The sequence below is a fragment of the Tauraco erythrolophus genome, chromosome 2 (genome assembly GCF_009769465.1).
Source record: "Tauraco erythrolophus isolate bTauEry1 chromosome 2, bTauEry1.pri, whole genome shotgun sequence".
Taxonomy (NCBI): Eukaryota; Metazoa; Chordata; class Aves; order Musophagiformes; family Musophagidae; genus Tauraco; species Tauraco erythrolophus.
In genome coordinates, this window is record NC_141466.1 from 110386438 (window position 1) to 110530616 (window position 144179).

Consider the following 144179-nt stretch of genomic DNA (forward strand, 5'->3'; position numbering starts at 1 on the left):
CTGAGCACCTGAGCTTACTGCTCTTTGTAATTGAGACTTTGACAAACCTGCCCCTAACATCCATCCAGTCACCACCTTGCAGTGCTCCTTTAGAGATGAAGGGCGAGCAAAACCGTGCTGTTAGCCTTTCCACCATTGTGTGGGTCTGCTTCCTCATTTATAATCCCAATGAGTTTCAAAACAGTTTAAGGTTCATACATAAAGGATGTCATGAAGGTACATGTAGGTAACTATAGTGTTTTTGTATACTGTTGGTTTTTAGATGAGTAAAATACTTGACTACCTGCTGAAATCTTGTTATGTGCTTATGAAAAATATTTTTTTTAAATTAAGAGAAGACTTCATAAAATTCTCAAGTGGGTGTCACTTCATGATAACAGAAAAAGACTATGAAGATTTTTCAGAATCTTCAGGCAAGATCCTTAACTTAAGGGCTCAGTACTCTGCCAAAACAATGTATTAGACCTAAGTATAAATATACTTCCAGTTAGAACATTGATCAAACAAATCCAGCTTGGAGGGGTGATACAGTGACATTCATTCTTGCAGATTGCCAGTCAGGCCTTGCAAGATGCTGAACACCTTTCTGACGTTGAACAAGTGCAATCAGCAGGTCACATCAGGATTACCAGTGCCACTGCTGTTCTCTCCATCTGCTATGTTAGTTACTTTTATTCTCCTTTTTTTAACTGTTGGAGCATTCTTTTATTTTAAGTTTTGTTGTTGTTGCCTAGAATTAAAGTGGAAGTGAAATATATTTTTTGTGAAGAAGGTAGTTCAAGTAAGAAGGGAAATGAGTTACTTGTGTGTCTTTCTATAATGTCAATGTTATGCTTACCAGAGACAGCCTTTGGTTCTCATTCACTTCAGTTACCATTGAAGCATATTGCTGGACCATCTGCCTTGTGACAAATTAATTTATTTTAATTTTTTGAGAGACTGGAGCGATGGGTCTGTGGACTTAAGTCCTTTATGTGAGATGGTACTGGGTTTGACATCTGCATAATCTGCCAACGTGTAGGCTTTTTTAAGCTCTGACTTACCTCTTAATGAGGTGGATGTTCAAATGACATATTTGTGAGAGCAGGCATTTCAGCTGTCAGTCTGTATCCATGATGGAGAAATTTAGAAGTTAATATCCAAAGTACAGTTTGGGCTTTGATATGTTTAATGAAGGTAGTTCTCCCATTCTTGGTATCTGCTGTTCTTAAGTTTTGTTTACCCAATACCTTCCTCTTTTATTTTTCTAGAAAATGTAGGCCTCTTCAATTTGTGGAAGAACACAGCAATTCTTTTGATCTTCGTTTTGCTTCTAAAGATCTTTGTCCTTAAACCACAGACCCCCTTGGACAATAGAGGAAGCGCCCTCAAGTTCTTCTCTTTCTGCAAAACACTTCGCTGAGCACACTCCCAATGCATACCACCCAACTAGGGGATCACCTGTGCTGTTAGAGACCCCATTTTAAAAAGGGATCTTCCACGAACTCTTCCTCCTGAGGTGTGTGGCCGGATAGGGCACCGCACTCACCACCTGGGCTGGGCTTGGGAGATGAGGTGGTGCTGCTCCTCGGCTTCCCAAGTGCAGTCCAGACCCGAGCCAGCAGCCCGTTCTAGACCCAGCTCTAAAGTAATCTAGATCTGGCTCAAAATTATCACTATCACAAACTCAAAAAGCATTCGATTATGGCTAAGTGTAAAATTTCTCCTTATATTCCCAGTCGTGCGCTGAGCAGTGTTTCGACTCTGCATGGACAAGCTATGGATGCCAGTTCTTCCAGCGTTCAGTACCTTCGTACAGGGCATCCTTCAGGATGATATAAACATGTGGGCTTTACATCGAGTTCTGCCGTAGGGAGACAAATCCCAGCTGAACTGAAGTGGGTCTTTCTGTTCTACTTTCTAGATTGAGTCACCTAGCTCAAACCATCTTGGTGGAAGGGTGTAGTTTGATCAGCCACTCAAGAGTACTGCTTTCATTGATTCAGTAGCCAGGCATAGAAATGTGTAAAGCTGGGGGGAAGAAGGGAGAGTGGCAATACAAAGACCTTCTCTGGAGCTACTTTTGTGAGTGCAGCACAAAACGTTAATTATTGCATGAGTTTGGATTGTTTGTTTTTTTGTGTTTGTTTTTTTTTTTTTTTTTCCTGAGGGAATATAAAACAATGCATTGCTGTCTCTAAACTCACGAGGATCATCTTGAACATGTGTTGCTTAAAAGCCATTAGGAAAAACATTTAGGAAGCTGTATTAGCTTATTAAGGGCTTTTCTTCTGTGCCGACTGTACCAGCAGCTTTTGAAGAAGACAGGACTCCAGACCCAAGGCTGTTTGGTTTTCTGTAGCTGCAGAATATGACTTAAAATATTGCATTACTGGCTGGCCGATTTTTGAAGTTGCTGCCAATTAATCTTGCTCTGGATGTAATCTTAAATCTTCCACTGCAAATTTGGGTGCATATTCTAACTCGAGTTACATAATTTTAATTTGTTGAATGAACTCCTGTAGATGTTCTATTAGGAATACAGTATTTATAAGTATCGTTTGTGTGTTACTTAACGAGGTGTAACCCAAATCATCACTGAGCAGTTCAGAAATAGAAGGCAACAGCTGTAATACTGAGAAAGAGATGCAGGTCAGGAGTTCAAACATTGAGATTAAAAGGATGACTTTTCCTCTACTGTCTTTACTTTGTCATGCTCACTATAAGTAGATGTCAAGACTCTGGTATATAAACCACTGCACTTATATTTCTTCCTCCTCTTTTTTTTTTTTTCCTTATTTTTATTTTTAGTGAATCTGATCATTTTCCTCTGCTGATATTTAAGTCTTTCTGACTTTAGTGGAAACAGGATTTCCTGTGGTGATTAAAACCACAGCTGCTGGGATTAAGGAAGCCCTTATTTTGGTGGTACATAGACTAAAACTGGAATGATACAGGGAAGATTACTGTGGCATCCTGAGGGCTGACAGGCAAGATATGGAAGAGCACGTGAGGGGATCAAACTCCACGAGGTGTAACCATGGGGGAGCATTCACAAAATTTTTATCAAGACTTCAGTCTTAACTGATTTAAAGATGGGAATTGGCTGTTGGAAGCAGAAACCTCTTTGGATGCAGCACGGATGTGCGCAGCCTTTATAGAAAATGTGTATTTTTAGGACAGGCGGTTTAGACCATTGATCGTTACATTCCTTCCCTAAACCCCCTGATGTCCAGCTGTGCTTTTTGGAGAGAGAGGGCAACTTTGCTACAGGGAAGCTATTTTCTGGGTTGTCAAATCCAAGCCGCCTAAGATGTGGATAATAACCCTAGCGCTGAAATACAGACTGATGGTCATGTTTCTTTCTGTTCCCTTTTTCCTTTTATCCATAAGACCTTTTTTGGGGGGAGGGGAAGTTATTCTAAGAGACAGCTGTAATATCTCAGCACCTCTTGAACATTCCCCTTTCCTTCAAATTTTAGTCATTCTGGCTTGAGGTGTCTTGAGATCAGCATCCTTTCTAAAGTTCCTTTTTTTCTTTTTTCTTTTTTTTTTTCTTTTTTGCAATTGTGTTCTAGATGTCTTAATAATTAAGGTACAGTTTTAAACACACAGACTATACACTGCTGCGTGGACACTACAGCTTGCTGTAGTACTTTTTCTCACTCAATGGTGGAGGTGGTGCCATTCTTTAAGATCACAGAGGTGACACATGAATGGCTTTTTGGACCAGGTCCCGTTGACTACTCTCTTGTCATTGAGTATTGAATGACATATTGAATCTATTTGTATGAATGATAACTTTTATTTTTATATATTTATATATAAAATATATATATACATATTTTTATCTATTTTGTAAATATATTTTTATACACACACACATACATATATATAAAAAAAAAGTTCTCATTCCTACTATATGTAATATATATTCGTTGTTATATATATAAAATGTTTAGAAAAAATTTCTCATTCCTACAAATAGGTTCTCTCTAGCTGTATATATCAGAAACATACCTTTGATTTGCAAGTTGACAAGTAGTTACATATGTATATGTATATATGGATAGCAGTCTTGCGTGTCAAACAGCATGTTCCATAAAGTAGCCTTTATCTTGTGGAACATGAGCGTTGCAGGAGTGGGCTGTGGTGGTGTGAAATGCAATACTAGAGGCAGCGGGGCTGCTTGTATTAGTAAGGTCAGCAGGATTTGCTCTCAAATTCATCCAGGCATTACTGCGCACACTAATGAAACGTGCAGCGCAGAAGTATGGACTTCTACTTCCCTAAGGATAATAAACAGTAAAATCTAAGGTTTTATTATAGTATATATTACAATTTTCCATTATTTGTCATCTCCTCTTTGCCTCGCCTTTATTAGGTGCCACCTCAGCTCTACGAGTTGAACCTTCGTACATGTATTTTCATAAAAAGGAGAATTCAAAAGTTTTTTTTTTCCCTAGCACCCTGCATCAGAATAACTGAGATTCTACACGACCACAGTTATGGCTGCAGATTTCTGTGCGTGCCACAAAGAATTAATTGTGCAATCATCCTGCACTCGTCATCAGCGTGAGAGTTTACAAAAGTCACCTCTTAACTTTTAAAAGTTATTCCTCTTCCAACAATGTTCTTTAGTTTATGAAATGTGGCCAGCCACCTTACTTAATGACCTGGTCGTCAGCAGTTTTAGAAAGATTATTGCCTTTGTATTTCGCACACCACATTTGCGTATAACCAAAACAATCTAAAAAGAAACCACAAATTGTAAAATCCTGACCACATAATTTTTAAGTTAATAGGAAACATGAAACCTTTGCGTTTAGTGAAGTAACTTTCCAGGTGTCCCTGTTTTTCTAATAAACAGTTACTGTTTATTAAAAAAAAAATCAATATATAAAAAGACAGTATTGTATTGAATTAAAAGCTCCAAAACAGGTAAGTTCTGTTCTTTCCCTGCGCGCACGCTAAGGGCCCGTTGCTGCTTTTTGACTTACAAAGCTTCTACTGACGGCAGCCCCACAGGATAGGTCCATTTCGTAAAGGCACAGGGAACAGATAAGCATAAGTCGAGTAAAACTTTAGTGCCTGATAATCCCAGCAGCTTTTGAAACTAACGGGTAATTGTTAAATACAAACTATTTTGGAATGAATAAAAATAAACAGCTTTTCAGGCTAAAATACAGAACCGTAATTGGGATGATTTTGAGAGATACATCAGTCCTGAAAATTAAAGGTAGAATGTGGGGAGCTGGATTACCTGTGCAGAAGGGCATGTGATGTTATTGAATTCTGATGCTACTGCTCTTCCTCCAGCTTTGTAGAGTGCACACGGTTTGGCTCTGTCATTTCTGATCACCTCTTCTCTGCATTGCTCACTTGAGCAAGGTAGAAACGGCACCTGTTCAGCTTGCAGGTCTTTTATGGCAAAAAGAAAAAAATGTAAACGTGCAGGGGAGAGATTTTAGAAATAAGATCAGGTGTATCATGATGAAGCTGTTACAGGTCTTTTCTATTTACAAAATGGAAAGTCAGTATGAATGTCAAGATATAGAGATATATATATAGATTTTTTTTTTTTAATGATTTGGCTCACAGGTAGGTGTCCCTTCCTGGGGTGAACCGGAGCATCTCAGGCATGTGTGATGGGCCTTCTGCAGCTGCTGGGGATTTAGCTCAAGTGGCCGGCACTTTTGGAATAGAGAAGCTGAAGCCTGTCTCTGCTGCCGCCCCCGGGAAGTTCTGCTTGGCAAAAAACATCACCATGGTGATACCAGAAAGTTTTAGGGAATTAAGCTTTGTTGCAGCGATGAGGAGAAACGGGGACCTGCACCCAGGCAGGGCTGACACCCTGTGTCACACTAAAAGGGTCAGAAAAGAAGCAAATGGGGTGTCTTGAATGAGAACGAACCCAAGATTTTTACTTTTTTATCTTTTTTTCCTAGCCTGTCTGAAAGATGCAAAGAAAACATTGCCAAATCAGAAGGAATCTCGGCAACTTTCAAAATCTAGTCGGACTGGTTTGCTGTCAGCCTGGCTGGATCTCTGGCGGCTTACATGGAGGGCTCCTCTGGAGCTTGGACCTCCAGCACCTGTGGTTAAGTGGGCAGCCTGGCCGGCTGGGCACCAGCCACCCAGGGGTTTGATAGCCTCCAGTAGGGCATCTCCAAGGCTCCAGGATTTGTGAAAGACACTGAAAAGTTAGGTATGGTTTTGTTTGTTTGTTTTTCCTTCAAATTGGAATAAAAATAAACTTTCAAGAATCAAAACACTTTTTGATCTGGCAGGGCTGTATCTGCAGAGGTCTCCTGAGAAATGGTGGGAAGTTTCCTACGGAAGGATGGTGCAGAGCACTGTCCCTGTGGTTGCTCTGATGCCCCTGAGGCGAGAGTGATGGTCAGTGGATTTACAGCAGCTGAGTGGTACAGGGCCATAGATGCCATGCACGAAATTTCTCCGTGGTTTAGCTGTAGCTTTTGGAGGAAATAATTTAATAACCCTTTTCTTTAGAAGTATTTGCGGTTGAGGTACCCCGTGTAACAGAGCTGGTTCCTCAGCTGGTTAGCAGCGGAGCTGTGAGATGTAACAGCTTGAGGAACTGTCCCTTCGGTTTTGTACAGGTGTGTTGCAGAAGTGAAACCAGCTGAGTCTACATGTTGAGCTTGCTTGTTTATTTGAGTAATCTTGGAAATGTTGCCGTTCCTGACACTGCAGCTGTGTTTTTGAGGTCAGCAGGAGCAGGACATTGACACGTACGGCAGTAAAAGCGTGATGTTGTGGCAGAGACGTTTAATCTGGCTTTGCAGGAATTCATAGATTTAAGTGGAAAGCACCATGAACTCTGGCATAAGGAGGATGCAGCGTCGGCTGTGTCTGCAGTGCTGTACATACCCACATGCTTTTAAAGAATGAAGAGTAAGTTTACTTTCAGAGTCTGTGTGTGTCCACATACCTGCAAATAATATATTTTCTTACCTCCTTCATCTCTCAGAGAATCTCATCTTTGCACACAGCAGCACTAGGTTGGCTGGCCGCGCTGGCACGAGGTTCCCCTATAGCAGAGCCCTGCCAACGCAACCAGTGTGCAGCAGCTCTGTGCTGCTGGGCACCTCCGTCACCCCCCGCACACAGCCACAGCTCCTCAGAGGAAGCACTCTTCCTCGCGGACAGCGCCGGGAAGGAAAAACTCACTTTTAATTTTGAGACTGCCATTCTCGAGCTTCAGAACACATTCGAACAGGAAGACTCACACAGATGGTTCTTGAGATGTGGTCAGCTGGACAAAGTCTTTGGTTATGTCTCATGTGAATCTCACTGTGCTTTGAGATAGATGGCAGCTGTCCTATCTCACTTCTGTCATGTGTGTTTCCCTGTAATACTGTGGGCACCGGCCCAGCTGTGCTTCCGAATGCCTCGAGTACCTCTTCTATGTGTTTCTTCACCTCTGGAAACAAAAGCAGTTGTTCTTCAGGAACAGTCTTGTCCCACCTAGGAGGGTGGGATTGGAAACTCCTGACAAGTAAAACCTGTGACCACTTAATTCAGAAGGGAATATGGGGCAAAATGGGTGAGGGTAAAGGAAAAGGCTACTCCATCACTTTATAATGTTGATGTACAGGGGTGATAAACTGGACTGTGAAAGAAAAGCTTTATGGCATGAAGTTGAGGTTTGCCTAGTTAGATGGTAAATTCTCGAGGGCAGAGGAGGGCAGCTGTCCTCCCGAGGTCAAAGCACGAGGCATTCCCCACATGCATGCGCTGGAGCAGGCACGGATGGAGCCTGTGATGTTTGTTGTGGCCAAGAGAGGCAGCAGAAAAATTGCATTACAGGCACAGCCTAAGCATTTGGGGCTTGAGAGATTCTGTCAAGTGCAGACGAGGATGTATTTGCACACTTCCGACAGGAGAGGAGACCTCAGAGAAGGAGCAAATCCTCCTCATCTCTCACCCCCTCCCTGCTCACCGATGACCAAGCGGCCTGTCAGGGAGGAGTGACGAGAATTGCCCAAAACACACTTGGAAACAAAAACGAAGAGCAAGACGAGGGGAACCCCTCCTGCGGGCAGGTCCCTGCCCTCTGCCCCTGCCAACTTTTAACAGAAACGCATCCAAGAGGCGTGTAATTCTTCCTCTATAGCAGAGTTGTATTTGGCCCAATTACTTAAAGAATAGGTGCAAGAAAGGTTAAAGCCTTCATTTTAACAATACTAATAATAAGCCTAGCAGGAGTTACTTTTTCTTCTCGGTTAAGAGCTGCCTCCCCTCTCCCCCCCCGCCCCCGGGGGTGAGGCACCGCGGCGGGGCCGGCGGCCAGCACTGCGGCGAGTCCCTCGCCGGTTGCGCGGCGGGGAATAAATAGCCGGGCGGCGGCGGGGCCGGCGGAGCCCTCCGCTCCCCGCAGCCCCTCCACGTCACTTCGCGGCGAGGCGAGCACGTGGGGCGGGGAGACCTTATAAATCTCCCTCTCCCTGCGCGGCCGTGATGTTATCTGCTGGCACCCGTCCCCTCCTCGCAGGGAGAGCCGCGGGGCCGGGGGAGGCGGGCGGGGGGCGCCGGGCGGAGCGCTAGATCCGCCGGGAGCTGCGCGCCGCGCCGCCGGGGCCGGGGCCAGCCCCAGCCCCGCGGGGGAGGCCGGGGGAGAGCGGCGCTGCGCCGCGGCCAGCCCCGGGCGGCCGCTCCGCGCCTGGCGATCCGCGGGAGGCTGTCGGGGCGGCGGCGCTGCCTCGCCGACTGCGGCGTGGGGTTGGCGTTTCGGAAGGAGGAGGAAGAGGAGGGAGCTGGAAAAAGCTCTGCGGCGCGCAGCGGCCCGGGCGGGGGTGGGTCGGTGCATGCAGCGCGGGGCGCACGCAGCAGCCTGCGGGACGCGGCCGGACGGAGGATCATCGCCGCCGCCGCCGCTCGCTGCCGCCGCCGCCGCCGCTGGGGCAAAGCGCCGCTGCTGCTGCCGCCGCCGCCGCCGCCTCCTGCCGCTCCGCCCGGCCGCGGGGGCCGGGGCTCGGCGCAGCCGGGCGCACACGTGCGCGCCTCTGCCGGCGCCGCCGCGGGGGCTGAGCGCCGCCGGGCGCGGGGCGGTGCCGCTGCCGCTGCCCGCCGGGAGCCGCCGGGCGCCGCGGGCGCACGGCGGGGCTCAGCGCCGCGCCGGCACCCTCTCCCCCGCCGGCTGCGGCAGCGCCCTTTAATACCCATCACGGCTTTTTCTCCCCCCTCCTTTTTTTTTTTTTTTTCCCCTTCAATTTTTTTTTTTTTTTTCTGTTTTCCAGCCTGCTCCGCCAGCGCGCTGAGAACAGTCTCTCTCCCATTTACTTGATTCGCAGGTTTGTTTATCTGTTTGGGGTTTTTTTTCCCCCAACCCCCTTTTTTTTTTTCCTGTCCCACTCACTTCTCTCCCGAATTTTATCTAGTTGTAGCAACTTGCTGCTTTTTTTATGATTTTTTTTAAATTAGTATTTTTTTCACCGACACCTTCCGTGCGTTTTTCGATTGCAAGTCGTCCTTGCAGTCCGTTTTTTTAACTGCATTTTGTCTGCAGATCTTCCCTTTGTTTGCACACATCCCCCTTTTTCTTTTTAATTTTTTTTCCCCCTTGTTGTTGTTCGTTGTTAAAGTCACTCTTTTTTTGGGGGGCGCTGTATTTAAACGCTTAAAATGCACTGCTATCTCCTGAGCGTGTTTCTCACCGTGGATCTGGCCACCGTGGCTTTCAGCCTGTCTACCTGCAGCACCCTCGACATGGATCAGTTTATGCGCAAGAGGATCGAGGCGATCCGGGGGCAGATCTTGAGCAAACTGAAGCTCACCAGCCCCCCGGACGAGTACCCCGAGCCCGAGGAGGTGCCCCCGGAGGTCATCTCCATCTACAACAGCACCAGGGACCTGCTGCAAGAGAAAGCCAACCACAGAGCCGCCACTTGCGAAAAGGAGAGGAGCGATGAGGAGTATTACGCCAAAGAAGTTTACAAAATAGACATGCAGCCTTTTTACCCCGAAAGTAAGTCCTCTTGTGTTTGTGCGTGTGCGTGTGATTTCGCCCCCGAGGCTTGGCAGTGCCCAGCACCTTCGAATACCAGCCCCCTGCATTGTAATCTGCCGCCTTTGCTCGTTTTCCTCTTATCCTCAGCATCTCTTATACGTGGTGGCTTCTAGGGTTTCGTTTTAAGTGGCAGGGTATACATATGCCTGGGCGGGTGGGTTGGGGGGCTCAGCTGTGCCCCCAGACTCGTGAGGTTTCAAATCCCCTTTGAAGTCACCCAGGAGTCCCTAAAGGTGCCTCTACTTTCCCCCACTGTGTACCTGGGCAAAGCTCCCCCCACCCAGGATCACACTCCCTCCCCAGTACTGGGCTTAGCTGCCCTGCAGCCCCGTGGGCAGCCTCCAAAAAGAGCCAATATCTTTCCACTGCCGTTGTTTCCCTTGGAGTGTCTGGATTGGGCAGATTTCCATCTCTCCATAACTGAAAAGAAAAGGAGGTCTTTAAAAAAAAAAAAAAAATAGTCACCGGCTGCTCTTCTGTCTGCGCCCCTCCAGAACATCGTTGCGCAGACCGCTGTTCAGATTGGTGCTCGGAGAGTACAGAGGCAGAGACATCCTCTCTCCTCTTCCTGCTTTGACTAAGCTCCCTTTGCAGTTCATGGGCACTTTCATTTCAGGTACAGAAAAAGTTTTCTCTTCTGGGTAGCCTCGGTTCTTGGAACCTGCCTCAGCCCGTCTGCCTTTTGCTGTTTTTAACGACCTTCTGGTGATCCATGCCACGTTTTACACACGCACACACACAAAAAAAAAAAAAGTACAAATGCTCTGTGCTGACTGAATCCACTTAGAATGATTAATAATCATAACGACGTGGCTTTTTGTTTTGGTAGTGAAGTTTAAGTGTATAGAAAAAAAAAAGAAAGGAAAAGCACCACACTCCCTTAAAAGAATCTAGATCATCATCATACCGAGGAAACTGAAATACCAGAAGCAGAAAATAACTTCACCGTTCGCGTATCCAAAACCTAGTCCCTACTCTTTTCATGTTGCTTGCGTTTCTCTGTCTTCCCTCCCCTGCCACTTGATGCCCTATATACTTGCTGTCTGCACATACCTCTTGCTTAAATAGATAATGCAGCCATCTTAGTAACTTTATCCTAGAGTTTCTAATTGCATTTTCCTCTTATTTATTTTTGGTTTAGCAAGTTGTAGCTTTGGGGCTTGCTCCGTCTTGCATGTGATAGTCCTAGGATGCCAGCCAAGGTATCTGAACCCCACGCTCGGTGCAGCTGCCTCCCTCTCTTCCTTTATTCTGAAATGACAGCATCAGGTACAGGCCATCCTGGCACTCAGAGCCATTTTATTATTGTAATTATGGCACCATTCATAACAGCCATGATAAATACACTCCACCCTTGTTACCCTCAGGGAAGAAATAATTTTTTTTTAAAAAAAATAATGTATCTTTGGAGCCAAGTGGATACGAGCAAAGAGGTTCAGTGTAATTCATAGCAGTAGTGAGAACACAGAAATCCTGCTGTAGTATTTTGCTGATGTTTTTGATGGAAGTCAGCACCAGAGCCATCAGGTCATGCCCTGAGCAGAGGATTGAGGACCTATGGGGAAAGGTTAGGAAGACCCATAGCACTGCCTTGGCTTGGGGAGTTACAACAGAGAGTCTGAGAATTGTAAAATGCGTCTGTCCCGAGCACGTCTGTCTTTTTTCCTCTCGTGAGCAAACTACAAAGAACCGATAGTCCAAAATGCAGCCGCGTACTTTGCAGAAAATTAAAATATCTGTGTTGTGTGACTTGGATGGTGTTGACAAAAGAGGATCTATTTTTAAAGTGTTGTCAGAGGCCAGATTCGTACTGAAGTATCGATAGAGGTTTTGGAAGAGCAAAGGAGATTGCAGGTATCTACCAACAGAGTGCATCAGACGTTTGGGATCGGAGGGCGGGTGAGCAGCAGATCCAGTACTACTGTGCGAGAGCTGTCGCTAACATCAGAGTAAGTAGGTTAACTGTTTTTCCACTGCTCTCTAGTTATGCTGGATGGAGCGAACCTTTCCAAAAACGACAGAAAGGAAGAAATCGCTCCACCATATTTTAAAGGAAGAAATTGAAAGTGCAGCTCTGGCAGCCGCTGCGGCCGGCCGCTCTCTCCCAGACGTCTCGGAGTGAATTTTTTTAACTCTAGAGTTTCTGCTGCGTCGGAGGGAGGCAGGAGAGAGAAGGGGATCGGCGTGAACGTGCTGGAGGTCAAAAGCTGCTGGGAGGAAGGCATGGGAAAGATCGGTGGTTCAGTTTTTACCACGAGCTGCTAGCATTCAGTAACTGACTACAACCCAAGTATTACAAATATGCTCTAATTATACTCGTAGTCAGCAATATATCACTACAGATCGCTGATAGGTCTTTGTGGGGCATTTTGTAAAGTTCAGACTAAATATTTTTAGCAATGAGGAGATTTAAAAGGAAAACTATAAGAGATATTGTATATACCCTGAGGCATATTTCGTCTTAAATATTATCCTTGGCCAACTGTACTGTATAAATACAGTAAATATGAATAGAACTGGCAAGATGCCAATCTCCTGGGATGAATTTTAGTCAAGAAGGTATTTATGGGATATAAATAATACTGTGTCAACATTTAAAGAAGGGATCTGATTAGTTTTGAATTTATTCATATTAATCTTTTCACATGCTGTTAGTTTAAGGCTCAAAGTAAAGTTATGCTAAGGTTTACTGATAGTTTGCGCTGAGGAAGTAAGGGGGCATCTGGCATCTGGCTTGACAGTCCACTTGAGGTTAAAGACGCGTCAGGTCAGAATATATGTGGAAATTCAGCGAGTTGAGGACTGCTGGACCCAAAACCAACAGAAGTGAAAAGTAGTGATGGAAAAAAAATACTACAAAGAGGTTCGGAAAAACCAAAAACCTTTTGTCTGTCAAACGTGCCTGCCTGCGTTGTGCTCGTGACAGCGTGGATTAGATACTGGAAGTTTGAATCTCTCCTAAGTCCACTTGGCAGTCAGAAATCGAGTTGTTTTACGAAGCGGTTTAAGGAGGGAGGTGGGATATGGAAGCTGAGTGCAACATCAGAGGGAGTTCTTGCGCGTTCTGCGCCTAGGTGAAGTTACCTGAGTAGGTGCTTAATGCTGATTTCTGTGAAAGCTGGAACACATTAGAAATTTATTACTTACCAGTTTTTCATTGATTATCTAGGGCCTGATACTTAAGTCGGTTATTTATTTGAGGCTGGGTGATAATCACCTTTGCTCTGATAATAGCAGAAATTTAGTGGCAGCACAGTTAAGCAGTGTGAATTGTAATGCTAAGGCGTAACTTGGGTACTCGAGAAAAACAGGCAGCACGTGTCTGCGGCGGCTGGGGCCCGATTCTGTCATCTTCATTCATGGCAATTTGGATCACAGTCAGTGAGCTGGTCAGTACTGGTGGCTTAAGGCTAACGTGGGTTAGTTTTTTAAGCTTTTTGCATTCTTGGAGATAGGTCTGTAAGTACTCAGTAGCCTAAGAAATCACATTTTTTCTGGGTTTTGGCCTGGTTTTACATTAATTTTAGACTAGTTTAATATGAAGGAGCCTGCGCTGGGTGGTAGGATTAGTCTTCTCAGGAGCTCCGTACCATGAATATTGCTTTACATAGACCGTCGTTCTGCTGAATATTCGCCTCATGAAAGACAACATTATAAACTGGCTGGGCACAATGACATGATTTTACTTTATCAACAAGGACTCGATTTACCAGCAATTATACGTATGTGGGCTCCTTGTCTTCAGAGTCCCAGAATCGCTCGAGCAGGAGCGGCCGTGCTCCGTGTCTGCCGGCACTGACTGCATCATTACCACGATGTTAACAACTACGGCGGCACGGCTCGCGTGTGTTTGCATTTAGCAGAACACAGAACTTAATCTTTCAGGATTTCCTATGTTGTTAATGATACAGTTAATGGAAACAGTCTTCAGAAGGAATACCTTATTTTAAAACCTTCTAGCTGTGCTGGCCCTATGGTCGTGCTCTGGAGCACCTCTTGTAGGAGGTGTTTGCCAGGCTTTCTCTCCAGTTGGAGGAGGGGACCTGAAGCAATGCGAAGGCTTCCCCAAGGAGTGACAGGGAAGCAACAGTGCCTTGCTCCTTGTTCATGAATGTCACTTACTGCATCTTCCTAGGTGGTGATGAAGAAAGTCAGGAAATTGCAAATGGCTTTAAAAAGGGGCAGGGTAATTTTCTGGACGGTAGTCCTCTACATGTTGAGAGGGATAATAAAAAAAGTGCTCTGGTGCACTAACCAAAGGCAGGTGATATCAAAGAGAGCTCTCCTCTTCCACTCCCACTGCTGTGGAGCAGGTGCTGGGGTGCACCATGTGCATCTCCTGCCTGCCTTCTGAATCACCAATGACTTGTTTTAAGCGAGGTGCTAAGCTGGGAGATGAGGAGGTCCACAAGCCAGTCTGGCAAGGTATGTGGTCTTTATGTTTTTTTTCAGAAGATGAAGCCTACAGAAAAGCAAAACGCCCATGACCCCCCTTTTAACACTGCAAGGTCAGAAGACCTGCAAGACAGAAATGTAGGGCTGTATTCCCAAGTCCTGTCTGTAACCCACCTTGAGTTTATCTCTGGTTGTCTGTTTTAAAGAGCCACTTTCACTCTGATTTGGTGTGTGTAAAGGTTGGATGTGCATCCCTGCCCCTGCCACTCCCCACCCCCCAGCCCATTGGCAGTGTGAATGTTTTACAGTCCCAGAGACCTATCTGGAAATTTGTCCTTGTCTTCTGCTTGTGACTGAAGGTGTGCAGGGATTGCCCAGAGCTCATGCCGCTCTTGCTGGCTCTGCTTCGTTGCAGGGCTGGGTGTGGGTAGGTGATGGTGCAAAGAAAACAGAGTGTCATCTTCACTAGTTGCTGGTTTTAGCTTTGCTCATCCTTGGTGCACTGCGTGAGAACAGTAGTGGTCATTGGGATGGCTGTGTTACTTGGAAGTTACTACTTCCAGCGTTTTGCTGTCAGCTTGAGATTCCTGCCCGCACCAAACCTGAGCAAAAAGAGGAATGAGAATTCCTGTCTGTCAGAGCTTCTTCAGCACGGTTCCAAAACATGCGTGGAGCTTCACACACGTGAATGGACTAATTAACATTAAGGCTCTGTGTATGGCTAATTAGCTTCCTGAATTGGGGCCCTGTTTATGGTGCATTTGCAGAGATGAACAAAGCCAGACAGTTCAAATCCCTCTCACTGCGCTGAAATCTGTCATTTGGGCATCAGAGCCCAGTGAGAAGGAAATGCTTTACAGGAATTTTTAGAGAGGAAAAAAGAGACTCTTCAGTAGTCCTGTGATCCTGAAGAAGGCTGACACTGTTGGGCAGCTGCTTTCATCTGCCTTTGCATTGTCTGTGCCAGACTGCTCCTGTATTACAGATAAAGAGAGGAACCCCAGGGTACAGTGACAAAACGAGTCATGAGTGAAGACACACAAATGTTTCCGTTCCTGTTGTGAAACCACATGCTGCACGTTTTCAAGCAGGCAGCTTTTAGCTTGAGGATGATAACGCTCCCCAGGTATTATTTAATGTAATACTGTGTTACGGATGTTTCTGCTGATTTGTTTAGACTGAAAAGTTTGTTTTAGTCCGTTGTTTAGGGAAAGTTTGTGTCTTGCCTTCAACTACAGGCTGTTGCTTGTTTCCCTTTCAATCTGTCATGTGGTGCCTAGCTCCAGCATCTAGTAGTCTATCTGAAGCAGCTATGTTTCTTCTTAAAACAACTCCTCCACGCTTGTCCTCACTGTCCTTGCTGCTGTTAAGTGATTGCAGCAGGTCACCCAACTGTACAGGACATACAGCTGCAAGGTGTAGAGGAGAAACTCTGTCTGTGACAAGAGAATGAAGAGTTGAAAAAAAACTTGGTGTGAAGGGTTGCCGTTTTATCTCCTTCCAGTGTGACCAGTTGTTTTTGAATTTATGAATGACTCATGAGCCTGTTTAGTGCTGTGGCTCTCTTAGCTCGAATGGCACAGGATCAGCCCTGGAGAAATGAAGTGCTAGACCTGGCTTCGTTAGACTTGTCTGGTGAGTAGGCTTTTACATGTTTTTGGTGCTCTGCAGGTTGGTCCAGAGTAGAGAAGTTGCCTCGTTGGTTAGCATAGTGTTCTCTAAACCAGCCGGGCTTTGCAAAGGGAACCGCATGGCAGTTCATGCTTGCTGCTTGGAAAGGTCCGGGCTCCTTGAGGAGGTCAGGTGGGATGAGTTTAGGCAGCAGTGCTGAGAAAGCAGCTGCTGGTTCACTGTGGAAAGACAGGCTCCACTGAAATACATCTTGTGTTGCTGTTTGGGTTCTCTGGCATCCACGTTTGGTTTCCAGGAGATGCTAGACCTCGCAGGTGTCCGTGCAGCAGATTTATGGCTGAGAGTGTGGAGAGGATCTTTAGAACATCTATCCCTCTTTCAGATTTTAATTTGGACAATGAGAGAGAGTTCCTTTTAATTTCATATGTGATGCTCTTTGACATATTCGGGTTCTTCACTGTAGAGCTGAGATTTTTCCCACTGAAACCCACTAAGGGCAGGAGCCTCTTTTTGTTGTTACGTAAGACCTAGCAAAGTGTGATGCCGACTTCAGGTTATTATAAATAAATGTGTAAAGTATAAATTATAAGTTCACCTCATAGCTAATAGTGCTTTGAGCTGGAGGTTGGACTAAGTGTCTCTTCCACCATGAATTAACCAGTGATCCTTGTAATACTACATTTTAATACAAGAAAAACAATGCATTGTGTTTCAACTTCCGTAGGGTGATCTTGATTCAGGTGTCACCACGTTTCTAAAGATGTGTTGTTTTCTGTCAATCTTGGATTTGTCCCTGTGTTGTAGCTTTCTTGCACCAAAATGTTAACTGTTCCTCTCTCCCTCTGCACTCATTTTTCTTTTACTTTTCTTATGTGAATATTGCTTTTCAAATAAGCATCATAGGTAGCATGAAAATAGACCGCTGTATTACACTTCAACAAAAGCTGTGGCATTGTTTTACGCGAACTGAGGCGGTGGGGGGAAGGGAAATGTTGTGATACTGACCTTTCACTTTGCTTGTTTGGCTCCTTCCCACCATATCTAACCCACACTGCGCTGACAAATACCGCATCTGTCTTGACAGGCGAGTTCACAAATAGCCATTCATTCATAACTTGGAGCTGCTGTAAGACTCCTTATGGGTTGCTTAGCCTGACGGTTGTGCATTTGAGCAGACACTTTGAAGAAAAGACTTTGCAGAATGACTGTAAGTTCAGTCTGACTTTGTGAAAACTAAGAGGGAGGTCTTGCGTGAAAGAGGATACTGTACTTAAGTATATGTGTGCGTGTGTGCATGCGTGCACTCACGCGCGTGCATATATTTAAGAGCATTAAAACATCTGTTGTTGCCAGAGCCCAAGTTGGAATGTTCTGGGAAGGATAATTTAATTTTTAGGTTCTGGATTCATTTCAGTGATGGTAATTTCAACACTTCCTGGGGAGAGTCTATCAGTGGTTATGTGCATCAAATGCAGCAGTAAATCTATCATTCTTTCCATTTTAGTTTTTCAGGCTTACAACTTCGTTATTTTTCCCTGTTTGGCTGGTGTTAGTATCCAATGTTTTCCCTGGCTTCATCTCTTTTAAACCCCTGCCTTGAATTTTAAAAGGTGAGCTAAGCCTGTTGAAGTTCCTTCTCTTACTTGTTTTTGTTTACATATAGCATTTGCAATTCAGCAGCTAGCTCAGCTGAAATAGTGATGGTAACATATCTTTACCATAGTGATGATTGAAAGATAGGAATCAGAACATGTTAGTTTTCATTCCTTGGGGTGGAAAAAAAATCCACCCACAAAAAACCCCAGCCCTGTGGGTGGACTTTGTACTGAGGAGGCTCAAAAACTAGTAGATCTTAGCAGCACTGACTCTTTTGAAGTGGTTAGAGTACCTAGCAATCCCATACTTGATGAAGGCTTCTGCACAATAGTACTTACTAATCCTGAGTCCACAGTTGTGTTTACAGATGATCTCCAATACCCCAAATTGAACAGAGAGTAGCCCTTGCTTATTTGAGTAGGCATGGTCCAATATGTATAAAATGACTTTTTTTTGACTTTGGGCGAACAGTCATAAAGATCTTCTCTAGGACTGACAAGATGTACACTAGGAAGACCACCTGCAGAACCTTCCATCTTCCAAGTGATATGTGAAAACGCTGCAGCAAATTTGCTCTCTTCAGATGCAGCAGTGGGTTGAAATAATGGAAGAAGTGGCTGGCAGGCACAGCATGGTCAGGGTCTGGCATTTACCGGAGCCTGTGGCAGGTTGTTGCCTCCTTGTCTCACCTCTGCTTGGTCCCAGGAGTGGCCCAGGTTAGCAAAGCTGAGAGACGTCGCTGCTTCTCCATGAACGTGACGATGCAGAGGCAGCTCTGCCCTTTGCATCGCAGTTCCTGGCCTTCATGCTTCGAGGGTTTGACACAGGAATCGATCCAGTTGACTGGATAATACCAAAACAGAGCACTTAATGAATACCTAGTAAGCAAAAAATTTATGGATACCAGGAGTCAGGTCCAGTGACACATGCAGTAGTGGCAGTTCATTTCTTCATCCAGATGCCTACAGGGTGTATAGGGGATGTTTGCCCTCGGGGAAGGATAAGTGATATACTGTGTTCTCCAACGCGACAGGATGTTTTAAACTGCCTGGAGATGTTTTGGATCCATGCAGATCCTTGGTGTTCTCATTCTCGCCCCATCTCTGAGAGGTCCAGCCCAGTTTTCTTGGCTGTTGTAGTTGGCTCTGGGCCTTCCTGGCAGAGCAAGGGCTGTATATGTCTTGTGCCAATCACTGCTCTATACTCACGTTTTTCCTGATGCACACTTTGGAAGTGGAGTAGCCACATTTCAACATAGAGGTACGCTGAAAGATGTCTGTACGTTTCATTTGTTGTGCTTGTTGCGTGTTTACCTAGTGTATAATGGCAGGCTATGGCAGCAGACATACATGCATCTTTAGGTTTGTGAGTGAGGAACAAATTCCAGCTTTCTTGAAAATAAATCTGCTGTTCTGATCTGGTGATTTGATAGGAACTGAGAGGCTCCCTGCCAGGATATATGGTTTGGAAAGCAAGGGAGCTAAGCAAGTAGCTTCGTTCCCATTAGGATGGACTTGAACAAATTGTTGGGGGTCTGAGCTTTCTCTCTCTTTGAATCTGGATTCCTCCATCTCTGCTTGCATTTCTTCCCGTGTATTTCTCTCTGTGTATTTGGAAATTTCACATTCCCCTTGCTAATCAGGGTAGAAGAGAGCCCCAAAAGTATCTAGAAAAAGAGATCTTTATAAAGGTGGCCAGAGACTGAGTTACAACAATATCATGTGTCTGAAGGAACTTACCTCCTTCCAAGTTGGAGTCCTATTATTTACCCACTTTATTGGGAGACTTAATTTTCTCTGGCTGGAAGTGTATTTGTTGAGGTAGAGTCTGGAAAGGAATCTGCCTCATGCACACTTGCCACAAGGCCAGCTATACATGTGATACAGTCAGACCTTTCCATTTTTCTGCCTTTTGAGAGTACGTTCCCCAGACTAAGGGCCCTTGTCCAAAGCCTGCTGAAAACACTGGAAGTCTTTCCATTGACTGCAAAAGTCTTTGGATCAGGTATTAAGTGCCACTCCTTTGTTTCAGGGAATGTCCGCATCTTCAAGATATATTAGGACGTGTTACTGTAATGTAGTGCTTTCCCTTTTATTGAGTTGCCACTGGAGATGTTCTTCAGCATAAGGCTTTGCAAAAAAAAAGAGTCACCTTTAAAAATAAACACCTTAGTAGCTTATTGATAGAGGTGTTTGATGGCAGATGTCATCTGGGAACAGCATATGGCAGCAATATGGCAAGAATTGCAGAATGCAGAGAAAGAAGCATGAGTTCATGTCCTGTACTTCTTAGGTATTCCACACTTGCCCATGTCTAAAATAAATGACCATCTGACTGCAAAGGTCTTGGCAAATAAACATGCCATAATATATCTCCATCATCCTCCCTACAGCAAGTTTTTGTCTAGAAGCTCATTGCTCCACATCCAGGGGCTTCTTATAAACACCTGCAAAATCAGACCTCAGTGCCCAGAGCAGGGAAGAATCCAAAGGCTGTGAATAAGAACGTGGCAAATCCCTGTGCAGTGGACTGTAAAGAAAGGTCAGGGCTAAGCTAACAAGGTGTTTTTACGTTATCAATAAAATCTTAAAAGTCAGTTCTGAATAGAGCTGGAGCCAGGAGAACAACTTCTGAAAGTCAATTTGCTGCATGATATATGCTGAGTTTACAAGCTGGAAAGCCAAGTAGTTTGGGAACAGGATCTGTGCTTACAGCATGAAGGTGCATGTGATTTTACATAAAGCCTCTCTGACTTGATATGTCTCAAAGTGGCTCTCGAAATAATGAGTGAACTTTTGAGGTACATTTTTTGCATGGATGAAAAGTTGGAGCAATTTAATTTGAGTCAGTAAAGCCACTCCAGATTTTTCCTTGTGGTGTTGAAACGGGTCTCTGGGCAGTGATTGTTTAGGCAAGCAGAACAGTCATTGTGGCCGGGGTTTTAAGCAGCACCTAAAGGAGTGATTCCTTTGTGGCCTTTGAGAATCCCAGCCTTTTATTCAGATGATGCCTGAGTCAGGTAAATCTGCTTTGCTGATTAGAAATGTCCTGAATGCTGTTTTGTATCGTGTTTGTACTCCTACTATTTACCTTTCAAAGCTCGGGAGGACTCAACATTTACCATAGGTTGTTGGAGTTCTGTTTGTTTGTGTTTTAAAAAAGAAAAGAAAAAAGCTTTGCTTATATGTTATCTGTCTGGTACTTCCTATGTCTTGTTGGGACGAGATTTGATCCCAAGCTGTTTGATGCAGGATATGAAAGCAAAGGACTCAGTTCTTGTTTAATCTAAGGCAGTATTACAATGTCACAAGAGTACAGAGTGCCTTAATGTAATGACAGCCAGACCTGCAGGCAGGTTTCCGATTGAATATAAATGTTGCCTTAACAGCTGAAGGAGATGCTACTCATCGCAGCAGGGATGAGACGTTCTTCTCAGGGTATAACGTTCCAGGTCTGTTCACACTCGTAGCTAATGACTAGTCAATACCATACTGTATTTTAGAAAGACCGAGACTGACATTGCTCTAGGAGACTTTGAGTTTTGGTAGAACAGACACCTACAGATGAAAAAAAGCTGGAAGCCATCATGACGGTCTTCTGGTCTCCCTGCGTGCCTGTTCCACGCTATGAAGTTTTGCTGAATTAATTCCTTTTTGAAAGAGAGTTTACACCACCCTTGGTAAATTATTCCAGTGATTAATTACATGCACTAGAAACAAGCGTATCTGTGTTTTGGGTTGTTCAGCTTCAAACTCTAGCATTTGGATCTGGTTTAAACCTTCACTTGCTATTTTGAACACCGGTTATCAAATTTGTGGGTGTTGTGTAGACACCTGCAGGAGAAGGAGGTTTTGCAGACAGGAACTGATCTGGCTGAGGGCAAGCTGGCGTGGCTGCTGGAAGACCCTGCAGTGATGCAGCCAGGAGCTCAGCATGGGCTGCTTTACCCGACTTTGAGCGTGTTTCGGATCCATAGATTGTGATCAAGCCACAGCTCTTTCAAGTTTAATATACTGTTCTCATTGAGATACTTACTAGCCTTGTCAGTTACTGTCACAGTTTCCCTCTGAAACTCCTCTACTTTATTTATATACTGCTCAGATTGTGGACAACAGTATTGGACATAGTATTTCAACAGTGCCTGTGCCTTTATCATGTACCTGCCTTTTGCAGACTCTGCTATAATTCAGTATTACACAGTTTATGCAGCTAATTTCAGCAATAACTTTGCCAGGAGCTCTGCAAGGAGAAGTGAAAATTCACACTTGGGTAATTATCCACCAGGGTGTCCCCTCCCTCCCCAAGTCCTTTCCAGAGGTGATGATTCTCAGGATGGAGTCCCCTACTCTGTAAGTATGGTCTAGATTCTCTGTCCTAGAGTTGCATTTCCATGTTGATTCTACTGACATTTACATCTTGATAATTCAAGATTCAAGTCACTGTATTCGTGAATGCGTCTTCTTAATTATTTGTCACATCCGTATCGTTATTTCATCTGCAGTTGGTTAATAAGGGTTTAGTTTCCTTCTAGGTGATGGATAAAAATATCAGATAGTAGAGTGCAATAGAATGAGCCTTATGGGACCTTTCTAGAAGCTTGTCTCTCAATAACGTTTTCCTGCCTACCATTGTATTTTGAGTCTCATAAAAACGCAAACCTTTGATTCATTTACTGCCTGGCCATGTTGGTGTCCTGTTGTTCCTGTTTCCTAATGAAATCATTATGTAGCACCAGCTTAAATGTCTTGCAGCTACTCAAGTACATTATATTAAAACAGTTGTCTTACTAACAGGACTACCAGTCTCACTAAGATCCTGGACCAGTGGGATCTGTTTTTCTTGAGCTGATGTTGATTATACTCCCTTAGTTCCTCTGAGCTCATTCTCGTTCCTGCACTTTGCATATTTTTTCTGGGATCAGTACAAGGCTGACTGTTTATGTGAGGTAGTGTGGGTTGCCCTGTTCAGGCATTGCATATTGCAAATATGTTCTGCCTCAAAATCCTTAAGATGTTTTCCAGTGTTTGGGATTTATTGAAAGACAGTTTTATTAATTTAGATAGTTCCTTGGGCAGCTCTTTAAAAAGTCTTGATACAAGTTATCTGGTCATCCTTGGTTTACAACGTCGGATTGTAGTAACTATTGTTTTAAGACCTTCTGTGTTGCTGCTGGAATTAGAAAAAAAAAAGTCATGTTTTCATCTCATGATTGCCTGGCTTTCTTATCTACAGAAGTATATTCCATATATCTGTATTATTATTTCAACAGTTTTTATCTTGTAATGGATGAACATCACTGTTAAGCTTCCTTAGTACTTAAGTAAATCTCATCTTTTAAGTTTCTTGGCCATGAAGCTGGTACGCCTGTTTGATTTTTCTTATCTGTTATCTGCAGTTCTTATTTTCTGATGTATAGTACTTCTTAGCAGCTATTACTTTTACTTTTAGTTGTAATATGTAGTTGCATTTTTAAATTTTGTCTTTATCTTCTTATAGTTGCATTTGGTTTCTGTTACAGACAGTTTTCTGACCTGAGTGGTCTTATTCGTTGATTGTGGAACTGTGTCGTTTCCAGCAAACTAAGTATATGTCTGTTATCCTTTCCGGTTTTCTCTGTAAACACTTCTGTCCAATTAATTCAGTCCATCATTGTATTCATCTTTGTGTGGCTGTCTCCTTCATGACACTAAACCTGAATGTGTGCGGTTCTTTGGGACTTTTTTGATTTTGTGCAGAACGTGAGATGATCACTTCTACCTAAGCTATGAATCCTTCCATCGCATCCGGATAACCAAACAAAGCACCTCAGTTCCATCTTCAAAGTAAACCAGTACCTACATCTGGCTCCTTAAAGGTGCTTAATTGTTGACGTGCCAGGGGCGTAAAATAAGGGGTCTCTAAAAACCAGCTGATCACAGAGTCGTATCTCAGCAGGAACCAGATACAAAGGGGTGGCTCGATGGAGTTGATTGCCCTTGTGCTGATGGGAGCACTGCCACCCACAGCTCCTAACTACAGAGGAGGAAGTAGGTGGTGATGGGTTATCTAGTGCTCGTACAGTTGGCAACTGTTCCCTCAGAGAAGCAAGGGGCCAGACACTCCAGCTGTGAGGTTAGTTCTGTTGCCAGCAACCATAATTTTGGAAGGCAAATAATGTTTTTGGGTTTCTTTTCCACATTCAATAGCACAAGGCATGGGAGACGTCCAGGTCAATGCCTTGGTGACTCCATGTTGCACAGTAGTTAGCGGAGGTGTTCTTCCTGCTCCATGCAGACGTCTGACCCCTTAACTTATAAAGAAATTTCCCTCGTGTTAAAAATAGTGTAGAGGGCACGATAGACCACAACTCATTCTAGTAATTAGGACCTAGTAAAAGGACCTCGGAATTAGGAGTATCTGTGCTTAAATAATAAGAGTCGACACTTGCATTGAGTCCACCCTCTTTACACTTCACTGGAGCTAATTCCAGGAAGTATCTTCTGGGAACAATCTGGTTTTGACAAGTTACTGTATAAAAGAGAATGACCAGATAGTCAACATTAATCTTCTCTCTGATTTGATAGCATGATTTGGGGATAGTTGTACGTGAAGCTCAGCAGATGAGGTCCTCTAAGCTTTGTTATACTGTACTGTTTGTTCCGCAACTCCTAATCCTACCATGACCATCTCCATAGTAGTCTCTGGGCTCATTGAGCAGCCACGTTTCCCGTGCAATCCATGAAGTGTTTTAGGGATCTTCAGAAGCGAGCTACCTGGGAGCTTCCTAGGCTAGTTGGGTTGAAAAGTAGAGAAAGGAGTTGAAAGCTGAGCAGCTCCATGTGAGCAGGCAGGTATGTGTTTCCTGCATGCAGGCAGCTAGTGGCACTAACTTCTGCTGGCTGGAGGGTTTTCCCTAAGACAGGTTTATAGTCTCTACTTTTCTGTTGCTGATTTACACTGGACCAGGGTGTAAATCATTTTAATTGTAATTACTGTTTTGAAGCAGGAAAGATTGCACAAATCTAATATGGTTAAAAACTTTCACTTCCCTCTGGCTCTAACATTCATCTATTACCCACTGTCTTTATCTTAATCATTTAAAGATGTCTTGCCTGTTCTTTGAGTGTGTGAATCTTGAATTCTCTGCAACACTAAAAAAATGTATAGTTTTCTTTTGCCTTTCCTTATCCGTTACACTTTTACTTCTTGTGTAATTCCTTTTTCTTCTTTTCTTTTCTCCCCAGAGTGAAAGGGTTGGACAATCCGACCTGCTTTTCTTGAAAATGACTTGCTTTCATTTCCTCCTCCAGCCAGGGAATAGTTTGGAAAGACTGTTCTCTGGACCCTTGGCCGAGCAGGAGCAGGCAGCCAGCTGCGCCGCTTGCCAGGGGAACAGGAGCGCTTCCTGGCAGAGGTGGGGCGAGAGGAACAGAGCCTGTGCCGTGGGACTCGCTTTCATCTCCTCCACTCTCTGCAAGGCAGTCCTGAAATTTCCTGACCGCTTTTAAATCTTCCAGTTAGAATAGCTGAGCAGTGAGGCCCACTCATTTCTTACAAAAAAAAAAAAAGAAAAAAAAAGAGAGAGAGAGAGCAACTTGCCTTTATAAAACTTGCCTTTATAAATAGCAATAGATTAAAAATACTAATCTGTGCTGAGCAATCCACTGTGTGTGATTTTGAATACCCAGTAAGGGAAGCTGGGTGCTCCCATGTGCCTGGCCACTGTCACTATCACCTCGTATGAATCCCCTTATGAATCCCCTTTTTATATAATCGTCCACACATGATTATTCTGTTGAGAGTAGGATCTAGGTGTATGGTTTATCCTGTTCTGTTATATTTAGCATATTTAGGGTTGGATTCATGCTGTAATGTTCCGATTCCAGTATCCTGTTTATTTTTTTTCTCTATTTCAAAGTTGTGAGTATGTTTGGGTTTGTGGGTTTGGTTTTGGAGCCCTGAGTGTTGCAGAGTACCTGAGCCCCGTTGCTGAGTTGAAGTGTTGCGCACGAGGAGTGCTTCAGCATTGCATTCTGGCTTTGGGGAGCTGCAGATAAGTTGCTGTCAGCAACACTGGAAATGCTTTACTTCGTGGATTATTCTTTGAAATGAGATTTTGCAGGCTTCCTGGTAAAACCTAACTAAACTTAATTCCTTGGTCTCCATTGTTTGGGCCTTTATCAGAAAGTCACGAGTCAGAACGCTTCTTTTTTAAGCCTCTGAGAAGAAGTTTGGAAGCATCTGTCCTCTTTCATGGTTTCATCACAGACACGTTTCAGAAGAGGTCCCTGTGTGAAAATGACTCCCGTGGAGAAGGCTTTCTGTTATTTGCCTCCAAGTCTGACACGCCTAAATCTGTCACTGTTCTCTTACGTTCTTCCTAAGGCATTTCAGAGATATCTGGAGATGCCATGGATTATCATGCCACCTTCGCAAATGATACATTTATCTCTATCTGTACTGGTTCAGCTTTTACCATGAACCTTCAGTGAAGTCAGCAAATGATGAGGGGTTCCTGGCTTGACCTGAAGTCACAACTGACAGAACCACTGGTGACAAAAGGTAACTCATCTGAGGAGCTTATTGCTACACTTGCATCAACGGTGATGGGAAACTTTAAAGCAATATCAAGCCTCAGTGCCACAATGAAACTTCTCTCATCTTCCCGTGCAGTTTTCCAAAATGGACGAAACAATTTGTTTGACATATGGAAGAGACTTTGTTTTATCTGCTTTTGTGAAAGTCTGGGTATGGCGAGATGAGCTTTATAAACTTCTGGTTTGAATTGTTCCAATCCATGCTCCTCAGGTTGGACTCAAAAATTGCCGGTGGCTGACTTGACTAAAAGCGGCCAATACCCCAAGAGCAAATACATCGCGTGTGCTGCGCAAATGGCATTTGCTCCGTCAGACTCTTTCTGGATAGAATTCATGTTTCTGACTGGAAGTTGGAAAGCCTGTGGGAGCCTGCGATCCTTCTGCCTTAGAGACTTTGCTAACCTCAAGTAAATACCAAAATACCCATCTTACTTTTAGCGTTACGAAGCAGTGGTGCCGTTTTTTGGGTACTGACAGCTAAACAGGTAGGCATGAGCACTCTTGGTTCAAGGCCATTGGCAGCTATTCTGTGTTGTTTATAATTTTTTCATTACTTTTGACAAGGAACTTTAAACTTCTATTGATGTCACCAAAAAAATCTACATGAAAGCAGTCTTGTCCTTCTATGCTGGAAAAATTGAAAAAAGAGAAGGAAGTTCACTCTGGATATTCCTTAATTTTTTTTTCTTCCCCCCTCATCTTATTGAGAGGTGCTAAGTAAAACATCCATGGGTAGGAACAGTCCAGCTGGGGAGGCTGTAACTGCCCACGTTTAGTGAGTCAGGGCTCTCCACAGCTCCTGTAACAGAGATCCTTTTCTTTGCTCCCATTCTGGTCCTGCTAGTGCATCAGCCAACTTTCACCCCATATTGCAGCTGCTGACAGAGAGGTTTTCTGCTGTGTGGAGCCAAGGTCCAACCACAATTTGTCCATGTATTTACAGGGATCGTTTCACTCCAGTAGAAGCGCAGCCAAATATTTCTTGATAGAAACATGCTGCATCCATCTAACAACACTATCCAATAGAGGCAAAGTGAAGAATGCCGTAATATTCATATTACAGTAGTTACTCAAGCCCCAGTGAGAGATCAGGACCCTGTTGCGTGAGGCGCTGTTGATCTCACAGTACTTTTCCCAACCCTACAGACCTTCTGATCTAAACTGACAAGTCAGATAATGATGCTCCGTGGTATAATCAGTTACGCTGCAAAAGGCATGTGTGCTTGAAACCAGAGACTTCCGTGTGTTCTTAAATATTTCTTCATGGGATAGTGTTCATCATCTCGCAGCTGCGCTAGCCCAGCATGCTGATCTAGGAAGTGATCGTACATGAGAAATGGAGAAACTTCATGTGTCATTCAGTGCTACTGGTGGGTTTTTTTGGTTTGGTTTGGTTTTTTTTTTTTTTTTTTTTTTTGTTTTGTTTTAGTGTTTTTTTTTTTCCCCGCAGGGCCAGACATTAATCTTGGCCTTATAGCCCCAATAACTATTATTTCTCCTCAGCAGCATGGTGAGTCTAAAAAGAGAAATTAGAGTCAAGAGGATATTTTCCCAGAAGATTACAACGGTCTTAATGGAGGTCAAACATTTGGCTTCAGCTACTGGACTGTTTCACTTTAAACTTGAAATGCACATCAGTGAAAGCAGCAAGTTCACAGTTTAGCATGAAATAATGCCAAAGACTAAGGGAAAAAAATGCATATCGTAGTAATTTTACTAAAACTTCGCCATCACTCTTCACACTGAATATAACTTCTCAAAAAATATAACAAGCAATCACAAGATAATGATTCACCAGTGGGGGAAACCACTGTACAATATAGCATCCTACTTTCGGGAATTCAAGACCAGGGATGAAGTATCAGTTATAATTATTTACTGTGTTGTTTTAAGCATGAACTTGATAGTAATACCATGTACTCATTATACCTGCGTCGTTATACATTTCAAATATCCTAGTATAAATTCCTTTGACACAAGGCTTATCTCTTTAACTTAAGGAGCTTTTATGGTTTACTAGCTAGTTGCAGGATAGTTGCAGCAGACTTCTAAGTGTATTACCAGGAAACAGAAGGCTTTGAAGAATCATTGTTAATTTTTTAAGTTAATCTGTATGTCTGTAATTAATAGCATATAGAAGTTATTCGCACAGGAAGGGTTTTAGAAGCCTGTCGCTTACTCTGGCTGCAGTGGGAGCCTTCTGTGATGGCAGCTTCAGCTCCATGCTCCCAGCAGTTACTACCTCACTGTGTACTGGACAGGGCTCTGGCTGACTGGAGGGCAGGTCTGTTGATGCTAAGTAGTGTTCATGTATTGATCTGCACCCTCTGGGACCTGACCTAATGACATACGTTCCAGAATTACTTTGTAAAAATATCTCTGATGCATGTAGGTATCAGTAGATGTATTCATAAAGCTTGTTCAGGAATGCGAGCTGTTTGCCAGGAGCCAGTTATCACAGATGAAACACGGAGCTTGAGGGACTTCAAGAGGCTGCTCCAGTGGTTCTGCATTAGAAGAGGGTGTAGACTGTATCCATGATATTCCAGATAGGTATTTGTGTAACCTTTTCTTAAAGATTTCCAGTCATCACCATAGCCCCCCTATGCAACCTGTTCTAGTGCATTATCATTATCCTTAATGTCTGAAGGTTTTTGTGATATCTAGCACAAACCTTCCTTGCAGCAGCTCAGAACTAAACATGATTTATCCATCATGGACATGAAAAATGGATTGCTCCCCTGCTTTTTGTGGCAGCTGTTTGCATACCTGAAGACTGTTTTCATATAACACTTTCAGTATTCTCTTTTGGCTAAACAACCCAAATTTGCTCATTAGTCTGTCTTTTATAGCTCTGTAGTAATCTCATTCCCCTGTAGCACCTAGTTGGGTAGATGCATCTATTTTAACTAGGAACCACTGATAACTGCTTTCTCAGGGCAGTTTTCCAGTCTTGCAGCCTACCTACTGTATTTTTTTGTCTAGACCATGTCTCCCTCATTTGCTAATGGGCATGTCAGTGTCCAAACTTACTGAAGTCAAGATAAATGTCATCTGTGGTTTCTCGTCTATTTGGAAAGCTTGTTTTCCAGTCCTGAAGGCACTTCAGGTTATTTGAACGCTAATTGCTTCTGACAAGTCCATGTGAGCTGTTACTCAACTCCTTATTTTCTTCCAGGTGCTAACAAATAGTGTTTGAATATTTTTCCACTCTTGTTCTATCTTTAATTCCTCACTACTTATTCCGCTCATGCCCCCTTTCTTTTTTTTTCTTTTTTTTATTTCTTTTTTTTAAACAGGTAGCATAGGTTGCTCTGTTCCAGCCTTCTGGTACTATGTACTTGACGCTATATTTAAAACTACTTTTTCTTATATGTGTCATTTCTACTAGAAGAAATAAGAACAGTAAAGTAGATAAGGAGTAATGTATTAATTTGTGTCAGATCTTTTGAAAAGTTTAGGTAAGTGTAGAAAAACGTGCAGGTGTCCACAGTCCTTTGCATCCAAGGCTGTGCATTAGACCTGCATTGCTTGCATATGAAAAGTAGAACGGAGAGAGGGACTGAATGCATCTGTGCCTGGATCTCTGCCTCTAATCATGGTCTGTGTCTGGGGTTTTTTACATTGTGCTGTGGCCTTTTTTCACCAACTGGTCAATTAATTGGTTTGTAGCTTGTTAGATACATGGAGAAGTGAGACAGATCTTGAGAATCCCTTCGGTCGAAATATATTGCAAACAGTGAACTTGAGTAGCTGGCTGTGTGTGAAAGTCACTTGTCAAATTTGAAGTGTCACAATCATACCTTTTTTTTTAAAAAAAAATCAATCCAAGGGTTGATTCCAATTCTGTGGTACTTTCTACTCAAGGATCTCCGCAGATGCCTACAGGAGGCTATCAAATGAGAAGAACAAAGCTCAGCTCTGACTCTGCCCATCTTGCATTATTATTGTTGTTACTTTTTTCAGATGGGATTTAGGATTTGAGGCCCTTTCAAAAAATGGAAGCTCTGAAAAGAATGGAGAAATAACTTCTAATAATTTTCTCTCAGGCTTCTATTTTGAAATAACCAAATGAATTAAGAAGTAACTTTTTCATACTCTTTTCAAGAAATCAAAACAAAGCCATATCATCTTTCTGAGTGTACAATATTGGCTAGGTTTGCTATTTCAGAGCATACTATTGATATTTATGAGAAACATAATATTCTGGGTTCTTTGGGCTTTATTTCTTTGGATAGGGACTACTCGAGTTTCATGCCAGCACGGTACCTGGCCCAGGTCTCTAGGACAGGGGTGCTTCGTCTACTCTGATTATTAGTGATTTCCAAGCATATTTTTTTTCCAGTGGCCTGCATTTGATCCCATGGATTATTTTACTTTGCACATGAGCTCATCTTTTTTACCTTTCCTCTCTCTTCCCTTTTGCTTCGAGTCTCAGTGGCTCTCCTTCTGTATCTAGGTGTCCTTCCCTCCACCCTTAGGGTAGCTGGCAAGGGAGAAGGGGGCATTATGTGTTTACAGTGCTTTAGGCAAGCCATGCCATAGTTTAACCAAAGATGTGGTTTATCGTAAGTAGGTGCTGTTCACCTAATTATTAGATTAGCACTTTGGTAACTTATTTTCCACATGAACTATATGTTCATAAACTGGACCCTTAGCTGCAAAAACTTCAAGGAGTTGTGCCCACTGCAAGGTGAAGTGCCCTGATTTATTCCAAATGAGCTGAGAGCAGAGTCTGATTCTGATGTGAATTGTGTTTCTTTTAATTCCTTTTTGAAGTCAACTGCAAAGTTTTGATTTTTATAAGTGACAAATCTGGAGGGTAGGTGTGCTATATTTAATCTCCCCAAAACTTGTTGGTGTTTCTGTGTGAGAAGTCACTGATTATTCCTTCTTTGTAGACAGTATAGTTAAAAGCTCTGCTATAGACGTGATGGGGGTAGAAGATGAGGTTGCAAAGGATCTGCCTGGCAAATGGTCTGTTTCCCCACTGCTGTTGGCATGTTCTTTTTCATTTAGTCTAGTTTTAAAGGCCAAGTAAAAAAGTTTTGGAAGTTGCCATTTGCACTACTTTTAGAGGCCATCTGCGTTATTGGTTTAAAACAGACACTTAACTGCCAGCTACAGTTGGATGAAATACGGAACCATGTCAAAACAAATCAAAAACTACACTGACTATCGCAATCTAAAAAGACGCTAATTTTTTTTTTTTTGAAGGGGCTGTTTTTTTCAATTCTTTACTTTACTCTTTCTAGTTCACTCAATTATCTTCTCAATTTTTATCATCCTGAGGCCAGGAGTGCCTAAAAAGTAATGCAGCAGTTCCATAACTTTTCTTAGTAAGCAAAGTAGACTCCAAGGTAATGATATAATTGCTCTAAAAATTGCTGTCACTTCTTGATGATTACATGTTTTGAATGTCTCTGCATGGTTGAGTTTTGACCCATTTCATTAATTTTCATATAGGTATTCAGTCTTTGTTGTCTTTCATCAGACTCTGGAGCCGCTAGATCCCCTTGCTGAGCTCTGATTGTCTCCATTTTGGCACTATCCTAATGAGAAGAGAGATGTCCAGCACTGAAAGGAAGATTATTTTTTTGTGTGACCTCAGTTAATTTCTGTAGTAAAAGACTTATTTTCACTTCCTTACAGTCTGAGAACACATAATTTTTTTTGCAGTGAGAACTATTTATCTGCCATACACTATCAACCCTTGTTGTCTTGCCATGTCCTTGCAGTTGAACCATTTTTTTTGATTATTGTCTCAGTCATTTTAATATTCGCAATTACTTCTTATTATGGTTTTCTGCCTTCTAGGTTCCAGTAATGTTTTTGTGTATGTAAAATAACCTACGGTTGTGTAAATGTGAAAATGGCAAATGTTTGTTCTTTGTTACTTGGCATGACTATAAGGGTGGTTAGCTGGTGTCCCATACTTCTCATTTGAATGTGTGATCTTGTAGTGTTATAGTGTCTGCCTATCAAATATACAAAGCCAGGAAAAAGGCATCACCTCCTCATTATAGACGTAACTCACGTGTGCAATTTGAAGACACCTTCATTGCCATTTCTGAAGTTCTATCTCTGAAATGTGGAGCTTTTCCTTTTGATAGTAGGTCAGCCTTGGGTTGGGTAGAGCTAGAATAGTCCTGAAGCATACTGTGTTTTCTGTAAATTTGTACAATATTTCACTGTCACATGTTCTTTTGTATCAGTGTTTAGGACTCTTCCTCCAGGGTATGCAACCAGTAGTTCAAACACCTAACTCAACAGCAGACTCTCTGGACAGTTCCCTCTTTCACAGCCTACTTTGCAGTGTAATGTTCCCTCTGAATGTGGTTCTTAAGAAGCTTTAAGTATCCTGTACCAGTGTCATATGACTAAAGCGGTAAAGGCTATTTCTGGAGCCCTACTCCTGTAGGCACAGGTCAGCTGAATACCTGCAAAGCCCCATCAATAGGAAGTATGACTAATAATGTATTTAGAGCAGAAAATTTAAAACTTGCTGTGAGGAGCCACCTTAGTTTTCTTGCTCCTTTGAACTAGTGTGTTTTCAAATCATTCTTTAGGTTATTTTGAGAAGCCACTGAGGAATTCCTAGTCTGTTTTGATGTTTAAGAAATGCAGACGTTGACTCTGTAATTGCTATCCATATTCATTATCACAGTCATGGTGTTGTATGATGCAATTTGTGGAGCTCTTTCACTGAATGTGATCTCTGTCTGGAGTCTGCGTTAGTTTTGGATCTTTCTGAATCATAAATGGTCAGAACATCTTTTTCTAATATTTAGTTGGATATCATCTTGTTAGTCTGAAATATATATTCTTTTGTATTTTTGGTTTCTTCGTGTGCATATATGTGTGTGTGTTTGTATGTTGCCTCTTTCTCTCGCAAATTTTGTCTCAAACGTTTCTGCATGCCCAAAAAAGCAGAAAGTAAGTTGCTTGCAAATATGAAGCCAATTTTCTTTGCAATTATTGCAAAAAATGTAAGACGAAATAGGTAAAACTTCAGGTGGAGGTAGTTGAAATTAACTGAGCAAAACCCACCATTAAAAATAGCAGGCAGAAAGTCATTGATTGTTAAGCTTGGATGTAGTTCCATTGTCTTGGCAATACTGAGGGCCCACTTATGGCGTGTGCACGTAGCCCTGTCAGGTACCTCTGCTGCAGAGCTGTCCTGCACCACCGTTTTATTATCAACACATCTCCTTCGGTGTGTGATGAAACTCCCTGATAAAACAGAATCAGAAACTCAGTATTGGTGATGTATATCTAAAAGCCAGTCCTCTGCAGATGACTCCGAAGCAGGTGGCCTCCCTCAGAGTGACTGATAATCGTAGCGTCTTGGGGAAAGATGTTTATCTTGTGCTTTGGAAATTCCAGCTGGATCCATCTAGCTGTTTTATTTGGACACAGGAAAACTAGTCTAGCCCTGTAAACCTGAACACTCAGCTATGAATAGCACAGACAAGAACCGAGTGCCCGCTATGGTATGGACTTGTGCCATTTCCTCATGTGTTAACCTGTCAAGAGGAGGTGCTGCACTATAAAATAGCAGTCATAGAATCATAGAATGGTTAGGGTTGGAAGGGACCTCAAACATCATCTAGTTCCAACCCCCCTGCCATGGGCAGGGAAACCCTCCACTACACCAGGTTGCCCAAAGCCTCATCCAACCTGTCCTTGAACACCTCCAGGGATGGAGCATCCACAGCTTCTCTGGGCAACCTGTTCCAGTTCCTCACCACCCTCAATGTAAAGAATTTCTTTCTTATATCTAACCTAAATCTGCCCTCTTTCAGTTTAAAGCCATTGCCCCTTGTCCTATAACGACACACCCTTGTAAAAAGTCCCTCTCCAGCTTTCCTGTAGGCCCCCTTTAGGTACTGGAAAGCTGCTATAAGATCAGCCCGGAGCCTTCTCTTCTCCAGGCTGAACAGCCCCAACTCTCTCAGCCTGTCTTCATAGCAGAGGTGCTCCAGTCCTTGGATCATCTTCGTGGCCCTCCTCTGGACTCGTTCCAGTAGCTCCATGTCCTTCTTGTGTTGGGGACTCCAGAGCTGAATGCAGTATTCCAGGTGGGGTCTCATGAGAGCAGAGTAGAGGGGCAGAATCACCTCCCTCGACCTGCTGGCCATGCTCCTTTTGATACAGCCCAGGATACAGTTGGCTTTCTGGGCTGCCAGTGCACATTGCCGGCTCATGTTGAGCTTCTCATCCACCAGCACTCCCAAGTCCTTTTCCTCAGGGCTGCTCCCAATCTATTCTCTGCCCAGCCTGTACTTGTGCTTGGGATTGCCCCAACCCACGTGTAGGACCTTGCTCTTGGCCTTCATGAGGTTCTCACAGGCCCATCTCTCCAGCCTGTCAAGGTCCCTCTGGATGGCATCCCTTCCCTCCAGCGTGTCCACAACACCACACAACTTGGTGTCATCTGCAAACTTGCTGAGGGTGCACTCGATCCCACTGTCCATGTATCCAACAAAGATGTTAAAGTCGAGTGTCTGTAATGTCCTGTGTTACCTTGTGTGTTGCGAAAAGAGAGTGCATACCTGCGGCGGCAGCCGTCACGGTGAACTGTACCGGTCTCTGTTTGTTCTCTTTATTTTCCAACTCTCCTCTTCCGTTCCAGACACTGGAAGGTTAAAATATTAAAAGTGCATATATTGTAACAAAAAACTTAATCCTTTTTCAATCTGTAGATGATTTTACTCCAGACAAGGCAACTTTCCAGATTTACATTAACCAATATTTGAAATGGGATGGTTTTAAAACTCGGAAAGCTGTCTAGGACATCTTACTATGTTAGCCTGAAATGTTTCAGAAAAACGATAATCTTTTTCTTCTTTCTTTACTTTTTCTTTTCTTCTTTTTTTTTTTTTTTTAAGAATATGGGAGATAGCAAAGTTTCGTAGTACTAATAAAAAGTATTAGAACTTGAAAAGCTCAGACTTCACTATTGGTTTTTGGAAACACTTTTTTTTTTTTTTTTTTTTTTTAAATCGTATCACCATTCTGGAGTGAGCTGGGGAGGCTCTCACTTGCTCACAATGACATTATTTACTCACTCTTAATGTACTTGAACCAGTGAGGGTTGGAGACCACAATTTAGATCAGACCAGAAAAGGGTTGTTTTGAATAAAAAGTAGACTGTTGTAATAAATCACTTCTAGTCATCAGTATCTAGAACATTTCTAGCATTGGGTTAAAAAAAATGTTAATATGGAATAACAGGATCTGAGAAGCAATGGTCTTCCCGCATCTTGCTACAAGTCAGAGGTTCTTACATAAGCATCTGTGCTGAGTATTAGTGTTTTTTCAGATTCAAAGGGATTTTGCTTGTTCCTACCTTATTTTGAGAGGTAAAACCCACATGTTGGTCCAGGGCAACACAGTTCCAGATCTGGTATCAACAAGGAGAAACTGAAGTGGAGCCATTAGTTGACAGTATTCTATGTTTCTCTCATGTCTAGTATTGAGCTGAGATCTATGTATTGCCTTGGCCATCTCTCCTTCACAATAGAAGATTACATTTTGCCCTTTGCTGCCTGTGGCTATGGTAGACCATGGCAGGATACTGTCCTCTGCACACATGGCAATCTCTCTTTACAGGCCAGGTGAGCAGTTTAGGTGGCCAGGCTTAATGGTAAAAGGTTTCTTCAGCTGGTGGTTTAATGTGTGGGTTTTTTTAATATTCTGTTTAGCCTTACTGCAACTGTCCTAAAGGCATGTCATTACAGAGTAGTTCCTTTTCTTAAGCTTCAGTAGAGAAATGCGCTCCTCATGTTTGAGGAGGAGAGTGAACTTTCATGCTTCTGTGGATTAAGTTAGTGAGACGTAATTTTCTGCTTTGAGGTATGTGAGCACTGTGTAGTTTGAATGTAGATTAGTAAAGTTATAGTTGAGGTAAACATTCTGTGACTGAGTAAGATGACTTTTGTTATTAACATCACCTCTCAGAGGAAATACCGGACACCTCTACTTTCTGTGTATTGTGTGGATGTCATAGTTGGGTCTTCGCTCCTTTCAAAGGCACTAGTAGTAGTAATTCAAGAGTGTTACAGCTTCAGCTAGATAAACTATTTAGGTGGACAGTTCTGTAATTTCCAATAAGAAGAAAATCCATTTACATTTAATTATAGTGCCACTGAGAAAGTTCTGAGACCACTGACTGCTCTGGAAGGAGGAGAAAAACAGATTTCTTTCTTACCTGCATTTTGAATTCTACACACTATTTTATCATTTTTCCACATCCTGACCTATAAATGTTTCTTAAACAAACCAGTGCATCTCACTTAAAGGCTTTACAGTGTAGCCAGCTACACTGTTTAGTGCTAAATAGGTATTAGTATGTAGACATGGCCAGCCATTGCATTCACGTGGGAGAGTTTTTAAGCTGAGAATCTTGGCTCTTCCTAACTCTTTGTGCTGGACATGAAACATCTAATCCATGCAGTTAAGTTAGTAGCAGCAAACATTAAATTCAGAAGAGCTCTTCCAGCCTTAGGGGGTCTTAACAAGTTCTGAACAGGGCACTTGGAAGTTAGCGTTTGTCAAGACTGAGCCTATATGGACACAGCCCTACGTTAGATGAGAAATGCTTGGAGTTTTCCTTCCCAAGTCATGCTCTGTGGTGCCACTCAATAATGCCTGATTATAAAGAGAATTTTAACTTACTTGTTGCCTTATAACTCGGTTCTTAGTCTTCAATATCAGCAATATCTTTTGTGTGTAAGGAAAAGGCCAGGTAAATGCATCCTCTTCTGCTCATAGCTGTGGAAGATAGCTTTGATCAGCTGCCTTCAATCTGGCTTCCCTAATTCATTCAATTGCAGGGCTAATTACATGTAAGGAGGGCAGTGGTCAAACATGTGCCAGACCCTGCACCTGGAAAAGGTCTTCAGCTGGCTCTCAGTGCTGTTCTGAAAACCTCAGTATAAAATGTCAGAGGTTTGCATGGCTTGGTTCTTGCTGTTGTGCAGATGATAATGTCACAGGGAAGGCTTCTGTAGGAGGACAAAACATGACAAACCAGCCTTTATCTTCTTTCTCTTGTCTTTCGTTTATGAAGGATGACAGAAAAAGTATAAATGTATATTCCAGATTGAAAGGTTTATTTGAGACACTGTGCTTTTCAGGGACTCTAAAAAGGCAAGTAGCACTTGTGTCTTCCCTTCGGAAGGCATTTCTCTTAATTATAGTTTTGATTGGTAAATGATGCTTATACAGTCCTGGGATTTAGTATCTTCATTTGAATTGAATAGAGCCAGTCAAATACTGTTTGGCACTAGGCAACAAAGTACATAACATTGAGATGCCAAGAAGAGACTCTGCTGAGCTCTAGATGCTTCACATTCCAGACCTGTTACCTTGTAAGTGTAATATTTACTGGGTTTCAGTCCAGCTGAAGATGAAGAGCAGGCCTGCGAAGGAGAGGGGAGTTAGGGAGATTTTAAGCTTGAATGAGCTGGTACAGCGTGCTAAATTCTTCTTGGATAATCGACTTACATGAAGACATATAAAGAACAGTCACTCATGGGCAGTTTATTCAGGCTAAAATCAACATGCATGGCAGTAAAAGACAAAAGGAAAAAGGAAACGGGGGGAAAAAAATGAAAGGTTTACTCTAGCTGTTGATGAAAATCCCAAAGCTTTTGTGTTTGCAAACATGAATGGATTCTTACAAGGGCACTAGAGTAGTTTTAACACTTTTGCTCCTGTGCATGCTTTGCTTTTGTACTTGTCTACTCAGAGGACTTCACCTTTAGAGGAGATTGTGGTCCATGATGGTTTCAGTCGGTGCTTGAAATCTTGTTTACAGACAGAGCTGGTAAATAAGCAAAGCTGAATGACTAGAACTCATAAACATTTTTAATCTGTGCAAATCATAAAATCCAAAGCCTGAGAATAAGGAAGATTTGCAAAATCACCTTAATATTGCATGTTTCAGTCCCATGTGAGTGCTGCTGGAGAATGATTTTAGATTCTTGTCTCCCAAATCGAAATATCAGGGAGAAGCTGGATCCAGTTCAGTTGGACTTTATTGGATTATGCCTTCATGCTATTGTAGCTGAAAAAAAATGCTATGATTCCAAATATGATGTGTAGCAATTGTGCAAATTCCTTAATCCTGTTTTCCATTCATTTATGTAGTAATTAAAACCATAGACCTGGAAACTATTTTCACAGGCAACTTTCATTTGCAGAGGCCTATTTAATTTCATGTATTTTATGACTGTGTATTTAATTTACTCTCTCACCCTTCCAGAAGAGAATGAAACTTGACGATGTTACCTTCATTATCAATCTGTTCATTGGCTTGGTTTCTTACAAGTTGTACATTACTCCACTGTACAGAACATGACAGTATAATTGTGGGGGAGAGGGGTGTGGGGAGTGTTGGTTTGTTGTGTTGTTTTTTTTTTCATTTTGTTCTCCTTAGAGGGCACCACAAAATGCTCTAATGAAAGAATAATCATAAGCTTAAAGAGGAAGGAAAGTTTTAAGGGACTAATTGAAGAGGGGAAATGGCTCAGTGGTTTAAAGGAATGAAATGATGGGAGAGCTCCAGCTAAGATGAGGCAGCAAAAGTAAAAGCTATGGCCAACTGTGATGAATGATAGACATGCACTTAAAAAGTGTGTTCATGGGGCTGTGTAAGTATACAGATAGAGGGAGGAAAAGGATTATTTATGGTTTGTTCAGGAGACAGCAGTTCAGAGGTGCATTGCCTTATGTGGTAGCCTGCAGCCATAGGTACCAGGCAGTACTTCGTGCTCCAGACCTATGGCAGTAGGACACTCCCTTTTCTAGGTCCATCTTAACAGGAGGAGCAACTTAGGACATGGTTTATGGTATACTCTTACTCAGTACAATCATCCGTGATGGAGCAAAGACAGCTACCCTGCTGGGTTCTGTGGGATGTGCTATTTAATTTGATCTCTGCGCAAGGGATCTACATTAACCAACTTCTGTCAGTTAAAGCTGTCTCTTCCTATTTTAAAAAGAAAATTTTTGGGGGAGACTGGATGGATCTATCTAGACTGGAACTTAATCCAGGCTGGGGAGGCCTGGAAATTGTTAGTAGCAGGTGGCATGTCCTTTGGCCAGCTTGAGATGAATGGCTTGAGCTCCACCTAGCAGGTAAATCTCTGCATGCTTGTGGAAAGTTGACTCTCGTTTTCATCTCTCTCACCAGGAGTTTGAACTGGAAGGTCACTCACAGCATAGTCATGAAAGCTATCACCCACTATGGCTCCTGCACAGAGGAGCTCTCTCCAAAACACAGAGGTTGGGAAAGCAGTAACAAAAGTCACATTGCAAGCATGAGGTGCATGAAGGATTTGGTCCTGTGAGCTCTCCTCAGCCTGAGGAGCTTCATGAGGACTGGATTCACCTCGTTGTCCCTCGCTGCTAGGGGCTTTGAGGCAGGAAAGCTTATAAGCACGTGGCTGCAGAGGAAAGCTCATAGGATGACTTGAGCAGGACTGTGTTTAAAGTGAAGCCAATGGCTATGCTTTTGCTCTGAAGCAGAGTGGTAGGCTTCTTGCCCTGTTACTCTACTAAATATTCAGACTGGTTTTACCACTTATCTCGCATGCATTTGCTTCCCGTTGGTTGAACCACCCTGCAGATGAACAGAGGGGAAATAAAACGTTTGACTTGAAAACAATAGAAATTACATTTGGATTATTCTGTGCTAAGGTAGACACACACATAAACACAGCAGTATGAATAGCTTAAACTGAATTGTGAAATAGCCTGAGAATGTCTTTTCACTGCCATTTCCTTGATTTCAACACCACCGAGTTTGTCATGTATGACGGCTTTGTGGTTGTTGTGACACTGTTGGAGAAAATTGGATTTGGGGAAAGTTTTCTTAGTAGTTCTTTGAATAATTCAAAATGTTTTCCAGTTGTGTTTGGTTTTTTTTTTTTCTCTCCAGCGCAGCTTTGTTCTGCAGTGGTGTGTTTTTTGAAAAGTAGATTTTCGTATAGTGTTGTGTCGCTGTGGCAGTGTATAATCCTCAGGATATATCCAAGGGATTTCCAGACATCCTCTTGGATTTCGTAACAATACTTGCAATTAAAAGCCCTTCTACATAGAAAATTAAAATGCGGATGCGTTTTCACAGGCTTAAAACACAGCTCAAGTCATCCAGCACTAAAAGGCGCAAGTCAGAGCCTGTGATGAGCGTGTTTGCTGTCAGAGTGCAATCGTACCGAACCGGCGTCTAGTGAGTGGCCTAATTTTACAGACGTAGACATACGATGGATAACTACAGCTTACCTTAAAAGAAGTGTTAACTCCATTTCCTTGGAGAGATTAGCCTTAAAAATGTACTAGCCTGATTTCTAGCATTGAAAGTGCATGCCTGTGCTTCTGTCCAAGGATCAGCCTTAATCACAGTCCTCCTCACCAGAGCTGCCTTCTGTTCTCCCCAGGTCTGGAGGCACCTGACCCAAGTTGTCCCTGTGCGACCACTGTCCTGTGGCTCTTGCGAGTGGCCTGACCCTGTGGGCTGGCTGCATGCTCTGCCTTTGGCATTGCTGGAGGAGCGCTGCTTTCTTTGCCCAACTTGTGCAGTACCCGTAGGCGCAGGGACATCCTGCCTATGGGCAGCAGGTCCTGCCAGGGCTGCAGGAGGTCTATGTCCCACCTGTCATCTTGGCTTCGATGCCTTTGGAACCCTGGAGCTGGGAGGAGGGAGACACGTGGAGTGTGCGCAGCTGCTTGCAGGCGTGCCAAGCTCCCCTTGTATGCTGACAGGGAGAATAGATTTATAACACAAGTAATTTTTTTTGTTGAGTCTGATGGATACAATAAAAGTATGTCTGCACAATATATATTTTTTTAAATATAGCTCATTAGTAAATTGGCACTGAGATAACACCATGAAGCCAGTTTTAATCCTGCTGGCTGAGCTGTCAGTGCAAGTGAAATTAATGAGAAAGGTGCCAGGAAGAGGAAGGATTTTAAAATGATAATAAACCTACATAGACTTTCTCAAACACACGCGCATACGTCAACCTTACACCTATCCGCTGTTGAGAAGAGAAGGTAAAATGTTTTCTTAGATAAAAATTATTCAAAGGTACTTGTGTTTTGGGGGTATGATGACTGCTTAAGGGTTTTTAGGCACTGTAGTCAGCATCCCAATGTTTCGTGTAAAGCAATACGATATACAAGTAGTGCAGCTGGCCTTGTGATGACGATGTCTGCCTCTTCAGCCAGCTGGTGGAGAAGTCTCGTGTTACAGATTGCTTCTGAAGATAGTGTGACAGTAGCGTGCAAGCAGAAGAAGGCTGGGAAATGAAAGAGAAAAAAGGTCTTTGTTATGAGGAAAACTATTGGTCAGTCTTGTGAACGGCGGAAGGTTAATCTGATCTAAGTCACTGAGGTCGTTGCAGCCATAAAAACTCAGCTGAACAGTGCCAGTAAGTCAGGTCTTACTTTGCCATTGAGAAAGGTTGGCTTGTGTGTTTTTTCTTTTCCTGGTGAGTTTTTTCTTTTCGCCTCCCTTTTTCTCTCTCTTTTTTTTTTTTTTTTTTTTTTAAGAGGAGATAGACGATTGTACTTGCAGTTCTTGCTTATGATTCCTAGCTGAAAGAGGAGCAGCCCTACATGGAGAGAGATGAAAGACACTAGGAGTATTTTTCTTACATTCCAGTGTAAGCAGAATAGCAAAGTACATACCTGAGAAGTTTCCAAACACAACATACATCTATTTACATATTTGATTTCAGTGGTGATACATGATAACCTGGGATTTCATTCAAACGATCCTGATGGGGATTTGAAAGGAGCTCTTCTTCCCTGAATGTTCACAAAATAACTGCTGAAAGCTGAAGGACCTTTTGTTGGCAAACAAAATTCATGGAGAACAGGAGGCAGAGAGGCTGAAGACAGTTTTCTCGTGCTGAAAATCTTCTCTGTGCTTGCAAGTGTGGGGATAAATTTCTGGTCCTTTTTAAAGCAATAGGAATGTTTTGCCAGTGACTTCAATGGGACCGAAACTTCACTCAGGTTTCAGAGAGGCTTCAGTAACTCTAATACTTGTTCTAACGCCTGTTGACAGACACAGCAGCTTTCCTGTTAGCTTGTCACGCATCTTCCCAGCAGAAAAGGATCTATTGGCTGTCATTGGGAATGCATGGTTGTGGGCTTGCTGCACTGGCATCCAACATGCGAGTGAGGGACACATTTGAAGATCTGTTTTTCTCCTTTACTATTAAAAGCGTAGCGTTGCGTAAGCAGCAGTGAGATTACAGGGGGAGTTTGAGAGAGCAAGCTGTTGTGCTGTTTTGTTTCTCTGTATATTTTAACCTGCCACAAGATTAAGATTCCTTTGTTGAAAAACAAAGATAGCAGTATGGTTCGTGTTTGCATTCCCTCTTGGCTCCACTGCATGACAGGAGATGTGTAAATAGGACTTTGAGAAGAGGAGAATTGAGGTCAAACTTTTCAGACTTTCTAAAACATGTGGAGATTTGTATAAGCTAAAGATGGAGTGGAATGGAAAAATCAGCATTTGCTGTTCTCCAGAATACTCCCGAGTAATTAGGTTACCCCAATTAAGCATTGCTCAACAGCTCAAAATTTAGATCTGAAAATAGCTCTCCTGTGATACATCAGAGTTGTTTGCATTACCCACCCTCTGCATTTCAGCATGGACGAGGGAAAACAAGCCAACAGCCTGGAAAGCTTTAAAGGCAAGCAGAGAGGAGGGTCTGGTGAGTTCATGTGAGGCAATTTTTCTTCAGGAGATTAATTTTCCAGCAGTTATAAAGGCAGGGACAAAAAATGTCCACTGAGCACCATGTGCCTGAGGGGGACTCAGGTGTTGCCATGCGAGGTGCTAGTTTATCCCCGTTTCCAGCTACTCCAGCTTTTGCAAATAGGCTAATAGCCTTTCTTGCTGGGAGAAAGTTCAGGCATGGGGCTGTGCTACGCGTGCTGCTTTGTCCCAAGAGGGGCCATCCTCTGGGAGAACTCCATGCTGCTTTTTAAGAAATAGGAGTATTTGGCAGTGGTCACACCAAGTCTACCTGGGTAGGGGTTTTGTTTTTGCTTTTCTAAAAGGAAGCGGACAGTTTCCCCTTTCATTTTAGCAAGAGGCTTCAGCGATTTGAACTGGCTTTTGACCCTCTTCCAGCTTCAGAGGTTTGGATCCAGGCAGTTGATTCGAGGCTCAGTGCTCTGACTCTTCTATAAGTTAATATTCAGAGTTTTATTTTATAGCAGAAGCAGTCTTCTGGGCAGTCCTTGCTTTCTTCAGAGTTGCAGATGAAAAGTGTGCTTTCTTAGAGGCATTCAGTCTTATTCAACAGAATGCGCTCGAGAGGGAGTTTGTAAAGGACCGGGATTGTGGCCTGTGATTGCCTTGTGACTGCCCTGTGGCTGTAAAGTAGTAATAACACGAGTTTTTGCAATCTCTGTGCTGATTTACCTTAGTGTACGTTTGAAGATGCAAACTCATCTGTGCAGTCTGTAGTCCTTACTTTCAGGTCTCTTCCCATGCGTTCCACAAGTGTTTCCTTTTTGTTCAGGACAGCCTGCACAGGCAACTGATTTCCTCCAAAATAAATTGTGTAGCTTGTCTGGAGGGACTATGCGTGGAAGATGGGTGTTCTTAAGTATTTTTCTCCCAATCCCGAAACTCATTCAAATTTTCTAATTTTCTTTGCAAACTAGCAGCGGTGGAGGACAGGGGAGGCACAGGGAAAGGACTAGACTAGGATCTCTCAGGAGATACACTGCAATGCTTGCAGCTGTGTCCCTGAAAAGGGTTATTCTATGAGCATCGTTTTATGAGTGCACACAGCGTCTCTTTCTATAAACTGGTTAGTTCTTTCTGCTCTGACAGCACGTTGCTCTGGTGGGGTATTTGTTCTTTAAAGGGCCAGTTGAGGAAACTCGAGGAGCTATCACACTGACACCGAGCATGGACCAGTGGACCAATATTGCATGGACCACTTAGATGAAGGCTGGAGATGACACATGGTATCAAAAGAAAGGGAAGGACAGGAAAGGTGCACAGGGGATTTTTCTGACTTTTCTGCTTTTTTCTTAGGTTTGGTTTGTTTTTTTTTTGGAGTAGCCCAGTGGCCTGGTGTCTAATCCTGCAGATATGTTTCTGGATTTGGATCATTATTATTTTCTATATATATGGTTATACTCCAGCTCACAGAGGCTGGCAGAGAATTTTTGCTTTAGGTTTTTGGGCAAAGTGAGCAAAGGAGGAGGTGAGATTTAAGGTCGTGTCTCAGCACCCAACGCTGGGGCTAGCTGGCAAAGAGAGATACAGCTCCATCTCAGTGCCAAAACCCAAAACTGATTTTAAAAAGAGAGAAAGCCCAATGGAAATAAATATTTACATGAGGGCTTTCTGGCTGATAAGATTTGCTTAAATCAGACAGTTCAGTGATACAGGAAAATTACAGCCCTACTTACAATGGTCTCCAGACCAAATTAAGGAACATCCAAAGTCGGTTTCAGCTGCAGCATGTAAATACAGTTGAGCTTGAACTTGCAATGTGATTTGATCCAGCCCAGGGAGATCAATTCCCAAAAAAAAAAAAAAAAAAAAAAAAAAAAAAAAAAAAAAAAAAAAAAAAAAGGATAGTATCGTTACAGCCTTAAAACAGCAATGGTAGGTTTTCTTGGCAGGGTTTGATGCCCAATGTAGGACTCCTGTCCAGCTCCAATGTGCTAGTAGAGATGAAGGAGTATGTAATAAGGTGCCCTTCTCTTTGCGTCTTTAAAATGACCAACAAAGGCAGGACTTAACTGATTTTGTACCAAGAATTCCATGCCTCAGCTTTGCTATGAAAACACTAACCATCCTGATATCTGTTGGAAGGACAACACAGCAAGGCATAGACAATCCAGGAGGTTCCTGGAATGCATGGATGATAACTTCCTTCTCCAAGTGGTAGAGGAACCAATGAGGAGAGGTGCTTTGCTGCACCTTGTTCTCACCAACAAAGAAGGGCTGGTGGAGAACGTGACGCTCAAGGAGAGCTTTGGCTGCAGTGATCATGAAATGGTGGAATTCAAGATTCTTAGGGAAGCAAGGAGGGTGCACAGCAAGCTCACTACCTTGGATTTCAGGAGAGCAGACTTTGGCCTCTTCAGGGATCTCCTCGGTAGAGTACAATGGGATGAAGCCCTGGAGGGAAGAGGGGCCCAAGAAAACTGGTTAATATTCAAGGATCACCTCCTCCAAGCTCAGGAGCAGTGCATCCCAACAAAGAGAAAGTCAGGTAGGAACACCAAGAGGCCTGCATGGATGAACAAGGAGCTCCTGGACCAACTTGGGCACAAAAAAAAGGCCTACAGAGGGTGGAAACAAGGACATGTAGCCTGGGAAGAATACAGAGCAATTGTCCGAGCAACCAGAGATCAAGTTAGGAAAGCTAAAGCCCTAATAGAGTTAAATCTGGACGGGGACATCAAGGGCAACAAGAAAAACTTCTATAGATATGTCAGTGATAAAAAGAGATCTAGGGAAAATGTAGGCCCTCTCTGGAAGGAAACGGGGGACCTGGCTACCCAGGATATGGAGAAGGCTGAGGTTCTCAATGACTTCTTTGCCTCAGTCTTCACTGGCAAGAGCTCCTGCTGCACAGCCCAAGTCACAGAAGGCAAAGGCAGGGAATGGGAGAATGAAGAGCCGCCCACTGTAGGAGAAGATCAGGTTTGAGACCATCTAAAGAACCTGAAGGTGGACAAGTCCATGGGACCTGATGAGGTGCATCCGCAGGTCCTGAGGGAACTGGCAGATGAAGTTGCTAAGCCACTATCCATCATATTTCAGAAGTCGTGGCAATCTGGTGAAGTTCCACTGACTGGAAAAGGGGAACCATGTCCCCCATCTTTAAAAAGGGGAAAAAAGAAGACCCAGGGAACTACAGGCCAGTCAGTCTGACCTCTGTGCCTGGCAAGATCATGGAGCAGATCCTCCTGGCGACTATGCTAAGGCACATGGAAAATAAGGAGGTGATTGGTGACAGCCAACATGGCTTCACTAAGGGCAAATCCTGCCTGACTAATTTGGTGTCCTTCTATGATGAGGTTACAGCATGGATGGATAAGGGAAGAGCAACTGACATTGTCTACCTGGACAGGTAGCATTTGATACTGTCCCACACGACATCCTTGTCTCTAAACTGGAAAGACATGGTTTTGATGGATGGACCACTCAGTGGGTAAGGAACTGGCTGCATGGTCGCACTCAAAGAGTTGTGGTCAATGGTTCAATGTCCAAGTGGAGGCCAATGATGAGTGGTGTTCCTCAGGGGTTAGTACTGGGGCCAGTGCTATTTAACATCTTTGCTGGAGACATGGACAGTGGGATCGAGTGCACCCTCAGCAAGTCTGCAGATGACACCAAGTTGTGTGGTGTTGTGGACACGCTGGAGGGAAGGGATGCCATCCAGAGGGATCTTGACAGGCTGGAGAGGTGGGCCTGTGTGAACCTCATGAAATTCAACAAGGCCAGGTGCAAGGTCCTGCACGTGGGTCGGGGCAATCCCAAACACAAGTACAGGCTGGGCAGAGAATGGATTGGGAGCAGCCCTGAGGCAAAGGACTTGGGAGTGCTGGTGGATGAGAAGCTCAACATGAGCCTGCAATGTGCACTGGCAGCCCAGAAAGCCAACCGAATTCTGGGCTGCATCAAAAGCAGCTTGGCCAGCAGGTCAAGGGAGGTGATTCTGCCCCTCTACTCTGCTCTCGTGAGACCCCACCTGGAATACTGCATTCAGCTCTGGAGTCCCCAACACAAGAAGGACATGGAGCTGCTGGAGTTGGTCCAGAAGATGATCCGAGGGCTGGAGCACCTCTGCTATGAAGACAGGCAGAGATAGTGGGGGCTGTTCAGCCTGGAGAAGAGAAGGCTCCGGGCTGATCTTATAGCAGCTTTCCAGTACCTAAAGGGGGCCTACAGGAAAGCTGGAGAGGGACTTTTTACAAGGGTGTGTCGTTATAGGACAAGGGGCAATGGCTTTAAACTGCAAGAGGGCAGATTTAGATTAGATGTAAGCAAGAAACTTTTCACTCAGAGGGTGGTGAGGCACTGGAACAGGTTGCCCAGAGAAACTGTAGATGCCCCATCCCTGGAAGTGTTCAAGGCCAGGTTGGATGAGGCTTTGGGCAACGTGGTGTAGTGGAGGGTTTCCCTGCCCATGGCAGGGGGGTTGGAACTAGATGATCTTTAAGGTCCCTTCCAACCCTAAACATTCTATGATTTGAGTTATTTATATTTTACTACTTGTCCTTGTCAGAACTTAACATAAGCCTTAACTCTGTGATCCTCCAGTGGCTAGTTACACTGTCTCAGTGTCCTTATTATGCCAGATACATTTTGGTGCAAGTATGACTGCAGGATGTTTTTCACCATTACAGAAATCAAGAGTACAAAAGACAGTTACATAAGTGTGTCAAAGTCCACCAAACTCCAGAACAATAGGAGTACCTTGAAGGAATTAATTATTTGGGTAACTGGAAATCAGACCTACCAGATCACTGTGCTATTGAGGTTATAGCTTTGGCTTCAGGCTTGGTGGAGCAGTGAGAAAGCAGCAGCAGAACCAGAAGGCCCTTGTCAGATATAAATAAGGAACATATAATCTCATAAGTAAATCTTCAGAAGATTTCATCTTTGCCTCATTGTACCTAACTCTTCAATCTGGAGAATCTCCTGGGGTTGTAGATCTTAGTGTATTTATCCTGGTCACAGATCTTAGTGTATTTTAAAAAAGGAATCAGAAGCAGTTCAACAGTGGGAAATATGTCCTGAAATCTGGTAGTCTATTCTAAATCCATGGCCACCTAGATCTTTACTGGTGTATATTTTGTGGATATGTGGAGCTTGACAGAGACAGTGTAGGCAGAAAAAATAAACCGTGTATTTCTGCTATGTGAGAACTACCAAGTGTCTTTGCTCTGAGCACTCTAGAATCTGCTAGTGACATTTATGAGTCTTTGTAGCCAGTTTATGGCACAATAATTACATGTACGGATTTCCTGCTGCGTATCAGGACCTCAGTGGGTCTCCATTACAAAGAACTTAGTTAATATAGGAAAAAGTTCCTGAAGAAAATCATCTTCAGGACTGACTTCTCTTAGCGTAACTGGTGAAAGAAAGTTTTACCAGTTACCAAAGCTCTGTTTGAAGAGCTCCAGCAGGAGTCCCTGTAGGGGTGAGGTTTTGTTTCTTTGATTTTCCTCCAAGGAGAATCACCTCAGGACTCTAAAATTCCTTGTCTTAGTGAAGCTGTGTTGAGACTTCCCTGTGTGACCACAGGGACAATCCAGGGGTTCGTATTGGTGGTAAAAGAGGAAAGTGGTTTCAGTCTTCAATTGTTCTGATGTTCAGAAGGGTCATCCAGCAATTGGATCCTCAACCTGTTCTTTTTCTGTCTGTCTTTCTGATGAATCATAGAATGACTTGGGTTGGAAGGGATCTTAAAGATCATCTAATTCCAACCTTCCTGCCGTGGGCAGGCACACCTTCCACTACATCAGGTTTCTCAAAGCCTCATCCAGCCTGGCCTTGAACACTTCCAGCGCATCCACAACTTCTCTGTGCAACCTGTTCCAGTGCCTCACCACCCTCATTGTCTGTCTTTATGTATGTCTCTCTGTCTCTCTTGCTAAGTGTCAGCGTATCCATGTGCAACCAAGACTGAAAGTATAAGGGAAGGTGGAATCATGAACCATCTGCTCCCAATTGACATGGATAAATTATATATTCAGTGGAAGGTGCCTAGTTGCCAGTTTCTGGAATGGGTTTTTCACCAAAAACAGGTGCAATAACAGTACATGTACATTATGTCTCACATTGCGCTGCAGTACCCTGTTCTGCAAGAAGAGCCGCTCCAGAGCCATTGGGCATCAGCTGAAAGCCTTACCCACTGTGTTCCCAGCAGTTTCATTCTGACTTTCAGTGCATTGTCCCTCCTGAAAACAAATGGATGAGGACAGATAAAGGTAATAGCTCATTGGCAGCTGTATAGGTAAAAACTGGAATATCAAAGTAGGTTTCTTACACTGCTTTTGTGCTGTTTGACTTTGAAACCTTGCTGCAAGAGGCTGGGAACGATGTCTGAGTGGAGAGCAGTGCAAGCGTTTCTGTCCAAGAGCACTGATTAGCTAATGGATATGCTCATAACATAATGCCACAGCAGGATAGAGTTTCAGAGCTAATGGAAAGCTGATGTACAACTGATTTACCTCTGAGGGCCAATCCCAGTTCCCAAATATAACCTGTAGGCCTCTGTATTTTGGTTCACTGTATTTATATATCCCCTTTCATTGCAAAGAGGTGGTTTCCAGCAGGATTCTGCAGTCACGTCAGGGTCAGGAGGGGTGAGCAGAGTAATTATCCATGGGCTTTGGGAGCCCAGATGCATTAAACAAGTTTCTAATTTCTTGGAGAGACTTTCCCTGGAAAAAAAGGAGAGGATTTGTGACCGGAGCATGCCTGATAGGAGGGACGGGATCCTGCTGTAAAGATGTACTGTTACAGCTGATGGACTGCCCGTCCTTCCAGTGATCTGGATGTCCTTAAAGGCAGCCTGGCTCAGCTCGTGGCAGTGTGTTGAGCAGAGAGTAAAATTCACACAGAGGGAGAAACAATGTCACATTAGGCAGAGTGGCTGCTGCTTGTTACAAAAAAAAAAAAAAAAAAGTAGGATTTGCTATCAGTGAGCTGAAATCTAAACAGCCTAAATGGTCCTAATAGTTAAAGAGGTTAGGGAAGCTTGCCAGAGCGTGAAAAGCATAACAACTGTATTTAATAACAATCAAGCTACTCTTATAAATATTTGCATATGCTGCTTCAAAGCCTACTACATGGTCATTCATGTACTGCAGTTAGAAAGACGAGAGGGGAGGGGGTGGAAAGGGCGAGAAGAAAAGGGCACTCCGTGTTTTGTAGCTGCCGTAATAAAGAATGGGCAAAGCACCAGAAAGAAAAGAAAAAGGAAAAGAAACCCTCCAAAGTTTAATAAACACAAAAGGGAATAAAAATAAATCTTTGGAGCATTCATTACAAGCCCTTGATGGAAGGATTAGATTGAAGCTCTCAGCCTTTCCAGTGTGGGTGTATGTGTGAAGTCGGCCTGTCTGGCCTCTTCCAACAAGAGAAGAAAAGTTGTTTACATTTCCTAACTTGGGCTGTGCATATAATTGATTTTTATTTTTTGTTTCAATAGAAGAAATGAAAATTCAGAGGGGAAAAAAAAAGCCTCATTTGGATACAATTGAATTTAGGTCTTTTTCCTTCCCAGAACAAAAGCCCAACTCTCAGAAGAGCTGTGTCAAACAGAGTGTTTGTTTCTCCTGAAATGTCAGTACACACAGTACTCGTGAGCAAAGCTGTGGAGATGCAGGGCATAGTTCATAAAACACAACTGCGGAAGGCATAAGTGTCTTCCTTTTATGCAGGAGATTCCTGACTTGGGGAGTTTCTCCAGCATGAAACAAACTCCTTCCATTCCCGCTTTCGGTTTAAAGAAGGTTGACTCCATCTTGCTGTCCTCCCAGGAGCTATGGCTGGGAGTCTACGTGCCGTTTTGGACAGTCAGTCAGAGGATGTGTTCAGTCTGTCCTGTTGACGGTGCTCCAACCTGGAGCAATATTGCAGACTTGAATATTTTTGGATAGGTCTCCTGCACCCCTCCCGTCAGTGCTCTTCTGCTCTGTCAGAGCAGGGCTGCTTTCTGTCCTAGTTGCCTGCACAGGAGCTTAGAGGATGCTGGACGTTGAACAAAGTCAGCAAGATGCACAGAAACCACAGTGTTCTTATGCACAATCACATACCAGAATACGTTTTAACCTGGAATTTTCGACTGTCCTGAGTAAAGCAGCTCATGAAGCTTCATCTAGTTCAAGGAAAAAAAAAAACAACGCAAACCAACAAAAAGAAAAAAAAAGCTAAACTCATGATGCTCAGTGTTCACCAGGCTAAAGGGAGGAGGAGGAGGAGGAGGGATGTTGCCTTCATCTTCTCCAACTGTGTTGTATAACTCTTGTCTCAACTGTACTGTGCTGATTGTGATTATGATTATTACAGCTGGAAGTCTTCAGTTTTTTGAGAGTTGAATTAATGAGTAGTTTAAAGATGATAAAAATGAAATCTTTCCTTGCATTTACTATTCCCTCTCTCCAAAACAAAAGAAATCTGTGTTTTCCTAGCTACAGGAAACATATTGATTTAATTCCACTCATTAATGATAATGGTTCAAAGAATACTTAAGGAGTCTAGTCTACAGCAGGGTCGCTGTGTTTGCAGACTAACTTGGTCAGAGTCATCCTGGCGTCTACTGGAGTCATTGGGCCAAAACCAGAGGGGAGTCCAGAAGTATCCAACTGAGACTGAATTGATACAACTGTCAGGTTAAGGTGGAGTCACAAAGAGAGATAAATTGCGGCATCTGAGATCATTTAAAGGCTAATCCAAAAGCTTGTAGGCTCCATAGGGTTCTTTCCATTCCCTTAAAGAGAGTTGCAAGTCTCAATTCTTGGTCTTAGTGTTGATTAATTTGCACGTAAAACCTGAGTTCTGCAGTCAGCCACTTTTTCACATGAAGAATTAAAAAAAAGTGTGTTTTTTCTGCTGTCCATGCATAAGGCCTTTTCTTGGACTGACTTCCTGTGGATACTATCATGAATGGCAGAATAAAGAAAGGAAATTTCTTATGTGGGTTTTTGCAAGATAGAAAACTATCTTGTAAGAGAGATGAAAATTCTCTAAGACAAGAATTTGTTCTTACTCATTTGTTATGGATAGAACGTAAATATCATTTGCTGTTTATACAAATGCACGTATGCAAACATGAAAACATGTACACTGAAAGACTATTCCTTCTCTATCTATTTTCTTTATATATGAAAGAGAGAAAAAATCTAAGTGTGGAGATGTTTTAGGAAAATCTGTTTAGATACATGTTTACAGCTTTTTAATATATAGTATCTAAAACACAAAAACTGAAAAGAAAGACTACAAATATAGCGCAAGAAAGTTCTAGAAATAAGTTAGAAGCTAAATATAAATCAAACAGACAGTCAAATAGGACTTTTCAATCTGAAATAAAGCCAAGGTGGACAGGGTTTGTCTGTGCCAGGGCAAATGGCTGGCTGCTGGTTTGGTTTGTCCACAGGGAATGAAATAGTAGGTTGATGCCTCAAATAAATGACAGGGAAGGGCAACTTACAACTCATCCTAGAAGCATCGATCTTATATATACATATTATTATACCAAATCGTATTCCTAGTAGGATTAGGTTTGGTTGAAGAGCAAGTAGTAGTCTTGGCATTTTCTATAGCAAAAAAGGAAGTTGAGATTATTTCTCTGTTAAATCAGGACATAATCTGTGAACAGCATAGCTTTTATAAGAATTCGCAAAATGTATCAAAATTAAGATCATCATTGCATGAAGTTAAGCTTTTCTCGGAAGACTTCCATCTGGTATTTTGGGAGAGACCAGTACTAATGTGTAGCTCATGGGAGAGAGGAGCAGTTTTGGTGTGGTGATAATTTGCATCCCTTTTTCTTTGAGTTCTCACTACAAGATTGTAGCAGGTTTTTTTTGTCAATAAGCTTGGTAGGCAAGACTACTGATCATGATGCATGGGGATTTATTTTAGAGCACTGCAGCTGTGAAAATTTGAAAACCTTTTTTTGTTGTTTCTTTAATTAAATGGGATCAAAAGGAAGCCTGGGGCTTCCTGTTTGTATTTATACATATTGACCATACTGAGGGTCCCCTTTAGGAAGTATTCTTTCAGAGGATTTCTTTAAGCATTTTGAGAACTTGTCATCTCTCATTTACAGTGTGTCTGCAGTTGAGGCCGAGGGTCTTCCTTTATCATCAAAGATTTTCCCATAGCTAGGATTATTTTTAGGAGTTTTCACCTCGGATTTTGATTTTGGCTCAAATATGTAGAGGAAGTGTCTTTGTGAATATTGTGAAGACAGAATAAATTTGCTTTATTCCTCTTGTGAGTGACTTGTACTTGGTATTTAATCTGTAGTCAGTTTGAATTTAGAATTATTCGAAGAGCTACAGCAAATGGGTTATTAAATGTGTGACTGCAAGTGGTGTTGCCTTGTGTAGGCGGGAGCTGCTGCGTTGCTCAGGAGTTCTGGTAATAGCAGCCAGTCTAGAAACACTAAAATATTTGGAAGAAGATCTTTAAGTTATTGGTATGTCTTACTTATATGAATAAGTATTATTAAGGATTTATTCCAACTTCCTTTACTCATTCATAGTTGGAAGTAAAAGGTAAATGTACTGCACTTGGCTTCTCTCATCGTCTTATCATAGAAGTGATAACTCATGTATATTATTTCTGTTAAAAATGAGGTATCTTCCAGAAGAAGGTACTTTATTCCATCGTTAGATGCCTGGATTAATGGCCTGGATAGCCAAGGGAAGCAGCGGAGCAGGAGGCCTCTCTAGGATTTTGGACAAAGCCTGGCTCTTTCATGGGAGCTGAACTGCTCACCTCCCTGACATCGAGGCTGTCATCTCCTACCACTGCTTGGCTGATTCCGAGCTACGTGACTAGTGGGAAAGCTTCGTGGTTTATAATTATTATCTGAAGTCTTCCTGCTGGCATGGCCCCGGGAAGGCCTGTGAGGTTTGCTTCCTCCACTGAAAATCCTTCCTCCCCTGGCCCCCCAATACAATTATCCTCTTTCTTCTTCATACACTCCAGTTTTCACACTGTAAGGGAAAATGGAGCCCTGGAAGGGCCTCGGGTGACGCCTGAGCCCTTCAGGGTAACCCGGGTTGCGCAGAAGTACTTTGCTGCTTTAGCCTCAGTCAGGGTTTAACAGCTGGGAAGGAGGAAAAGGTTGTTTCCAGACCTAAACTGGTATTTTTAACACTGTTACTGAAGATTTGAGTCTGTTTTTCTAGCTGTTTTTTCTGCTTTCTCCCCAATATATAGTGAGAAGTGGTTATGTTTATGGCTTTTTTCTAAGTGATCAAAATGCATATAGTTCTGTTCGTAATGTCTATCTGCTTGCCTTTTCCCTCCCTCCCTTCTTTGTCTTCTCTTCCTGCCCTTGTTACTATAATCAGAATGGATATTTGATTCCAATAAAATCCTTTAATGACTAAACAGAAAACAAAATCTGAAGCTGGCTACTTTATAATCCCATGTTCTAGGGGTAAAAGAGCTTGAGAGAACATAGAGATCACGAGTTGTTGTTGCTTGTCTGAAGGCGTTTGCGAGATACCAACTGCTATGATTTTTTCCCAATTTATAAGCATGCAGGATTTTCCATCAATATGTTGAAAGTGAGGAGTTTAAATGAATGACCTGAAATAGAATTGGAAATGGTTGTTAATCTCTATTAATATGGTATTCTTGTAATCAAATACATGTGGGGTTGGTTTCTGTTTTTTTTATTAAATTGTTAGTAATATTAAATTGGCCATTGGAAACTGAATCATGCTACAGATATTTCCTTTACGGAGGCTGTCTTGTATTACACTGTTTGAAGGAACAATGTATTTTGTCATTAAAAAAAATTAATGAAATCACACTGCCTTCTTGCAGATGCCATCCCACCGAGCTATTACAGCCTTTACTTCCGAATCGTCAGATTTGATGTCTCGGCGATGGAGAAGAATGCCTCCAACTTGGTGAAGGCTGAGTTCAGGGTCTTCCGGCTGCAGAACTCGAAGGCGCGGGTCTCGGAGCAGCGGATTGAGCTGTACCAGGTACGGTGGCACCTCGCACGTGTCAGCTCCCTGTCTTTCTGCAACAAACTTGCCTTGGATCTGTCTAGCAGGTGGAACAAACCACGGGGAGAAGCGGCTGAGTCCCATCTTTCCAAAGTAGCGTCTTACTACCTGTGCCCCTCCTAGAAGGGACTCAAACGTTCCAACTTTTTCTAGAAATTGTGTCTCAGGACTCCAGAGTTTCAGCATATAATGTAAGTGACAGAACAAGACATCAAACAAATCATCCCCAGGAGCTCTGTCTCCAAACACCTGGCCTGTATTGTAGTTTACACAGAAGAAATCAAATTCCTCTCTGGTCTGTATTCAGGAGAAGCCTGTGAACTGTTCCTTGCAGAAATGGCATTGTTAATAATTGAGTTTCAAAGCTTAGCCGTTTCAGCCCTGGCTTCTGTAGAGTAGCCCAGGGACTGGGGCAAGGGAGTGGACAATTCAGGGATTGAGGAATGAGGAAGAAAATGACTCTCTCACTTCTCTGTTGATAAGATTGATGTCATTTAAAGACTTTAAAGCCATTAAAGTCACTGACATAGAGTCTGTGTGTTTGTGCAAATATTGTGTAGAGCATATTTCATCCAAGGCGTAGTTCACTTTGCTGAGAAACGCAGCAGCAAAAAGGGGCTCGACTCCCAGAAGTCTGATACTGAGTAAAACTCACGGTTGTTCCAGCAACCCAGGACTTGTTCTGCTGAAAACCCTGTCAGATAGGATATCACCTTGTAAAACAAAGTGTATTGAGCCCCTCTTCGGCTCTGCTCTTGCTGCCCTCATTAGCTGTGCCTGAGCACTGCCGTGGGTTTGCAGCACGGTGAAGTCTGGTTCAGATTCAGTGGGTGCAAATTTGAGTTACTCTTCTCCCTCACTTTCAATGTTCACGTTTTCCTGCCCGGTCTGGTCAAGTGCAAGCCAGACTTGCAGCAGAGAGGGGAGAATTTAGGTTCACGTGCTTGCTGAAGTGATAGTATAAGCCAACCTTAGAGGCTAGCAGTAGGAAAAGGCGCGCTGGACTGTTTAGACATTGTTTAAACATAGGAGAAGTGTGATTCCCAGTTGAAGGCGGTTCAGGTCCACAGGTGATCACGTACTTGGCTCCACAACTGCGTCCTGTCTGCCTTTCTTCCCAAGGACAGGCTGGCAGAAAAATTGAGTAAATAACGTGTCATTTGTTAAAAGAGAAAGCTAGCAGGAATCTTTAATGAGAGTCACTGGTGTCGCCTATATATAACAGCTGTCACAGAGAGTTATACTATGAGTCCCTGTGACGCTGCCACACCAGCCTGTTGAAACGATTGTACATTCTGGCTTGACCTCACTGTTCAGACATCCTAAAAGGAGTTGATGGCATCTCTGGGCTTTCTGTTGTTCTACTTTTGAGAGCTGTTAGTGAGCCACCTGAAAGGCGTATGGCTACAGTTGCCTGTGCTCAGCTCGTTGCCTTTTCATGTATGAGGAACGTGGGACACAAAAGGTTCAGCGGAGGTGGGGAAGAAAGGGGCTTTGCCTGGCTGGGAATTTGCCTTGTGATGAGAAACAGCTGGAGCTTATTTGAGAGAGCCTGACTCCAGCAGGCCCGTGCCCATGGAAATGACTGACACCTGCATCCAGGCCAGGTACTTGAATCCTTTAGATAAATATATAGCTGGTAAGTCAATTTCATTTTTAGGCTGGATGGGGCATACTGAGTGCAGTGTTAGATAAGTAATGAGTGTAGGTTATTGTAGGATTAGGTCTTTTCTCCACCAAGTAACAGGCAAGACGAAGGCTCGCAGCTCTGAGTGTGTGTTTGTGCCAGGCACGTTTTAGGCATGTTACTTTGCTCCTTTTCCTATAGGGGGGCAAGCTGTCTCTGGAGCATTTCCCTTTCAGAGCACCTATTAAAATGATAAAAGCTGTCTTTTAGCTCCTCTCTCTGCATTACTTCTTACAAGCTCCTGTAGCTGCCTTCTGCTGATTGTTTCCCTCATACCTCCTTTGGTCATATTTACTTGTTGCAGTCTTGTATGCAGCTCTCCCCAAAACCTTGTATGCAGGTGTTATCTTAGCTCTGTGATGGTCAGTCTGAACTGCATGTGTTCGTTACCAGCAGCTCTACTGCAGGAACGTCAGAGTCCCTAAATATTGCTGCTCTAATCTCCATCACAGTGCATGAGGTTAGCATGCAGTGTTTAACAGGAGAAACAAAAGCAGGGAGAAGTTGAAGAGGAGGAGGTATTGTAGGACAATGCTATAGAAAACATCCTAAAATTTAGAACGTGAATTTTAAAGAGTAGGAAGAGGAAAATATAAGGAGCTGAAGGTGGGGAAGCATGGGCGGGAGGCTTTGGTGCCAGGGAGATGCTAGAGAGAAGCTTCAGAGCTGCATGATGATGAACTGGTAGGGGTGTCTAGCAGTGGAGGAAGGAACAAACGTGGGAGGTAAAAGAGGAGGATGAGGAAGATGCTCATTTCAGTGGAAGTGGGAGAGGCAAATGCATTCTGTAAGGGCTGAAGACTTTCTCAGCTATGTGGTTCTGGCATGCAAAGCCGTGCATGGAGAGAGCCTCACAGAGGAGATTGCTGGTAGGTAGAGTTGGCACATGCAGCTGCCACTCCTCCTCCGTGCATAAGCACTGCTTCCTGTCTTGTGAGATACGTGCTGGGCTTGCCAGGGCTGTTGTGCCCAGAAGGAACAATGTGGTTTTTCATCTTGCATAAGTAACATTTAATTATTAGGGTGTTGGGTTCTTTTTCCTCCCATCAAGTTTCGGGTTGCCTCGTGTTTTGCTTTGTTGAGGCCTTCTTCTTTATGAGGGTTTTTGAAATTCCTCTCATACCTGTAGTTTTAGGGAATGGTTGTTGGTGTGTCCCCTCGTCTTTCTCAGTCAAGCGGGAAGAAAGGGGCAGACCTCTTCTGGAGAGAGTCGGAGATCTCCTGTTGTGGTTCACTAGGAAAGTGGCTGCCCCTGGAGACGTGCAAGTCTCCTAACTGCTCTTTTAGAGCTCTCTGATTTAGTCCAGTGGCAGTTCAGTAGTAGTAGTAGATATACTACTGGTGCAGAAGGGACAATATTAGTCCGAAGGGCTATTTTAGGAACAGCTAGAGACAGATGTGCAGGGTAAATGGAAAAAACAAGCAAGCAAAATATAAATATTTTGTTTTTCCTCCTGATTCTTTCTTTGTGTGGTCCCCTGACCTTCCAGATCTACCCCTTGAAATGAAAAAAGAAATGCAAGACTGCACCTTTTCAGCTAAGCTTTCCTCAGGCTATACTTGGCTCCCTTTTCCAAACCACATCAGAAAAGGACTTCGTGTTTTCCTGTAGCCCTTGTTTGCACTGACTCCAGGGAGGCTGCCTGGGGCTGCTCGGCATGGCAAACCGGTGCCGCGGCCCCTCATTCCTGGCCCCTGGTTCAGCAGCAGCAGGAGGACCCTGTTCCCACCTCAGAGGCAAGGTCGGAGCAGAGAGCACCCTGTCGTATTTAGGCTGCAAGTGAGTGGTTGTGGATCTGTTTGCCAGGTCTGCTGCCGCCCAGGTTTCCTGGAGATTAATTCTTGTGGAGGTGCCCTCGATGCATCCGTGAAACCAGTGGGCGAGTGGTAATCCATGAGAGCAGAAACAGTTTCTTTAATGTCTGTTTTCACCCAGAATACTTTTCTTGGTATTTAAGGATTAGTCAGCCACATCTGTGTGTTCCTGCACAGATGGAAAGCGCAGTTCACATATTAAGTAGTCTTAGGATGGAAAATAATAAAACCCCTAGAAGTAGGAATTAAGTTTCTTTTGTAAGGCTGGTATAAAAGCTTCTGTCTCTTCTTGGCTCTGGTTAAGTAAAGCCACAGAGAATTAAATTCTTTAAAGGCACTATCTTTTCCGTTATTTCTTCTTCCCTAAAGGGAGGGTTAATCTGCTGGTGGTGCTGCTGATCATCAGCACATTGGAGAGTGGGAAGCCAGAGGGAAGGAAGGAAGTGACACGACCTCAGATGCAGCGAGCACTGTCCTGCGCTTCTTCTCCCCTCCTTCCACTGCGCCACATTCGCTCAATGCGCTTCTCAATGTGCACCGAGACTTCAGAAAATATTAAGAGGATAAAGTACTTTTGGGGGAAGGAGGAAGAATAATATTACATAAACAAGTTTTAGCATCCTCCAGTGGCCCTTGCTATGTTTTTAAAGATTTATGCCAAATGCAGGCTTTATTGGAATTTGATCAGATAAAGCTCAGTTGTTATGGGAATGTCTTTGTTCATCAGTTTTCTTGCCTGCTTTGAAGACTTCATCACATCTTTCTTTTATTAAGGTGCTTCTGTATTTATGAATAAAGTCCCTGCACCCTGCAAAAAAAAAGCTTGTCTTTTATGAATAAGCATTCCAAGAAATAAATAGGCACCACCGCTAAGCTGGACGAGTGGAAATCCTCGCAGGGCAAAAAGCCGTCGTTCAGAGAGCATTGTGGTATTGTTTTTAAGGTGTTTTCATTATGTATAGACGGTCAAACAATAACAAGTAATAATTACTTCCTATGGAAGCGGTGCCATGTTTTGTTAACACATCATAAAGCGTCACGAAAAATGCAGCCGAAGCGCTGGTTTTTATTGTCGTCATTATCTGAGGCTATGGTGAGTGTGGGTACCTGAGAGGCTGCAAACTGGGGAGACGTACCGTGGGATGTATCAGAGCGCAGGGTTGGAGCACATGAATGGCGCCAGGTTAAAGCCCAGGGGGGACATCAGATTGCAATGAAGAATTTGAAGCAAGCAGGAGCAGACCTTGGGTCTTTCCATGTTGGGGAGGGCCCGGTCCAGGCCAAAGGCTCCTGTGGAGCTTGCTCAGGGTTTAGGAAGAACTGTTTGCCCTCCAGACAGTGGTAACCCCCGTTTCTTCAAGGGCCTCTCTTCTTGCTTGGAGGTATGAGGAGGAGGATGCTGTGGAACCTATTACCCCATTATGAGTCAGATTTAAATTTAAACCACAGTCAGTTGTTCAAATACTTTCAATTCAGACAGTGTTTTGTCTTGTTTTTCAGTTAGGGAATACGTTTAGAGCGAGCTACTACAGATTTGGGCCAAATCTCCACGGTGCAAATCTGAGGCAATTTACACTGACTGCAGCAGAGCTACTCCAGACTGATCTCCGTATAATCAGGAGCAGAGGGGCCTTGCTCTCTTGGCTTGCCAAAAAGTGCCGTCTCTAATGCCACGGAAGAAAATACCAGGAAGCAGGATTTGTGGCTGTGAGCTGGCGCAGGATGTCTGTATTACAGATATCACCTGGGGCATTTGATTTTAATTGACTGCCGCTGCTGTGACCCACATCTAAAGCAGTGTATTTGGATTTCACAATTTATATATTGCTGTCCTGAAACCAGACTCTTGCGATCTGAAAGGTTACAAGGTTATATTAAATGGCAAACGTACAGTGCTCTTTGAAGTGCCAAACTCAGTATCAAGTGTAGACCTCATAGCTTTCTACTCTGTCAACCTCCTCCTCCTTCCCCGGCCCCCTCAGCAACAGCTCTGGACCAGAGGAAGTTAATTTGCAGTATATTTCGGTCGAATTGCTGCTTTCTCCTTGTTCCAAAATCCTTTTTTTTTTTTTTTTTTGTTCCAAATGCTGTATCCCCTACAAAAAAAAGTCAGTACACTGGAGACCATGTATAGAGTACCTTTGGCAAATAATCTGTGAGCGTGGGTGAAGGGAAGCATTTATCACTGCGTCATAGTCACTGCGATTTGAGGGCTTATCTCAGATGCAACCACTTCTTGCCAGGAACAGAGCAGTTATTGAAGACAACTTAAAGAACTATATAATATCACCATTAGCTACTGGCACAAGCCATCATATGCTCCAAGCTCGACACTACCATGCATAGAAACACGGGGCTCTGAGCTGATAGAAAGATTTATTGCCATTTGCAATGCATGTACATTATGGGGAGCATAGGAATGCAGGACATGAGTCAGAAACCAGCTACTGGTTTGGTGTTCCTGCTCTTTGGGCTGCAGTCTGGTGAGTTAGCCAGGCCCACTTTATGATGAAACACGAACAATTTTTAACCAAAGCGTCATAATTACTGGACTGAGGAAATTCAGATTGGCTTGCTGACCTATGCTACGGAGCCTGTTGGAAAGGTGAAGACAATATTGCTGTGTTGGGGAGGTGTAGGAAACAAAGTGAAGCTTTGTTGGAGAGAAGCCTATGTGAAGAAGAATAGATGATGGAAGAAAATGGAGGAGGACAGGAGTGGTTTGGGTGGAAGCCTGTAGGTGGTGGGAAGAGAAAACCACAAGAAGAATCACGACTTACGGAAAACAATGCAGGCAAGAGGAAAGGAAGAAAGAGAAATTATTTGCGAAAGAAGACAGCATCTTAAAGAAGCAGTAAGTCCAAATGCTCAGATAGCAAAGGAAGTCACATGCCAAAACGTTGCAATAAAATGCATGGGAACATGAAAATATGGCTTTCGGGGACAGAACTGAGGAAGAGGAAGGGCTTGGGAGACCTGTACATAAAGGGGAGATGAACACAGGAGTACCCTGCAGGATCTAGGGTATTTGGCTAGAAGACAAGAGAACCCACTCTATTTTTGTTGACTTTGGCTCCTCTTTGTTGATATTTTAATAAAACATAATGTGCCTCTGGCAAGTTAAAGCTAAATGCTAGATAAGTTTACAGGATTTTTTTTTGTTTTGTTTTGCTTCATTTTATATAAAATCTTGCTTTGGAGCTATCTTAAAATCTCCTGAATGGCAGGAAATTGCACTCAATATTTCAGAATCTTCCAGGAGAAGGACCCCAGACCCTTCATTCTTGTTTATTGCTTCTACATTGCAGAGTCTTCCTTCCTTCCTTCCTTAAGCATAAATCAGACTGAACAGCCTCAGGGCTGTATCCCCAACTTAACACTGCACATGTATCTTCAGTGGCAAGAGGAAGGTCCTGCTTGGGGAACAAATGGAGAGGAAATCCCTTTTCAGGATCCATTCTCTTCCCGGAGCTCATCCCATCACCACAGGGCGATACAATGAGTCTGTCACAGTGATTCCATGACACACTGGACTTTGCCTTCCTTTTTGACCTGCTTTAGCCACTCATCTCTCTACCCTCTTCGCACTTCACCTTCTTTTACCTTTAAGTGAGTAGCAGCCAGCACTGTAAGAGAATTCTACTGCAGCTGTAGCCCATCCAGATATAAAAGAGGTTGGGTTATGTGTGCAATATGTTCTTTTTATTTGCAAGTTTGCATGAAGAACGTGTCTGGCAAGTTCTGAGCAGATGGATCAGAGAGCTACGGGGTTTTTTTAAAACTTTGGCAAGTACTCCATACCTTTGTATTTTGGCAGGAACTCTGCATCTCATATACTCTGCATCTCATAACTCTGCATCTCATCTCTAAAGATTCTGCCCTTGGTTTGAGCCTGATTCGGAGACCTTTGCAAATAATGCAAGGTCTTTGGTTGATAAGCAGGGGGGCTTGTAAAGCCCTTCTAACTCTATAGACTGAAGGCAGAGCCTGAATTACACTTTTGCAGAAGTGATTACAAGAAGAGCTTGAAAATTCGCACTGAGAATTTTTGAAAAAATGCTCAGTCAGTCTTTTGCCCTAGTGGTGATAAGAAGAAGCTACGATTTTGATAGCCAGTAGATTTCCGATTATCTGGCAAAAGGTGCTATCTGGAGGCTTTGCACTTTACGACATATGTTTCCACATATAATGAGTAAGAAACTGGAGAAGTTTGCAGTAGAATTAAGGGTTTGCTTATTCTTGTGTCCAAGACAGGATCAAAGACCTTGAACTCAACCAGGGAGTGCGAAAGGATTGAGAATTAGCATGGTCATTTTTTAACTTTAAGCTTCTGGAGGGGCTGGATGAAGTCCTTGAGAGCTGTCTGAGGAGACCTTTGAAATCTGGAAGCAGGCAGCGAGTCTTTCAGTAGAGTGAATAGTACGTAAGAGTTTGGAAACCACAAGCAGCTGCATATGCAGACCTTGGGAATCTGGTTGTTCCATTGCCGAGGGTTAGGCTGGAGTCCTCTGCAGGTTTCTTCTCGTTCAGAAGAGGTTATCCTAACGAGCAGTTTTCAGGCATGATGTTGTGCATAGCTGAACTTATCTCTGCTCTGATGTGAACCAGCATTAGCACATCATTTACCACTGGATCTCATTGTTTGGGCTTATTTACTTTGAGCTTACAACTACATGTCAGGTTATTTCCATTATTTTAAAAGGTCCTTGAAGTTCCAATGGAAACCATGGATAATGACTGATAAGTAAGAGAAAGATCAGTAAGCCTGCCAAGATGATGTAATACACAAGAACATCGCAGGAGTCTGAAATGACAGAGAAGAGAAGGAAAGGAAGGAAGTTATCAGGGAGCCAACAGCATCTGGAGGGAGGAGATCAGACAGTCCAGAATGAATGGAGAGGAAAAACAGATTAATAGCAGGTTTTTACAAGATAATGCCATATTTACTGCTTTTCAGTGATTGCAGAACCCATGCTGGATGACAGCAGTGGCCATCTCAAGTTCCAGGGCAATGCAGCAGACATATTTTTGAGTGCCCATATGACCTTATTATTATGTTTTGAAAGTTCATCAACTTGTTTTGAGAACTGTAAGTTGCCAGAAATATTTCCTAACAGTTGGTGACCATAATTCTCAAACCCAGATATAAAATGCCCTTGTTGTTGCTAAAGCTTGGCCTTTGATGTGTGCCTAGGGTTTTCTTGGCTGCGGCAGATGTATGTCATTGATGTCATCAGCTTGTGTGCCATCACTGCTGAGCCACATTCAGTTTTTTGTTTGTTTGTTTGCTTGCTTGCTTGCTGGGGAGGTGATGAATTTATTAGCCAAAACTATTCCACTGTAAATTATACTTAATGGTAATTTTCCTATTCTTCTGCATCTGATTGTGGTAACTATAGAAGACTAGAAGTAATTATTGGCCAGACCATCAGATATGAAATAAGCTAAGCAAGTTGCTGTTGTGGAGCTCTAGTTATTTGAAAGAAGCAGTGTGTCTTTCTGTCAGTTTTTTCCTTTTATGCGTGTAATGAGTCATGAAGACAGGCTGTTCTGGCGTCTGCTCTCAGTGGTTATTGTCTAGAACACATACACTAAGTGTTCATTCAGTTATCCCCTGCTTTAGCTGCCTATATATATGAGAAGGGGAGTAGGCAAAGGAAAATTTGAGCAAAATAATTATGTTTCTATTAACAGAGTCTTGGGTTTTGTAGGTTTTTTTGATTTATTTTTGAACCAATATAGTTACACTGATGCCAAGTGCTGCTGCTCTGCTTGTATCAGCCTCTGATATGCCTCATTTTTTAAAGAAGCTGTGTTTCTGCTAATGTTGCAAACATTCTGCTTTGTTTGTTATTATGAATTATATAGTGTTCTCAGTGTACTTTACAGTTTATAAAATATAGACTAAGACAGTCCTTGTCCTTATTTTTATACTAAGAACTGTGTGATAGTTACTTGAGAGTATAAACATGTGTGCATACAAATAAACAGTTTAATCCTCCAGTATTTTAATGAAGATTTCGGCTACTTGATACTCAAATTTAAAAAAAAATGTATCAGTTAATGCTCTCCAGTTGATCTGAAAAATAAGCACATCAGGTGACAGAGTAATTCAGAGATCAGTATTTTCAGGAAACTCACTTGTCATTCTTCTGAAACAAGTTTGTAACAAAATTAAACCTTTTCACTGCTGAGTGCCCTGGTCATGGTGATTTGGGATACGCTTCCAAGATAGCATCGTGGTCCAGCCTCCTCTAACGGATGAGGAGGAGCACAGACAAATCCCTGCCAGCAGAGCACAAGGTCTCCCCTGAAGACTGAGCAGAATGCTTCTGCAGAACAAATGAAGGGCAGATTTCAACTGGATTTATAAAATAGCAGAAGTCTGGCAGGCCTGATGAGGGTGGCATGTGAGTGCTGTCATCACCAAGATCCCCGACTGGGCTTCCTAAACATGTGTAGCTGTACAAGCAAGAGCAGTGCTTTGTTTGCATCTGGCTGCTTCTTGAGCCCTTTCCTGCAATTAACTGCATTATTCTTATATTCATATGTTTGTTTGGCCTTGATCTGCTGGCAGTAGCTGCATGTATGTGGTATCTAGAGATCCTTCATGGGTATTTAGAAAGTAATTTTTTCCCCAGGCGTTTTTCAGAAGGGTCAGAATAGAAAAAAACAAAAATGATGAGGGAAAGATTAGCAGTGCCCTGGAAGGCAGGGCATAAGTGTACAAGATAATTTGTCAAGAAGAGATTAACGAGTGTTTTGGCTATTTGATTTCTTGTGAAAGAAGGAATCCCGTACAAAAAGAGGGTAGAGAAAAACAAGTTGTTCTTAGAATTTAGAATATTGCTACTGAATGAAAATTACTCTGCATGCTGGGCTAGAAGTCTGCTGGATAACCTTTTGGTAACACTTCTACCGCTTCAGCTCTTCCCCGCGTAGTGTGATCATAAGCATAATCCTTTATTAGAAAAGGCAGCATTGCATTATCACTCTCCTGAAAACGAGACCAAATAAACAGATACACCTGGAAGAGCGTCCATGTATTCAGAAGGTGTAGAGATGTTGCACAACCTGACTTTTGAGTTTGTTGATTTTGAGCTCTCACTCACACGTGCGTGTGAAGGTGCACATGCGCACACCCGGACCCGTGCAGTTGTTTTGCATCGAAAGCTACTTGTGCGTGCAGATGTTTGAATGTGTCGCTTGTAAGTGAGGGAGGTGAGGTTGTGTGTGTGGAAACACTGTCTCCTACTCATGCAAGTGAGTGAATCTGTCATCTCTACCTGCAGGTGGGTGATGCACAGTACTCCACCCCACCCCAAAAGCCCTATCCATCCACGTCATGACCTGTAGACATACCAAGCTCCTTCGGCCTCTTTAAAAGGGAGTGTTTGGACAACGTGCCAGAAGGAAATGAGAAAGGTTTAAAGGAGAAGTTTAACTCAGTCTCCCTTCTCTCCTGTGGGTGGTTTTTTTTTCCCCCTTGTCTTCTGTTAATATTTTTAGTGCACTGCAGACTCTTTTGCACAAAGGCAAAGTTGTGCAAAACAGATACAAGTTGTGCAGCAACATTTCTGATGACAGTGTTTGGTGTGGTTGCAATGGGCTAAGCTTAAAGGTAAGGCAGTGCTTATAGGCAAGGCAAGGCAATGTTTACAGGTAAAGGTAATATACCAATCAGTGTAGCTGGAAGAAGTAGGCAGGCTTTCAAGCACAAAAGCTGCAAGGCGCAGAAAAGACTTTTCTTCTTTTTTTTGCAACTGAACTAGTTGATCTAGTAGGAAGAAAGTATTGGAAATACTGAAAGAGAAGTTTTTCATGGGAATATAGGCTTGAGCGTGTATTGGAAGAAAAAGGTGTGTTGCTGATGGGGAATGCAAGACCAGAAATGTAGTGCAAAGAACAAAGGGGCAAAGTGGCAGAGTCAACCTAAAATGCTTATCTCATGTAATAATTTCTGGAAGACTCATTTGAAGAACATACTGTATTTGTAACAATTTCTGATAGGTTCCTATAAAGAGGCTGCTTTTTTTACCACTGTGTGGAGTGCAATTGCTTCAGTGTGAATGGAAACATAGAATGCACTGCAGGAAAAGAAGTGAAGAGCCCTTTGTCAGGTTATTTTGTGGGAGAAAATAGACTCTCAGGATCCAGCCTAAGATTTTATCATCCATTAGCTTTCCATGCTTGCAATACTGTAACAGAAAAAGAAGGAAAAATTAAACTGGTGAGGCTAGATCATTCTTGCTTACAAACAAACAGGTTGTTGAGATCATACATCACCCTAACACTGTAAAGATACTTAGTCAGCCCAGAAGAAGGAGATGGAAGCTAGTTGTTGTGCTAGTTTCAGTAAGTATGGCGCTCATCACATTTAACAGCCTTTTGCTTAAAAACCGCCAGTGCCTGTTTAACCCATGATGTCAGTTGTGGAAATGATGCCATTCTTAGTTTGTGACTTTTTAACTCATTCTTCATAATATTCTTCCTGAACATGCAGCATAAACAACATGGAGAGAAGCCTTACTTTCAAACATCATGGATAACTATAGTATCTGTAATATCTAGCTCTTTTAATCCACAGTGTCCATGTTGTCCCACAGTGTCCTATGGGTTTGAAATGTGCAAAAACTTTTCTTGTCATTCAGTTCATTGGTGAGGATGGGTGTTCTTTGTACCATTGGGTCTGTGCAGTGATGATATCTTGTACTTTTACAAATACCTTTTGTGCCAAGTATGCACTGCCAGCCCTTGACTTTGTCTTTTGGTAGCAATGAGATTAGGATAAAGATGTTTTATTTTGGATAGCAAGGCACAGCTGAGCCTTCAGAACATATCTAGGACCAATTATAGTTAACATCAGGAGATTGCTTTTGGCGCGTTACTTACTTTTAGATCCTTACATCACTGCCAAGACTGAGGTATGCAGTTACTGGAGTCTTTGGAAAGATATGACTGTGCAGAAAGGAAGAGAAATGAGCCAAGTTCTTATGTCCCATTTGCCTCACGCCCCCCCCCCCCCCCCCATCTTTGCAGAATGACAGCTGCATTGCATCCTCAGAAACACTTGAGTTGCCCTGATAAAGACCAAAGGGAAGGCAAAGTTATATTTGTACTTCTCTGGGACTTTCCCAGCATTGATTACTGATTCTCTCATCCCTCTGGCACTTCTGAGCAATGGTAGTCCCCTTGCTGCTGCCAGACTCTCTGTAAACAGTTGTTCAAACACTTTGTTTGAAGGTTGTCTCATAAAAAGCAGTCACAATGTTCAATGTTTGAGTGCCCTCAGTTTCAGCTGGAGAACTCAGCATCGCCTGCTAGGGGCACTTAGTCATTTTCTGGACTTGGACCAACATCTTCTCATGTCTTTTTGCTAAATGTGTTGATCAGAAAGAAGGCAAAGAGCTTGTCATGCTGCTGAGCTTCTCATAAGACGAATGTTATTGTGGGAGGTGCACTGTTGGCCTGTGAGAGGTCCAGCACTCCCTTGAAATAAATAGGGAGACTACATGTTGAACAGAATCTGGCCTTTTCAAGCTTGCTTTTCTATTTAATTATGAAAAGCCTAATTTTATCATGATGACATAATTTCACACCTCTTTTGAAATATTTTTCTTTACATGTATTATGCAGTTTCACCATTGTTTTATTCCAGCAGCGTTTGCTAGATGTCAGGTTGGCCTGGGCTGAGAAAACAGGAGGAAACAATGAGACATTGTCAGTTATTCATTTGGAGATGGACTTGGATGGTTAAAGAGAGGAAGAACCCAAAACAATATACGAAGTCACACAGCTGGCATGCCAAAAGTTACAAAGTGATGTTATCGTGTGGTTTCTTGATTGGAGTTGACTTAATGTTGCATGGCATTCCAGCTTCTTGCATCGCAAAACTATCAACATAGTAATAACCGGGAAACCAGAAACCTGTTAGCGGCCAAAAGTCCGGTTGTTTCTGTCCTGGAGTTAGGGTAAATAATAGCAGGCTGTGCTTGTATGTGGGAAAGCACTCACTCAATTGTTTGGATAGGAGGAAAACCGTCTTTGAAATTCTAGGCATGCAGTGCTGTGTTTTGAAAGGGTGGGGCAGGGGTTTTCTTTCTACAGGTATTTTTTTGTTGCATGCTTAGTGGCAAGCTTTGCTGTAAGTTTTGACACAAATACAAATATAAATGGCATCAAAGTTTGGATGGAAGCTGCATCGCCTGTTGCACGCATCCATATGTGACCGCAATTCACACTGAGCTGTCTCTGCATGCCGCCAGGTTACCTGTATGGATGATAACTTTTCTCTGTTTCATGTATGGCCACTACCTGAAGTCAGAGGGAAGGCTGGGAGCATTAATAAGGCAATACCATACAGATTAGTTATGGGCGAGCTATATAGTATCTTCAGCGTACAGACTCCATCATACTGGCTTTACTTTAGCATCTGATGTTATGCTCTAACCCGTGTATTACTGAAGAAGGTAAAATAGCCTTTTCTGATGTTCCATTTACTGTGATTTCTTGACCCCTTGTGTTGCAGGACAAGTTTTCAGAGCAGTCTTTCTGTGTGATTTCTCTTAGGAGGGAATATGTGATGGCATGTTTTGCTTGGGAGCATAAGCTGATTTCATTAGGGTGTTTTTATATCACTTTCCTCTCCCCACACACCCTAAGAGAATTCTTTCTGAAAACATGCCTGAAGGTACATCTGCTGCATAGAGGTTTGAGCTGTTACAGTTTCATCTGCTGTTTTATAATGTTGGTGGTCCATTTTAATAAGAAACGGATAGATTTTAACCTGTAGGCAGTCATATTTGTTGTTTCTTACAGGTTCTAAAATCTAAAGAATTATCATCACCAGGACAGCGCTACATCGACAGCAAAGTAGTGAAAACAAGAGCTGAAGGAGAATGGTTGTCTTTTGATGTCACTGAGGCTGTACATGAGTGGCTCCATCACAGAGGTGACAACAAGCATTCTTTACCTTCACTTCTGCCCCAACTGCTCCTCCATTAACTCAGCAGTATTTCAGGGTCATTCCATGTATAAAAACCAACTCCACTTACTTTTATGTTTTGCAGACAGGAACCTTGGATTTAAGATAAGCTTACATTGTCCGTGCTGCACCTTCGTGCCTTCCAATAATTATATCATCCCCAATAAAAGTGAGGAGCTTGAAGCAAGATTTGCAGGTAATGAAAGAAAAAAAACTTATTAAAATGTTGTGGTACTTACGAATTAAGGAGGGAAACAAAGAGCCATTACCACCTCTCTAAATGGCGTTCAGCTGATTGAAAACTTGCTCATTTGAGAATCTTGATTCTCAGCTTGTAGGAAATGGTATTGAAGGCACAAGGGTAAAACTGTATCAGCTGCTGAACTATTCTAAAACCAGATGGCATGAATAAGCCATCTCATTCCACGCATGCAGCTTCAATGTCCTTAAGTGTCTGTGTTACAGTTTGCAGCATGCACACTGGATATACATACAATTTTGGATCTAGGGAAGACTGTTGCACAGTAGACCATCCACTGTTGGATAGTCATGAGAAAACTTGCTGAATATTTTCAAAATAAACCCTTTGGCTGCTGTCCATCCTAGCGCTGTAATGATTCAGGCTTAGTAGAGAAGGCTACCACTGAAAAGTAGAATAGGATGGTGTTTGGCAGACGTATAAGCTGCTTGCAGTAGATATGTATGTGATTGTGGTGTATTTTATGAGTGTTAAACAATACTTGTTGTGGCAAATTTCCAAAGTATAGGTAAGGCAACAGTTGGCTGCTTTGCTTACAGAAGCACCTTACTTTGTCCTCACAGCGTATAGAGGGTCCCAGTCTTTGTAAGCACCTGCACATGCACTTCCAGCTCTTCAGGCACACTAAATATCTCCAGCTACTCTTTTATTTTCTGGGTTTTTTTTAATTTTTTTCTGATCATATCAGTAATGTTTTAAATTACTCTGAGCAATGACATCAGTCGCTTTGGGAAGAGCTGAGCAATGGGTGCCAGACTTGGATAAATGTCCTACAGTGTTTTACTGCCAGTGTGTTGTGGGTTGAAGAAATGGCAATGATGTGCCTGTCTGTGGTCCTACTTCCAGCAGTGGAAGTCTGATTCTCAGGTGAAGTCAACAGAACTACGTTAGTTAACATGAACTATCTATATATATCTACACTGTCATGTAGAATTTATTGTAACATATTTGTATATTAGTTACACAAAGTATTTTTTTATGCTGACAGCTTGGTGAAAACCTAAAAGATTTAATGGATTGGACATTAAAAAATAAACAACAGTGTTTAGTTAGGTTTATAGATATATGTGCTTCTTATGGACAGCAGACAAGGTGATACAGAGTAAATATATCAAGGTCACTTAAGCGCCCTTGTGTTTTTAAGCCATTAAAGTTTCAGTTTCAAAAAGGGAAATGTTGTTTAATTGACTGTGCTATGGTTATCATCCACCAGTACATATAAAACTCTCGCTATATTAGAACCAACCCAAGTTCTGTTTATACAGTTCTCATTTATTAAAGTATATCGTGATTTGGTTCATTTGTTTTCCAAGGATTTGGCTGTATTCCTTGTCAAGTATTAAGTTTTTCTAACCATTGTTTCACTGCATTGGAATTTTTTCTCTAAGTAAATAAATGTACTGTACGTATGATTAAAGCCATTGTGTGTGTTTAAAAAATTGTTGGTGTGATACTTGGTCGCTGTAATTGCAAATGTTACAAAAAGAAAAGTGTATCTTTTTCTCTTTAGATAGTATTATCTGGTTCAGCAGGTTAATTTTCAAAAGGGTCTTAGCAACAGGCATAACATGAACTGTTTGGACTCCTACGAAAGGCTAATACCTTGAGTCTTTTGCCTGTGCTGTTGCCATGATAAGAAGCTAGTAGTTAGTGTTTCAAGAGAAAGTACAGAATGTGAGGTCATTGATTGCCAGTTTAAGAAGAGCTATTCTGATCAATGCCCTTGCCATGCCCGTACAAAAGAAGAGACTAGAATAACTGACTTTCTGGGAAAAAATAGCAGAATTAAATAAACTGGCAATGGCAGACAGAGAATTTACAAGCATTAGAAAGAGGTAAATGTGGCAGAGAAAAATAATGGCATGGAAGTAAGACATGGGAAATGCAGGTGAACTATCCAGAGCATCTGTAGTGGTGTTACAAGGTACATACCTGTTAAAAGATGGGAATACAGCCCTAGGGGAAGTGAGAAAAGCATCACTGCTTGGGGCATTTGAAACTAAGCAATGCAGATGCAGTGACTCACGTACTATCTTTTCTGTTAACTCATTTCAACAGTTCTGGTAGATGCAATGAAATGCCATTAAATGGCTGTGAATGTGGGAGGGCTGATACTATAGATAACATGAGAACTGTGAATATCTTAGGGATCTTGGGTTGAAATTTACCCCCACTTTCCCAGTAAACATGCTCAGCTGACACCATCGTTGCCCAGTTTCTGAGATAATTTTTTTTAAAGAGATGGTTTATTTAATTTGTGAAGAAAAAGCAACACAATGTTTATCACCAAAATGTATTTTTTGAAGGTATTGATGACTACACATATTCCAGTGGTGATGTGAAAGCTTTAAAGTCCAATAGGAAAAAATACAGTGGGAAGACCCCACATCTTCTGCTAATGTTATTACCCTCCTACAGACTTGAGTCGCAACAGCCCAGTCGGCGGAAGAAGCGTGCTCTAGATGCTGCCTATTGTTTTAGGTAACTATGCATCCATATTCAGTACACTTACATAGTAGTACCAGCCTCTGATGTGCAATGCAGTTGTTTGTCATGTTTCTTTATGGTTGGCATTTATACAGAGCACAGACCTGCATTCGCAGACCCACAAGGTCTGTGCCCAATGGTCTCCAATACCACAGAGACAGTCGCAGAGGAAGGTTGTGGCCTTAGAAAGCAGAAGCTGAGTTCCATCTAGGATGATCCCCAGACCCATCAGCCCCATCATTACAGCCAAATTGTCACCTCCACTGTGCTCACCTACTCAGAGAGGACCTGGAGAAAATTACTTACTAGTCCAGGGAAACCATTAGCTTTGTTTGTATAAGGAAGTCTTGCCATGTCTAAGCACCTGATTTCATTTACAAGTTACTATTGATGTGATTTAGATGTGAATTTTTGGGACTCGGACTTGCCTCCCTGTAAAGCATCATTTGGGGAGCAAGCAACTGGATTATTGTCATTCCCTGTGTTCTTCGTTATGACCTATGTATTCGTCTGTATTTTGTTTCCCAGGAATGTGCAGGATAATTGCTGTCTGCGTCCACTTTATATTGACTTCAAGAGGGATCTTGGCTGGAAATGGATTCATGAACCTAAAGGATATCATGCTAATTTCTGTGCAGGAGCCTGCCCGTATTTATGGAGCTCAGATACTCAGCACAGCAGAGTAAGTAATGATGTTGCTAATTTTCAGCTTCTATTTTATATCTGCAGAGTGAAATATGTTTCCAGGACTGACAGCAGCACCAATGCCCAAAGCTTGTATTTATTATCTCAATGACTAAGGAGGATGAAGTGTGGCCCTGTAGAGGCACTCACACATGGCCTCAAGCTAGTGTTGAAGCAGTAAGAACGTGTTGGCTCAGAGATTTTTTTTTTAATGTGTTCATCGATATAATATATGGATGGATTGAATGCTCTCTGTGAGTATGAACTTGGTGCAGCTTTGGGAGGCTGCCTGGGAAGGGACATTTCATTATAGAGCATGAGTGGAAGATGACACAATAAGTTCAATCAGCAAAGGCACTGAGGGGAGACACTATGAGGGTAATAAAAGGACTGAGTTGTACAACCTGATTATCACCTACTTTTGTGACCTGCCATTTTTCATTTTTCATTGTTTCTGCTATGCTGAATTTCATGAAAACATACTGATAGATGTGCTTCTTTTACTTCAAAAGATGTATTCATTCTTTGAAAATATTTGACTTTGAAAATATTGAAAATTCATTCTTTGAAAATTTATATGCGAAGGAGGAACCTTATGTCTGGGATGCCGAAGAACCGATAGTCATCTGAGATAGTTTTTATTTTAGGGATTAGATGTGGTGTTTTAGCCAACTGCCTTAGGATGAGTAGTATTCTGCTGTGAAGTGCTTGTTTCTCGCAGCTGTCAGTAAGAGTGTCCAGACAGTAAATGCAAGAGGCAGACATTTTCATCGCAGTTGTCATAAAGTAAGAATTTCTCCCTCAGGTCCATACTAAGGCCGATGTCTCCCCTTTTTCAAGCCTCCCTTAAAATACCAGATCAATGTCAGTCAGTGGGGAGAAATCTTCGTGTCCAAGGGGCAATTTGCTTTCCCTTTGGTCTGTAAAGCCATGATAGCGTGTTCTTCCTGAACTTACAGACCCAGGTATAGATATCCTTTGTAGCTGTCACTGGCTGTGGCATTGTACTATTAGCAATGTCAGCTGGCAGAGGTATAAATAAGGTAAGTATGTTTCCGTGCTGGTGTGGAGTAGAAGCGTACAGAGTTTGGAGCAGCACTTGTTTTTAAAGGAAAGAGGAAGAATAACTGTCATGGTCACAAATACGTGGTTTGGATAGTTGCCCAAGGAGTCAGAAGTTGCTTAATAAAGTAGTTAGTGTTGCTGTCCTGAACAGATCTTCTGTCTCTCTAAGCTGCAAATGTTGTGTTGAAGTTCTAGGAAAAGGTCACTTGGTGTTTGGCTAACACATCACTGGCATCCTCAGAAATACCTGTGCATCATCAGTGGGTAACCCTACATACTTCCCCTGCAGAGAACCACGCATGTGAATCCAATGTGACATAAAGCAGCAGCACTGCTAACTTCACCGCAGCTGATTCTCAACAGGGGTAACTGCAGCTTGAGTCCTGGTGCTTGCAGGGTGGCATTGATGGATTTAGTAAAATGTAGCCAGAGAGAAACAGCAGAGGAGTGCTTGTGCTCTGAAGGGCTCTCTTCTCCCTTCAGTGCACTTGTAAAGCCAAAATCCTATAAACAGCAAGTGACAATCTGAAGACACAGATGAAAACCTTTCAGTTTCTTCTTTCCATATCAATGCAGTGTGTGTGTGGATTCAAAGGGCTACACTTTCAAGGCAGGCTCCAGGCATGTATCTGTTTTGAGGTTTAAGGCTCAGGTTTTGGAAACTCAGGCAGATTGTGACACCAGATTGAACTGGAGAAGCATAAATAATATTAAAATCCAGGAATCTTCGTACTGCTTTCGTTGGGCTTTCTCTCAGGCTCTGTGGGAGGAAGCGATGCAGAAAGGAATTTGCTCTGCAGTGGCAGGAAGGCAGAGGTAGCTGACTTAATCTGTCTTTTTTTCCTTTCTCCTTCTAGGTACTCAGCTTGTATAACACCATAAATCCAGAAGCTTCTGCCTCTCCGTGCTGCGTGTCCCAGGATTTGGAACCCCTCACCATCCTCTACTACATTGGCAAAACACCCAAAATTGAACAGCTGTCCAACATGATTGTAAAGTCTTGCAAGTGCAGCTAAAGGATACCCCTGAAACAGCATGACGTGTGTGTATTAAAAAAAAATAACCAAGGAAAAAAAGAAGGAGCGAGAAGGAGAGAAAGAAAAATGAAAACCCAGGTTCATCAGTGTTAAAAAAAAAAAAAAGAAGAAAAAAAAAGCGGTACTAGTCTGAACTGTTTGGAAGTTTGTTTTGTTTTTTTTTTAAAACTGGCATCTGAAGCAAAACATTGAAGGCCTTTATCCTACATTTCACCTACACATAGTGTGAGATAGACAAGAAGCAAAGTTAAAGAAAAAAAAACCTTTTAAAAAATAAACACTGGAAGAAATTTGTTAGTGTTACTATGTGAAAGGAAAAAAACAGGAAAATCCCATGAAGTGGAGTTGCTGTATCTGTCCCGTGCCTTACTTGATCTCTCTGTATTGTTACGTAATAGGCATCCTACCCATTCCTCTTAGTTGTAGAGTTAAGAGTGCATTATTTATTTGTGTGTAAAAACTATCAAATGAACATTTCCGTATCGCCATTGGAAAAATGAAAACCAGCCAATGTGGACAAAGCAGAGACCAAATAAGCTGCCAGAAATGCATATAAAGCCTAAAGGAACACAAGCTCAAAAGAATCAGAAAAGTAATGGTTAGTTTAGTTCGATTAAAATAGAAATCAGTTATTACATTATTGAGAAACTCTGCCTTTAAAATACCTAATTTTTCATGCCAGCTGCCTAGAGAGGCTTCTTGTAAGGTCTCAAACCCTTGTTTTAAATACTGAATAATTTACTAATAAAGGACACTCTGTTTCAGTCTCAAAGACAAGTCTATAAGATTTTTTTTTACTGTAAATGATTTAAAATGTCAGTTTAGTAAACCAGTGAAATATTTAACATGTACTGGTCTAATCTTCAGACCTTAATATGTTGCTGTATAGCTATGCTATGGGATTTTTTTGTTCTTTTGGTATATGTAACCATACCTAGAGTATTACAATAGGTGGGTAGTAAAAGCCAGCTTAATTGGAAACATATCTGTAGATCTCTATTTGTAAACTATTAAAAAATTAAGTACTTTATGTGTAATGTGTAAATTTTCACCATATTTTTGTACTCTGTAATACTGTCAGCTCTCATGAGTTTTAATTTGAATTCGGGGCTCTTTTTGATCACTCAGAATCATGTGTTTCCCTCTTAGCTGGCCAGTATGAGTAGAGTCCCTATATTTTGACTTGCACTACAAATACATGTTTTATAATAATTGCTATACATGTGCTTTGTATATTGTTCATCATTATGACATAAGCTACCTGACTCCATTTGTTTCTCTGTTTTATAAAAAGGATGGATTAAAGCAATTTTTCCCCCCTGCCCTCCCCTCCCTCCTCGCTGGTCCCCGTTTGTAACGCTTGAATCGCGATGCGGTTCGGCCCCAGACCTTTTGATTTCCTTTCGGCTATAGACATTCAAACAGACGGGCAGGGAGCGAGATGTTTCAAGAAGAGATGTCCCAGCCTGGCTGAGGGGAGGCAAACCCTTGCAGAGAATGACATTCACCACTGTGCAGAAGGCTGGTAGGAAGCATCTGCCGCAGCGATGTCCCGAGTGAGGCTTGACCAGGATCGGTTTGTGGTCAGAGGCCGTGCGTTGGGGACTTGCCCCCCCAGTTAGTCCGTGGGACTGATCCTGCTCCTGCTGCAGGTAGCAGAGGTTTGCCTTTAACTTCTGCAGTGGCACGGCAGGCCCCTTCAGGCTATTGATGTGTGCGTATGGATTTGCAGGATCAGACCCTTGATTTTTTTTTTTGTGTTTGCCAAGTTTTTTTTCAATGGAGTTCACGTTAAAGCTTCTTTTAAAAAAACTACAAAGGAAAAAGACACATGGGGTTCAGAGGGTTTTGTTGTTGTTACACGTTAAAATATTGTAGAGGGAGTAAAAAAAAAAAATAGTTCTGCATCACATACTTCATTTTTAAAAAGCCCCAACCTAAATTAGCAAAAATATCATGAAGAAGGCGCTTTCAGTTCATTTCACGTGATGAATGGGTTTGCACGGCAAAGCTGGAAAACTGCATTAGAAACATGCTGCTTGGATGAGAAGGACATTTTCTGTCGTGGACCCGAGCGATGTCAGGAGGACGCTCCTGAGCTTGATGTTGTCAGCTCCAGTTTTAAGAAGTGCAATTTCTTTGGCTTCAGCAGAACACTGATGCGAAAGCGAAGTACCGCAGCAGCTGGCACACGCAGCTCCTCGGCACTTCAGTAAAGCCTGTGCTTATTGCCTAGATGGAAAAGTAGCCCCGCAGATGATCTAATCCCACCTGTCGACTCAGCGCAGAGGAGGAGGTATGTTAGACTTCTGATTTATTTAGTGAGTTGAGACGAACAAGTGAAAAATCTGTCCTGCTAAACACTTGCTTGAGCCAGACTTACTCCAGTGAGAAGACGCACTGAACTCAGTGAAACTCCTCAGGGTAGTAAATACTCTGGATTTTGTTGTATACGGCAGCAAAATTAGTTTTATCAGGTTCAGTATGAGAACTGTATTTTTGTTGGACAGGAAAGGAGACAAGGATGAACACATTTTAAAAAGTTAAAACATTTTCGCAATTCTCTGCTATGGGAATGCAGCTAAAAACTGTTTTTGAAGCTTTGAAAAAGTAGAATAGGAGATGGCATAGTTGTCCAACTATACTCACTATGCGCTGGACGCAGCTGAAAATTTCAGTTCGGGTTTGGAGATTTTCTCTAAATTTAAGTATAAAAACTTATTTCTGTAAGTCATTACCCCAAGATGGAATACTTTTTTTTTTTACTTATTTTTTTCCTTAAAATGCACTGATAGTATTTGAAATGCTCTATTATAAAGCTCCTACTTTTTTTGTTTATTAGGCATGTATTTCCCTTTAATTACCAAGGATGTTAGGCCTGGTCCTACAATGTGTAGAACTCATGGGTGAAATTCCCCTCTATAGAGTGGGGCAATGTCCTAAGGACCGCTCAGGTCTGATGTAAATCCCCCCCGAATGATGTTTAGCTGGGTCTGCAACAGCTCAAGGACTTTGTGCCAGAGGCTTTATCACGATGAGGTAATTGCCACTGTCTGAGCAAAGTCCTTGAGAACTGGTGGTAAATGTCCAGCACCTTGAAAGATCAGACCCAAGAGGTTGACTGGGGCTGAGGGGGAATCTTAGCACTTAGCTGGGTGGGGTAGATCAGCATTTTTTATGTGTTTAGCATCAATACAATTGTATGGTTGGCATGGTTTAAAGGAAGAAAAAAAAAGGAACTTAAAGGACAGCTGTGTTGTACTTTGGTGATCGATTACTCTGTATTTTAACACATTGTATGTCTGTTTTTGTGGTGCTCTAGTGGTAAATAAATTATTTCAATTATATGCTGGTGTTGCTTTCGTATGGCAGCGTTCTCCTGGTGTAGGTGATTCCTCAGCTCTGGCTCAGCTTCAGCCCTGCAAAGCCTGATTAGGTGTGGGATTTTAACATGTGTGACCTTGACGTGATCCGGCACAGGCTGAGGTGAAGAGCAACCATCCAGGGTGAGCATGGGTCATGTCTGCTCTGAGAATAGTTCTCCCCTCAGCCACTGCACTATATGTCTTGGTCTGTAGACAAGAAGTGGGTTCTGGTTGACCGATCTGAGCAGCAGCACTGTCCCATGTGTGCCCAGGACAGGCTCTGCCCTGGGCAGGAGCGGTATTACCCTATACCCCACTGTGGCTGATCCCTCACCACAACCATGCCCTGGCAGTCCTGTTAACTGCAGGCACCAGTTTTGGTGGCTTTCCTCTGGTAGACAATCTCAAAGTAGTTTCTTCATTGTTTATGTAGTGCTCTGGGAGGTGAGAAGGTGATTTGTTTCATGATGCCCATACAGTAAATGGTCCCATACCATTGCATCCTTCAGTAGAGCTCAGTGAAACTGTTGGTTTCGTATGTCCTACAAAATAGTCTGCAACAGGATGAGGTGGGATACTGGAGGAAAGGCAACAGACACAAGTTGGAACATGGCAAGTTCTGGCTTTGTACAAGGAAAATATTTTTATAGTGGAGTTGGTCAAGCCCTGGAACAGGTTGCCTGGAGAGGTTGTGACATCTCCATCCTTGGAGATGCTCAAAACCGCCTGGGTTGAGGCTCTGGGCAGCCTGCTCCCACTGCACCTGCTCTGAGCAGGAAGTTGGGCTGGAGAACCCTGCCCAGCCCCATGAATCTGTGAACAATTGTGGTCCAACCCAACCACTATTTCTGTCACTGGCTAAAAGAGCACAAGAAACTCTGGTGCTCAACTGCCTCAGCTATTTCAGTTTGTCAGTGGCAGCCACATAGCCATGTGGAAGTGGAGCTTTTTTACAGAAAATAGGATTCCCTAGTTTATTGTAAGTCTCTCTCCATGCACTCTGCATTATGCAATTACATTATCTAAGCAAAGAAGAATTAAGGAGCCTGGTACTGCAGCTTGTCTTTATCAGACCTTCTGCAGCTCTAGTCACTTAAATAAATAAAACTGATGGGATAAAAAGTAAAAAAAAAAAAAAAGAAAAAAAAAGTAAAAAAAACTTTTTACCAATAAAAAGCTGGTGAAATCATATATGAAAATGCTTCCAGATCAGGGACAGATGACAAGAAGGGGAGAACATCTCCTCTTACCGGTGCCTTCTGTGAGATATAAGGGGTGCATAGCATTTCTTGGCATGAATGAAAGAATATATTTATGCCAGATTGTTTAGTGTTGTTGTGACAAAGTAGAACAAATGGACCCTGTGATCTGTGAATATGTGTTTAAGAATGCAACTTGGGATGAGCGTTAAAAACAGTCTTAGTGACTATTTCACCACAATTACACTCCAGCCTTACAGTGATCTGCTTTCATTGATTTCAGTGAGTTTATACTAGCATAAAACTATGGTCCTGCAAAAATTTCTAGATACTAATTTGCGTTATAGCTATTTTTAGTTACCCAGCTATGTAATCTGGCAGCCTCATTCTTATCCAAGATAGTCCTCGTGCAGTGAGGTAAGAATACTTTGCAGCTCTGTCTGCTATATTGCTGAAATCAGTGAAGAACAGGAGGGTTTGAGGAGGAATGTTGCTTAGAAATTTTAGATGGGAAAGTGGTTGTAGTGCCTATAACTAAAGAGGAACAAAGTGGAGGGAACACAGTGTGCTAAGAGAGATTTTATAGCGTGGGGCTGAAATGATGGAAGCTCTCCCACGGTAATGAGATTTATGCAGAATATTTTGATGCTGGGCTTGTCTTTTCCTTTCGCTAACACAGCCTCTCCAAACTGTATCAGTGAAGCCCTTGCTGCTCTGCTTGAATCAAATTGTGGTTAATAAATGTGGAATATTCAATATAGGAAAAAACCCAAACCATGTAAATGTCTTGAAAACCGTTTTTTTAGGCCAAAATCTGCCTGTTAGATCAGACAGAACAGATTCTATGAGGAGCCATGAGTCCTGGAAGAAAATAAACCAAGAGGTTATGTAATTATATGTGGTTATAAAGTAGATGTGAAGTAATGTAGTTGGCTTGTCAGTGGGTATGGGTGTAACAGTAATTTCTTCATCTGTATAAAAATAAAATTAAATGGAACAGAAAGCTGATGAGAATTTCCAATCAAATTTGATATGCTCATTTAATGAAGTAACCTGCTGGAATCTAGTGCAGAACCCCTGGGGTATAAACTTTTCTTAAAACATATGGTGGTCCAAGAAACAAATATTTCCTTTGAATGGGATGGTTTAGTGCCAAACCAAGATGATGGCAGGAATGGAGGAAGGGTCAGTGGTCACTGATCTCTGGGTCTCGGCACTGTTTACACATACTGTAGGCAGATCCCAATTAAAAGATCCACGCAACTCATACGAAAAACATTTGCCACAAGAAAGGGAACGAGGAAGATACAAATGGCAAATGGGACCCGAGTCTCTTTTTGTTCAGTGAAGTACACCATGAGCCTCAGAAAGGAGTTCTTACATACTATTTCATCCAGCTAATTAGAGATGGATCAAACCAAAGTGTTAACATGTAAGTCCACATTTTACCAAAGTCAAAAATCAAGTATTTGGGACTGTGATATAGTGTTCAAACCTGAACCACTTTTGCAAAATTCAGTTAGATCCAATCCCTGAAACTGGTTTGTAACCAAACTTTAATCACCAAATTCACTGATGGGGTTTGTGATGCTTTTAGCTTAACATGCCCAAAGTTCCTGCACTTGAATAGCTCAGAGCATGCCAGATGCAAGTCTCACAGAATAGTCTTATATTTTTTTTCTCAAGCACAAAGATATATAAATATAATTTCTATTCATAGTAATGGCAATCAGAGACAGTCAAAGTGTCCCTACGGATCGAGGTGGTTTCCAGGGAACACCACACCTTAGGTCACCTCATTCTTCAGTGATTAAAAGACTAGTATTATGGGACTATATGATGGGATTTTTGCCATCTCATGGAACTCATGTGAAACGAATCGATGGCTTCATTCCAGTTCCTAGTGTAAACTTGTTGGCAGTCTCCAAGGATATACAGACTAATTTCATCCATCAAAAGCACAAAATGTCTTTATCTGGAAAAACCTGCTTTTTTTTTTCCTTCGGAAAAATGTAAATACAAAGGACAAAATATGCAGCAGTTCATGGGCGAGTTATGCATTCCTCTGCAGTGTGTAACCTGTTCTCAAAGAGGTGGTCTGGATCAATTTGTGGACATTTGGGAGGGAAAGCTGGATTTGAAGACACTCTGAAATATATTGTTTCCTCTACTTCTTCTATGAAACACTCAATTACAAAAAAAGCCAAAAGACTGTAAATAAGAATATGAACTGACTTTATTTTTTTCACATTTATATCTAGCTATGATGGATAATACAGGAGGTGAATCACTGCAGATCTTGAGTGTCAAATACAGCTAATTGATGTACACAAAGTTAGGTCACAGAAAGCAAAGCAGGAAAGATGAACACAACAGAAGGTTTATGTCAGCAAAAAGTATAGGCCCTACATAAAACCACAGGAAAACTGGACTGGTTTTTGTTGTACTATTTTGCTTTGGACTTGGCTGTGCTTCCATAGCATGGAGGGCAGTTCCCATTTCTCATCCTTTGTCTTGGAACAGGAGCATCTTTAGGGAGGTAGGAATTGACCTAGGAATAACTGAAAGTCACTGATACATTTTGAGATCATTCTCAGTTAGGAGACATAATTTAAATGAGCTATTAAGGAGACCTTGATTAGCTTTTCCTCTAGCTAAGCACCTCTAACTGCTCTCTTAGCCTGTATCTCTTATTTTAGTATTAAAATTTCCTCCACTGCTTTGTGGTAACAGATGATGACTATCAAGTAGTTGAAATCTCAGGAAGTATCCCAAGGACAGAGGAAGAGATCTCAAGCATTAAACCCCTGGGTTTCTCTAGTGCCAGGTCCCTTAAAGCAGAGCTGTAACACGCCAGGTGCTTTGCAGGCTGGACACAAATCAGGACCTCAAACACACGATCTCAACAGTGGGCTACCCATGTAAATAATGCAAAAATATTGTGTCTTTGTCACCGTGAGGCCCTCATGGACTCATTCAAACAACTATCTCACGGATCGGACCTCCTTCCCCTTTCTAAGCAGTGTAGGAGGGATCGGTGACTCTCACACAGGGGGAAATCTATCCTCAGAAGCTGACGAAAATGTATATGCAAAAATATATGTCACAGATGGCAGATATGAAAACCCCATCTACACACCTGCAAGCAAGATGCACATAGCAAGAAAGGAAAGAATCAGTTCATGCTTGATCCATTTCTGTGGATGCATAGATTAAAGTGGTGCATATAAATCTGAAGACTTCTTTAAAATTTGCATTGGACTGCAATGTTTATATAGTTTTTTTTTCTGTATTCATAAGACTCTCCCTCTATTTGCTAAGTATCTTTGCACTTTCTGCACAGCTTCACTAGTTATATTCTTAGCAGTCTTACTGTATGACCCCTGGGAATCAAAAAGGAAATTTCAGAGACTGTTTCACTTCCAGGTTACTCCAGCCATAGCAGGTCGTTTTTGTAACTTGTGTTGCTGGATGCAGGAAATGACTTCTGGAGGCAACTGAATTGAACTGACTGGTCTTATTCCCCAGGACACTCTCTCACTTTAGCTTTACTCCAAGACAACTATTTTAACCGGGGACAGGTTTTAAAGTCATTTGGCTAAGAACAATGTGGCTCAGTTTGCCATTTACTGGTGGCTTCACACAAAGCATGTGTGTTTCAACGTTGATTGCCACAGTAGCCTACATGCAAGCATCGATATTACATGTTTGAGTTTATATTTGAAAACTAGAAAAATGAAGAATATGAGCATTTTCTGAAGAAGGAAATTGATTTTAATATCACTTAAATTGGTATATTTTACAAGGTGTTGCTGTCATTTTTATCTCATCCAGCAGTATTGACAATAACATTCTTTAACACTGGATTCAATTCTTGTGCTGTATTTATTGCATGGCTATATTATATGGCTATAACTAGGGGAAACTGTCCTTTTCAGTTGCTTATAGCTTTCTCAAATCATTTTCAGGCTGAACTTTTGATATTGGAATTCAGCCCAGAGATAAATTTATCTGAAACGTTTTATCAGACTTTGTTGAGATAACTTTGACTTCTGAGAGAACAGGTAAATATATTTGCCTTATACTCTCCAAACAGAAATGCTATGCACTCATAGTTCAGCTTGAGAGCACAATTCAGTCATTCCTACTCTAGGTTGTTGGGGTCATATAGTCAGATTAGCATGTCTGTTTTCATTTCAGACATGAAAGAAACTTTCCAGTATTCCTGACTGTAAAGAAATGCTTGAAACCATGAGCTGTGTTGAATTAACACGGTGACATCTACTTGAGTCTGCAGAATAACTGCAACAGAGCACTGAATGAAGTTGTGCTCTTTGCAGCTTTTCAATGGAAAATATACTCTCTTCAGAGGAATGACCTCTCCTCCATGCCTCTAGCATACAGCAAAAAAAGTCTCTCAAGGGAAACAATCATTTTCTTCTTTCTTCGGTACTTAAGAAACAAGAATCAAAATATCAGGTTTTCAGGTTCTTGTTGAGGAAAAAAAATATCTGAGGAAAAAGAAATAGCTAATCATCTGAACTGCTTTCAGCCTTGACAATATTCTCTCTAGAAATAAATATCTACATATACATATATGTGAAGCATGAACTGCTCCACCTGTGCAAGTCTGCTAATGAGAACCCTCTCCAGAAACAGCCCAGCCCCCTCCCCTCTGTGATAAGAGGGTGAAGCACCTCAGTACCAATACTCTCCATCAGCTAATGGGAAGGGAAGGCAGACACCTCTTAAAGGAGTTTTTAGCTGTACTTCTTGCTTCTAGTTGAGCTTTTATTCACTGCGGAGTAGTGGCAACCTGACAAGACAATATGGCTATGATGGCCCTTTGAGATAAGTTAAGAAGACTGTGTTCAGACACATCTTGATGTTCAACCACCACCTGACCTAAGAGAAAATCTAAGCGTGAAGGAATGTCATTCTGCAAAAAATGACCACAAAGAACAAGAACTGTAAACTGCATCTCCAGAGGCGAACAGGCAGAATGAGAAGATTTTATACCAAACAAAGACCTGCTTAGGAAAGTGCAAGAGCAGTGACTATCTCTGTCAAGGCGTTAAAAAAATGATGACGCATCCCTAGGCTGGCCAGGCACTGTGTGGGAGTAGCTTCATCACAGTCTAGTTTCAGCTTCATCATGAACTTGGGTTACTTCTGGTATGCGTCTGTCTCTGAATCTTGATCTATTCCTTTGAAATTTTTTCAAGGATAATCTGCCACAGAATGTGTTTGTATAAAGGGATGAAAAGTAGCAACCGTCCAGATGAAAAATAAAGGTCAATCAGACTCCTTCTGTGTGAATCATCATTGCACCCATATTTACTGCTGGAATAATTACAGGATTTGTTTAGAAGATTGTGATTCTTCTGCTTCGTTCCAAATCTGTTGTAAATTACTTACTAGGAATTGCATACTCATCATCTTCGTACTAAAATAATTCCGAATCCATACCAAAAATTTTTGATTTGCTTTAAGGGAACTGCTTCCAGAGGCTAAAGGACAAATCTTATTCTTGTATCTCTTCCTTCTGCAGCTTGTCTTCTGAGATTTGGCTGTATCAATGCTACGACTGCCTGGTGTTGATTTTCTTGTATCTCTTGAGAAAGAGTACGACGTTGAACTGTGTCCGTCAATTTGCCATATAGATCATCAATAGCTAGGAGACATGCATATGACTTTGAATAAAGTGAGTTGACTTGAGTTTGGGTTCCTCGAAGTCAAAGAAGCTTCCCAATTTCCTAAGCTTGGAGCCCTATTCTCGAAAGTATTTCTTGGATTCTCAGTCACAGTCACTCCTCCACAAGACTACCTACCAGAAACCAAACAGACTACTGAAGGCACCTTTCATGATGGAAACAGAGTAGGAAGGCCAGAAAGCTGTTAGATCTTTTTATAGACTTGGCAGCCTATGTATATTCACAGCTAAAGAATACTTATATGAATACAAGTAACCACATGCAGTGATCAAGTAGGGCAAAACAATTTTTGTCTCAAAAAAGCAAAGAAGACGTCTCTGCAGAAACCATATGAAACAGGCTTGTTAAGAGGAGGACAAAAACGTTACTTCCAAGTAAAGCATAAAATTGACACTGCTGAAAAACCGTTGAATTTCCACCATTCAATTAGCATTTTATTTGTTTGATTATTGTATTTCTGGTTTTTTTTAAGATAAAATTTGGTGCATTCACTCAGCCTTCAAATCCAGCACTGGTACCCTGCTTAAATGAGAAATACTGTGTTTTTATGTTACCAGTTTAATGCAGCAAGGAAACAGAGATCAAAGTATCCTGAGAACTACTTTTAATTATAATCGCCGCCACAAATGCCAGAGCAAGATGTGGCTCTTTCATAAAAGAAAACATAGTAAAACAATATTATGCAGTTTACAAATTCCATCAAACCACTGTACAAATAAACAATGCTACCGAATCACACAACAAATCATCTTACAATTAGGCCACACAAGACCATCTGGTTTACAAACCAGCCTATGAGCCAAAGAGGAAAACTTTGAAGATAAATATTGCCATATGTGGAAGCCCAGGAAAAAATATTACTTACTAGCACGGAGCATCATTTTGAAATGTAATTCTCCGTGGGAATTGAAGATTTCTTACTGAGGCTAATATGTTTTGCAAGAAACCTCACAAAGTGAAAGCATAAGGTATCACAGATAGGCCCAGAGACTGGAAAGGAATGAAAGCACTTTTAAAGCAGCTGGATTGAGCCTGTCTGCTGGTTGAGTACCTAAGCTAATTCGGAAGTTTTAACATTTTCTCTGTCCAGGACATTTGTCTAGTTGCATGAGGGAAACATCCTGTTGTTTCTCAGTCAAAGTGTACTGATAATGGTAGAAGGTAGAATTTGGTCTACATGAGCTTTGAATTGCTGAAGTAGAGTTATTTTATCACTCTTTATTATACGACCGACAGAGGTTCTCAGCATGCTGATGGACAGCTTTGCAAAACTCTAGGACTAAAGAGGAAGATTTAGCAAAGCAAACAGATATTCGGAAGACACATAATGGTTGTGCAGTTCAGGAGACTGGCATTCAGCATTTTCTAAAAACCAAAGCACTGCAAGACATTTAAAAATAAACACCAATAATCAAGATGTCTAAAATCATCTTTCAAAGATGTTGACCAATGAACATGTTTTTTCCAAAGTCAGTGGTATATTCGTCCTTAATATCAGTGATGCAGGATCAGGTTCTGAAGCACAATGGTCAAAGAAGCAGAATATAAAAAAGCAGCAAATCATAAAAAGCACAAACTCAACATCAGTTGCTTATCCATTTGAACAAATTTTGATTGAAATATAAAGTACAGAAGTGTTTCGTTTGTTTGAAATTTACAATCTCTGTGCAGTTCTGCTGGTTTGTTCCAAATTTGTTTTGCCTTATGCTTTGAGAGTTCATGGACATGTGATGAGGGTTTATCTTTTGTGCTTTGAAAAAAATGAATGAAAAAGAGTTGAAATATTAAAAAGGATCGTTTGGGACATTTATAGAATGATAAAATGCCCTTTAAACGGTATTGGTTTATATGTATTGTGTAGAGTATAAAATTGCTTGAAAGCCCGTAATTGACATCTCTGGCTCATTAGATGTTTTCCTTCTGTCACAGGTATTTCTCATAAAGTTGATCAAATGTTTGGATTCTCCAGAAAATGGCTCGTATGTTAAGAATAACTCAGAAGTGCTGAAGTCACAGTTTTACTCTTGTAGGTTTGCTAAGGAAATCTGTACTCTTGGTACTGAGGTTTCAGAGATGGGTTTAGGCAATGTTTTTACAAACTAAGAAAATACCATTAAAAATGCAACCACCACCACCCACCCCCCTCCCCCCCCAATTTTGAGCCTCAAGGCAAGAGTAATTCATAGAATCATAGAATCATAGAACGGTTAGGGCTGGAAGGGACCTTCAAAGGTCATCTAGTCCAACCCCTCTGCAAGGAACAGGGATATCTCCAACTAGATCAGGTTGCTCAGGGCCTCGTCCAACCTGGCCTTGAACGTCTATCCCTAACGTAATATCCCTACAGTTGCAGTGCTTTGAAATTTTTCCCGTCTGTTGCGTCCAGTGCATCATACTTTAAAGAAATTATATAAAACTAATTGGGGATTTGGGAGCTTTTGCTTTAGTTCACTAAGATGTGAAGTTACACATGACTGTATGACATCTCAAATGGTCTTGATGCACGCTGAGCCTTCACACAGAGTCTTCATTTGTTGCATTAGTTCCGTCCAGTGGTTTCAAGGGAGATCTGATTTACATCAGTGCAAGTCTGAGCCAGGCCTTGGTAAACCAGAATGAGAAACAAAAGTGTCGTTCCAGCCTTAGGTGGTACTATATATTGTGCTGGTTTTGGCTGGGATGGCGTTAATTTTCTTCATAGTACGTAGTATAGGGCTATTTTTCAGATTTGTGCTGAAAACAGTGTTGATAATGCAGAGAAGTTTTCATTACTGCAGAACAGTACCGCTTACCCAGATCAAGGCCTTTTCTGCTTCTTACCCCACCCCACTAGCAAGCAGGCTGGGGGTGCACAAGAAGTTTGGAGGAGATACAGCTGGGAAAGCTGACCACAACTGACCAAAGGGATATTCCACACCGTATGACATCGTGCTCAGCATATAGAGCTGGGGGAAGAAGAAAGAAGGGGGAATATGTGGTGTGATGACGTTTGTCTTCCCAAGTAAACGTTATGCGTGATGGAGCCCTGCTTTTCTAGAGGTGGTCGAACGCCTGCCTGCCAAAAGGAAGTGGTGAATTAATTAATTATTTTTGCTTGCATGCAGAGCTTTTGCTTTACCTACTAAACTGTTTTTATCTCAACACATGAGTTTTCTCACTTTTACCCTTCCAGATCTCTCCCCCATCCCACCAGGGGCAATTGAGCAACTGGCTGGGTGGGGCTTAGTTGCCAGCTGGGATTAAACCACAACATATATTCAATAGGTGTTGCATGACACAGGCAACACTGCTGTGTTTTGTGTAGATTACTGGCTCATGTGAATACACGTTCTTGCATTTCATTCTTTGAAGTTGCTCTAAAGGTTCCTTAGATCACAGGGTGGAAAAATAGGGCCATCTCTAATCCAATGTGCAACAATTGAGTCTTTTATCATGTTTGCTGGCTAATTTCTTACTTTGAGCTGCAGCCCCTGCATTTGCAGACTATTCGGACTGGATGGCGAGTGTAGAATGGGAGATCTCTGCTTTCAGCACCACTGGGCAGCAGTTTTCACAGAGCTTCAGAAGTTAATATACAAAGGTCTGCCAGCTTACATGATACATAGATCCCAGTTTTGTTAGAGTTACGTTGATGCCATGGATTAAAATGGTGAGCAAGCAGGCTGTGCAGACTTTCAACTCATGATCTTTGCATTTCTTACTGCTTTTTTAACTCAGAAAGCAGCAGTTACTTTGCAGGCATTGACAGTAGTCCTAGACCTATGCAGAGCATAGAGGAAGACCTGATCTTTGCCCTTCGCAGTAAAAACTGTGGAGAAAACTGAGTCAAAGTTTCTCACTTAAGAGTTTTCTCCCCATATGACATTGATCTTAGGCTGCTTTGACAGAGCTACACCAGTTTATCCTGGCTGAAGATCTGGGCATCAGCACTGACACTGAAATGGCTTAAAACACGTGTGAGTCATGGAAAAAAGAGTTTTGGATGGAAAATTCAGAAGAGATGTGCTGGGGTAGGGCAGGGCAGGGCAAGGCATGGCAGGGCAGGGCAGAGCAGGCAGGAAGGGTGCCCATGGCTGGGAAAGAAGGATGCTTATGGTTCTGCATTTTATTTCTGTGTTTCTTGTCCTGCTGTCTCCCTGTCTCCCGGTATTTCCACCACAGCACAGGCTGCAGCCCTTTGCACGCAAACAAATGAATAGAAAGAAAGAAGCCTTCTCCCGAGTGCTAGATTTGGGTTTAAATGTGAGCAAGAGATGAAATCTCTCTCCTCCTTGCAGAGGCCTGTCTCTCTGCAGCTGATGTTGAGCGGCACTGAGTCATGGTGAAAGGCATCATTAGCTCCCTGAGGCCAAAGGAACGCTTGCCAGCATCCCAAAGGGGATTCCCAGCCACCTCACTCCTGCTCAGCGCCTCTGGCACCCGGTGGCTTGCCCAGATTTTTTTTATTTATTTGTTTCATTCACCTCTGTTTTGTCTGGAAAAGTCTTATCTCTGTCTCCTTCCGGGGCTCAGGTCTTTCTTTCAGCTCCTGCCAAATCCCAGAGCCACGTGTTTCGGGAGCCTCTTTGGAGGAGGAGCCGGCCCACGTCCCTTGGCCGGCTGGCCAGCAGCCGGCTCCTGGGAGGTGACTGGGACCTGTGAGGAGAGGGATGTGGTGCCGTGGCTGGAGGGCAAGATGGAAGGTTGGAGCCGTGGTGTTTGGCAACCTGCAAAGGCTGCGGGGTTGGAGCTTCCCCCTGGGAGGTGGCATCAGCCCCAGGCTGGGCTTCCAGCAGGGACATGGCCTTCTCATGCATGAGCGTGATGGGAAGGGCAGATAGAATGGAGGGAACAGAAATGCAAGGCTCAGTGGCACTGGGAAACCTTGCCAGGGAATACATCTCACCCCCAGCACCTTACATGAGTGAGCTAAGCACTGCCACAGAAATCCTCTTTCCCTCTTGCTCGCTTGGGAGGACGCAGTGCTAGCTGTTGGGACGAAACCTTCAGCTGCTGCCACAGCCAGGCCACTGGCATCCGTGGAAATACGCCGGTTTGCTCCATCTCTTTGCCTTGCTCAGAAAGTTGCCCATCCAGGGCCGCCGGCATCCAATGCCCTTCGCAGCGGCAGCACGCGCGGCTCTGTCCTGAGAGATTATATATATTATATATTATAATAATAATAAAAAGGAAAAGAGACAGCAAGAGGGAGCGAGTGAAACGTACACCCTCCATTTCGCACAGAAAGCCTGGCTGTCAGCATCCCGCTGGACTTCCTCCAGGCAGGTATTCATTACATAGATTTGACTTTTTAAATACGATAGAAATGAGAACCGCAAACTTAATGTGTTTTTCTTCTTGGGAGATGAGGGGGCAGGAGGGAGGGGAATAGCATTTACCTCATAATTTCCCTTTCTCTTCCCCCCTCTGTGTAAGCCACATTATTCTTTCTGCAAAGGTACTTGGGGAAACTTGCTAAAATTTTCCCTCATGCTTGAAATTTACTTACCCTGGGTAACAGGAAATGTGGAGTCTTGTGATGTAGATTGTTATACCAGATGGTAATCTTAGCACATGCTATTTGTGTAGATCTGCGGTGCAAGTGAGTCATCATTTGTAGCTGACCTTCACTGCTGTGAAAATACTTCTTTCAATAATAACAATAACAATAACAATAACAAACAACATTTCTGCAGGGCTCGGCTCTGCCTGGCGTGAAGACAAGGGCATGCTGCGCAGCTGGTGAAGGTGAGTTCTGGGCTCCTCACAGAGCACGGTTACAATCCCTCTGGAGCGGGGTCCAAGGCACATTATGAGTCTTTCCATCGGCTCCGCTGAGCTCTGGATCAGGCCCAGGTCCTGTTGCATCACATTTCTTTACAGCTTCCTTACCTTCTCCTCTCTGCTCTCCTCCATTGGCAGAAGGCACTTGGCCATTTTCTGCCATGTGGGAAGAGGTGCAGACACGCGATCGGACGCAAATAATGGGACCACTTTGTTGCTTCTTCCAAAGTCTCTGCATCATTCTGATTTTAGGAGAAATAGAAGACTGTGAGATGCATTATCCCTGAATTGCAATTATGCTTGTAATTTCAACACCTGAAAAAGGAGAGCTTTTACCTGAGCCAGGTAGCAAAAACCCTTGATCTTTTGATGAGGGGCATCAACATTTGCTGGAGCCTTCCACAACACTTGTGCAAGCTCAGTCTTCCTGATCCCTTTCTGTTGTCTGCACGGATAATTCTGAACACAGATTCCTGCCTCGGTGAATCTGCAGCTCTAAGCCCAGACCCTGCAAGGACTCTATTTGTGCAGGATTGAGCCCATAAATTAAAATTACAGTTGTTATTAGGAGTGCCACTGCAATCCTGTAGAAATCCAGACACAGCATTTGACTCCAGTGTTTCCTGCAGCAATGAATTCCACTCTGGGAAGAAGCATTTCCTTTCATTTTCCTGAAGTTTTCCTTGTACTGTGGGATTTCAGTCAAAGATTCATTTTTCTTTCCATTAAAATTAAAATACTGGATACTAGCAGAAAGTGATTTCGGTTCCTTTGTAACTATTAAAGCCTCAGCCCTTACTAGTTGTGATACCTTTCCAGAGCCATTCTTCTGGTCATTTCAGCACCTTCTTCGCTGTGTCCTAGGAAAAAGGGTGCGAGTTTCAGATCAGGCTACCTATTGTGCTTAGAAAGTTCTCTGATAAAATAAATAAAGCGTTTAAGTAAGGAGAACCCAGAAGCCTATCATATGTCAAACTTTTCAAAACCGATTACAACTCACATCTGATAGAGTGAAAATCACACTGGCAATTAGATCAAGAATGGCTGATTAAATTCCTCAGGCTTCCCAAATCACAACACTAGTATTTGTTTCAAAGACCTTATAATTACTGTATTTAAAAGGCTGTTATTCAATATTCTCCTCTAACTCTAAATCGCTCCTAATGTCAACTCGAGGTACTGTCTATGGCATATGTTGTAGCTGATCAGTGAATATGACCTTCATGGCAGCGTGTACCTCTTTTACTTTGTGCTAATCTTCTCTTTGAAAGAATGGATACTGTAGAAGAGGCAGTAGATCTGATTAAAAGCCTATTAAATCAGTGGAAAAACTTCCATCTTCTGTGGATGTTAATGGACTTCTGATCCAGTCCCTTGTGACCGATTTTGCTGGATCACTGTCGCAATAAAAATGCCTATTTTCTAATCCTGAACTGTACTTACCTCCCAACCAGGAGAGCACAAGTGACACATACATTCATCTTAAGCTAGTCTACATTTTTCAGCTGCTTTGATGTCTTTAGATGAGAGGATCTGAAAGAGCAGGAACCAGTTGCAAAGCAAAAAAAAAAAGAGTGCTCTGAAATTATATATTTCTTCAGCAGCCTGTCTTGTTCAAGAGAATGTCGCATTTGTTACACTGTGCTGCTGGTAGCAGTGATAAAGTGTTTTAAAACTGAAGTCCATTTTCTTGCTCTCACATCCAATATATGCAGTCCTTGTAAAAGGCAGAAAAATTCCTGATGTTTGAAAAAGTTGCTTTTGGTGCCAAAGCAGACAGAAAACGTCTATGCTCCTGTAGAAATGCAAGGGGAATAAAGCTGTTTCTAAGGGGATAAATGTCTCTCCTATTTCCTATTCCCTGTTACTTTGGTTACTGTTACTTTTAAACATTCCTAGCATTTTGCACGTAATAAAAAAAATGGCAAAATCCCTGTTCATTTCTAGACACTATTTTCAAACCAAAGCTGCTTGTGTCGAAGAAAGGTGTAAACACTGAAGTCCATCCCACTCCAGTAAAGCAACCCGTCCTAGGTGGAGCTCTTGCCACTCTGCTTGCCAAAGGAGGGAGATACAGGAAAAAAAAAAAAAAAAGATAATGAAAATTAAACAAACATGAGGACTTGAAAAACAGAATCATAAGACCCAGAGATCTGCCCATTGTCTTGGGGCTTATGATCATCATTGACTACATTTCTTCCTTCTGTGGTTCACTCCATGATGCAGGTCCTACATGTGGTCATGCTATGGCATTACATATAGTCCTCAGCTGTGGGCAGTGCATAAATGTGACTGTCACAGGAGTTATTTTTGCAAAGTACTGTACTAAGGAGTTTGGTCCTGTAGTAGGTAAAAATAACTTATTTAGCCTTTCCTTGCATCCAGCTACCATCATCTATTACCCTCTACTGTCACCTTTCCTCCAAAACTGTTCTTCAGAGGAAGCGTACAGCAGGCAGCCCCACTCCCCATCCCCTTATCAGAGCCACAAACCACTGCGTCCACATCAGGACAAAGGGCTTACCAGTAGGAACACTTCCTTCTGACAGCCTTGGTTGCTCTCCTGTAGGTTGTGTTTCTTTCATTTATGTAGGAATCTATTTCAGCTTGGTACTTAATTGTGCTGATAAGGAGAGCAGGGCAGCCACTTTGCCCACAATCTGGGTTTGGTTCCACTCAGCAGGTTACAGATAATGAAGGAAAACAAAGCTCCAGTTTCCCACTTGCTTGAAACCTTCTTTGTTTTTCCCTGCAGGACTAGACAAAAGATAGAATCATAGAATCATAGAACGGTTTGGGTTGAAAGGGACCTCAAAGATAATCTAGTTCCAACGCCCCTGCCATGGGCAGAGAAATCCTCCACTACACCAGGTTGCCCAAAGCCTCATCCAACCTGGCCTTGAACACTTCCAGGGATGGGGCATTCACAACTTCCCTGGGCAACCTGTTCCAGTGCCTCACCATTCTCAATGTAAAAAATGTCTTCCTTATATCAAATTGAAATCTCCCCTCTTTCAGTTTGAATCCATTGCCCCTTGTCCTATCATTACACACCCTTGTAAAAAGTCCCTCTCCAGCTTTCCTGTAGATCCCCTTTAGGTACTGGAAAGCTGCTATAAGATCAGCCCGGAGCCTTCTCTTCTCCAGGCTGAACAGCCCCAACTCTCTCAGCCTGTCTTCATAGCAGAGGTGCTCCAGCCCTCGGATCATCTTCTGGACCAACTCCAGCAGCTCCATGTCCTTCTTGTGCTGGGGACTCCAGAGCTGAATGCAGTATTCCAGGTGGGGTCTCATGAGAGCAGAGTAGAGGGGCAGAATCACCTCCCTCGACCTGCTGGCCAAGCTGCTTTTGATGCAGCCCAGAATTCAGTTGGCTTTCTGGGCTGCCAGTGCACATTGCCGGCTCATGTTGAGCTTCTCATCCACCAGCACTCCCAAGTCCTTTGCCTCAGGGCTGCTCCCAATCCATTCTCCGCCCAGCCTGTACTTGTGCTTGGGATTGCCCCGACCCACGTGCAGGACCTTGCACTTGGCCTTGTTGAATATCATGAGGTTCTCACAGGCCCACCTCTCCAGCCTGTCAAGGTCTGTCTGGATGGCATCCCTTCCCTCCAGCGTGTCCACAATGCCACACAACTTGGTGTCATCTGCAAACTTGCTGAGGGTGCACTCAATCCCACTGTCCATGTCTGAATACCATTTTTCAGATAGCTGCTGAATACCATTTTTCAGATAGCTGTTGCCATTCCATAATTCCTAGACTGAAATGTTAGGTGGACTATGAAATGCTAAACTGGGTGGGGTTATCTGAACACAACCTGACCTGCCTGTTAGAGGGCTTCACATACACCCTCCCAGCATGAAGCTGGGCTGGCATCAGGGACTTGGGACAGTCACTATCGTTTCCCGTCTGGCTTTTCATGAGCTCTTTCCACCGATTTCTTTTCTCTGTCTGTGTGAGCACAGGCTGGCATCTGCCTCTTTACAAGTAATGCAGAACAAGAGTTTGTTGGGCTTCTGAAATATTTTCTTTCCATAAGCATCGCCCGTGAGTGGCCCTTGTTTTGTGTCTTGCAAGACAGACTATGTGTGATTTCATTTTCACTTTTATAGCCTATTAAAATGACTGAGACTTACCACTATAGGTTTGCTGTTTCTGAAAGTATTTTAACTTTCATTTAACAGTACCATCTGTCTTGCACTGAAGCTTTTTTTTCTTTTTCTTAAAAGTATAATGAAACTCATTATTTATTTTCCTCCAAGCATTACATAAAGTAGCATCCCTGGCTCAAGTATCTACAAATATGGCAGTCTGATGTTCCTCATTTGTCTGTCATTAGTAATATCCTTTAGTAACCTCTGGCTAAGGCATTTTTCAGATATGCAGTTCTTCTGGTAACTTATTTACTCAGGACAGTTTAATTCAGAGGCAACATCTGGATTTCCATGGAAGCCAGTCTTACAGCTTAGCTGACTGAGGTACCACAGAGGTCAAGTGAAGTGCCTGTGGTGATACTTTAGCTTCCATTGAACTTAGGACCTTCCTGCCTGCAAAACACTGTGTTGTAACTGTTAGACTCTCCTGTCTCCTCAAAAATCGTATTCCCGGGGATGATCTTCTTTCCTCAGGCCCTGATTATATCCTTCCTTTTTCATGTTCATTTTTAGGCAAATTTTATCTGTTCACTGTATCAGCCCTGTAGGACTGTCTTAAGAAAACACTGCTTGACCTTCCAGCTTTGGCTTTGCATTTGCTTCCAAATCACACTTCAGCACAAAATTTTTATCGTTTTGTTCAGACCACAGACAAGGCTTGACAGTGTCTTGAAGCCCATGAAAAATAATTTTCTGTTTCTTATGAATTTCTGAGATGCACAGATATTTCATCATCTGTGACTGTCTTGTGAAATCACGTTTTGTTAACAGGCTTTTTGAAGCCATAAAAATCCATACAAAATAAAACTGAATTGTCTTCAGCTATTGTTTCCGTGCTAATTAAACATCTCTCTGAACAAACAGATTGAGGATTGTGTAGACTCTCTAATAAACTTGTAATGAAAGAAATATTCAAAGCCTCAGTGATTAATGAGCAGATGTTAACAGGCAGTGCAAACTTATGGGAAACCATTTCTAATAGTGATGTCAACAGAGAACAATTCACAGACATAATTACTAAAAAATTATCAGAGACTTCCTTGTCAAGTATTTTGTATGTTTATAAAGCTGTTGGTGACTCATTTTAAGCAGTCTGGGAGACTTATTTGATTTGGAATAGGGGTTTTATTATAGCTTAGCTGTTATGTAATAGTTTAGTCAGAAAAAATGGTCAGATATTGTTCCATCTCAGCATCGTCCTTATGTGTGCACTGAGGTTCCTTGTAATTCTCTCAACAAATCGTGTCTAAATACTTTTCCATACTTTCAACCTTTGGACTACAGTCCTCGTTAAAGCTAAGTAGTAGAGCAGCCCTTTGCTTAATTACCCGTTAGGTAGTCTGCCATCCACTACAAAGTTCAAATGCTGTAGCACCAGCCACCTTGCGCCGTTCAGTTCCCTCAGCTGTGTGGAGCAGATCTCTCTGACATATGAGCAGCCTCAGTAAATTTTGCCTATGTTTGTTTTAGAGGTAATTTCCTCGCAGGCAGAGCACTATTTATGCCAGGCAGGTGCATCCACTAACTTCTCAGGTTACAGCACAAACTGCAATTAATGTTGCCTGTCTCTCCAATGTCATTACTGTTCAAGCAAAGTAATCTGGATGTAATTTTCACACTGGCACTAAAATGACATTTCAGTGATTCCACGAGTTTCTTTTTCCAAGACATTCCAATACAATCAGCTATAGAATTACCCATCTTTTTCTTCGAATGCTTACCATCGTTCCTTCAGATGAACTGCAAAATCCGAACTTTAAAAAAGACAAACACAGCTGTCCTCCACTCTGGCTCTTCTCTAGGAGGCTTTGAGCATTTTATGTAGCTGAGACGTAGCTGGTACTTGTAGAAAGTACTGAGATTTTTGGATGTCAGTACAAAGTTGTTATTTTGATTTCTGTGTCATATATCATGGTAGTGACAAGCTGTGGCAGATGAATAATGCCCACCAATGCTCACCAATATTATATTGAGACTTGCACTACTAAAGCATGCATGGCATTACCAGCAAACCACAATAATTTTGGGCTGCTGCTCTGAGAACTCTCTGTAGCGGACTGTTGGTACTCCTTTGCATACTTTCATGTTTTCTCATCTGCAAATATTATTTAGATTACGTTTAAATTATCAACTGCAGTCAAACCTCAACACAATTTCCTGGAGAATTATCTTGCTGCACAAACATGAAAGCTTATCAGTACAAATAGGTTTTGCAAAGTTCCTCTCACTCAGACTGTAGTAATTTTCAGGCAGAAATAGCCTATATTTTTTATATGCATAGCCAACATCTTGTACACCAGCAAACTGCTTCTAGTGCAGATGAGGCCCTAGAGGACACACATTCTAAGCCTACAAGGAATTTCAGAGAGAGTTGTTGGAAAAGACATCTTCCTAGTGATGGCACTAGTAGTCATCTAGTACTCTAAATGTCAGAGTACTCAACAATGCACAGGAAGGGACTATTGCAATTCAGAGCAGAGACATCAGAGTTTGTTCTACTTGGTATATACAGCCTGCTGAATTATCCCATGGTGTCTTGGAGAAGAAATGCCTCAAGGAGTTTGGCTTCCAAGAGTCCCTAGAAGCCAGAAGGAGCTGAGTGCCTAAAACCTGTTTGCAAACTCTAGCCCTGCTCTGGCAGCAGGAACTAGCAAAAGATTTCTGTGTCTGGAGCTTGTAAAGGAACTCCATCTTTCCAGAAAGTGACTGAAGCATTTTTAATCAAGAAGTCAGTGGGTGAAATGCTGTTCTCAGTGCTTGAGTAGATCTGAAATGACTCTTCGGGTATCAGGACACCTAATCTTGTACTTTTCTCTTGCCTTTTCTTACCTCCACCACTATGTGGCTCTGGTCTTGGGAAGGTCTCTTCTGCTGGAGCAATTTTCGGAAAGCAGATGCAAAAATAGAGGGTTTCTTATCACCTAGGTGACCTTCTACTGCTTCAGCACTCATCCAGATCAAGGCTTATGCGGGCTGTTTGAAAACTGAGGTCTAGAAAAAGCCGTTTACCTCCCTCTCTGCTGAGCTCTGGCAAGTGCTTCTTTGATCACAGCTGACGAAGTGCCCATGTGTAGCTACTCTGAGTCCACCACAGTCATGTCAGCATCTGTAAAAGACTTCTTGCCACAGTACAGAGAAAGGTCACTCTTCCCTGCTAGGAAGCATTTGGTACTTGATATGAACTCTCACACCAGCAATGCAGCCACAAAGTAAAGGTCCTGTGTGAAAATGCCCTTCCCTAAGAGTCCAGTGAGACTCAAACACACCTAGCTACACAGATGATCTAAAAGTGAGGGGAAACAGTATTGATTTGCCTCTAGTGTAACCTCTTTATATTTTTCTTATTGCATTTCAAACAAAATCACAGCCTCTGTAGAATTTGTGGATTACATAATAGTAATGAACAGATTTTCCTCATCACTGCATCTCTGTGCACAGAGCTTGTCACACTGTGAAAAACAGGAGAGGCACATGAGGAACAGACCCTGGACACTTTTGGCCCCACCTTGTCCCTGGCTCTGGATTTCAGCCAACTCCCACATGCCAAGGAGATGGTTTCTGCTGAAACTATGCCATGCGAGGCAGTTGCTGGCTCTTTTTTGTCTGCAGATAGCTTACTACAGCCTGGCAGCACTTTGGGCTTGTGTGGACGTTTAGCACCATACTTTTGTAAATACCTCCGCATCGTAATGTGATAGAACAGCAGAGCCGTACTACAGCTTTCTCTCTTTGCAACTGCTGTTGTAGCTTTACTGGGAAGCTCTTCATCTGAAGAACACCTACCCTGGAAAACAGGACAGTGTCAGTGTTGGCCGTCAACCTGGTAAAACTAGCGTAGTGCAGAGAAAGCGTGACTCCTTTTTCAGTTCCCATCAGTGTGGGAGACTTGTGAGGACTTATGAGGGCATCCAGAAGTGTTCCTGCTCCCTAAAGGAGTGCCTCCAAAATTTGAATAAATGACTGCAAATGAAAAGACTTACAAGACTGAGAGACCTTCTGCCTTTGCTGTTGTGTTCAGCTGAGGAGCTCCCTTTGCTGGGCTGCAGACCATCTGTGGCGGCAAGATGGGCTTTGCAACAGCAGGGGCAAAACAGAAGCCCTTACTGGGCAAAACTCATCCTTTGCAAAGGTCTCTGCTTCACCCCCTCTTTAAATCTCCCAAAGCAGAGTTGACCAGAAATTCAGCAGTGCCTAGAGTGTGTGGGAATTTTGCTTATTAAGAGCAAATCCAGGCCATGCACCATGGTGGGAAGGGACACATTGAGCAGCTTGAAGTGGGCCACTGCCCCAGGGGCTTAGCATACTCAGCTCCGTGTCCTTCAATGGCAATAGCACCTAAGAGATGGAAAACTTTAACTGGACAAGAGCTTTTAAAGGATAAAAAGTTATTTTAAGTACACAGTGTTTTCTAAACTATTTACGTATCTAAGCTATACTTATTTATGGCATGACCAAGCAAGGTATTAAAGCCTGTATTTAAGCACACAAGCACTCTAATCAAATTCTTATTACATGCTTAGAATTGAGTCTCATCATGAAATGTTTTCCTCAATTCATGCTTTTAACCGGCTTTGAAAGCCCATCTCTACACCGCTAAATCGCATGTGAGTCATTTAATTCAGTCTGAGCCTCAAGTCTGAAAGCTGAAGTCTGTAATATTCATTTGGATAGTAATTATCGTCTTCAATAGATCTTTCAATTACCAAAGTGTTCTGCTTTTTTATGGATAAGGCGTAAACAGCATGCTATTTGGTAAATGGTAATGGCAGAAATATTTAGGGGTATAAAAAAGGTGGAGAGAATGACTCATGTATGTATAGTTCTGAACACTGCACTTTTTGAAGTGACTTCTGGACAAGAAAGTTAAAATTGTTACCCGAACAATAAACTTTGAGGCTGTTTTTATTTTGCAAAGCCTTGATGTACCTCCCTTTTATAGGGAGGTAATATATTTAAATATACTAAATTTTAATATTTAGCAATTTTTTTGTAAAGTTATCATCTGCATTTTTCAAAGTTATTTTCAATTATTACTTATCAGAGAAACTTTGGAGAGCTATAAGCATGTATGTGTAAAACAACATTGTAAAATACAAAAAAACCTGAACAGCAGGTACTTTGCAGAGGTGTTTTTGTTACTTTTTATAAGATATACTTGGAGGAGAAATGAATGATGCAGTGACTAAATGGTTAAAAAAGCAGATCCAGTAAATAAACCCTGTTTTGGACGGTTTGTGTCTAGCTGGAGACCAGAGAGCAGAGAAGGGAGGTGCTCTGCACAGGGGCTGCTTGAACTTTATAAAAGAGGAAAGAAGCTTTGGGGGTATCCTGTGCCATAGAAAGAAGCGTGTGTCAGAGCTGTATGTGTCTGTGTATTTATGTGGTGTGTGTGGGTGAGAGAGAGGGTCCTGGAAGCAGAGACTAAAAGAGGGATGTGGTCCTGGAAAGAGAAAACTAGAGAAAGGCCAAAGAGCATTGCTGAGCTGGATCCAGCCCTGGGACATCACTCCAGCCAAGGAAGCTGTGAGTGAGATTTTTATTTTTTTTTTACATGTACATTTTTATTGCATTCTGAGTAATTTCCCACAACATTCCACATTTTTAAAGCCTTTTCAGAAGGGGAAAGGGAGGGAGGCTTGAGAAACATCAGAACTTTCTTTTTTTTTTTTGAGAAATTCCAGATCTCTTGAGAGTATAAAGCATTTTCAAGGTTCCTTACCCGTATTTAAAAAGCTAATGATGACATAACCAAATAGACTATAAAGGAGCAACAGCTGCTTAGTGAGAAGAAAGCCATAGGGGGCAGATCCTCAGTTGGCAGTCCCTGGCGAAATCAGAGGCAGCCTGAGAGACGTCAGTGGCCGATCGTTCACAGCGATCAATATAGGCTACGGATACTGGTTTTTCTGCCGGGTGTTTCGTACACACCGCTGTCAATGGAGCCGAGCGCGGGTACGGAGAGCGTGCCTCGCTGTACGCAGCAAGGAACCTGGGGCCAACTGAGTCACTAAGATCTCACAGTGAGCACGGGGCAGAGGCAGGGATAAGACATATCCTCCTGCTAAAAGCATCACTGCTGCCACTTTAGTCCTGCAGCACACGGACTTGGGCGAGTCCTTGCAAACTGCTCTCCGTGGCTTCACTGTGCCCAAGTGGGTGAGGTCAAGTTGTTCACAAAGCACACAGAAGCAGTGGCCGTTTCCATCTTCAGTTTGGGTCATTTTCGCTGCCTGTGATAATTGTTGCTAATATTTGTCATTGTTACGGTCTGTTTTTAAGTTTATTCTTACTGGTTTCACTTCTCAGAAGAGCTGGGAAATGGTTACGGCCTGGGGATGATGATGGTAAAACTCACTAAATAATTTCTGAGTACTGTGGGAGATACATCCTCCCATCATAACATTTTTATGGCAAGTTTAATGTTCGGCTCATCTGGAATAAGCTGTGAGAGCCACACTACAGGAAGCTGTCAGGGTTACTGACGATTTTTTATTCTCTTCAGAGAAGAAGAAAACACAGGCTTCTGTCCTCAGTGGATTCTGTGATTTGTGAAGCACTGAAAGAGATCAGATTTCTGCAGAAAAGGAATATCCAATGGGTAACTATTTGTGCCAATTCCAGTTCAAACATAAGCCTTTCTTATACAAATAGTTCATGGCAGAGCAAGAGGTATTAAGAGGGATGTGAGCTGTAACCAGAGTGGAGGGAATGCTAATATTTCGTCCGGACTGGGGTTTGGGAGGTGGGTTTATTACTGTTTAGAATAAGAATCGAGAAATTCTGGAACAGCACTGTGCTTTATTTTTGTTCTGTTGTGAAATTCCATCCTTACAGCACAGCTCTGTCTTTCTGGCCATGCAGGAAAACCATTTTCTTTTCCAAATGGGCTAGACTCTGCGTTTTATACGCTACCCCACATTGTGGGCACTGCAAAAACGTACCAGTCCGGGAAGCGGCAGCACAAAATTACACCGCCCCACCCTTCGGAAGCAAACTGTTGATGGGGGTAAAAGGTGAAGAGGAATTTACTACTTCTTTTTAAGTGGTGCAGCCACTCTTTTCTGCCACATGGAGCACAGGAGGGGGTAGAGACATACTTCTACCCCCCACACCTCTCCTCCCCCGCCTCCTCTCTGAAGAGTTGCTCCTGTGTTCCCTTGAGCAAAGAGGCTGTGATTCTTGGCAGACTTCATGTCAGCTACACAGGTCAGAGGGAAGTCATTACTTCCTCCTCCCACACTGCTCAGTCATGTTAGGTTAAGACAAGACTTTGCAAGACATTGCCCAATATTTGCAATATGTCTTTCCCATAAAGTAAAGGAAGAAACTGAAATGGGCCATAAACCTTAAAATTCCGGAAAATGAGGCTGCTTGGTTGATAAGTGAAAATGCACCAAAATATATTAAATTGGGAAATTGAACATAGTTGTGGTTATGACTTTGATCTAAGGATGGGGGGAACTTGGATTCCGTTCTTGACCATGCCCCAAACTTCTTTTGACTTTTGATTAGTCTACTGAGATGCTGTCTGTCTTTGTTGTTGTTATCGCCCTTATATTTCAGTAACTTTCTGGCGGTCAGCTCCCTTTGCTGGTAGATTTGACAAAAGAAGGGCCTTTATTTCCCCAGGTGAAAAGACATTATCCACCTGGAAAGGAGGAGTTGGAGGAGGCTTTCCTGCAGTAGGGAAATATTGTGTGCCTTTGTTGTAAAGCAATCTGAGACAGTGAATAAAAGGGAAGCTAGAACATTGCATAAACCCTCACTATTGTTGTAAGGCTTTATTTATCAAATACAGTTAACAGTAAGACTACAAGGACAGCAATAAGACTGCAATGAGGATCTTTTGTCACATGGATAACATTGAGATTTAGACTACCATATTTAAAGAAAAAAAGCAGACAGGCTAGTAGAAACATCACCAAGCTTTTTATCCCGAACCTATTTCTCTTAGATAATTATATTCCCCATTATTATGGTAGGATTCAGTAGTGCAACAGTCTTGCATTTCATACCACTATTAAATGCAATGCCATCCCTATAAGGATGGACAACCACAAGAAGAGCACACAGCACTCAGCTAGGAAAACACAAACGGCCTGCTGTGGAAAGGGAATGCTGCATTGGCATCATGATTACTGGTGAGGCTTTCCTCTTAAAAAGACAGCTTCCATCTTATCTGTCAATAAAACTTCATAAACTTATGGATTTCATCACTTACCTGCTCAATCCTTAGAAAGTACTGAAAGCCAAACAGGCTTCACTTTATGGTGGCCTAAATTCCCTCTCCCTGAAATTCCCCCCACTATCTTACAGGAAAATTCTGGGTCCTGATTACAGTAGCAGACAGCTAAGCAACCACCTACTTGCAGAGCATCAGTAATGGCAAAGCCTGCTCTGAAGGAGTTAACATCGAAATCTTGCTCTCTCATTTTTTCCATGAGTGAGACACTCCAAAGCCAACTTATGCCTAGAGTTCATTCCTGTTGATTATACTGCTGTACCTTTTCAAAGCTTTCCAATTAGAAGCAACTGTATGGGGACATTTCTACATGTCACTCACACCTTTCCATTTGGGATACTCTGTCTTTCCCAGGTTATGAAGATCATGCGTGTTGATGATGTTCTTAAATGTCTGGAGGAGCTGGATGCCCTATCTGATGGTATGTTCTTGCAATGGCTCTGCAGCAGACTGAACTAAGCTTCCAATAATAAGCACTGACACTAACATAAATATTTGTGGTTATGCTTTCCATTTTTTCCTTATAGGAAACAAGTTAAAATTTTTAAATACTTCAGTGATGTGATCAGTGGACAGTAGTGGGAAAGAATTTCTCCAAAACTTGAATTGCGATCAAAATAAGGAAGGAAGATCTGAAAGACCAGAAAATATTTTTGTTAATCAGGATATGGCACTTTCCAACATCTGGATGTCAAAACAAGTGTTTTGAATTCAACACTATTAACATGTGTCACTTACATGAATTTTTTCCTTCAGATACGATTGGGTGGTTACAATTTTTGGCAACGGTCTTGCAGTCTGTTGCTTACATTACCTGACCCATGGTCTGTTTGTCTTACGATGTCTGTGGGAAAACAAAACAAAACAAAACAAAAAACCAGTCCCCTTCCCACCCCCCACTGCCCCCCCAAGCCCTGAAAATAGCTCAGGATCCAGAAAAAAGCTCTAGGACTGAGTCTCATCCTCTCAGTGAACCGTTTTGACCGGAGGGTAACCTCATGGGATTTATGCTGCTTTTGCCTATGACATCATGTAACACCAAACGAAAAAGTATCTGATCCTTCTGAATATCAAAGAGACATGATTAAACAAAATATAACAGCCTGGGAATGTAGAAAAAAAGTTTGAATAAAAGGTCAGAGAAAGATCAAGCATCAGCTCGCGCTCTCTGCAAAATGATAAAACTAACAGGGAGTAGTGACTCAGCTTCCCCTGATCAAAAAGCTCCTTTCTTTGCAGTGTAAACAACTGCAGTCAGTGTTCTTGAAATCCCAGACTGAAACATCAACCAGCACTGGAAAATAAGATACCCTCGAATGCCTTCCGTATCCTAGGCATAGCCTGTCTCTGATATTTCATTGGATTTTATTCCCTGTGACTGGATTTCACCGTCCAAAAGAGGCAGTCGCATGAGTAAAAGGGAAAAAAGTTTTGCGTGTGGACTGTGACCTCAAGAGTGTGAAACAAATATTTTGTTTCGAATCATCTCTCAACCCATTTCAGCAGCAAATTGAGTGACCAATGTTATAAACCAGGAAAAAATTAGGGAAGTGTGGCTTTGGAGGAATGAATAAAAAATGAACCTAACAAAGAATAACTCTTCCAAGCTAAAGCTTGGTGTCTAATTTTTTGCTGAATAACTTGTTTTGAAGAATAAGAGACTCTTGCTCTTGCCAGGTCCCTGCAGCTAGATTTTATAGCTACAATGAACAAGTATGCATCTGTGTAAATGCTCTCTAATTTTCTTTTTACATCATATTTACACTGCTCAGACAGTAAAACTGCTGAATGTTTTAATTAGCACTCCCATGGCTATGAAATCGTTTGAAATTTTCGGGCGATGTGAAAAGGCTGGCACGCAAATAAAGGCTGTAGTCGCTAGATGCTCACAAAGGGGGCGAGATGTTTAAAGTGCACCAATTGTATTTGCTTTGGGCTTGGGACCGATCGTTCCGCGGATCGCATGTGCTGGGTGCCAGATTCCTCAGCCCTTACACACGGCGCACGCGGGCCTGACCCACAGCGTGGGCAGTGTACTTTGGACTGGCGCTGGCTTCGACGGAACGACTCTAAGGAGCAAGCACTGCTCAGCATGAGCTCAGGGTTGCAAAGTCAGGCATGGTGAGAGTTGCAGCCAGTCCCTGCTTGAGGTTTTTTTCGCCAGCATTTGTCACCTGCAGAGGTGGGGAAAATGTCTTTCTCAACATTTTCAGAAATTCCCCGGTGAGGCTATTAAGAAGAAATCAAAGTCATTTGAATGAAATGAAAGCTTTCTATGGAATCCTTGGGTTTTTAAATGTAATTTTAATGTCATTTTCATAGACTCATAGAATAAATGAGGCTGGAAAACACCTCAGGAGTTCATATAGTCCGGCCTCATTAGGAACAGTATTTTGCATGCAAATGTGGAGCTGGTGAAACCTGCCAGCTGCAGAGTATCTCTTGTCTTTGTTTATTCATAGAACACACGCAACTGTGCAAACTCTCTGACAATGACCTGTCAATTTGTTTCAGCCACAATCCAACCCTTTGGGAGGAGAGCAGCTCCTCTGTGGTGTTTGGTCTCTGCTTTGACTCTATCAACACAGTGGCTAATTATCATTAGAGAACCATACCACTGGAAGAAGACTGCAAGAGACGATCTAATTCCACCGCTGCATTGAGACAGGACCAAGAATCTTAATGCTGTGTGGGCTTGCTATGTTTGCGATGTAGACGTTTGTCCCCAAAGACCTAAACTGAAACCATGGATGGAGCTGTAGCTTTTTATAATGGTCCTGGAAGTTTCATAGTTTAGATTCTAATCTGACAATGAGTGATTGCCCTTATCTTGGACTCAGCATCCTCTAAAGACCAAAGGAGCGGTCTTTGACTTCGTGTTGGAGAGAAAAAGGAAAATGTTTGGACACAGCAAGTAAATATGCCCAGGAACTCGAGCAGGCTGTTAAAAACAATGAGAATGCATTAAATTTAAAGTTCAGGAGAGAGCTAGAAAAAGTATGGCATAAAACAACAAAAAAAAGATGAAAAGTAGAGGTGAAAGAAACTAAGACAAGCTGTGACAAACAAAACAAGATTTTTGCCATGTTTCTTCAAACAACAAAGCAGGTGATTAGGAGGACACAGAGGAGTTTGTGCTGCAGAGGATATTCATCACTTCCGTGTGTGATATGTTGTAAAGATGAGATTTTGTCTGAAGAATCACAGGCCAAAGAGCAAAGAGAAAAACATAAATCTTCTGAAACAAACTCCAGTTTTATTAATGTTATATTTTAGGTGGTTTAGATCTTCAAATTTTAATGTAATTGCATCGTTCTAGCCGAGTTCTGGTTTGAGGTCAGCTTCTGGTTCTTGCCATCTTGTGGCGTGGTGCTGCACTGCGACCGTCCCTCAGCTCCTGTACAGACACAGCAGCTGTAAAACAATGTGCTTTTTCACATAAGTCTCACAAAAAAAACCCAAACAACCAAACCAACAACCAGTTTCTTTGGCCATTCCTTTCTATAATTTGCATTTGTCTCGGGTTTAGGGCTTCATTTAAATTCTGTTTCTGTTTTTGTTTCCCCAGTTCTTAGAAGGAGTCCATGCCATTCCTGGTCTGGACCCTGAGCCTGACAGACAGGACGTCTCTCCAAGCTTCTTTCTAGCCTGATCCGTTGGGCCATTTCCTACTTGCACAGGAAATGTCTACACTCGTCTTCTTGAAGCTGTACTTGGAGTTGAAAAAAAGTCCAGTTCATCACTCTTAGCTCAGACACTCCTTCAACAATGCTAAGACCATTTTTTTTAACAGTCCTTTGTAGGTAGACGTATAGCTCAAGTTGCTCTCCTCCTCCCTCCTCTCCTTTATCTTCTCCCTCCTATCCTTCCCACGACTCTGAGACAGAGATAGCAGACCTCCAGATCCAGACTTTAAAGGGAACTGCCATGCTATTGCAATGCTTTTTATTGCAACAGTCCACATACAGAAGCCAAGTCCCATGGAGTTACCACAGGTGTTTCCTATTTTTTCTGTTCTAAACATTGGGCATGCCTGCTGCTAGTGACATGCTATTGTGCTTCAAGGTGCTGGAAAATGATTAATGTGTTAAGGGTGTCTACTGCCAGCTTCTGATCCACGTTTACTGGCTTTCAGTAAACGGGTTAGGAGAACTCATGTCTCTTGCAGTAGTTCTGTCTCACCAATCTTCCTTACTGAAATGTCTCCATGGAAGACATCTGAGGCTTTGCTAACTTCTAGTTCATCTCGGACTTTTCCAATCATAGTAAAAGCTGAGCTTTGTTGACACTACGGTCCTCTCTCTCTCTCCCTGTTTGCCAGAATGATGACTTCATCCTGAGCTTGAAGAACTTGGAGGTCAGTCAAAAAGATGTCTTGCTAACTGGTTTACCTAAGGCTGGCAAGCTGTGGCTGTCTTCTCTAACTGATAAGCCTGTGATCTAGTGAGGAAGAATCTGAGTGCAATAAGTTTGCAGAGGCGCAGTAGACCTGTTTCATAGGATTGCAATAATGAGTTTAGACTTTCTTCTCCCAGTTGTATTGTGAGAAAAAAAAATATCCTTGGATGTCTTAGTTTGTAAACTTGGTTGGAAAATGGTGCAACAGAGGAAAAAATGAAATAGATGAGTTAAACTAAAAAAAAATTTATATACTTTCCAACTCAAAGTTCATGTCAAGGTTTTGTTTGTTTGCTTTCCATAAACTATGTCTGAATACCTGAATTTCGTCCACCTGTGTGTCTCCTTAGGGTGATTTAAGAAAGCTTGTGTTGTTTGTAGTTGGAGATGGAATATATTGCACTTTGCACTGTCTGATATGTGAAAAAAAACTTGAGTGGATTATCTGAGAAGAATTTAACCAGGTTTCATCAAAATTCTTATGTTCATGAAACATTTCTTTTATTTTCTTACTCTTTTTTTTTCATCTGTTATGAGTTTTAGCTTTGATGAGTTTGTTGTTCTTTTCAGGAAAATGTTTGGTGGGGAATAACAATAGCACGTCTAAGTCAAAACACGCAGTGCAAAAGTGAAGCACTGAAATAGCAGCTCTCTCCTGCCAGTGGCTGGCACACCCCAAGCTCTGCTCTAACTGATTGGAGCCCCAAGGAGACCAGGAGGTGCACAGACTACAAGTGTAATGAAGAGCTGAGGCTTTGCGCCTGCCAAAGGGAAAGCCTGGTTCCAGAAGGACCGTGGGTTGTCTTCCCATCACGTTGAGAGCTGCACACAGCCTGCCTACGTACACATATAGGGTGTTCAGTACTGCCCATCCCCTTCCCACTTCCATCTAGAAGTGCAAATGTCTAACATAGAGCATTATATAAACTGATTGCATAGATTGGTTGGTGCAACAAACTGCAGCAATGCAGGGAGTAGTTGCTCTCTGTATAGGAACGGGAAGGAACTCCTGCTGTCTTATGCTTTCCCATATTTGTTGGTTTTTGTTTGTTTGTTTGTTTGTTTTTCACAGTATCTGTAAATGTTTGCTCCTAGACAAGACTACTCGAGCTAGGGAAAGGCAAGTGCAGGGTATGGGAAATGGTGAAATAAAATCCCTCCTCGCTCAGGTTTACCACAGTCTCCCTATAAGACACAGCTGCTTGATAATACATACTAGAGGTCTGAATCATAGCACACACACCAAAAAAGAGAAAGAAAAGAGTGGCTACATACCAAAGTGTGAAAGAGTCAGAGATGGAAAAAAGACTAACAAAAAGGAAAATAGACACCACGTTAAAAATTGGTTTCCTTTCAGAGTTTTGGCTAACGTCTGGGGGCCAACAATGGGTGTACCACACCAGAGACCCTTTTCACCTTGCCCAAAGTGATGAGCTCATGTTTGCAGATTGTCTAACACTTCGTTTTTAAGCCAAAAGTATCAGATTTACACTCGAGTAACAAATTGTTACAATGTGGGAAGAGGTTATGGACAAAGCACAAATCTGTGGGATGCTTTAACCATCTATGATTGTGTCTGTGAGACTGTGTAATAGAAAAGAGCCGATCCCAACGGCCACAGCTCCTGACAGGGAAGATGCAATGGTGCAGTGCTGTTCATTCTCTGATACTTCAAGATATTTCATTAACGCAGAATAGTTATATATGTATTTAAAAATGCCTTCTGTGATCTCATATGCTTTGTGGAGTTCCTAATTTTAATCAGAAGTAAGTAGAGTTTAGAATGTTGTTTTGACTGTGGGGAAAAACAGGCTGAGAACCTTCTTCCAAAATGAAGATTTGCCTCTTCTACTCCTTGGTTAGATGAAGCACTGAAAACATGCTCCACTAGGCCAGCTGCTGTCTTCTTTGCCAAGAAGAGTGTATGGATGTGACTCATGAACGTTGTGTTTTCCCTGTTCATCCTACTCACCTACATTCATCTACTTGTTTCGTTCTCCAGTTGTCTGCTAAACTGTGTCAGAGTTGAATTAAAGGAGCACTTGGGCTTAAATACAGACTGTTAAGTTTTTTTGAGGACAGAACAGCTTTTAGTAGATCCTATTTGAAATTCAGCATTCTCTGCCTAAGAACAAGAGTTGCTATTGAGTCTCCAAGGAACACTGAAAATTTTAAGAATATATTTTAGGTATGAACTGTGACATGACAAGCTCTCTCCCTGTCTTCTACCTTGGCAAGTGTGGTAAGTATTTTGGAGGAAATTAAATTAATCGATTTAGCATCTGTTTCTGCAACTACTTTTTGCTATACAGTTGGGTGTTTTTAGGGACGCTGCTTCCCTATGTGCTGAAGCTCCTTCCTTCCCCTGTTTTATTTTAATTACCTATTGGAGATGATTGCTGTAAATACATGAAAACCAGACTCACTTTCTTCATTTTACGATTTGAAAAACCCATCTCTAATCCTGGCTCAGAAAAACTTAAAAGATAATTCTTTTGTTTTGAGAGTTTAGACACTGGAAAAAGTTTAAACCAACGCTCCTTTCTCTCTCCCCTCTTACCCCCCTTGCTCTCTCTCTCTCTCTTGCTATCTTTTTGAACAGGAAAAAGGAGGGGAAAAAAATGCAGGGCTTGAATAGAAGTCTCAAAGTCATGAGGTACAAATCCTCTTTCCATATTCTTTCCCTGTTTCCATTCCCCCAGGGTCCTTGAAGGCAAAGATAAAAGTATCTCAGATGGCCAACAAAGTGTCTCTTCTTGATTTTACTGAAAGGGAGAACATGAGACAAAACAGACTCCAGTGAGGTTGTCATTTAAATTAGCTACAGAAAAGTGTGATGACAGTCTTAGCTAATTAATAAATCCTTATTACAATTTCATATATTAGTATTCTGACTACAATGAAAACTTCACATATCTCTGAGAATACAGCACAAGCCAAATACTTCTTTGTTGTAAGTCATTCAACAGATGATTTCCTTCTGTTAACAATATTCTTCAGAAGACAGTTTAAAGCCTCAGAGGAAAAAATATATATTTCTACAGGCCTGCCATAAAGAACAGAATTTGGGAAGATTTCCTGAATTTAGCTTCTTTGCTGCAGATTGAGAAGGCTTTTTTCATTTCTTAACTGAATTGACCCAGTGAATCTTCTGAGCAGTTTAAAGAGTGCAGTGACTACTGTTATTTATTTTTTTATGTTCAGTATTATGTACGTAACATTTGCCTTAAGAAATTAGTGAGAGAAGTGTGAAATTCCTCATATTCACCTGGTGAAACATTGTCATCATCCCACTTTTACTGACCTTCCTCTTACAGAATCTCTATCCTCTACTGTCCCATGCGCTTCCCTCACACTCTCCAGTAAAATGTCTCTACATTTTTGTCTGGCTTCAAAGAGTTGCTTGAAGTGAGAAAGGCTTTGGATTGAGCTAGGCGTCTCCATGATAGGAATTCATTGTTACTGATGGTGTATTTTGATGATGTGCAAAAACCACACAAAAATAGAAAAAGAAATGTGTTTTGGGTCCATTGGAAATATTTTATGTTACTTGAAATTAAGTGTTTCAATTAATTTTCAGATTCTTAAAATGTAAATAAATGACAAGTAAAAAAAAATATCCATAAAAAAATTCCAGAATGAAATATTTTGGATTCTTCGAAACTCCTCTCCCAGGATCATGGATTTGAAGGTGATTTTGAATCCTCTGAAACTCGGTATTTTATTACTTTTTTGATTTGCACACTGCTGTCTTTAAATAAGCTACTGAAAGCTGGAAGATGTTTTCAAGGTTCTAAGTGAGCAAAACTTTTAGCATAATCTTAAAATGCTCCATTGAATTGAAATTGCAAAATGTTCTGTAGTGCCAGATACCAAATGAGAAAGAGAAGTTACTAACTCTAGCTTCTTGCTAGAAACAAACATGGATTAGCCTGTACCATGCTGTATATTCTGGCCAGACTACTTCTGGTACCTGAGGCAATTTAATTAAAGCTACCTTAAGTATCTCCATAGTCCATCAAGTAAAAATATTTGAGGAGCAGGCTGAGATCTAATCCTCCTCTCTGACTCCTGGAACAATTTGGAACTTCTTCCACTGAAATTAGTACAGTAAAATTAGTGTATAGTATTGTCTCTGAGGAAAAAAAAAACTGGCCTGAGATTTCTGAAGTCTTTGGGTAAAGTTTCAAAGTGAAGGGCACCATATGTATCTAATATTATTTGATGAAATGCAAATATATCACTGCTGTGGCACTCAGCACTTCGATAGCAGCTCCCTATAATAATATGCCAGGAAGAACTGGAGGCAGGCAGCCCGTTCAAGAGCACATTTCATCCCTAATCCTGACTCTCCCTGCCTTCTCTCTTCATTGTCTCAGCTGCTTGAGTGAGTTGTAGACTCGACAAAGAACATGTTTGGATCATTGTTACCTGAATGCTCTCAAACAGTTTTACAATATCAGGCTAATAAATTTACCACCACTAAGAGACTTTTCCAAAGAAATATTTCTCAGGATGACACAGAAGTCTTGAGGATTAGTGGCAAAATAGCTAGTATTTTCTAAAGGAGGAAAAGGAAAGAGAAATTAATCCAGAAATTTGTTGTCAGGGAGAAAAAAAAAAAAAGGAAATTCTAAATAAACTCGTATTAGATGCAGAAAAAATTGAACTGCAAAGATGTTTCAGGAAAAAATAAGGCCCATATCGTAAAGCCACTGGAAATACTGACCTAACAAAGGGAAATGATTCCCATTTTGTTCTGTCAATAACAAAATAGCATCGCATGAGTTATTATCAGCATGTAACTTTATCCACATGATGCCTCTGCTTTTGTTCTTGCATGGTCTCTGGCTGTATAGACTTCACTGTTCCTCTGGGACAAAACAGCAAAAGCACAAGCTTTGTATTTTTTTTCAGCTATTAAAAAAACTACTTGACTTTTCTTTTCTTTTTTTTTTCTCGGTCAGGCCATGACTGGCTTCTGTTTTTAACCCTGCAAAAGAACTCCAGGGATACCTACACTTTCCTCGTTTGCCTGAAAAAAAAGACTCTACTTTCAACTGCAAGAAGTTCTCCCATATGATGATGATTTCATATGAGAATAACTTAAGCTGTAGCATCTTCCTCATTCTCAGGTGGTAAGTGTGCAGGCGGCTTGTATGCCAATGATTTCTTTACCAAGAGTAAATTTTAGCACATCCGTTTCAAAGAGAGAATACTGCAGATTGACAATATTAAATTTCTTTAAGAGCTGAAACAAAATACGTGGACTTACAGAAGGATTAGAAAATTATATCCCAGATGGAAAATTTTATGGGTACAGAAAAAATCGTGTGAGTGAAATACCAGTATCATAAAATAAATAACAGGAAATACAGTAATTTATGTGATAGAGAAAATTGTCACTTTCAGAATTGCCAGAAAGTCAACAGCATTTCACTCATGTGACTTCAGAAGTGAACTTAGACCTCAGAGGCTTAAAAATATATGAAGAGAAGTGAAATGAAATAAGAACTCGGGAATCCAACAGGGATTTACAAAGAAGAAAGCAATCTGTGTAAAAAGAGTTTTATAGAACTTGGGAATGGATGTAATCAGAATTTAACTTATTCCTGGAAAGCGATTTAGAATATGCCAAATCAATTAAATTCCATTCTGCAGGATGAGCAATTAATGGGTCTCCTAATTTAGAAAGCATCACAATTCAGAAATGGCCTTTAAGCCTGTTTAACCTTAAGCATATGTTGAAAACCCACTGAATTGAGCTGGAGATGGAAATTAAACACAGAAAACAATAGAAGGTCGAGCATGTCTTCTCAGTAATTTGCATTACTAATACTTTATGCTGCTGGAGTCCCTTGCATCTCACGAGAAAAAAGTGCTTCACAAATACTGATGACTATCCAGTCCTCTGGTAGCACAGTTTCCATCTGACAGGCAGCAGAGTTACGAAAGGAGAGGCAGGGGTGCAAACTTCTGAGGCAGCGTTAAGGGCAGCTACCTCCTCCCTGTTGCAGTGGACGTGGAGCAAAGGAGCCATCTCACATTGAATGACCCTGCAATGGCCAGTAATTGTTACCCACCCTTAGACCATAAGAATGAACCTACCGCTGCTAATTTCTATTTTAAGTGCAGTGGAATGCTGTGGTCACGCTGATACCGCTCTGTAGATGCTGTTGGCAAGCGATAGCATAACATTTAATGGCAATCACTGCACGTATAGAAATGATACTTGCCACTGGGAAGCAGTTGTTGTAGGAATGTTGCTCCTGCTCTCACAGTTGCTCTAAAGCCTATTAGAAACTGCATTTTCCCATTTTTATCCCGACATTTGTGTAATTTTAGCTTCTATATTTTGGCAAATACCGCCCTATATTTTTGGCTCACCCCTAAGTTATCTGAAGCAGAGCAGTGTGATTCCAGGCAGAAGAAGGCAGGATTGTCTCAGAATAACAAGCAGATTTTTTTAATGCAGTGCAAATGGTTCATACATTATTTTTGCATGAATCAGACATTTATTTTCTAAAGAGAGACAGGGTGGGAGGAGGAGGGCAAAATCTTTCACTTAAATCCTCTCATAGTTCATTGCTGAATATCTACTTCTAGCGACAAGCCAGGCTTCTATGCTAGGCTTCTTGGTTATTGTGCTGTGAGCTGTTTTGAGTCATGAGGGTGTGTTACCTCACCCCAATTACAGAGCTCCAGTAGAAATGGTAAAAACAGGCAGCACGAAGGAAGAAAGGGAACTTTTCTAGCATTCACGGGACTTTCACATGAGCTACATGGGCAGGATGAAATCATGCAATTGCCAAGAAACAAAAGCAAGTAGTAGAAAAAGAACAATTATGAAATAAAAGGAGTCCTACAAGTGCTAGAAGATGAAGACTGACTTGCTTTTGTTCTGTGACCTTTCTTTGTGTTGTACTTTCAACCGTAGAGCTCTACAGACGAGATGGCACCAACTAAACCTACAAAATTACTAACTGCCAAGATAATTCAAAGAATAATGAGGTTACAACAACTGCAAAGACACAAAGAAAACTGATTTCAGTTATCTCTTCACAGAGCTCAGTGAAAAGGAATCAAATGCTTAGCCTTTAAAATGAATGGGTCTAAAACCTGAGATTAGAGCTCTGCTTATCAGGACATGCTGATGTGCTGGATTATGCAGAAGTCACATGGATGAGTCTTTGCTTATTTTTAATTTTGTAAAATTGGTTCTTTTGTTCTGCAGCACGTTGTATCACTTTTACACTGAAGGGAGAAAACTTTTCATTTGCAGAGAGCTACTTGAATTAAACTTTTAAAGTAAAAATGAATGTCAGTAATAAGTTCCGCTCTCTAATAAGACAACTCCTGGGACTCAATTGTGACTTGGACAGAAAAACTACAGAGCAGGAAATATTAGGAAACCTCCTTATTACTCTGCGTGTGTTAAGCAGGCCTTGGACCCTGATTGCTGGGAGCGGACTTCTCCTCACAGCAGATGTGCAAGAAAGTCAGGGAATGGGTGTAGGCTTGGCTCTGTCCCAACCTCTGGCCATCGTGGCTGATCCTAGAAAGGTCAAGAACTACCAGCACATGCTGATTTTAAAGGGCCACCCTTACTAAGCAAGAAAAGAATGGCACATGCCAGTGGCACCTCAGAGAAACGTCCCCTTTGCATACATCCCTGGGGACTGCAGTTCACATATGTTACCGCGGCAGTCTTAGCTGTCACAGTGCAGTTCTAATGAATTTATTCTGTCCCTGGCTGAATATTGATAAAGACCAATCCCCACCTATATTGCACTTTTTTATTCATGTTGCAGTTTCCTCTGGAGTGCCATGGTACTGACTGTCTTTTCCAGGTGCTGGAATCATGGTGTTGCCTGAAGACTTCTGCTTTCATTTCAAGGACAGGACTATATTCTCATTTGCTTAACCCATAGGCCATACGAAGTGCTGTGCCATTGAATAAGGGATTGGATCACAAGCATGAAGTATTTAAAGAGTAGACTGTTGGAACCAACTCTTGCAATATAAGCACCTCTGGAATAAGCCTCAGTTTCTCTCATCTTCTTTGGGAGATCTTCTACACACATATGCCCAGCTGCTGAAGCAGACAGGAATCTGCTTCATCTATGCTTTGAAATCCCACTTCCCCACATCTTGGCAAACTCAGTACCTGCCAGGGAGAGAAGTCTGGAAGGGGTGTCTGATCTCCTGTGATAGTGATGCAGGAACCATGGGTGGAAAGCAAAGGCTGCTGTGATGAAGTACATGCCTGAGCAGTCTGCTTGGGTGAAGATTTACTGTAACGACAGCCTTTGTCTCTTGCCAGCCTGCTTTTCTTGAGCTCCGCTTCATGCATATTGTATTATACGTAGAAAAACACGTTGAGCTGAGTATTTTTGGGAGGCATGGGTAGAGGAGTTGTCTGAAAAAGTAATTTTAAAATCTCGAAAACAAAGTATCAAATGCAGTGAACCCAAACATATTATTAACATACAGACAAAAGCCCATGTAATTTCCACACTGATCTCATGACTTTTTTGGCTTAACTCATAATTTTCAGTTTTTTTAAAGTTGACAGTATATATTCTTTCACTATGTACCCAGACATTTTCTCCCCTGGGTTATGCCCCTGGGTGGTTGTACAAGAACAAATCCAATACACTGATTACAGTACCAAGCTTTCAAATATGGAGCAGAAAAGTAAGAGAAAAAGAGGAACTAGTGAAAGCACGAATTCCTCTCTCTAACCTTCACTACCAACTTCACCAACACTCTTCACAGTCCTTACATTTGAGCATCCCTTCTTCAGGGACACAATTGGATCAGGAGTGGAAAAATGACGCTAGCCCATCAATCAAGTCTTGGACATATGCCTACTGTTAGAGCAACACTACCTTGATTCCTAGCCAATGGTTAGAAGAGGCAATAGCAATAACAATAACAGCAACAACAAAAAATTGGACTGGTCTATCCATACTGTCTGTCAGCAGTTTATGAACACCATACTTTCCCTGAACCTTTTTACCCCTTATTGTATTACAGCTTTACTCCAGCAGCTTAGTATGTCCAGTATCCTAAAAAAACCCCAAGTCCCACAAAATAATACTATTTAACAAGATACAGCCTGAATCACGTAACCCGTGGATAACCATTTGGCTGGGGAGATGACAGGTTTAAGTGATGAGTCTTATTGCATGTGTACACCATTCCTCAGGAACCTATCGCTTTGATTTAAAAGGCACAGTGTAGTTGGCTTGTTCCTTCCAACATGCGCTAATGTTCTGTGTTTTTTGCTGTTATACATTACTTAGCAATTCATACTCATGTTTTGGAGGCAAATTGCTTTCCTATGTTTTATATTATAAACACTTGTTCAGGTCTGGTTCTGTGAGGAACTGTGTACTTTCAACTGCCAATTAAAACCGTGATAATGGAAGGCACGCTACATCTCACAGATGTGCAGTCCTATTGCAGGATCAGTCCCCTGGTGTAGACAGTGGGAATACTCTCCCAACGTGGAGCCAATACCAATGACTTATTAGAGGCACTGCACCAGATTGTCAGAGCACGTAGGAGTAGAAATTAATTTTGTGAGGAACCACAGCGAAAAGCTATAGATTTATTTATTTATTTGGCTGTGCGCAGCCTAATTTCCTTCTCTTTCTTAGTAACAACAAGGCAAATGTTTAGGTCTCAGCTTTTTCTAGTGCTCACGCAATGTGTGTTTCAAACTCTGGGAATTTATTGTACTAATAAGACATCATCTTCCTCATTCACTACTTATTTTTAATATCCTTGTATTGATGGGATATTTTATTTTACTATTCGTTAAAGTGTTTTCTTTTGGTAATTTTTAAGCAAAGTTTAGAGGTCCATATCAGCACCGTGTGCGTGTGTGTATGTACATGTGCATTTCAGTGTTTGCAGCAGATATGTCACACATTATCTTCCAAGAAATTTAAAGCATGATTGAATACTTTTCCTTTAAACTATTTGTCTTTCTCTTCTGAAGCATCAAACTCTGCAATCTCTGTTTCTAGCTAGGATTAACAGTCCTATTGAGCAGAATTACTGAAATTTCATAAGAAATTTAAGAAATTTCATAAGAAATAGCTTTGAAATATTTTTTAAAGCTTTTAAGAAATTTCCATCTTAGTTTTGCAAGTCCAAGCAATGTTGGAGTTTTTATTCATGTTGATAGTTTTTGAAGGTTTCTACTTAAAAAAAAAGGTTCAAATGACTGGAAATTTTTTTCCTCTAATTTTGGGAAGTGTTGTCAAAAAAAAGAAAAAAGAAAAAAAAAGATTCATTGAATTTTGGGTTTTAGGTGAATTATTTTACGTTATTCTCCTGCCAATTCCAGGAGTTTTGGTTCTCATAGTAACGCTCTGTATAGACAGATATAGATATAGATATAGATATAGATATAGATATAGATATAGATATAGATATAGATATAGATATGTTAAATATACACAGACTCCCTGCTGCCATCACATATCACGCGGTTTATTCGAGTCTAAAACTGACAAGCAGTAGTACACACCTTCATATTACATTCCATTTAATGGGCGCCAGTGAACTGGACACTGTTGTGTCTGTGTCTGCTGTGGCTTTAGCTCCCACAGATAGAAGTAAACAATACCCAAGGCAAACTCTGCAGAGACGGAGCTTCCATCCAGTCTTCTTTAATCTTCAGCCAGTTGGACAGCTTGGGAGTACTTCAAGAATCCATACTGTATGTGAAAGGGAATCCCAGACTCTTGTTTTAGTTGTTTTTTGGTTTTTTTTTTTTTTTTTCTCCAGTCATCACAGTCTAGTCTTTGGGACATTATCTCCCTTAAATTTTTGTATTTGTGTATCTCTAGATTTCATCAATCATTGGCACTTACATTGTATATTTCCACATTGGAGGAGTATGTGGTGAGAATTCAACATTCAGTACAAATGCATTTCAACTACTTTGTGAATAATGTGTAAGGCTCAGTTTTAACCTCCTCTGATTATTACAGGACTGCATAGCAAGTTGTCATCCCATCTTTATTTCCAGCTCAGTTGCATCCCACTGCTGGACGGCACGATCTGCTCATACACACAAAGCTTGCCAGAGGCTAAGCGCCTCCCAGCACAGGGAGTCTTTTGTCCTGTATGTTCAAGGTCTTGTAATGTCCTGTCTCCAAACAATAGCTATCACTCAGCATCAATACTCATTTCAGTCAAAGCCCTTCAGCTGTTTTGTTAAGGTTTCATCCAAAAAATGTATCATATAGCTAATGTTAGATATCTACAAAATATGAATTGCACACATGTGAGTAGATTGACTTCTCAGTCCCTAATGTAACTTCAGGCTTGCAAATCTGTGTGAGTGTAATCTTTGATCTGTGGGTGGCATTCTGTATCCAAACATGCAGTACAAATATTATTTATCCTTTCAGTCAAGTCATTTATGACTATCTGACTTCAAAGAAAAGCCAACAAGATTCCAATTTAAAAATATAGTATTCATAAGTTGATTTTTGTGGGTTTTTTTTATTTTGCCCCCTCACAAATCGCATTTCATCTTGCCAGGCTCTCCTTCAAATAGATTGTTTTGCAAGTTCTAAACACCTAACAGTTAATTTGTAATATATTCAGAGTACAAACCAACATACACAAGGAACTCTCTCTAGTCTCTGCCAGGCAATCAAAGAATTGGAATTCTTGTTAAAGTTATAGAGAAAAATTTTGTGAATAACATTTAATAAATTATTGGCTTGTTCCATTAACTCGTCCTTCATTGGTTGTTTAAACTCGGCAAGCTAATGGCTCATATAGTTTTCTCTAAATGTTAATGTAAGCATTTTTTTGTCATAAAGATTGATGTCCTCAAATTATTTTGCACATTATCAAGCTACTTTAGGTATTAAAGAGGCTATTTAAAGTCATGGAATGACTGACAGCTGTCTATGTCCCGTAAAACAAAACTGCATTTTGTAGGGAACGGAGTGGCCGCCAGCCAGAGCAGCTGGTGAGCCGGGGTGGAGTGACTGGGTCAGGGCTTGGCTGGGAGGCTGGGAGGAAGGTGCTGCAGGAAGCCGGGTCTGCCGGTGATTCAGGGAGCAGCGTTCACCTCCTGGACACACTAGAATGAGTGCCAGAGTGGTATTAGGGCACACAGTACAGGGCTAGAGACTTTACGCTCGTGACATAGAAAACTGGAACCTGACCAGTAACTTTAATGCCTTTTTCAGAAAAATAAGATTGGTAGCCCTAGTGTCGTGGTTGTGCAACATTTCATTGTTTGTCTGAAATTAGCCTGCAGCATAATATTTCTCCCTGTCCAAAGCCTATGAGTCCATTGCTTTGGGCTGTCAAACAATGTTAACAGTTCAGGAATAGAGGTGTCTAAGGAGTCAGTGAAATTATACATTTTTTGCTTCACCTCTCTGTCTAGACCTTTCCAAAGACCTAATGAGCCTGAGCTCAGCACCGTAGTTACACAGCCACACTTGCTTTTGCAAACCACATAGTGGAGATGTACTCATATGTATCTGTAGATTAGATATATAGATATAAATAATATAGACAAATATAGATACAGATACAGATAGATATATAGCTGATAGAGATAGAGGTAGAGTTAGAGATAGATGTAGATGTATGTGTACAGATGTACGCACTAGCATGGCCAGAATTCAGCACTGGATTACCAGGGTCATTGCTCCTGGCTCTATAGCAGGTATGCAGACATGTCTTGCATCTGCTTACTACTGGAGCTGTTATAGTATGAGAATCAGACCTTAAGTTTTATTAAAAACATTACAAAACTCTACAAATAAAATTTAAAAGTCTGCAGCCAATTAATAAAGCTGTGGCTCTTCAGGAACTGTGATTATTGTGCAGTACACAAAAGCCATTTCACAGTAATATACGCAATAGAATTTGAATTCTTCTGCTCCAGAAATGAAAAGCCTTGACTAACTGGGAACCTTCAGGAACCGCTGGCACTATGGGCCTCAGAAAACGCTGTGGAGCTTTCCTGGCTGTGTCCTCCAGAGTGGAGCTGATGCACAAATACATCCCTTCCTGAAACACTGTAATTCACTCTTTGGAAACGTCTTTTTATAAAGTTTCAAAAGTTTTCAAATTTTTTTTTTAAACACAAATTTCTCAACATAAATATATCGAGTACTGAAAGAATTATGTTAATGCAACCTCTCTTTGGTAGAATTAGACTTTGGCCCAACTTTGGTTACCTCCAGGGAAATTCAACCTCCTCAGTCCAGAAGGATTTTCAGTGGGAACGAGTGTATTTTTGAAAGTTTTGAAAGTGAAGAATTTCCAGCAATGCACAGATATTTGCCAATTTGTGATAGGTTTATTTTTAAGAAAAAGGAACTGAAGAGGGACTAAAACATTCTCAGAACAATGCACAGGACAAATCCTGTAGTTTACCGTGCGCAAGTATATATATTCATCTCCTCTGTCAACAGTCAGTAAACCTCAAACAGCATATAAATACTGGATAAGAAAGTAACACTTTATGGGTGTAAATTAAAGTTAACACTATATCTTAAAAATTAAATTGGTTAATTGATGCGAAAGACACTTGTTAATGGGTATCTAATTTTACCTGATTTGTCTATGTATGATTTACTGCGTAATACAATTATCTTTTGTTACCTAAGGCATCCTGGTTTATCTGATTATCTGGCAGCAGTAATCTTTTACCTCCTGAGGTACTGGAACATGACACAGACTGTTCTTACATTGTATTAATACGTAAAATACACACACCCCAATCAATCTTGCCTCACAGGTGCAGCTGTGAGGGGCCAAGTAGAGCCCCTGACACACAAATGCGCTCCCCATACCATGTTGCCTAACATGGCAATCAGGGTCCACTTCAAGAGTCTTTTTCCTCTCCTACAAAACTCTGCATGGGCTAAATCCCTGTTATCTGTGACTATTTCCTTCCTACATCTGCTAAACTTGGCAAAGACTTGAGCTGATGGACCCCAGTTCTGACTGGTGACAAGGACGGTGCCACCACATCTACTTGCTATGTATATATTTCATTCAGCCTGGATAATGCCTTTTTTTTTTTTTCAGTTCTACCCCAGCCTGGACCGAGATGAGTGTGCTCGCATGCAGTCCCTGACTCATAAGCACAGCGGTCTGAACAGACTTGGCAAATGAAAGTTAAGACAGGAAACAGAAGAGTGAAGGGACTTGTCCAGCAGACAAGCCACAGCTTGGCACTCCTTGCTTCTACCTCCAATGGCTAAACTCCCATGGGACTGCTGCCTCCTCTTCCCTCTCATCTTTTTCACTGTACCCATACTCCTTCCACCTCTCCTCCATCCAAATAGCTTTCAGACATCGTGGCAATATGATGTCATTACTCTTCCCTTTCCTCTATCCCTTTCTTCTTTTCCTCTGTGGACTGGATGGGAAGCCCAGGCAGAAAGTAACACGTAGAAAGGGATAGCATGGCAGAGATGGTGGTAGGTCACACGATAAGGAAGAGGCCACACACAGAAGGAGACTGAAGGTCCTGTGCTGCAGATACAAGGAGAAAAAAGAGGAAATCCCAGAAAATGAGAGCTCTCCCACATCCCTAAAGGCCTTTGTGGACCACACCTGTCTCCTCAGTGTCCTTGCTCCCACCCATCTCTTCCCTGGGTGGCCAACAGGAACTTGAGTGCCTTCATGCAACTGAGAAACCTCCAGTCATCCCTCCCGACGTCATAATTTGTATTTGGTAGACATATATAAATAAAAAATATCATGAATAGCACTTTATCATTTCCCTCCTGCTCCTTCACCTCTAAGCCACTTTTATTTGCTATGACATGCAACCACGAGGTTTATGTTTTCCCCGTAGTCCCTCACCTCAGAAATCTTGTACTAGCTGTTAGCCTATAGGAACTGGGTATTATGCTTTAAATGGTCTGTAAGTCCTTTAGTTACCCTTGTCCCTGTCTATAATTAAGAAATTTCCAGAACAATTCCAGGGAATCAGTTCAGTGAAGTATTGCATGTTGCCTCCACTAAGGCGGGAGCTGTTCAATCTTTTTATTGTGTGTGTAGAGAATAAGTAACACAATATGCTTACAGAAATTACCACTGCTGCCTTCCCGTACTCGTTAAAAACATAGACTTGCAAAGACATTTGGTTTCAGCGTTATTTCAGGAAATTCACTATAGTTTTGTATGCAACTTTTCCGAAACACATGCAACCTCAATTTTCTTCACCCAAAATCAGTGAGAAATGCAATCCCTTGTCACACCTGGAAGTGATCTCTCTTTCTGGTCCAACGTTTGTGGTATGTCCAGCTCAGCTGGTAATTACAATTGTTAGTGTTGTCATGCTTTCTTAAGATCTTATTTTAATAGAATGCAATCATAAAACAATATTAAACATGCCATTGTTAATTATACTGATTCTTTAGCCAATTGTGCTGTCACTGAACTCATGTGTAAGAAAAACTTGAGGACCTTTGACAAGCAGAGAGTGTCATATACTCAGACATATGCGGGCACTCAGTACTGAAAGAAATAATGCCAGATGTATGTTTGCACAACAGTATGATTCATGATTACTGAAATCTGCGTGATGGAAAGAATTTAGTGCTTTTTAAACCATTTTGATATTATTTTCCATTGCAACACTGCCCTGCTTTCATGGCTTTGACAGAGAGGACCTTCCTGAGATTTGCCCTTTCTTAGTTCTTTCTTTTCTTTCAGGTTCAAAGCATTATGTCATGGATGCCATCACTCCAGCTGGAAGATATTCTTCAGACATAATGGGATTCCCTTTAGATGTCATCTGCCAGCCTGTACTCTTTGAAAGTGAATGATTTTGTTGACTATAGTCCATAAAGGTATTTAGGTATTTAGTCAGCTCACATTTGTACGGTCAAATGTCACAATCTATTCACTCACATGACTGGACACCTGTGCTTGTAATCCTTGTCTGCCCTCACGCAAACTTTGCTCTCAGACGCATTGCTTCTATACAGTTGTTTGTAACATTATATTGTAGCAGCAGAAATGTAAAATCAGAGTCATAGAATCATAGAATGGCATAGGCTGGAACGGACCTCAGAGATCATCTAATCCAACCTCCCTGTCATGGGCAGGGACGCCTCTCAACTAGGTCAGGCTACTCAAGGCTCCGTCCAACCTGGCCTTGAACACCTCCAGAGAGGGGGCATCCACCACTTCTCTAGGCAATTTATTCCAAAGTCTCATGTACTTTTACATGTTTTCTATTAAAGTAAAATACAGGAAGACTTTTCTCCTAAGAAAATGCCCTTCACAGGGAATTAATTCTAAAAATGTTTTACACTCGGAGTGAAAACTAACAACCAAGCAAACAAAAATCCCAGACACTTGATTATTCTGTTTGAAGAACCTGCTGAAGGTACAGTGGGATTTCTGTGATTGCTGCTTACGAAGGGCATTGCACAGATGCACGTTTCCACAACTAGGACTTTACACAGCCAAATCCTCCTGCAAGGAGCAATGGACAATGTCACAGCCCCATGCTGCGGAACTGACCACCTAGACTTGTCAACACCACCCTATCTTCTACACAGCTGCAGTTCCCTCCTCTACCCACAACCATGCTCTGTATTTGTGAAAAACCCATGCAGTCAGTGCAAGATAAGTGAAACGGAGCATCTTCTGGGAGAGGGCGGACACAAGGCAAGCTCTCTTGATAGCAACGTGCCATCCTAATAAGAAACACTGATGAGCATATTCCTGTTTTCACCATAATCTTAGGCGTTTTGAGGCTTTGTATTGGGGCTTATATTTGAATGCCGTACCTCATTCCACGAGGATCTCAAAAGCACCTAAGAGATGAAGGATATCTCTCTGGCAGAAATAGAAGCGGTTCTCAGGCACTTGTCTGCCCTTACCCTTACAGATGACAATATGATACATGTTTTTTTTCTGCGCACAGTAGTTTTCCCTCTTTTGTTAGTTCACCATACTTTCTGCCAAGTGTCTTGCCTTCCAGAGGTTTAGGCTTGTTTTATTTTATGGCTGAGCCTATTTAAATGAATATCTCCGTGGAGATATTCAAAACCCGAGCGGACATGAGCCTGGGCTACTTGCTCCAGCTGACTGTGCTGGAGCTGGGGGTGGGTTAGATGATCTTGGAGGTTCCTTTCAGCCTCAGCCATTCTGTGGTTCAGTGTAACAGAAACCAATACAAATTTTCCTACTACACATAAATGAAATTTATATTTCCCACACTTCAGAGAATTCTTATAACTGACTTAGAGGAAAATAAAAAACAGCATTTAGCCCTTGCCTGAAGATTTGCAATCTCCCACAAGCACTTAATGACATGGATGATGATGATGATATATTTCAGATCATCTACGTCTGAAGAATATTAAAGTTTTTTGGCACGCAACTCTGCTTCTTCATTTTCACCCTTGCTTCTGCTCTATGACTACATAAAATAGAAACTGTCTTAACAACATGCTTAATATCACAGAATAGTGTAAGCGATGTTTCTTGCAGTCATTAAACATAATCTTCTCTTTTCAGCTTGTTGTAAAAATAAGTGATCTGATTCAGAATCAGCACAGTTCTTAGATAAAACAACCTTTTCTGAGCCAAGGCAATCCAATACCTGATAAATATCAACTCTGAAAGGCCAGCCTCACTCTGTTATCAAGGAGCAAAGTACCTTTAAGTGAGATTTGGTGCGCACACCTACTAAAACAGACGTCATGCGCCCCAGGCACTGTCTGCTTTAGGGTTGAGGAGAAATTTCATGCTCACTTATTGTACAGGGAGGTCTCAAATGCTAATCAAACTCACTCAAACTCTCCTGTTCCAGGCTACCACCAGAATAGAAAGAAAATCTTACTATTCTGCATGAGCTGCTGTGACAAACAATAGCAAGCTGGCCAAGCAGACTTTCGCACGGTTAGTATTTTCCATGGGACATTTTATTTTCCTGCTCAAAATGGGGTTTATTGTGCTAGGTAGCCTATCCCGTCACCTGCTATTTCCTCACCTCTGCACCGTTGGCATGAACACCTGAGTATTAATATTTACTTCAGCTTTTAGAAAAAGGGGAGCCTGGGGTTGTATATCATTCTGCCTGGCACTCAAATTATATGTAATGCATCCTTTGGAATGTTTTGCTTAAATGCACGCAAGTATCTGGAGAGTTGAAGCCTAAGGCCCTATTGTCCAAACATATGTAGTGTGAAGTTAAATACCTCTTTGTTTAGCTATTAGTTTCGTCTCAGCTGCTGCAAGAACATCTGTTACAGGCTGCAAGCCACTCCAGCACACAGAAATGGTCTTCCACCTCTCTGTCTTCCTAACACTCTCCTTTTCCCTTACTTATTAAAAAGAAGTATTAATTCATTACGTTACAGGAGTGAAAAAAAAAAAGGCACAGGTGCTTTCAAAACACAGGAAAAGACAGTGCTGCAGAGAATATCTTGTCCAAGAAATAAACAGAACTGCAAGAGGAAAGGGTGTAACATGGAAACAGAGTGCTAAGAGTAAGCACACGCCTTATTAGTGAGAATATTGTTTGTTGTTAATTAAAGAGATGTCACTAAGCTCCTTTCCTGTTACGGAACAAGCTTTAAGGCTTTGGGTGATTGTGTATGGAAAAGAGATTGGAAAGATGGTCTTGCAGAAATTTATTTGGCACCACTGTTCTCAAAAGAGCAGAAGTCAGAGATCAGAAATCAGAAAGACAAACAAAAGAGCCAGACAATTTCACTGAAACCATTAGCTAGTTACATTTTTATTCATAAAAAAAAGGGGAAAAAAAGCTATGAAAAAATGTTTTAAAGTAGAATTTTTAACAACAGTGCCTAACTGTGTAGGGCAATTAGATGTCAGAAACTTGAATGTCATGGTGGTGACAGTTTATGTCATAAAATTTAACAATTAAGCTAATAAGCAAACAAAAGGAATAGTTACACCACAGGTGTAGGGCTTGATCAGCAAAATATAGAAGATCTTACCAGACTGGGAACAGACAGAACCTGCTGTTTGTGGACCTGCCTACCAAATCTTAGTATGGGCAATGGAGAATTCAAATCACTATGTCAATGCAGAGTTAAAATCAGGATGAACTTTCCTGACTTTTGACCCATTGCCCTTTCTGCATTTGCTTTGATGACTCTTGAGTGCTAGTTCCCTTTCTTGATTTTTATACTACAGTAAATGTACAACTTTCAGACAAGTTTTTACCAGCCGTACAGAAAGCTATTCTCCTAAGTAAGTACTGGAAAACTCATAGAAGAAAATTTCTAGCGTACATTCACTGTACAAAATTAAATTTTTGTCATTCATTGTTGGCATTGTATTTGATTTTAATTTCAATTAAACTTCTAAGAAAATGCTAAGCTCTACTCATAAGGTACTTAATTAGGATGCTATCTAATGTGTCTTTATTTTAAGACATATTCAGATATATAAAGTTTTGAGAAAGTTTAATGTGCATATATATCTCCAGATATTCTCTGCAACAGTACATGATGCCTTCCATAAACTTCATTTCAAATTAAAATATACTTTAGGCAACACAAAATTCACCCGAAAGTTAATAGATGGTGACATCTGTGGAATCAGTGTTAAATTTTTATCATGCTGATACTTATTCCTGTGAACTTGAAGAGTTAATGGAACTTCTTGAAAATCATTTAAGAAAAATGTGATAAAACACGGGAATGTCTGACAGTAGAAACCTGAGATTTGCTCATATACAAATCAAAATGTATCAGAAAACAGCCACTGAAACATTTTTCCAATTGTCTGTAAAAAGAGAACTCTAAAGACCTACAGCAGGAATATAGATGCATGCTCTGGGGACAATTTCTGGCTTTCAGATTCTTGCTTTTCTGCTGCCAAAGACCAAAGTGAAACATATTGCTAAAGCTTTAAGACACATTTTCATCAGTAAAGTATCACAGAACCATAGAATGGCATAGGCTGGAAGGGACGCCAGAGATCATCTAATCCAACCTCCCTGTCATGGGCAGGGACACCTCTCAACTAGATCGGGCTACTCAAGGCTCCGTCCAACCTGGCCTTGAACACCTCCAGGGAGGGGGCATCCACAACTTCTCTGGGCAATTTATTCCAAAGTCTTACCACCCTTGTACTGAAGAATTTCTTCCTAAGATCTAATCTAAATCTGTTCTCCTTCAACTTAAACCCATTTCCCCTTGTCCTATCAGTGGACACTCTTGTAAAAAGTCCCTCTCCAGCCTTCCTGTAGGTTCCCTTCAGGTATTGGAAGGCAGCTATTAGGTCCCCCTGAAGTCTTCTCTTTTCAATGCTGAACAACCCCAGCTTCTGCAACCTCTCCTTGTAGCAGAGGTGCTCCAGCCCCTGGATCATCTTTGTGGCCCTCCTCTGAACACGCTTCAATAGATCTATGTCTCTCTTATGGTGGGGACACCAGAACTGGACGCAGTATTCGAGGTGGGGTCTCACAAGAGCAGAGTAAAGGGGAGAATCACCTCTCTTGACCTGCAGACCACGCTTCTCTTGATACATCCCAGGATACAGTTGGCCTTCTGGGCCGCATGAGCACACTGCTGGCTCATGTTGAGCTTCTCGTCTATAAACACCCCCAAATCCTCCTCTTCAGGGCTACTCTCAACCCACTCTGTGCCCAGTTTGTATTTGTGCCTAGGATTGGTCCGACTCAGGTGAAGGACCTTGCATTTTGACTTGTTGAAGCTCATGCAGTTTGCACTGGGCCATTTCTCAAGCCTATCAAGGTCCCTCTGGATGGCATCTCTTCCCTCAAGTGAGTCCACAGCACCACACAGCTGGGTGTCATCGGCAAACTTACTGAGGGTGCACTCAATGCCATCATCCATGTCGCTGACAAAGATGTTGACCAGCACTGGACCCAGAACAGACCCCTGAGGGACACTGCTTGACACTGGTCTCCATGTAGACACCGCACCATTGACCACAACTCTTTGAGTGCGACCATCCAGCCAGTTCTTTATCCACTGAGTGGTCCATATGTCAAATCCGTGTCTCTCCATTTTAGAGACAAGGATGTCCTGTGGGACAGTGTCAAACGCCTTGCACAAGTCCAGGAAAATGACATCCTTTGCTTTACCCACGTCAACCAGCGCTGTAGCTTTGTAATAGAAGGCCACTAAATTAGTCAGGCACGACTTGCCCCTAGTGAAGCCATGTTGGCTGTCACCAACCACTTGGTTACTTTTTATATGCCTTAGTGCAGCTACCAGGAGAATCTGTTCCATGCTTTTACCTGACACAGAGGTAAGGCTGACTGGTCTGTAGTTCCCCGGGTTGTCCTTGGTCCCTTTTTTAAAGATGGGGGTTACGTTTGCCCTTTTCCAATCTGTAGGAACCTCACCAGACTGCCAGGACCTCTCAAATATGATGGCTAGTGGCCTAGCAACTTCAGCTGCCAGTTCCTTCAGGACCCATGGATGTACCTCATCAGGTTCCATGGACTTGTGCACCTTCAGGTTCTTTAGGTGTTCCTGGACCTGATCTGCTTCTACCCTGGGTGGTTCTTCACTCTCCCAGACCCAGCCAATATCCTCTGTGATTTGGGTGGTGTGGTTCGAGTGGTTGCCAGTGAAGACTGAGGCAAAAAAGTTGTTGAATATTTCAGCCTTCTCCACGTCCTCAGTAACCAGGTCACCTGTATCCTTCCGGAGGGGCCCCACATTCTCTCTCGTTTTCCTTTTTTCTCTCACATACCTATAAAATCCTTTTCTGTTATTTCTAATATCGCTGGCCAGATTTGACTCTGTCAGGGCCTTAGCTTTTCTAACCCGGTCTCTGAGTACACGAGCAACTTCCTTGTACTCATCCCAGGTTACCAGTCCCTGCTTACATGCTTTGTGTATTTCCCTTTTATATTTCATTTTAGCCGGGAGTTCTTTGTTTATCCATGTAGGTCTCCTGGTGTTTTTGCCTTATTTCTTCCCTTTAGGGATGCAATGCCTTTGAACTTGGAGGAGATGATCCTTGAAAATCAACCAGCAATCTTGGGCTCCCAGTCCCTCCAGGGCTTTATCCCATGGCACACTACCAAGGAGGTTCCTGAAGCGGCGAATGTCAGCTCTTCTGAAATCGAGGGTTTCAAGCTGCTGAGCTTCCCCCTCTTAGCTGCCCTTAGGATCTCAAACGCCACCAACTCATGGTCACTGCAGCCAAGGCTACCCACGAGTTCAACATTACCTACCAGCCCTTCCCTATTGACGAGAACGAGGTCTAACATGGCACCTCTCCTTGTTGGTTCCTCTATCACTTGGGTAAGGAAGTTATTGTTAATGCGTTCCAGGAATCCCCTGGATTGCTTGTTCCCCGCCGTGTTGTTTTTCCAACTGATGTTGGGGTAGTTAAAATCTCCCATGAGGACCAGGGCTTGTGAATGAGCAGCAACTCCTATCTGCCTATGTAGGGCCTCATCCACTTGGTCCTCCTGACTGGGTGGTCTGTAGCACACCCCCACTGTAAAGTTCTCCTACCCTTCCTTTCACCCTGGCCCACAGGCACTCGGTTCTTTCGTCATCACTTGCCAGGTGGTGCTCCATGCATTCTAGCTGTTTGTTGACATAGAGGGCAACATCCCGTCCTCGTGTTCCCTGCCTGTCCTTCCTGAACAGTTTATACCGCTCTAGTCCAACACACCAATCGCAGGAGTCATTCCACCATGTCTCTGTGATGCCTATCATGTCATAGCGCTGCAGGCTCACAAGCATCTCCAGCTCCTCTTGTTTATTGCCCAAGCTGCAGGCATTCATATAGAGGCATTTGAGTTGGGTCCCTGATGAGGTACCTGGAGCTCCCTGAAGATGCTCAGATGTTTCCACAGTAACCAACCCCTCAACAACCCCTGTGCTCCATCCGCAACCCAGCATGACATCTTGATCCCTTTCTAATTCACAAGACTGCATGATCTTGCTAGTGCATTCCTCCCCTACAAGCACCGTCATACTGCATTCCTGCTCCCTTCCAGTGATCCTGATTTCACCTCCACTCCCTTTCATACCTAGTTTAAAGCTCTGTCTATGAGCCCTGCCAACTCCCTTCCCAAAACCCTTCTCCCTCTGTGGGAGAAGTATCTTATAAAATAGATCCCAAAACCATTGAATGTCTGCCAAAATGTCAATTTATTTATTTTTTTATATCCCCATTGAACAATGAAATATTTAGGTTAATAAAGGCTCGTTATCATAAATTAGTGTTATGGAAACCACCATTCACAGTTTTTAATTAGCAGTAAGCATTTCACTTTAAAATGAAGAGACTCTACTCTCTTCCTACTTTAAGTTGTCTTGTCAGATAACAATGCTCTGCATGACAAAAATTTTGCAGAGATTTATGGCAGCAAGAATATATGACACTCATCCTGATTTTATTTTTTCCAAAGTAATTTACGAGTAATTGGTGCTATCCCGTTGCTTGATCAGAGTCCAATTTGGTGCTGTAACACTGTAATCGCAACCAATTCCAGTTTAGGAAAGATGCCGGTCCTATGTAGAATTTGCATTTCCAGACCTCGAAAGTACGTGTTATTGCATTAATTTCAGCAGTTCTTTCACATTGTGGATGCATAGAAATGGTTTACAGTCTAAATGTTAACCTTTTTAAATTTCTTTGCACACAAAAAGTGCGAGTTATCACTCTAACATTAAGAAGCGCTCATTTCCAGCATCAGTAGGTTAAACAGTTAAAGTTTAACACATGGATAAGCTTTCATTCTGTAGCACAGAAACCTAAACAATATTGCATTACTACTCCTGACCTGGCAATTGCAGTTGAGGCAAGCCTGGCACTGAAGCTTGCTTTGAGAGCAAGCGGTGTTCCAGATTACTATTTCCTATTTTGTACTTTAAATTTGATCCACTTGCAACTGATGTTGAACGTGACAGATAATATCCCAGATATCTAATTTATATTTGATAATTTAAGGTGAGATTTTTCAAATGGGCTCAGTGTTGGAAAAATCCCTTTCCCACTGAAGTCACTGCCAAAACTAGAAGAGGTTGAAAAAAAGTCCCACCCTTACTAGTCATTTAAATATCTGGTGAAGAAACAGTGAGCCAAATCTAATGTTTATGCTGTTACCTAGAAAATGCACTGACTTTAAAAATTTTCTTTATGAACTTGGACACCTGGCTCCCTGTCGAAACCAGCAAACAACAGCAAGTGCAAAATACACATCTTAAACTGGAGACCCCTGTGACAGTTGTTATTGCCCTCTTTGTCCTCTAGATCCTGAGTATTTGGAACTGTGTCCGGCATCCTATAAACAAGGAAGACCTCTACTGTGAAAAGAAATTTAACGTAAGTTAACAAACAAGCAGAAGGAATAGTGAGAGGAAAGAAGCAGGGGAAGAATAAAGAGAAAGATCATACAGGAATTTGCCTAAGCACACCCCTGAACCAATAAATATTTTTCCTGAAGAATAAGGTTGTTTCATTTTAGTCCAGCCTCCCTTTCCTCCATTTCTCTCTCGTGATATACTTTTTGGATCTTTACTTTTTGGATCTTTAAATTCTGTGATTTCAGTAAAGCTATTCCAAAAATAAGAGTCTCCTTGGAAAAGGATGGAGAGAAATGTGTGTTATAAAGGCAAGAAGAGCCAGATGTCACTTGCTAAACATATGGGTTGAGAAGATTATAAGAAAGATCTGAATGCTTAGTTGAGTATCAGGGTATTCACTCCTTCAGCATGACACACTCAGTCTTGCAAATAATTGCTAAGTGTCCTCACACTCGTGCAGCCCATGAATTCCACAAGGGTGAGAGCATAAGGCAGCCTCACAGACACACTTTTGAGGTAACTCTGATTTGAACTAGGAAGCTACTCAGCTTTGACATCAGGAATTTTTAGTAACATCCACAGCACTTAAATGTTTCCCATGGTGAGTTGGTCTCACCAAGCAAAAAAAGTGCTCCATATAGAGTCAAATAAGGCAGGCACAGAGCATCAGCATCAGAACTTACTTATTCCCCTGTCTTTGCCAAGCTGAAGACCTCCGTACAATGGGGTCTATCAGGCACTGGATCTCTCCTGTCACCTTCCAGTAGTAAGAGATAGCTGAACTCAGGATTAGACATTGGACTCATCTCCTTAGGAACAGATGTTAAAGGGCTTATTTCTAACAATATCAGGGTACATTCTACAAGAGGACTTCATGGACTAGGTGCTCTGTCCCTTCCATGCCCGCTGCTCCGCAGTGGAGAGCTGTGCCAGTGGATGCGTGTTACCAGAGACGAGCTCTGCTTGCTGATGCCAGCCCTGGCCCTGGCCCTTCCCCAGCTCTGCAAAGGACTCGGGAAGCAGCTGTGATGCATCTGCCAGTTTTTTGGAAGTCCAGAGCTTTCCTGGCAGGGGATGTGTCCTACGAGCCATTTCTGGGCAGATCACATTCGCATTGTGCTGCATGAGTGATGCGAGGTAAACCTGGACAGTTAGAGGTTCTGTTCCAGTGCTTTTTTATCAGCAGCACATCAAAAGCCACACTATTATAATAAAAACATGCCAGTTGACTCCTCAGCGGGTAGAGCTGCAGTGATTCACACCAAGTTGAGAGTCTGGTTCATTGACTCAATGTATTTAACCAGCACAGCTGTGGGAACAGCAATGTTACATGTGGAGTCCTATGCCTATAAATGCTCATCCATTTGTAAGATTAAGGCTTGCTTGTGAAGCACTGCTTCTTGAAACACAATATGCATCAGATACTCAAACACAATAATGATGGCAACAGATGTGGAACTATATAGATAGAACAGGAACCTGGTCAGAGGGCTGCCTCTCACAGTGTCGTGCCAGAAAAGAGAAAAAAAAAATAATCAAAAGAAGCAGAAAATATCCTTCTTATTTAAAGGAAACCACAATTTGTTCTAAATTTATTGTTAACATTCTCATTCTCTACACAGGCCTTAAAAATGAACAAATGCTTTAGGAACACAAAGCTCCCACTGTCTGTTAAAATGGCAAGGTTAGTTGTAGCCAAAGTAAAACTTTCAAGATTTCCACTTTGAAGTGGAACTTGGAGTTAATGGGCTGGGCATGGCCTGATACATAACACACAGCAACATACCTTGGTTGAATCATAGAAGTTAGAGATGGAAAAGACCTATTAGGTCATCTTTTCCATCTCCCTGCCAATGCAGGATTATTCTTTGCCAATTCAGGATTATTCTCGAATGTTTTCTAGTCTAGCTTTAAATGACTCAGGCTGTGGGGCTTCCACCACTTCCCCTGGGAGGCTATTCCACAGGCTAATAGACTTTGCTGTTAGGAAAATTTTCCTGATATGCAGCCTGAATTTTACTTTATTCCATTGCATCCTAGTTCTCCTTGTTGTAAGTGTATTACGCTACCCTAGGTAATTTGTCTCCCTGCGTAGCGTTTATGACCTTCAAATACTTTAAGACGGCTTCAAAATCCACCTTAGGATGGATCTTAAGTAGCATTATACACTGTTGCTGTCATATATAATATACGTGTAGCATCAATTATATGATCATATTTAAAACATATTCATATTTTCACCGTCGTGCTGTGAGATCCTCCAACAAGGAACATGTATTGCACCGTTTAGTAAACTTAAACTTGCCTCCTGCTGTTTGACAGCAATTGTTCCCTAAATGATTGAAAAGCACCTATGGCTTGAAAAGTGCCAGAAGTTACTTGATCGCGCAATGCTGACTTCCACCTGTGAAATCACGATACGTGATGGGGTAAATTAACACAAGTACTTTCAGTATTGCCTTTTCTATACATTTTCCATATGGACATTTCAGAGTGAGCCACTGACAGGGTGGTGGGGAAGCTCGGTGGGGATGGGAAAAGAAGGGGCAAAGGCAAATCACTCTGCACATGTGGTCCCTGAAAATGTGGAGACACTCTGGTTTAGAGGAGTTTGGATTAAAAAAGCGTCATGCATGAGTAAAGTTGTCAAGGCACAGAGTGGACCAGCAGCTCCCTGGGTCTGGAGCACGGGGCCTGGGGGGAGCTTCCCATGGGGTAGGGTCTCGCAGCCAGGACCATCCCACCACCCTCATCTGGGGAGAAGGGCAGGACGGGGCTGGAAGGGTAAGCTTCATTCATTATACAGCTGAGTATATTTTAAAGACCTCCCTGGCTGTGCTGATACCCACAGAGGGATGTGAATGACCTGCTGATCCCTGAAAACTGGAGCTCTTTAGCACCCGCTGCAGTGTGTACTTTAGTCCTAAAGACTCTCTCTGCACTTCCCTCTGTTCTGGCCTAAAGGTCGCTGTATTACCCATAGCTGACCTCTTCTGCTGATTTTTTTTTTTTTATTGTGATATGACCATGAAGGGAATTGAGAGAAAATGTTGATATTCACTGAAGGAGATACAGATATTTCTTATCCCAAGTAAAATTTCCAAAGTTGTTTTTCAAGAAAATCTTGTCTTTTAATCTTTGTTGCTACGGGGATCACTAGTGTTCATAGGGCCAAGATGCTGAGACCCCAGACTCTGTCCATTTATACTTTAAACATTCACTCATTTTAAATTTACTTCTTGATTCAGTCAGATACTTTGAGCAAAAGAATTAATGATAATATTTTAAAATATGGAAAAATCAACAGAATTAGGAGACATATTAATGGAGGACTTTCATAAGATTCACTGTGCTACCACAGTCTTTCAGCTTTTCTACACATAATCACTCTTATGAGCATTAGAAGTTTTGAAAATTAACATTTTTATTAACAACAAGAAGTGGAAAACCAAAGGAAAGATATTTCTCTAGATGTTGAGCAGAAAAATTTCCATAAGATATTGTTGCAGGAGCAGTAAAACCCAAAAAAACAGTCACAAAACAAATCAGAGAATTTGAGAACTGTCGTAGTTCAGCATATGAACTTGCATGCTTGGAACATTTGCCTTTGCTGTGTGATTGCTCCTAGCTGCTCCACGGAGGTCAATAACTCACTGACACCATCTCTTTACATTTAGTTGTATGTGTGCTCAGGGTCCATAAAACACACGTACAGACCTTTTACATGCTTCCAGCACTTTTGGAGCATCTATCCCAAGACCATTTGTCTCATCAAGAAGATTTGAAGTACAACACAGTCACTTTGAAAACCACATTGCCTTTGCCGTAGGTTTATATTGCACCTTGTTAAGGACCAGGCGAGGAATAAAAAATAGTTCCCTCTGAAATCACAATGGTCTTGGGTGAAATAATCTTCTGCTGGATTTTGGGTCCTGCTCCAGCTGTTTGGCCTTCTTCTGCCCCCAAATCCTAGTAGAGAGCATTTCCTGTGTTGGATTGAAGGGCAGGTGAGGAAAAGAGCCAGATCTGTGTCCCACCATTACCCCTGAGATGCAACTGGCAGCAGTCAAACAGTTGCAATGAGCCTTAAGATCAGCTCATGGCAGATGCCAGGGCGAGGGTACCCCCACCAGCTTCCAGGGAGGTGAAAAATGGAAAAACTCTGCAGAAAAAAAACACAAATGTAATTTTCAACTTTCAAAAAAATGTCATTGCGGTTTCTATTCATATTCATTTTTTAGTGAATTCAGACAGTGGACCAGGTAATTAGCAAATGAATCACCTGGCAGAGACACTGTCTAAAAACTCCCTGGTGTGGCAGTCATAAGTATGACAGTTAGTGGAGTCCAGTGGGGTGCAAGAGCACTGATCAGCTGATTTCTCTGTACTCCATCTTCATTTTAATTTATCTTTTCTCTTGCACCTTACAATTTCTAACCTCTTCAAGGGGCTCTAGAGCTGACACAGTATCATTCCTGACATTTTTAACGGCAATAGTAAAAATTACCTCAAGCAGGACATTGCTGGATTAAGCACTTGTATCATTAAAGTCAATACCTTTTGGAAGATGATATAGTCTGAGCAGACAATACCTTTGGGAAACAGCCATTTTAACACAGAAAGATTGACCTAGACAGCACTTACCGTCACTTTGCAAACACTTTTAGACATACACTTTAAAGAATATTACTAAGGAACGAATCCATTGGCTAGACACTGCTGTTTCATGGGAATGCAAAAGAATCACAGCTGTACTGTGAGAGTCAAATTAATAATGGGAGGCAGCCTTTTCTGTCCTTTTATTGATATATAAAAGCACTTTCCTTAAGCCAACCAACATGTACTGCATTGTATTGAAATATAGAATGAAAGAAGTAGCACGAATTATTTCAAGATATTATGTGTGTGTGATATGGATAGCAGCAAAATTAAAGTTGCTTTGTGGACATAAACCCTTCTGGTTCTTTCCTCGTCACTTTGACGAAACTTTAAATCACGTGGTCATTTTAAAAAGAGACTAGTACAGATACAAAGACTTTGGAGGACCCTATTTTTTGATCAGACTAAAAACTTAAAGTATACCAGCCACATACATAATCTTAATGTTTAATGCACATATGGCAATACAGCCAGACCACACAAAACTGTGGAGTTATAAGGGGAAACATCTGGCCCTTCCTTCCCCTGTGCCATCTCCCCTTGTGCAGGGGGTGACACAGCTTCTGCAGAGCTTCATCACCTCCTCCACGTGGGAGGTGGGCAAAAGAGACAGGGAAGCTGGAGGGCCAGGTTGTGCTGTAGCAGCAGTTGTTGCTTGGGGCAAGCGTACACTGAGACGGGGCTAGTCTTAGCCCAGCAAACCCTCTTCCTAGCACACTGAGTGGACCATGACTGACTCTGGGATGCTTCTGTCTTTAAGGATGGTCCAGAGGCAGTAGAAAAATTCACTTTCCCTCGCACTGCAAGAGTCATGACTGAGCCAAACGCTGCAGGTATAGGAAGAGAGCAGCACAAGTCATAGATGAGAAAGTGGCCCAAACAGCATGATGCCAGATACTAACACCCTTACTCATAGTCAGTAGCATTCTGCTTCGTAAGCTGTCCCTTGTGGCACTTCTAATTCGGTTCTCAGAGGAAGGTTTTATTAAGTCAGAGTATCAGAGGATGATCTTAGTGTTGAAGATTTAAATTAGGCAATTGCTGAAAATCCAAGGACCATTAAGCATGAGAGGGCCAGATCTTGTGTTTCTGTTTTCTTCAATGAAATGTGGTTTAAGGCCTTTAGGGACAGTTCATGTGTTTTTACTGATTGGTGTGCAAAGCCAGCTGAACTGAGTCCCTCCCACCCGTGCAGCAGTGGAGCTGAGGAAGTTGAAGAAGCAGAACTGGGAAGATTTTGAAATTGCTTGTTTATCGAAAAGAACAGATATTAAAAGGTGAAATTAAAAGGAAAACACCTAATGTCAAACCAATTAAACTCACAGACATCCCTAATAATAACTGCTTTAAAGGCGTTACTATTCAGTGTAAAACCAAATGGTACTAGATTAAGTGCTGGGCACTCACATTTCAAATGATGCTAGTAATCTGGATTTCTCATTATAGAATTTTTGCCAGAATAAGGCTTTTGCCAAGGATGATTTAACTATTCACAGTGTCAAACTGACCTTGTGGCTCACAGAAAGAGAGAATTAATTGTAATTTCATTGTGTTTCATGACAAATTAAAAACTGGGCAATGTTTCAAACTATAAGCTCAAAGTATAACAAAAATCTTCTCTATTGGCAGCTGTATTTAAAAGTACTATGTCCTATCTAATATAAACTAAATTGGCAGTTTCTTCTTCCATAGAAATCAAAGGTATTTCTTTGATGGTGAGGTAGGACTTGTTCAGAGAAAGGATGCCGTTATCTTCCTAGTGCTTTCTGCAGTTCTGCTTTCCCAGCATCCAATTACAATGTAAACATTTGCTTTTCTTATCAGTTCTGTGCTGGAGCAAACAAGGTCTTAACAAGACTTTCAAAGTGACACAAGGGTATAAGGAGAGAAGAGCAATGATTGTATAGCTGAAAGAGGAGTATGGGAAGATATAATTGTTCTATTATTATCATTATTATTCTATTTCATCATACTGTACACAAGAATAAAACAAAGTAGTGTTTAACTCACCCGATGAGATAACCAAGAGCAATAGACACAGGTAAATATGTGCTTTAGACACAGAGGTGTTTAAAAAATTTAAATATTTAAATATCCTTCTTCACCACTTTACATCTTTACATCTTTAAAAACTGGCGTAAAAACATTTATAACAAGTATTCTACAGACAGTAGTAGAAAAGGCTTGTATAATCTTATTAGGTGACGAAAAATTTACGTAGTAAATGTTACTGCAACATCTTGTTTGTAGTTTCCCTCCCTCCCTCCTGTGCGCTGTGATTATCCCTAACAAGTTTGCAAAATGCTATGGTAACTATCTGATATTTATAGCTCATGATTAATACTTTATTTGCTGGTAAAGTTTATTTGGTGCCAAGTCTCCATCATTGGATTTAGTTCACATTGCTTACATAGAGTTTAAATAACAAGATGCACCAACAACTGTTTTTAAGCTTAACATCAAGTTGAATATAAATGTACAGTCCTGCCATAACGGGCCACATTGCATGCTGCTATTTTCCTTTGCAGGCATCAGCAGCTCCTATTGTGGGACACGTTAGTGCAATATGACTTTTTGAGATGCAAATGTAGTTTCTGCTCCACAGTCTGTATAGATATGATCCCACCAAACTAATCGTTTCAACAGTAAAGAATATGGTTAGAAAATCTGAGGGATAAAACCTCTGACCCTTGAAAAGCAAGAGGGGTTTCTGGCTACTTTCTATACAGGTAGCTCAAGTACAATCAGTGAAAGCATTTCAGAATGGTAAGGAAAACATAGAATTTGTTAACAGAAAACCCTGTCAGGTCACCCATTATTATCTATTCAGGATTCTCCTTTACAGGAATAATAACATTACAGTAACAACAAGAAGAATAACTTTATTATTTCTAGAATGCTAAGCACACAAGAGTGCTTTGCAAGTAAATAATGGCACTGTTATCTACTAGTTTTATTCTTTCTTGCCTGATTTGTTTTAATGGTGGCGAGTAAAGGGGAAGCCAATTTATAACTGTATTATTTTAGAGCAAATAAATTGGGATGGGAAGAGGAGTGGACAACTGGGGTTCTGTAACCCATGATATGTGAGAAGAGGTCGAGAACTGCATTCTATTCAGTGTTATTAGGAAAAGGGCAATTGAGTATCTCACTGTGCTCTTCAACTATGAAATGGGAGGGTATGGATAAGGTGGAGGTCAAGACTTCTCACAGGAGTACAGCAACGGCTAGAGAGTCAATGGTCATAAGCTCCAGTAAGAGAAAATCTGACCAGATAGCTGTAGTGGTCATTGATAGTTACAACAATGCTTGGTGCAATTCATGGATAAATAGATATGACTAGATATTAAAATTATTTGATATTCTGACAATTGAACATTGTTGAAAGCCAGTTTGGCCACAAATAACTTAAAATTACACTTAAACATTGATTTTCATATTTGTTTTCTTGACACCACCGTAGATGTGGTCTAGGAATCCAGTGGAGAGTAAGAAAAATAACAAATGTTTTTTATTAAGAGCAAGAGATTAAATCAATTCATTGGACCTGAAACTGCATGAGTAGGTGAGGCAACATTCCAGTTCATCTTAGTTCCAAAATACGCCTTCTCACACTGAAGCTCCACAGCAGGATATGAAATCACAAACATCACATCATCAGAACAAATGCTCATTGCAAGATCGTGAAGGCAGGACACTATAAATCAACGACTCCTGAGAGCTGCTGGGTTTGGACTTTTCTAAAGACAAACGAAATTTTTTATGGCCTGTCATTGTAAAATGAACTCAAAATAAAGAAAACAAAAATATGGCTACGCAGAAACTGTAATTTAATAAGTAGAACTGGCTAAAAAGCAAAAAGTCCTCCTCAAAATGCTCCTGCAAATGGGCCTTGATTTAATAAAATATTGAATCACAGGCCTAGTTTTAGGTGAAATTCCACTCCAATTCTATAAAGAATTTAAGCACTTAATTATACTTAAATAACAATGCATGTGTTTTGCTGTGCTGGACATATTCATTTGCAATTTTAATTAATCCACTCCAGCCTCAGCCACATCTCTGTGTGCTTGCTTGCAATGCACATGCACGCAAATCTCTAGCCATGCAAGTGGACTAAAAAGGCTTATGAACTTACACAAGTGGATATTTGCATCAGCTAGTTTTTTTTAATATGTTCATAATGATGGATATGTTTATGCACCACACTTTAGGAATTTAAAAATGCAGTGTTTCCCAGTAGCCTGATAGGAACAGAGCTCTAATTTCAAGTAAAACTGATTAATATAGAAAGAGTAACAAAAATACATTCAAACAGAAAAACGTGTTTGAGAAACCTCTGATGTCCTGTTGGATATCCCACTGGCAGACAAAAAAAGGGCCCAATGTAAGCAGAAGGTGTTCTGCTGTGAAATTGTTCGCTCAGCTCTTGTCATCAATTATTTTGGCCAAGATGACTGGTTGCTTGGCATCATTGCGTGTTGTATAGATCCTCAGCGGAAGGTGCCAAACTCTTCTTATTTTAGCATTATTAGTGTTCTTCTTTTGTTGTGCAGGGCTTTGTTGTTGGTTTCAAAACACTTGATGCTGGGTGTGGTAAGCAGAAGCCCTCACCCTGGGAAAAAGCTCTCCGTGTCCCTGCAGTTTCCAGAAGTGGTTGTTATTTTTTTTTTCCCCCTGGTTGCACGAGGACCGTTCTGCTGCCTGAGTGCTCAAGATCGCTATGCGCAGCATCAGGAGAGTATCCTGGACAATCCAATTCCTGCCTGGCTCCGCTTCATCGGTTGTTGTTGTTTGTGTTGCTTAGGGTACCAAGTCGTTTCTGCTGTGGCTTCTCCTTTCCCGTGCTTCTCTAAATTCTGCTACTACCCCCTGCTGTAATCTTGTACATATAAACTAAGTGAATTGTTGCTAGATGAGCCAAATGAGCCTGCTGGCGAGCGTACAGGGCACTATTTCCTTAGAAACACCCTCTGTAAACTGAAACCACCTAAACAGCACCAACAAAATCTTTGCACCTATTCTGACACGTAAACTCAATATTTTTTTAGCAAAGACGCAAGCAAAGAAAAAATTTCCTTGGGATAATGGATTTTGGATTAAACAGATCAGTCTTCAGGGTGTCAGTTTTTCTCAGCTGGTAATGAATCCTCAAATCCCGAAGAGGTTGTTTGAAAACGCACAGATGGAAAGGCAAACAGATGAGAACATATGCAAGTTTGCATAGTTGTTTATTTCTAATTTACACAAACATTTTCATATGGGTAGATGCCTCTGAACTTAATACTGAATTTCAAATGCCCCGTTTAAACTTAAACATTCTGCATAAAAAAAAATAAATCATAAGTGAGAAATTGGCACTGATTTCAATGAAATCTGTCAATTTATAGCAGGTGAAGGTCAGGTTTTAAATTTCTGAGCCTCCACTGTTTCTTATAACCACAGCTCTGAGTAGATGGTAGAGTAGCGCAGCTCCCCAGGAACCTAGGGATGATGGATGGTGTTTCTGTGGGATATATTCCCTCTCTGAGCTATAAAGCACAGAAAAAGAGTGCTGCAGCACATTTTTAGGAACGTGGAGGGCTTCTCTTCTTCCTGGTGTTGTGTGTATGGAGAAGGCATGAAATCAAACGTCTGTCATTACTAATGGAAAAATTCTCACTTACTTCAGCATTCAGCAGGTCGCCTTTAAAACATCTGTGTAGTTTCACGAGACCACTCCAAAAATCAAGGATGAATTGGTCCTCATTTTTTTTTACATTTGAAAAGTGACAATAAAGCACCTTTTTGCAGTAAGTTCACATTAAGCTAGAGTTAAATAAATAAACTACAGCATTACAAAGCAGTCTGTGCAAGTTGTACTCTAACTGACTTTGGGGAGTTTGGGCTGTTTTAGCTCAAAGGATACCTACAGCGGCATTCTAGGGAAAGTCCTAAGACAGACATTTTTCTTGGCCTTAATCAGAGAGAAAAGCTATTAACTAGAATGGGTGAATTTCAATTACTCTATTCTTCTCCTTGTAATATGTTTAATTATTTCTTATTTTACTTTCTCCAAGTTTGCCCTCTATTGCTGAGAAGAAAAGATCACTAGAAAATTAATAGTTTCACATACTAGTAGATAACATGCCTCACTTCAGTTTTACAAGATATCCATGACTGAAAACAGATCATGATTTCTGAATGGTCCTCTGTTCTCTCCAAGCTCACAAACCCTACAGCTTTGTTTGCACATTCCTTTTTCTGGGTCCATTTTCTCTCCATCAGAGTATTATATTTTCCTTTAAAGCTCTGCTTCAGGATTTCTCAAGTTGATGTTTTGGATAAAGATTAGATGACCTTGCCAGAATTTAAAGAAAATTACTACAAAACCAGTACATGGCTTCATCTTTTTTATGCAATTCCATTTTTGCATAAGCCTGTATAAAACGCATGGAGGAATCTGAATGCAGGGGAGCTACCTGATTTAGGGGAAAAATATTCGTCTAAAATGAAGTATGAATACAACACATTTAAAGTAAAATATGTTCTTCTCTTCCTTGAGTTTCAACATTTTCTTGATTTTTAGATAAATGAATACTTAGGAAAAAATATAAGTAGAGTCAAAATAGTAAAATAATTTTCATTCTAGGAGGAGTTTTCAGATGTGTATAACTATCAAGGATTTACATTTTGAATAAAAAAGAGTAGTGTGTTTCGGTTTTACCTAGTGTGACATCCTTGAGACTAGCAGCCAAATATCATGTATGAAACTAAACCCACTGTTCCTTAAAGCTAATACAATCTTACCAAGCAGAAGGGGCAGGAAAATATGTTAGTTGAAAATAATATAGAACCCCTAGAAGAGGAAGAAAAAGAGAGATGCTCCGTCATGCTACCAGAGCATCATAGGATAATTCGGGTTGGAAGGACGTCAGACGACTATTCAGTTCAACCACCCACACGTAGTAGGGTCATTGATAAGGTCAAATAGGGTTACTCAGGGCTTTGTCCAGTAGGGTCTTCAAAACCTGCAGAGATGGAGACTGCACAGCCTTCCTGGGCAGCTTGTTTCACTGCTTAACTGTCCTTATAGTGAAAAAAGTTTCTTTATTACCAGACTGAACGCTCCTGTTTCGATACACGTGTTGTCTCATCTTCCCATCATGGACCACTATCAAAAGTCTCACCCTCTCTTCTTGATAACCTCCCCATAGGTAATGGGGGACTGCTGTCAAGTCTCTCAAAACTATCTCTTCTCCAGCACCCTGAGCACGTTTATTTCCCTCCATTGAACTCACTTCCGTTTATCTGTGTCTTTCTTGTACCAAGGGAGTCTAAAACTGGATGCAATGTTCTAGATGGTGTCTAGCGAGCGCTCAGCAGAAAGGGGTGATCACT

General features: G+C 41.9%; 1 protein-coding gene across 1 annotated transcript; it reads left to right on the forward strand.

Annotated features, from left to right (window-relative positions):
* The first annotated feature begins 9627 nt into the window (after positions 1-9627).
* On the forward strand, positions 9628-74978 carry TGFB2 (transforming growth factor beta 2). Its single transcript, XM_086629509.1, has 7 exons — positions 9628-9970; positions 54794-54957; positions 69302-69434; positions 69553-69663; positions 72033-72207; positions 72742-72895; positions 74820-74978. Exons 1-7 carry the CDS (start codon positions 9628-9630, stop codon positions 74976-74978), a joined length of 1239 nt encoding a protein of 412 aa, XP_086485635.1.
* Positions 74979-144179: the final 69201 nt, after the last annotated feature.

Excerpts from the sequence above, each read along its gene's own strand:
- TGFB2 (XM_086629509.1), top strand. The coding sequence starts at position 9,628 with ATGCACTGCTATCTCCTGAGCGTGTTTCTCACCGTGGATCTGGCCACC. Across the intron at positions 54,958-69,301 it reads AGCGGATTGAGCTGTACCAG|GTTCTAAAATCTAAAGAATT; the intron begins GTACGGTGGCAC and ends TGTTTCTTACAG. Across the intron at positions 72,896-74,819 it reads CAGATACTCAGCACAGCAGA|GTACTCAGCTTGTATAACAC; the intron begins GTAAGTAATGAT and ends TTCTCCTTCTAG.